Here is a 144,179-nt window from a genome sequence, read left to right as displayed (position 1 = left end):
AAAATCTCTGAAACTGTGTGCTATGTGTAAAGAATGCGTAGGTTGGACGCTCCCACACAATGTAGCGTAATTTGCTTTTAAGCCGAACACGGGCGACCGAGATTGACTCGTCCTCTGAAAGGACCGGCCTCCCGGTGTGTGGTCTGCCTCTCTCGAAAAAAAAGCTCCTGTGACCGTCGTGTCTGGAATGTATGTGTGTACGCCAGCCTCGAGTATTTCAACCCCGGTGCACACTTGTTATTTGCATATCGTTTACATGAATTCATACAACATTGACTTTATCTTATCGAGTTCGGGTTCGAATGAAGCGTCTTGATGTGCGGAATATGATTGTGAGGGCGGAATATGTAAGCAATGAAGGTCAGGAGACCATGACGTTTTACAGCTTACAAAACTTCCATAACTAATAGTGCGATAAAAATTTACGACTTTCTTCCACATCACATGGAAATTATTTCATCATTCTCGCATTTTAGTAAAACCCTAAAGTTATTCTTACATGATAACTGTTTCCATTTCGTAGCAGAATTTTTAGAATATGTGCAACACAAGACTTGAAACAGGAAAGTGCAAACTATTCTACTGCAATTAGTACAAGCTCTCTTTGCAATGACGACAAAAAGTAATTATATCAATACTGGCAGTGTCGTAGAGAACGAGCTTGCAATTTGTTATTCCTTGGTATGTTCAAAAAATCATACGAGCTTACTTCTGAGAGAGAGCACTCTTATAGTTAAACAACATCGAATTCTACAGAATATACTTTTATTAAACTGATAAGAAAGAAAAAATGGTTCAAATGGCTCTGAGCACTATGGGACTCAACATCGTAGGTCATAAGTCCCCTAGAACTTAGAACTACTTAAACCTAACTAACCTAGGGACATCACACACACCCATGCCCGAGGCAGGATTTGAACCTGCGACCCTAGCAGTCCCACGGTTCCGGACTGCAGCGCCAGAACCGCTAGACCACCGCGGCCGGCTGATAAGAAAGTCCCGGAACTCTTTAGACAAAACAAAGTGAAGTTAAAAAAAACTGTAAATATCGAGCCTGCGCACTACTTACACATTTATTCGTAATTCTGCCTCTCTCTCCACCGCACTATGCCGAACGCACTGCAATATGACCATGCCTTTTATGTTACGATTTCCTGAAGGCTTCAATCGCTGATATGCTATAAGAGGTATTTAATTAAAACAAGCTGTACCAAGAACAACACATTTTTGATGAATGTTCATTGTTCCGTTTCCTTGAAACTGAATACTTTCATAATACTGAATAAAAAGAACTGATATCACAAAACTCGTACAGTTACATGTCCACGTCAGCTTTTATGTCCCGTATAAAGACAGATTTAAGCTATACGGCATTTCACTTGCCCCACACTCTACCACAGAATATTATATTTCTATTCGGTATCAACGGCAACCGTCAATATTCCCTTCGTATAAAGCCTTTCCACTCAATCTGTGCGCAAATCTTATCCGTCGAGTGTTTCGAACGTATATGTTTCACTTCTCTAGCAAATTCTGGTCACTTAAATGACTTCCTCGTGATGTCTCCAGCTCTCTCTTGCTATTATTGTATCGTCCTGTCGTGTAGTTATTTCCTATTGCGCTGGAGTTTTTGCGATTTTTCTCTATCTACCTATTCTGTAGTCCACAACTGACTGCTCACTTCCATTGGATATTAAATAATTCGCTTTTGAACTGTATCAAGCTGTCTTTATTTTCCTGTGAAGGCGTCAAATTTCTCACACTGTCATCTTGTTCATTTCCTTGTACTTCTATTCTTCTGCAACTTTTCTTTGGTTGTGGTCTCTTATTACCAAATACATCTTTAACTTTTTATACTGTTGTAGATGTCTGGAACGTCCACAATCTCTAACAGCATATTTCGTCGACAACTTGATTTTACCAGAATGAAATGTTCATTCTGCACCGGAATGTGCGCTGATATGAAACTTCCTGGCAGATTACAACTGTGTGCCGGACCGAGACTCGAAATCGGGACCTCTGCCTTTCACGGACAAGTGATCGACCGACTGAGCTGCCCAATCACGACTCACGGTCCGTCTTCACAGTTACAATTCTGCCAGTACCTTGTCTCCTAACTTCCAAACTTCACAGAAGCTCTTCTACGAATCTTGCAGAACTACCACTCCTGGAGGAAAGGATATTGCGGAGACATGGCTTAGTCACAGTGTGGGGGATGTTTCCACAATGAAAAGTTCACTCTGCAGCGGAGTGTGAGCTGATATGAAACTTCATGCCGATTACACATGTGTGCCGGACCGAGACTCGAACTCGGGACCTCTGCTTTACGTGGGCAAGTGCTCGACCGACTGAGCGGCCGAAGCTTCAATTCTGCCAGTACCTCGTCTACTGCCTTTCAAACTTCACAGAAGAGATGTGAGGATGGGTCTTGAGTCGTGCTTGGATAGCTCAGCTGGTAGATCACCTGCAGGCGAAAGGCAGAGATCCCGACTTTGGGTCTCCTCATGGCATTCAGTTTTAATCTGCCAGGAAGCCTCAACTTGATTTTAGCTCCTCGTGACTTTTATGTCTGTTTTCTGTGAGTGTATGAAAACTGCGTCCAGTGAAATTTGCATCCATGCAAAATCTAAAATTTTCGCCCAGTATTCCTGGTGACTTCCTGTCCACTAAAGTCACGGCCTTGCTGCAACCACAGAAGACCTGATTCGCTGGAAACGTTGCACTCGCCGGCAGTGAGGTACTGTGCCGCCCACTACCAACAGTGTCGACGCCGCCACACGCAAATGGTAAACATGATGTTTACGTTGCTGTAAATAAGCGCGCATCGCTGCTGGGAACTTTGCACACTGTACGTAATGCACCCCATTACGTGCCATTATTGTGCTATGTTGATTAACTCGCTGTGGAATGGAATTCCGATTTGAATACAACAGGAACTACGTGTTTACTGTTTACGACGGACGTGGCATTCGTTCTGGAATGTATCGAATTGTATCTTCAAGAGTAAAGTCATGCATCGCAGTCTTCTGGCTTGTACAATTTTTCAAAAAATGGCTCTGAGCATTATGGGACTTAACATCCATGGTCATCAGTCCCCTAGAACTTAGAACTACTTAAACCTAACTAACATAAGAACATCACACAACACCCAGTCATCACGAGGCAGAGAAAATCCCTGACCCCGCCGGGAATCGAACCCGGGAACCCGGGCGTGCGAAGCGAGAACGCTACCGCACAACCACGAGCTGCGGACTGTACAATTTTTGAATGTGTCCTACACCAGTGTAAAATTTACTCTTACCACCGAGTTTCGTGCACACAAAGAACAATTTCTGTTTGTATCCAGTGTACATAAGTCATTTTAATTTTTTTTTTTCGTTTAGGAAATAAACGAATATTTCCGTTCTTGCAAACAAACTTTACTATTTGTTATTACGTAATATATTTTATCAAGCATTCTCTGACCTTACTTTATACGCAGTCTTTTAAATGCACATATATGTTGCACTTTGCAATGTTGACAGTAATAGCTGGCCGGAGTGGCCGTGCGGTTCTAGGCGCTACAGTCTGGATCCGAGCGACCGCTACGGTCACAGGTTCGAATCCTGCCTCGGGCATGGATGTGTGTGATGTCCTTAGGTTAGTTAGGTTTAATTAGTTCTAAGTTCTAGGCGACTGATGACCTCAGAAGTTAAGTCGCATAGTGCTCAGAGCCATTTGAACCATTTGACAGTAATATTCAGAGATAATAGGCCGCTACAGTGGCTTGTTTGCAGACAGTACCATGAGCATTTACCAACGACAGTCAGGTGTTCATGGCACGTGAAGCATATATTGCAGTGTGGTTCCCGATATACATGAGCCCAGCCCTGCATATACTACAGCGATAGCTAGGACGGGAGCCAGGGGGGGGGGGGGGGGGGGGGGCAGGGCACAAATTGAAACGAAATTCGATAACGCACCCCTGTGTGTCTGTGTGGCGCTGCTCGGCTCGGAAGTAGCCAGTTCGAATATATATATTTGAAGAAATTATTACCATCATTTTTTAGCGACAATGGAAGGTAAGGTCATTTCTTGTAGTTCCTGATTCATAGCCTGTGCATGTGCTCCAGATTAAATTCCAGATATGTCGTTAACCATTTGGCTACCAATTTTGTTTCACAGTCAAAGAAATTGAGAACATTTATTTTAATCAACGTCATAGTCAGAAGAAACAATATCAAAAGATTTCCCGCAGTTCCGTTACCAAAAGCGTTTCACTACAAGCATCTTGGAGTGAAACTGCGTGCTTGTGGAATATCGTCTCGATCATTTGTGTGGATTCGTGATTTCCTGTCAGAGAGGTCACAGTTCGTAGTTATTGATGGAAAGTCATCAAGTGAAACACAAGTGATTTCTGGCGTTACGGAAGGTAGTATTATAGGCCATCTCCTGTTTCTTATCTTTATAAACGATTTAGGAGACAATTTGAATAGCTGTCTTAGGTTGTTTGAAGATGATGCTGTCGTTTATCGTCTAGTAAAGTCATCAGAAGATCAAAACAAACTGCAAAACGATTTAGAAAAGATATCTGTATGGTGCAAAAATTGGCACCTGACCCTAAATAATGAAAAGTATGAGGTCATCCACATGAGTGCTAAAAGGAATCCGTTAAACTTCGGTTACACGATAAATGAGTCGAATCTAAAGCCCGTAAATTCAACTAATCACTAGGAATTACAATTACGAGCAACTTAAATTCGACAGAACATATAGAAAATGTTGTGATGGGAAGGCATCCCAAAGCCTGCGTTTTATTGGCAGAACACTTAGGAACTACAACAGATCTACTAAAGAGACTGCCTACACTACGCTTCTCGTTCCTCTTTTGGAGTACTGCTGCGCGGTCTGGGATGCTTACCAGACATTGGGGTGTACATAATTAAAACAAAGGCGGTTTTGGTTTTGGCGGAATTTTCTCACGAAATTTCAATCACCAACTTTCTCCTCCGAATGGGAAAATATTTTTTTGACGCCGACCTACATAGTGAGAAACAATCACCATAATGAAATGAGGGATATCAGAGCTCGCACGGAAAGATATAGGTGTTGAATCAACAGACTGTTATTGGAATAATACAGAGACCTATTGTGAAGGTGTTTCGATGAACCTTCTGCCGTTCACTTAAGTGTGATTTTCAGAGTATCCATGTTGATGTAGATGTAGATGTAGAGGGGTGGGATACATAGGTTTGTGCATGAGTACCTTATCTTTCAGAAGACAATTGCGTAAAAACATGAGTGAAATTGAAACGTCTGTGTGGAGTCGTTTCATAAGACGCTTATCTCACTGGATTCTGTGCATCCTATTATGTCCACCGCCTGATTGCGGTTTAACTTATCAACTCTCCCAGAAAGACTGAGTAATCAAACTAAAGCTTATTAAATTATATTATGATTGATTTTTTATGTTCCATAGGAAATCATGACCTGTACTTATTACGTTTTCCCTTCACCCTACCTTATGTGGGCGTGATTGTGAATGAATGAGTGCTTTTACGTGTGGTTTCGGGTTTCTTTTGTGGGAGACGCTGAGTTGGTTGTCGTCTGCTAGGAGCAGGTGATGTTTGCTTCTCGTTTGGAGGGAAGCACAGGATGACCAACTTAGGATCCCAGTACGTGGACAGAGAGGTTTATCCCTTTTAGTCTGAGGTTGGTTTGTCTGTCAGGTTGGTGGCGGAAGCCTTCTCCTCTGGTTGCTTCCGTTTCACCGGTAGTTAGGCGAAGCTCGGGAGAGTAAGGACACACTGCAGCTAGCGGCTGGCGAGTACAGTTCGTAGCTACAAGAGGTGGTTGCTGCTGACAGGAAGTAGGTCGAATTAGAACTTCCCTAAGTTAAACTCTTGGAATATTTAAGTACTTCAGCTTAACTTAAGCGTGTATAGTTATTTATTTTCGGAATGTGGCATAATTATTTTGTTAAACAAATCTGCGATGTTGGTCGTTGAAATTAAAAGTACGGAAGTTGCCTTGTTCCTTTTGGACATCATTGTGTGGATTTTCTAGCAGTGAATATGTTTAGGAAAAGCTAGTCAGTGAAACTTCGGGTGAACGAGAGAATATTGGTGTTTTCGAGCGAGTGTGATATTTATTGTTCTTATTTTCTATGTTTTCGTAGAAGATGCTAATGTCTCTTTGTCCTCGTCTTGTACCTTGTGTTTGGTAACCGATGATCCTTTTGGTCTACTACTGCGCTGCAATATGTTTTCATATTATCAGTTTAATTATTTCGTGTGTTATAATTTCAGTAAAATATCAGTTTTTCGTGCACATAGCGGAAATGTTTTTAACGGTTTGTTTCTAAACGGACCCCTAGTAAGTTGAAACGGTTGGGGGGGAGAGGCGTTCTGCCTTTCCGGGTTAATTTCATTTCGTGGTGGCAAAATCATTCTGGTATTGCACCATTAAAATTTCTTACATTTGTGCTTGGTTTAATGTCTAACTTCTGAACAATTAACTCGTAATCAAGTTTACCATGTGCTGCAGTTCGGCCGTTCGTAAGCTGCGGGCGCGGTTTCCATGTCGTATATCTACTCTACAAAACCTTGCAAATCGGATAAACCTCTTTCCAAGCTAGTGCTTGAGCATAGTGGTGATGAGTTTCTCTCTGAACTATTTCTGTCGTGGGTATGTAGATGGAACGATTGAATTATTGTGTTCCGCTTCCCTTTTGTGCATTTTTTCCTTTGTAATTGCTCTATTCTGCCATTTTTTGGCCAAGTATTTAGTTAAATTATTCATTCAGGCACCAGTAATGTGTAGTCATAGGATGCGCATCAAATTCAGTCATGAAATAAATGTGCTACGTAAAAGATAAATTCTGCGTCCTTTATCTTTCTCACTGATGCCACTTTTCAAATTAATATTCTATTCCCTGATATTTTAAAAAGTTAATCTCCTTGCTAGTGATGAACAAAAATGGAAAAAAAAAATCAAAGTGAACGGATGTACTGTCTCAAAATTAAGGAATTCACATTTAATTAAACAAGCTCAGCGATGTACTACATACCGTGCTGTTCATTTCGTTAGCTTCTTTGAATAATTTGCATTCTTATAATTTAATTCTTAATTTAATTAAACTGATAATTTCCAGTTCGGTCATTTCTTAATTGTTAGGAAGGGCCTGGGCTGGTAGCGGCCCTGTTATTTTTAAATTTATAATTGTCGTTATCAGGAGAAAGAAAACTGGCGTTCTACGGATCGGAGCGTGGAATGTCAGGTCCCTTAATCGGGCAGGTAGGTTAGAAAATTTGAAAAGGGAAATGGATAGGTTAAAGTTAGATATAGTGGGAATTAGTGAAGTTCGGTGGCAGGAGGAACAAGACTTCTGGTCAGGTGACTACAGGGTTATAAACACAAAGTCAAATAGGGGTAATGCAGGAGTAGGTTTAATAATGAATAGGAAAATAGGAACGCGGGTAAGCTACTACAAACAGCATAGTGAACGCATTATTGTGGCCAAGATAGATACGAAGCCCACACCTACTACAGTAGTACAAGTTTATATGCCAACTAGCTCTGCAGATGACGAAGAAATTGAAGAAATCTATGATGAAATAAAAGAAATTGTTCAGATTGTGAAGGGAGACGAAAATTTAATAGTTATGGGTGACTGGAATTCGAGTGTAGGAAAAGGGAGAGAAGGAAACGTAGTAGGTGAATATGGATTGGGGCTAAGAAATGAAAGAGGAAGCCGCCTGGTAGAATTTTGCACAGAGCACAATTTAATCATAGCTAACACTTGGTTTAAGAATCATGATAGAAGGTTGTATACATGGAAGAACCCTGGAGATACTATCAGATTGATTATATAATGGTAAGACAGAGATTTAGGAACCAGGTTTTAAATTGTAAGACATTTCCAGGGGCAGATGTGGACTCTGACCACAATCTATTGGTTATGACCTGTAGATTAAAACTGAAGAAACTGCAAAAAGGTGGGAATTTAAGGAGATGGGACCTGGATAAACTGAAAGAACCAGAGGTTGTACAGAGTTTCAGGGAGAGCATAAGGGAACAATTGACAGGAATGGGGGAAAGAAATACAGTAGAAGAAGAATGGTTAGCTTTGAGGGATGAAGTAGTGAAGGCAGCAGAGGATCAAGTAGGTAAAAAGACGAGGGCTAGTAGAAATCCTTGGGTAACAGAAGAAATATTGAATTTAATTGATGAAAGGAGAAAATATAAAAATGCAGTAAATGAAGCAGGCAAAAAGGAATACAAACGTCTCAAAAATGAGATCGACAGGAAGTGCAAAATGGCTAAGCAGGGATGGCTAGAGGACAAATGTAAGGATGTAGAGGCTTATCTTACTAGGGGTAAGATAGATACTGCCTACAGGAAAATTAAAGAGACCTTTGGAGATAAGAGAACCACTTGTATGAACATCAAGAGCTCAGATGGAAACCCAGTTCTAAGCAAAGAAGGGAAAGCACAAAGGTGGAAGGAGTATATAGAGGGTCTATACAAGGGCGATGTACTTGAGGACAATATTATGGAAATGGAAGAGGATGTAGATGAAGATGAAATGGGAGATACGATACTGCGTGAAGAGTTTGACAGAGCACTGAAAGACCTGAGTCGAAACAAGGCCCCCGGAGTAGACAACATTCCATTGGAACTACTGACGGCCTTGGGAGAGCCAGTCCTGACAAAACTCTACCATCTGGTGAGCAAGATGTATGAAACAGGCGAAATACCCTCAGACTTCAAGAAGAATATAATAATTCCAATCCCAAAGAAAGCAGGTGTTGACAGATGTGAAAATTACCGAACAATCAGTTTAATAAGCCACAGCTGCAAAATACTAACACGAATTCTTTACAGACGAATGGAAAAACTAGTAGAAGCCGACCTCGGGGAAGATCAGTTTGGATTCCGTAGAAATACTGGGACACGTGAGGCAATACTGACCTTACGACTTATCTTAGAAGAAAGATTAAGGAAAGGCAAACCTACGTTTCTAGCATTTGTAGACTTAGAGAAAGCTTTTGACAATGTTCACTGGAATACTCTCTTTCAAATTCTAAAGGTGGCAGGGGTAAAATACAGGGAGCGAAAGGCTATTTACAATTTGTACAGAAACCAGATGGCAGTCATAAGAGTCGAGGGACATGAAAGGGAAGCAGTGGTTGGGAAGGGAGTAAGACAGGGTTGTAGCCTCTCCCCGATGTTATTCAATCTGTATATTGAGCAAGCAGTAAAGGAAACAAAAGAAAAATTCGGAGTAGGTATTAAAATCCATGGAGAAGAAATAAAAACTTTGAGGTTCGCCGATGACATTGTAAGTCTGTCAGAGACAGCAAAGGACTTGGAAGAGCAGTTGAATGGAATGGATGGTGTCTTGAAGGGAGGATATAAGATGAACATCAACAAAAGCAAAACGAGGATAATGGAATGTAGTCGAATTAAGTCGGGTGATGTTGAGGGTATTCGATTAGGAAATGAGACACTTAAAGTAGTAAAGGAGTTTTGCTATTTAGGGAGTAAAATAACTGATGATGGTCGAAGTAGAGAGGATATAAAATGTAGACTGGCAATGGCAAGGAAATCGTTTCTGAAGAAGGGAAATTTGTTAACATCGAGTATAGATTTAAGTGTCAGGAAGTCGTTTCTAAAAATATTTGTATGGAGTGTAGCCATGTATGGAAGTGAAACATGGACGATAAGCAGTTTGGACAAGAAGAGAATAGAAGCTTTCGAAATGTGGTGCTACAGAAGAATGCTGAAGATTAGATGGGTAGATCACATAACTAATGAGGAGGTACTGAACAGGATTGGGGAGAAGAGGAGTTTGTGGCACAACTTGACCAGAAGAAGGGATCGGTTGGTAGGACATGTTCTGAGACATCAAGGGATCACCAATTTAGTATTGGAAGGCAGCGTGGAGGGTAAAAATCGTAGGGGGAGACCAAGAGATGCATACACTAAGCAGATTCAGAAGGATGTAGGTTGCAGTAGGTACTGGAAGATGAAGAAGCTTGCACAGGATAGAGTAGCATGGAGAGCTGCATCAAACCAGTCTCAGGACTGAAGACCACAACCAACCAACCAATTGTCCTTGTGAGATGGCTTAACCAGAAATTGCGGACGAGGATTACATCTCCATTATTCTTGGCACGTAACGTATGTCGATGCCTTGGCTAGCATCCGTGTGCAGTTCGACATACATACTTTACAAAAGTCACTGGTACGAATTGTCCGGGAAGGTGCGACAGCAATCTGCTTTGTAAATCTGTTCATTGGGTTGCCTACCTGCAGGTGCGAACTAATTCTATGCGGCAGTACTGAGCGGCTTGCACCGCAGGCTTAGCTACGAAACTTGGAGGCAACACAACCTACAGGTACAAACTGCTGTTATAAGAATACTGCCTACCGTTAGCAGGTTTCTCTTTGCCAGTGAGACATCGATACAGAGCAATAAGATGCAGCAAATTCCCACTGGTTCTCTGATGACCTATAACGCATATGTCCGTCGTACTGAAGGGGTTAATGCCTCACATCACAGATGCCCACCCCAAATATGCTTGAGACGTGCTGCTCACACACCCCTACCGAGCCAGGTGTCACAATGGTCAGGGTGCTTGGTTCTGTGGTTGGTTCTCCGCAGTTTCCCTAAATCTCTTAAGGTTACTGTGGGATTATTTCGTAAGGACGCGGACGATTTCCTTCCCATGTCAGAGCTTGTGCATCTACACTAATGACATCGTCATCAACAAGACGTTAAACGATTATGTTCGTCCTTCCTTCCTATTCAAAGTTTCCTACAAAAAGGTGATACTGCTCACGAATGAAAAGAACCATTCCGAATGGAGGTTCGGGTTGTTTGCTTTATCTTCCATTCACCATCGAGAGAATTATCTTAACTTCTTTTCCGTACTGCGGCAGTCACTTACCAGTGTCCCATCTCCACTCTTATTTATTTAAGGAATCGAACTCACAAGTGTAAAACAGCTCCGCAGTAAGATAGGCTTCTTGTCTCAATTTTTATGAAGTCATAGCCCCTCAACTGTGTCTAGCAGAATGATGTAATTTACCGGTTCAGTCGGCGGTATAGTAGAATGCTATCTGAAAAGTGTGTTGCCAACAGACTTAATAGTTAAAAGGTAATAATTTAAAACGTCATGCTTCCTGATTAATTTTTTGCATGAACATGAATGCTGTACGTAATAGGAGAAATGGATATGGAAGATGTACATCTCACGAGACATGACAGATTTTTTTGGTACAACTGTGTTTATTCGGAAAATTTAGCACTGTGAGCACCTTCGCATGTCTGAACACCCCGGGGACTGGATGTTTGTGTTGTCCTCATCATTTCATCGTAATCATCATTCGTGACTGGATAGATGGGACTGTGAAAAACATTGGACTGTGAAAAAATTGGGACTTCGTACGGGCGCTTATGACCGAGCAGTTGAGCGCCTCACAAACCAAACATCACCATCATCATGTCTGAACACGTAAGTGATACGTGTTCTTCGGCTACCAGTGGTTGTAATACTACTGGGCAGAGCTCGGACGAACGAGAGAAGATGATACTGTCCAGTTGTCGGCGAGAAAGAGAGAGAGAGAGAGAGAGAGAGAGAGAGAGAGAGAGAGAGAGATTGTTTGTTGAGATGTGGCAGAGTGAGGAACTTGGATGGGGGGCGCAGAGAATGAAGTTTTATTTTAGATGCTCCCTGTTATGTAATTATTGTGACCGTTTTATTGAGCGACGACACTTCGGGAAATAAGTAGTTTGCTGCAAGCGCTAACCGAGTAATGATCGTTGTGGAAATATCTCATTGTATTTAGTAATATCTACGTATTGGTATCCAGGGTGAATTATCAGTCACACGTTCAGTATTCTAATTAGATTTCTTCTACCATCGTTACTTAAAAGCATTTCATTTAAAAAGCCAGAAAGTACATTTTTATGTAAGTTAAACAAAATATTGTGTGTAAAAGTTACTTTTATGGTGGTATGACAATGCTGACAAAAGTTTATTGTTCATGTTAGTTCGAGTCATATGTGTGTCATTAAAGGAATTGAACATAATTTCAAAATACTGCCTTCTGTCACTTATATATATTGGACTGCAATTTATCCTCACTGTTACATGAAAAGCATATCTGATAATAAGACCTACAATGTCACTACTGCATGGACACTAAATATTATTTTCCAAAAGAGAACAAAGGTGTGATTTACGAAACTAAAGTAGAATAAGATAAGGCAGTTTACCGCCCAGTAGTTCTTTACAGGTCATAGACTTCAGTACTTCACGTTCTTGCAGTGCGCAGACAGATTAGAGACGCCAGTTATCCTTTGCAAGGTAAGAAATAATTGCAGCGTCTAAATGAACTTTCTGAGAAAAAAAAAATGGTTCAAATGGCTCTGAGCACTATGGGACTCAACTGCTGAGGTCATTAGTCCCATAGAACTTAGAACTAGTTAAACCTACCTAACCTAATGACATCACAAACATCCATGCCCGAGGCAGGATTCGAACCTGCGACCGTAGCGGTCTTGCGGTTCCAGACTGCAGCGCCTTTAACCGCACGGCCACTTCGGCCGGCCTTTCTGAGAAAGCTAGAGAGAGAAATCATAGGTAAAATTTTATATACAATCAGTAGACACGTTATTCTAATAGGGCACCTTGAACTGGAAACTTGTGTTTTTTTAATGATAAAGAGGCATCTTAAAATTTTTAATTTTTTTAAAATTAAGTCTAGGCGTAATGTATTATTCAGATTTCAGTCAGTGCCTGTATGGATTAAAGCTTGCGCATTAGCCCATTCCAGTCCAGCGAAAAACAAAAGCGTGGTACTGACAGACGAACTCTATCGAACATGTATGATTGTCAACCTCTTCGTTTCTTTTTTATAGGCACACGACCAATGTTTGAAGGTAAACTAATGTATGATTGGCGAAAAAAAGCCAGTGTATCCCCCTGCATCCTCCGCACTTCCCCCCTCCTCCCCTCCCTCTCTCTTTCTCTGTCTGTCGCTCTGTTCCCCTCTCTGTCACTCGCAACGAGCGAGGCAAATACCCCGGGCAAACAACGCATCCATCCACTGTGCTCTCGATACTCTTACTGACAATCTCGTCCAGAGATAGCACCCAGTACCAATTTCCCGAATGTTTACGTTGCCACTGTAAGGAAATCAATATTCATCAACGCAAAGAAAACTTGGGCAGCCTGCTGTATCGCAGCCGTGGTAAAAAAACACGCGAGATGCGATAAACAGCGCGCAGCGCCCCGCCCACCACGGCGTGACGAATGCTCGCTCCACATAGCTGCTCCGCACGCGTTGTTATTCAGCGGACCGCGAGCTGCGCGTGGAAACAGCCTCGACTCGGCTACCGGCGCGGCAGCTGGAGTGCAGCCACTGTAGCGAGACGCCCACGGCCTTGGACCTTGCAGCCGCTGTCTGCAGCATAATTCCCTCCACCGGCGACTTCTGCTGTTCCCTGCAGTTGTAGCCAACTCGCGCATCTGCGTCGACCGCGCTGTACTGCACTGTAGAACACAGCAGCCGTTGTCCCCGGGCGGAAATCGTCGACGGCGTGCAGCGCCGAATTCGGGAACTGCCATCGCCTTGGCGGCTCCGCAACAGTTGTTGACCTCTACCGACTGCGAGTGCGTCGAGCTAACGAAGCGTGACGGAAGCTGGTTAGAAATTCGCGGCCTGCATGGAATTATTAAAATAATGCTAACTCTGATACTAGAGAAATATTGAACCCGTTCTCTTTCCATATCTTCTTCTTTTTCTGTTCTTCTCTTCCTGGTCTCTTTTGTGACGTCATTACACTGAATTACAGTTTGTGAAACATTCCCAACTGTCGAAGAATACTACGCGTGAGAACTTTCTTTCATAGCGGCGAATGCAGTCATTCAGAAGCAAGATCACTTTGTACGCCACTAGCAGAACTTCGCAGTTGAAGTCCATATTTAGAAGTTTTCATAGAATAATCTAGCTAAGAACCCGGCGTTGCCTGGCTATGTATTTCTTCCAGCCCTAAATTATTCCATATCCTCCTTCCTCCTCTACATGTCCATCTGCTCAACCCCTCAATCTCTCTCCACCTCCTCCACCTCTTCTAGGTCAATCTGGTCCTCTCTCCCTCTGTCCACCTGTTCCTTTCCACTCTGTCCATCTCCTACCCCTCTCTTTGCCCATCCCCTCTCCCTCTCGCTTTCCACCTCTTCCTCCCACCTCTCACTGTTCATCTCCTATTTCCATTCTCTGTCCCTCTCCTTCTCTTTATTTTTATTCATTTACTCGTCAAGTACCGAAGGACCAAATTGAGGAGCAAATTTCCAGGTCATGGAACGTGTCACTACATGAAATCACAACATAAAAGTAATAACAGATAAAAATAAAATGCTTTTGAACCCGAAAAAAAGTCAGGCCATAAGTTTAAGTAAACGCAGTCAACAATACAACAAGAATCAGCTTAATTTCTCGAGGAACTCCTCGACAGAATACAAAGAGTGACCCATGAGTAGCCTCTTCAGTTTCCATTTGAAAGCGCGTGGATTACTGCTAAGATTTTTGAATTCGAGTGGTAGCTTATTGAAAATGGATGCAGGACTGTACTGCACACCTTTCTGCACAATAGTTAAGGAAGTCCTACCCAAATGAAGGTTTGATTTCTGCCGAGTATTAGCTGAGTGAAAGCTGCTTATTGTTGGGAATAAGCTAATACTGTTAACAAGAAGTGACAGTAAGCAATATATATATATTGAGATGCCACTGGCAAAATACCCAGGCTCCTGAACAAGGGTTGACAAGACGTTCGTGAACTTACACCACTTATTCCCGAACCGCCCGTTTCAGAGTCAAAAATATCCTTTTAGAATGGGAGGAGTTAACCGAAAATATAATACCATACGACATAAGCGAATGAACATAAGCAAGGTAGACTAATCTTCGTGTAGAACGATTACTCACTTCAGATACCTCTCGAATAGTAAAAATGACATTATAAAGTCTTTGAACAAGATCCTGAACGTGGGCGTTCCACGACAGTTTACTATCTATCTGAACACCTATAAATCTGAAGTGTTCGGTTTCACTAATCATATACACGTTCTGTGAAATTAAGACGTATGGTTTTGTTGAACTGTGCGTTAGAAACTGTGAAAACTCAGTCTTACTGTGATTTAACGTTAGTTTATTTTCTACAAGCCAAGTTCTTTGGTCATGAACTGCACTATTTGAAAGCGAGCCATTGTTGGTCACAATATCCTTTACTACCAAGTTAGTGTCATTAGCAACCAGAAATATTTTAGAGTTATCCGTAATACTAGAGGGCATATCATTTAAGGAACAGGAGTGGCCCCAACACTGATCCCTGGGGCACCCTCCCCCCTCCACCCTCCAACTTGACCATACCCCACTCAGACCCTATATCACAGGCATCATTCTCATCATTGTGAATAATGACATTTTGCTGTCTGTTGCTAAAGTAAGAGATGAACCAATTGTGAGCTACTCTCCATATTCTATAATGGTCCAACATCTGGAGCAATATTTTGTGATCAACACAATCAAACGCCTTACTTAAATCAAAAAAATATGCCTAGCTTTCGAAACCTTTTGTTTAACCTATCCAGTGCCTCACAGAGAAAAGAGAATATACTATTTTCAGTTGTTAAACGACTTCTAACGTGGAACTATACATTTGATAGCAAATCGTGCGATATAAAACGATCAGTTATCCTTACACGCACAGCCTTTTCAGTAACTTTAGCAACACTGATGGCATAGAAATTGACTACATTATCCCTTTCTCTCTCCATCTCCTCCGCTTTCCTTTCTCTGTCCATGCCCTCCTCTCCGTTTTTCTCTCTGCGTTTTCCTCTTGCCCTTGAAAGTTTTTTGCTATACTTAAACTCGTGTTTGTAAGTGTCAAGTTGATGTCTGCGGAATGTTTAAGACTTATTTGTTTTCGAAGCGTAAGTTTCGGTGCATGGCAGTAGAACTATACGAAAATTTAGTTTTGAACGGAAATATGTGGAGCTCATGCAGCACGATGAGAAATCCAAACTAGCCGGTTCATCAGACAGTTCGTTTGATAGAAAGCAGTCCGTTTGCAATGAGATTTCTGTATGCCATATGACTGCAAACCAAATTGACTTAGGTTAGAATGTTGGCCCTGGATATTCTTAATCTTCTCTTTATTCTTGCAAGCAATCTCTGTATCTATTATCGTAATTACACAGCAAATGAACGTAAAAATTAACGCATCTGACGTTCTGATCAAGGTGCTTGAAAATTCACAAGATTGCACTTTATTGAAATCTTTTACTGATATTAAGCCTCGGAATTGATACTGATATTTTCACAAGAACGCTCTGACACTCAATGAACATTACACAGGACATTAACTTTGATGATAATTAAATTTATTGGCCTATCTGAGGAACGGCCGTCTAGTCTGCTACCCGTCGCTATTAGGATAATGATGAGACCGCAAAAAAAATCATTTGCTATACTTGCCATGTGCAGTGCAAGACGGTATCTTACCTGTTTCCATAAAACTGCTTCTCAGCAGACAACTCGCGATGTGCAATGCGAGTATGCAAACACAGTCATGAAATGAAAATGAGGAACTAGTAAATGAGGACAGGACTCCAACTTTAAATAGTCTTCATTAAGCTATGACACCAAGACACCCTTTCATAAAGTTCTCACACCTAGACATGTTAGCAAAACATTTCTTAATAACTTTTCTGTGTACAATTACTTTTTTGGCACGTGCTTTAACTGTAAGACAAATCTATTTGTTGTTTTGTAAGATGTATATAGTCAACTTCAAAGATATAAAAAAAACTGGATTACTCAAGATATTGGCTTTTGACATTCTTGCATTAATGTAATCTCATTTTCTTTTCCCAAAACATGTTAGTACAATATCGTTTTTAAATAACGCTGCCGCCACTACGCGGCAGGTCAGTTTCCATATTTTGAACCCAAGTACATAGCCAGACTGTCCAACACACACTGCTACTCTCCCTCAAAAGAAGAAACCTCTCTGACCAACATATCTGGTCTCTTACAGAGAATACAATATTACAGAGGCTGAGTACGTTTATGAAAGTCGCAACGCCAAACATTGATGACCGAAAGTACCTGAAAATCGTCATGGCAAATAGGAATACACCTTTTCATCGTCCATTCCCTATTAAACAACACTTTTACAGAGTCATCTGTGCTGATACAGTAGCAAGAGGCATCCAAAAAAATTCTTCAAAAGAAACAGTCATAAAAGCGTGGTACAAAATGTGTGGTTACAGATACCTGGGACGGGCGAAAATGTATACATAATTTCATTGAAGAGGTAAAAAGTGATACTAATATGGTACATAAGTTGAAATCAGGTAACAGCACATAAATGGAAGCACGTGTGCAAAGCTTTCAGTAATAAGTCATTTTACATGTTTGTCATGATACAGAAGATAAGACTCAGCAAGATGGTTCAAATGGCTCTGAGCACTATGGGACTTAACTGCTGAGGTCATTAGTCCCCTAGAACTTAGAACTAGTTAAACCTAACTAACCTAAGGACATCACAAACATCCATGCCCGAGGCAGGATTCGAACCTGCGACCGTAGCGGTCTTGCGGTTTCAGACTGCAGCGCCTTTAACCGCACGGCCACTTCGGCCGGCTAGACTCAGCAAGATATTTGCTGTGGTAAATGAGTGATCTACTTCAGTCAAATACAGTGGAATAAATACATGCAGTTTTACAAGAAGGTGCGAACATTACAAAACCATTACAATTAACAGTACAAATGTTTAAAAAAACCTATAAGAGCAACTAAGAATTCCTGTCAATTCAATTGAAGTAAGAAAGATACATATGAAACCTACAATTAGGGATGTAAGGCGAAAGGATGGGGCCCATGTGCCATCATGTGTCATTTCCTTTGCTACCTTATTGACATAAATATCCCTGAAACAGGTATATCTTTGGCAGTCACAATTTCAGTTAATTGCCGAGTAAGATATCAGATCTCAATAATAGGTAATAAAAAAAGGTAGGCCTTGATTAATAAGAGTTTTGCCTAACCAAAATTATGAAATAGCTCGTAATTTAATTAAAAGGAAGCAGGCCGGCCTTCAATAATAACAGCTCCTTAAGTACAATTACCAAATAGAAAACAGGCAGGCCTTCTTTGATAATAGCTTCAGTTAAGAAACCAAGATTTTGAATTGCCTCCTCTCAAGGGGTGCACCAGGGGTCTTATATGCAAGGAGCACAAGACTACACCAAATAGGAAAGCCAATGAAATGTTACAACAAGAGGGCCGCCCTTTCAAGGCCCTCTCCGTTGTGTACAGACCGGCAAAAGAAATACTAACACTGCAAGGTTAATTAGGTGAAAGCAACAATAACTATCCACGTCACTGCAAGATTCCGCCTCCACAACGTCGACGAAATGCCCGATAGAAAAACTAGGCTGCCAAACCCAATTACATAACCTCAGAAATTGCAACCTCAAAATCGAAAACTTAACTGAAGTTCACGAATAGAAGCTGAAGCTTGCAGGTTCCAAAGGAGGCCCAGAATTGAGCACAGCGAAACTGGCTTCAACTCTCTCATCGGTCCGCCTCATCCCAGAGCTGGTTGGCCAGGCTACGCACGAAGAAGGCACTTGTAGTCAGCCACTCATTCAAATCGGTCCACAAATATGCCCATAAACCACTTGCCAGACACCGTGGCCAAGACGCTTGCGCAACCGCTCGCCTTAGTCGCCGGGCGGACCTCTCACACCGACTTCCTCGCTCCGTTACCATTCCGCAACCTGACGCGCCACAACACTCCACGTCAACCATCAACAAACTCGAGCAAATATTTTCGTGGCGTCAAACCAGAGGGACATCACACGACATACCGAGATAGGGGCGCCAGGAATTCGAAAGGCGACGTCAGTAATCCCCTCCCCCCACGGCTCAACACGTATTAGATACAACACGGTACAAAACTTCACAAAGCTGTTACAATTGTCTGTTTACATGTTTAAGAAAATCTTACGATCACAAGCTAATATTTTTGTCATATAAGTAAAGAAAGATACACATATTTACAGTCTGGTACAAAAATGCTTACACTACTGGCCATTAAAATCGCTACACAAAGAAGAAATGCAGATGATAAACGGGTATTCATTGGACAAATATATTATACTAGAACTGACATCTGATTAGATTTTCACGCAATTTGGGTACATAGATCCTGAGAAATCAGTAACCAGAACAGCCACCCCTAGCCGTAATAACGGTCTTGATACGCCTGGGCATTGAGCTTGGATGGCGTGTGCAGGTACAACTGCCCATGCAGCTTCAACACGATACCACTGTTCATCAAGAGTAGTGACTGGCGTATTGTGACGAGCCAGTTGCTTGGCCATCATTGATCAGACGCTTTCAATTGGTGAGAGATCTGGAGAATGTGCTGGCCAGGGCAGCAGTTGAACATTTTCTGTATCCAGAAAGGCCCGTACAGGACCTGCAACATGCGGTCGTGCATTATCCTGCTGAAATGTAGGGCTTCGCAGGGATCGAATGAAGGGTAGAGCCACGGCTCGTAACACATCTGAAATGTAACGTCCACTGTTCAAAGTGCCGTCAATGCGATCAAGAGGTGACCGAGACGTGTAACCAATGGCACCCCATACCATCACGCCGGGTGATACGCCAGTATGGCGATGACGAATACACGCTTCAAATGTGCGTTCACCGCGATGTCGCCAAACACGGATACGGACATCAAATGGTTCAAATGGCTCTGAGCACTATGGGACAACTTCTGAGGTCATTAGTCCCCTAGAACTTAAAACTAGTTAAACCTAACTAACCTAAGGACATCACACACATCCATGCCCGAGGCAGGATTCGAACCTGCGACCGTAGCGGTCTCGGGGTTCCAGACTGCAGTGCCTAGAACCGCACGGCCACTTCGGCCGGCGATACGGCCATCATGATGCTGTAAACAGAACCTGGATTCATCCGAAAAACTGACGTTTTGCCACATGTGCACCCAGGTTCGTCGTTGAGTACATCATGGCAGGCGCTCCTGTCTGTGATGCAGCGTCTAGGGTGACCGCATCCATGGTCTCCGAGCTGGTAGTCCATGCTGCTGCAAACGTCGTCGAACTGTTCGTGCAGATGGTTATTGTCTTGCAAACGTCCCCATCTGTTGACTCGGGGATCGAGACATGGCTGCACGATCCGTTACAGCCCTGCGGATAAGATGCCTGTCATCTCGACTGCTAGTGATACGAGGCCGTTGGGATCCAGCACGGCGTTCCGTATTACCCTCCTGAACCCATCGATTCCATATTCTGCTAACAATTATTGGATCTCGACCAACGCGAGCAGCAATGTCGCGATACGATAAACCGCAATCGCGATAGGCTACAATCCGACCTTTATCAAAGTCGGAAACGTGATGGTACGCGTTTCTCCTCCTTACGCGAAGCATTACAACAATGTTTCACCAGGCAACGCTGGTCAACTGCTGTTTGTGTATGAGAAATCGGTTGGAAACTTTCCTCATGTCAGCACGTCGTAGGTGTCGCCACCGGCGCCAGCCTTGTGTGAATGCTCTGAAAAGCTAATCATTTGCATATCACAGCATCTTCTTCCTGATGGCTAAATTTCGCGTCTGTAGCACGTCATCTTCGTGTTGTAGCAATTTTAATGGCGAGTAGTGTAGAATTCTCTGTTCAATATTATTGCGAAAACCAATGAGGACAACGTCATGCAATGGGATGAAAAATATTGCAGCAAAATGTCACTCGCAGCAGTGTTTTGTCACACACGCTTATCACAGTTGCACAAACATGGTGGTATGAACATACACCTGAGGCACGCTCATGGCGCATAGTACTTTGCTTCAGTTCTTCCACTGGAAACCCACAGCGCTCAAAAGAAATGTGTTATCCAGGCAGACTCAGGAGGGGTGAAGTATCTTGTCACGAATCTCACCGACAATCCAGACCTTAAACAGCTACAATCATTGCTGTAGAATTGTCATAATGAGCAGTGTTTCCACTGATCCGTCTTTCATAAGCTGAGACATGGTGCGACACCTAATTTAGCGTCACAGTGTCACAGCATGATCTTTCTATTAGGCTGTGTGTGTGCATGTTAACCAAGATCAGTCCTCATGAGTGTCCAGACTACATGAAAGAAATTTACAAGATAGTTAGGTAACTACTTACACACTTTCTTTCTTTCTTCTTTCTTTCGCTACTGCCTTTATCCCGCATTGTGCGCAGGGTCGGCAGGGTTAAGGACGGATTTGGCATGGTTAAGTTAAAGGAGGCCGGATGCCCTCCCTCTCTCCACCCCATACCCCCCAGGACGGAAGTAGTGTACCCCAGCTGTCTGCGTCTAATGTGAATCGTGAAATAGTGTGAATGTTTCAAATGTCTGCGAATCGGGTAACTGAGGCGGGACGTGGGGACCAGCCCAGGATTCACCTAGTAGGATGTGGGAAACCGCCTAATAACCACATCCAGGCTGCGGGCGGATTCTATCCGGGGCCGTCGCGCCTACCCGAGTCCAGGAAGCAGCGCGTTAGCGCCCTCGGGTATCCTGGGTGGTCGTAACTAGTTACACACATCTTAGTGAAAAAATGAATTGTCTTGAAAAATATGGTAATTTCCAGTGCATCTGCCTTATTTAAAAATCCTTAGCTGATATATGCACTATAGAAATGTTTATCTTATAAAATGAACATCACATAAATTTCATAAGGCTTGAATAGAAAACTTTATTAGAGAACAATTAATGACTGTCATGCGTCAGTCCACATCTATTACTGTTGGAGCAAAAATCTTAGTTGTAACATCATCTTAGCATTTGTCAAATTCACTTGAATCATTACGACTACAAACTGTTGTCATTCCTAGTAACAAAAGAATATCATGTTAATTAAATTTTCAGTAACAAGCTGCAAGTTCCTGAAAATTCAGAGATCAGCTGTCAACCACAAAGTAGCTCTGTTCTCTGTTGACTGGATTCCTCATAAAGACATACATAAAGAGCACAGTTCTGAACAAAAAATGTTCATGTTCAACGTATTCTGATTCTTGTTTTCACTCCTACACAGTGTACTTATAAAGTTAATATTAAAACACGTACAATATCATTACTGAGACAAAAATATTCCTTTACTCTTCATTGGGTACTTGAAATAATAACCCAAAAAAACATCCACATTCATCGTCACTACATCATCTTCTGCTCCTCACTGGCTTCCTGAGATACTTTTTCTTAAAATAATCTCTTCACCTAGATAACCATCATAATTTATTCAAATCATTCCTTCATTACTGCTCAGCAAAAGTACCATTTACATTGCTGTATAATATCAACATCTTATTTCAACACACAAATACAACTACAGCATAAGCACATCATTTCTTCCGTTTTGATCTCAATATTTATCACATAAATGTCATACTATACCGTTTCTGTGTCATTCTCCGCACTGTGTCCAGTTTCCCACAATATACATGTTCAGCTGGATTTTGTCAATTAATATCTCTGTATTACGAGTAGTCAATATCTGACGAGTCTTACCTTCACAAAACTATTCTTAAATATCTCAAAATTGCTCCAGTACAGTAGATATCTGAAGCACACTTCACAAATTACCAGAAGTTCGTAGTAAATTACATTTATCATCAGTTAGGAAAATAATTTCATCTAGTGGGAGGTCAACCAGGCTTAAAACTTACTTCACTATACCTCTACTTACAGTAGGATAGTAAAAGGGAGTTATTTACACTTATTACCTGGTAGACCATTAGAAGAAATGGAATGCACCATGAAATAAGAGAAGCAATGCAAACACCCAGCTCGAGGAGGTATCAGCTGCCAGCTGATTTACCCATGGTAGACAGATGGATCCTGTGCCTACTTTGCTAATTAAATACCTTGAAATTAGATACATGATGGACATGTTATGATTTATGTGTCCCCAGTGTTTCCACTTCGACAGCTTTTTCGTGAGAAATGCGATGCATCCGAAATGTTCCATAGTACAGAAGAAATAATTGAGTGACATTCTCATGTGAGAAATATTATGAGAATTCACCAATACCTTTTGGCCCACAAACAAATTTTTGATATTTACACATTGTTGCAACTTCTTCTTGTTTAAAGCAGCTCTCTTAATGTTGGCTAAGGCTTAATCAGTCACTTCGTGATGATGCAGACACCTCTGTTTGGGTAATGGCACAATTTCTCTGACTCAGTCACGTGGCTGCTTATACTTTAACACCATAAGAGAGACCAAAGATGTAGAATCATTTGGTAGCTCATTCAGTATATTTTGAAATAAATGAAGATATGTATGCCAAGTGCTGTGTTTTCATTGATAATACAATCAGTAGAGTTTTCCAGGCTCCTTCAGTAAGCGTTAACGAAGGTCTGAAGATACATGATGCAAGAAGATAAAGACAGGTTTAGTTTTCCTACGGTGTTAATGTACGCAACCAACACTGGGATTGGAGCTGAGTTCCACTGTCTGATATTACTTTGTCTATGTGGCCAACATCCTTCACATAGTGTTTAACAAATGCTACATATACAGATTTTGCTTTTGCTCTATCTAGTGGGCTTAATGACACAGATTTCGACGTAAGTTCCAATGCGACAAAAGCAAAAGTGTGACCACTGTTTGCCTGGGAAGATGTCCAAAGAAATTGACAGCTGCAAGTTGTCTTAATTCTGTAGGGATTATGGAAAACAGTGGAGCAGAATAGGATGTAGTAGGATGTTTTGCCTTCTGACATATTTTACACTTTTAAAGCACCTTATGAAATATTTTCTGCAGTTGTGAAAATAACATGTGTCATGTAGCTTGTAAAAACATTTTTGGGCCCCAAACTGGGTGTAGTAAAGTATATGTACCACACAAGCTTATTCACTAAGTAATCGGGAATACATACCACCCACAGTTCACAATTCAATTAGGACTCCTATGTTTGAAAAGAATATTGTTTCCTATTGTAATTTTTCCTCCTATCTACGTAATTCTGTAGCTCTCAATTCGTTCGAGCAATCACTCATTCATGATAGGAAACGCAGTCATAGCTCAGTCACTAAAAATGATTCAGAAATTTTACTTGTTAGAATGAAATCAGGCGATGATTCTTCTTCTCTGGAGGCTCGTGCTTTACGGCAGTCTGCTAATCTGTACAAATAAAATGCCTCGTAATTTTTGGGAGCGTTGTATAATCAGTCGGGAAACCTCAGATCAAGCGGATATTTGGCTTTGATGAAGTTTAACCTTCCGAAGAAGTAAGGGAAATATATATATATATATTTCCCTTTGAATCGTACAATTTCGTCTCAGTTATCTTCTGTCATAAATCTCAATAATCAGATTACAATTCCTCAATACCAAGCTCGGGCTAATCGGCAGGAAGACAATCTCGGAAGCTTTTTTCTTCTTTTCTTTTTTCTAACGACCACCAGAGAGAGTACTACAAAGAATAATTATGCGCTCATGGCATAGCTATTGTATGAACTGCTTTTCGCATGGATTCTGCGAGTATGAAGATAGAAAATTAGTAAACGTCATTCAAGGGTAGAATTGTATCAGAATAATTCATCGAATATAAAGAGATATTACACTATCAGATAAAACTGTCTCAGAGCTACATTGTCCCTGTCATTCCATTTCTCTGATTTCCCTCCATATAGACCCTTACCTTGTTCCTTAGTGATGTCAGTAAGAGTTAATGAAATGTAATTCTCGAATGCAACTTTTTGAATGTATAAGGTACTAAACTTATTTTCCTGACAATCTTCTTCAGTAGCTTTGAGAAGGCCAACAGATGAACGATACAAAGTGTCAGCTACCTTGTTTTGTGTTCCCGGTATATAAACAAAGGTAAAATGGAACTCCTGCGAAGTTAACGCCCAACGCTTAACACGATCATGATTTCACTTACGACTCATCGTAACTAAAGGGTATAATGCTCAGTATATACGTTGGTATGCCTGCCATACGAGAAATAACGGAATTTATCAGAAGCCAAAACCGCAGCTAATACCTCCATTTCTGTTACAGAGTAATTACGTTGTGATTAAGATAAAATGTTACCAGCAAATCAATAGTCCTTTAGATAATGACACTTTTTTCCTCAAATTCTTGAAAAACGAACACGTCAAGTCCAAATTTCGAGCTGTCAGTCGCGTGACAGATCTGGATGATATAATATAGGTGCAACGAGAAACGCATCGTTCAAACTTTGATTCTGAACTACCTCGTCCCAGTGCAACACAATATTCTTACTAGTCAACGCCTACAACCTGGGAATGGTCAAGGTTTTCATATTAATGAAGTGACAGTGAAACGTCCCCTTACAAAAATTATACAGGACTGTGCTTAAACTGAAACACAATATTTTTTAGCGCAACGCAATCTGACTTTCAAAAATCCCTACAAAAGAATGGCCCTGACTAACATTAACCTATACGTTTCACAAATCACTTACCTCACAAAAATCTTCGTTACTCGAACTACTGCAATACAGCGAGCGCCACTACTGCCAGCTAAATAAAAGATTCAAATTACGCAAGGCACTAACTACTGATAGGCATGGTTAGCAAATGAAAGATGTTAATAGAGAACAAACAATGTATTTACCTTAATAGTGTTGAAAAATCATAATATACATAGCAGTTCATGATATCCAGTAATACAAATTTCAAAACTCCGCCATCTCTCTCCCCACATCCACCACTGCTGGCGGCTCACCTCCAACTGCGCAACGCTACGCGCTGTTCACATCCAGCTGCCCAACACTACAATGCAGACAACAATGCAAACTAGTCACAGACTGCACACAGCACAGCCAGTGATTTTCATACAGAGCGCTACGTAACGTTGCCAATAGGAAAACATAAACAGCCTACTTACAACAGTAGAGATTAATGAGCCCTAAAAACATTTGAATTGACGTTTAGTCGTAAGTACAGGCATTTTTGCAGTGGCTTCCAACTTTTCTGGATCAGGTTGAACTCCTTCATTATATATGAAATGACCAACAAATTTAATTTGCCATTTGCCCAACTGTGAGTTTTCCAAATTAACTGTGTTGCCAAATTCAGCACATACTTGAAGCATTGAATTAAGAAGGCTGTTATAACATAACATTCTAACCATGAATTTTCCACAATGAGGATATCATCAACATAGGATGTAATTCTTCCCTTCAAGTGTTCAGGAAGGATAGAGTTTAATCCACGAATAAAGGCAGAAGATGAAATGTTAAGTGCAAAGGGTAATTTACAGACTGGTAAAAGCTACCAAAGCAAAGAAAACCTGTATATTTCTTACAAGCAGGGTGCAATAGTGTTTGCAAAAAACTGGATCTGAGATCTGAAGTAGATAACACCTTTATGCCATGAAATTTCTCCATCGTCTGAGGTCTAGCTGGTTCAGAAAGAATAATAGTATTGATTTGTATATAATAGATTTCAGCTATCAGTCGTCCTTTGGAATATTTATTGGCAGATCTAGATTTCAGCTATAAACTAGCCATTCTCAATGCACTATCCTTTTTTGGTCAATGCATGTAACGCCTGTTGGTCTGGCTTTGCACACAGTTCATTGAATATTGAGTATTTTTACCCTCGACGCTGCCCTCCAATACTAAATTGGTGATCCATTGATGCCTCAGAACATGTCCTACCAACCGATACCTCCTTCCAGTCAAAGTGTGCCACAAATTTCTCTTCTCCCTAATTCTGATCAATACCTCCTCAGTAGTTATGTGATCTACCGATCTAACCATCAGCATTCTTCTGTAGCACCACATTTCGAAGGCTTCTATTCTCTTCTTGTCCCAACTATTTATCGTCCACGTTTCACTTCCATACATGGCCACACTCCATACAAATACTTTCAGGAACTACTTCCTGACACTTAAATCTACACACGAAGTTAACAAATTTCTCTTCTACAGAAACGCTGTCCTTGCCATTGACAGTCTACATTTTATATTCTCTCTACTTCGACCATCAACAGTTATTTTGCTCCCCAAATAGCAAAACTCATTTATTACCTTAAGCGTCTCATTTCCTAATATAATACCCTCAGCATCACCCGGTTTAATTCTACTACATTCCATTATCCTCGTTTTGCTCCTGTTGATGTTCATCTTATATCCTCCTTTCAAGACACTATCCATTCCGTTCAACTGCTCTTCCACGTCATCTGCTGTCTCTGACAGAATTACAATGTCGCCGGTGAACCTCAAAGTTTTTATTTCTTCTCCATGGATTTTAATTCCCATTCCAAAGTTTTCTTTTGTTTCCTTTACTGTTTGACCAATACACAGATTGAGTAACATCGAAGATAGGCTACAACCCTGTCTCACCCCCTTCTCGGCCACTGCTTCCCTTTCGTACCCCTCGACTTTTACAATTGCTATCTGGAGTCTGTAAAAATTTTAAATAGCCTTTCGCTCCCTGTATTTTACCCCTGCCACCATCAGAATTTGAAAGAAAGCATTCCTGTCAACATTGTCAAAAGCTTTCTCTAAGTCTACAATTGTTAGAAACGTATGTTTGCCTTTCCTTAATCTATCTTCTAATATAAGTCGTAGGGTCAGAATTGCTTCACGTGTTGCAACATTTCTACGGAATCCGAACTAATCTTCCCCGAGGTCGGCTTCTACCAGCTTTTCCATTCGTCTGTAAAGAATTCGTGTTAGTATTTTGCAGCCGTGACTTCTTAAAGTGATAGTTCGGTAATTTACACATCTGTCAACTCATGCTTTCTTTGGGATTGGAATTATTGTATTCTTCTTGAAGTCTTAAGGTATTTCACCTGTCTCATACTTCTCACCAGATGGTAGCGTTTTGTCAGGGCTGGCTCTCCCAAGGATATCAGTAGTTCTAATGGAATGTTTTCTACCCCTGAAGCCTTGTTTGGACTTAGATCTTTCAGTACTCTGTCAAACTCTTCACGCAGTATCGTATCTCCCATTTCATCTTCATCTACATCCTCTTCCATTTCCATAATAATGTCTTCAAGTACATCGCCTTGTATAGACCCTCTATATACTCCTTCCACATATAGGGATATGTGCTATAAATGGTCGTATCCTTTGATTGCATTGACTTAGAAGCTTAAATTTTTTACGCCGCCAAAGGACTGTTAGCCTTAGTATACGATAGACATGTCAACTTGATAGGTCTACTCATTCCTGAGATAAAGGATCCTCAACAGTCGGACAGACTGTTCCGCTTTTATCTACTGAGGCACGGAAAGAGATATTACTTCAGCCTCGCACGTATGCTTCCGCAGGGGCCTCGAAGACAAGAGTAGAGTAATTACAGCATGTACACGTGCTCCATAAGCGAATGGAACGGGAAGAAACTCCAGTGGTAAGTACTCTCTGCCGTACACTTCAGAACGGTACAGCAAAGTGTTGATGTAGACGCAAAATAGTAGATAGATGTACAGTGGCAGTCTATAGTTAAACGCAGTGCTCCTGTCAGCCTGAAACAAGAGGTAGTGTGGGATGGGGACGAGGGCGCGCCTCGCACTATCGATGCGCATGCGCAGTGCGCCTCCCAGGCCTACCCCACGCGGCGACACCCCAGCGCCCGGCGGCGGCCGGAAGCGGCCTGAATGGGCCACACTGCCGCCCTTTGTGCCTCCCCACCGCCCACGCGCATTCACGCATCCGCTTGTCCGGCTCTGCCGCAACTTTATCTCCGCTCTGGGCAGGAAGAGCGCGAGTGGGAGGCGCGAGATGTCTTCACAGCGGCCGCGGGCCACCAGAGAACGTCTTTGTGCGGCTGCTATACCACATTCTTCTGTTACGACTGCTACACATACTGGCCCCTGCTTCCGGCCCCTCTCGTTTCCGTAGCTAATGCACAGTTACGCAGTACGGCAGTGTACCGAGAGGAATCTGGTTCTTAGTGATGCTAGTGGTGGAAGATAGCTTCAAAACTAGTCAAAGTTGAAATATAAACTCCCTTCTTTCTCCGTTACACCCAGTTAGAGAGCGCATTTGAACTTGGCAGCTTGGTCTGACAGTTCATTTTGTGTTTCTCTTCCCAAAATCTGATCTTGAGTTTGCTGCGTTGCTTCTTGCGTTCTTCTGCCTACTGATTTCCAGTGGTTTCTTTAGCTTTCTCTGCGAGTGTGTGATTTGCTAATAGAAATCCAAAGAGTTTGCCTTCTCTGACGGTATCTTGTATGGCATTTATTTATCCTAAAGTCCTGCTTATGTTCTTTTTACCTTTTATCAATTTATTATTAGTCTGTGACCCTTCTACATATTACATCAGTGAACTTGTCTAGTGCTGTGTATAGGTCCGTACTTTTAATCCATATGCCATTTTTATTAGTGGGGACACCAATTTTTATCTAAATTTTTCTAAAGTTTAGTGGTTCTTTCTAAATTAGCTTTCCTGTCTAGCCCAGATGTTACTATGATTTCTCCGAGATATGTGAAATTGACTCCTATTTTGTTTGTAATGGGGTCTTCTGATATCTTTTCTATCAAATAAGTCTTCTCATGAGATAGGTGAAGGCCTGTGTTTGAAGGCGCTTCGTATAACTTCTATACGGCGTATTTGGGTTCCCCACTACGCTCGGTAATGCAAAAATGATTTCACAACGAAAAAGCACTAAAACTGACACGTTTAGAAGGTGTAAGCCTTCGTTGAAATCATATTACAAGAATCTTGATAAAACATCGTTTTTACACCTTAGAAGAGCTCAGCGTGGAGGGCAAGACTAGGGAATTAATCTGTCAGACTCTCACAGATACAAAATGAAGTTTCTTGGTGAAGTATCTTAACCTTTTCAAATACGTACAGGAGTTCGACAAGGGCGGCCTCCCCTTGATTCTGTTTAACGTAATGTTAGACTAACCCCGTGGTCTACGGGTAGCGTCTTTGATTCATAATCAAAACGTTTTCGGTCCCGGGTTCGATCCCCGCCACTGCCTAAATGTTGATAAATAACCAGCATTGGCGGCCGAAGACTTCCGGCATAAGAAGTCAGCCCCATTCTGCCAACGGCCTTGTCAAAGAGGGCGGAGGAGCGGATAGAGGTTCAGGGCACTCTCTTGTCGTAGGGGTGGGAAATTGCCCCTAAAGGCGGAAGAGTCAGCAATGATCAACGACATGAGGATGCAGAAGGCAATGGAAACCACTGAATTAAAGACACGTAACGTGTATCCACAGGACATGTGGCCTGTAACTGAAGAAGTGTCATGATGATCTCTCCATTGGCAAAAGATTCCGGAATAGTCCCCCATTCGGATCTCCGGGAGGGGACTGACACGGGGGAGGTTACCATGAGAAAAAGATTGAATAATCAACGAAAGAATAACGTTCTACGAGTCGGGGCGTGGACTGTCAGAAGCTTGAACGTGGTAGGGAAACTAGAAAATCTGAAAAGGGAAATGCAAAGGCTCAATCTAGATATAGTAGGGGTCAGTGAAGTGAAGTGGAAGGAAGACAAGGATTTCTGGTCAGATGAGTATCGGGTAACATCAAGAGCAGCAGAAAATGGTATAACAGGTGTAGGATTCGTTATGAATAGGAAGGTAGGGCAGAGGGTGTGTTACTGTGAGCAGTACAGTGACCGGGTTGTTCTAATCAGAATCGACAGCAGACCAACACCCACAACGATAGTTCATGTATACATGCCAACGTCGCAAGCTGAAGATGAACAGATAGAGAAAGTGTATGAGGATATTGAAAGGGTAATGCAGTATGTAAAGGGGGACGAAAATCTGATAGTCATGGGCGACTGGAATGCAGTTGTAGGGGAAGGAGTAGAAGAAAAGGTTACAGGAGAATATAGGCTTGGGACAAGGTATGACAGAGGAGAAAGACTAATTGAGTTCTGTAACAAGTTTCAGCTTGTAATAGTGAATACCCTGTTCAAGAATCACAAGAGGAGGAGGTATACTTGGAAAAGGCCGGGAGACACGGGAAGATTTAAATTAGATTACATCATGTTCAGACAGAGATTCCGAAATCAGATACTGGATTGTAAGGCGTACCCAGGAGCAGATATAGACTCAGATCACAATCTAGTAGTGATGAAAAGTAGGCTGAGGTTCAAGACATTAGTCAGGAAGAATCAATACGCAAAGAAGTGGGATACGGAAGTACTAAGGAATGACGAGATACGTTTGAAGTTCTCTAACGCTATAGACACAGCAATAAGGAATAGCGCAGTAAGCAGTACAGTTGAAGAGGAATGGACATCTCTAAAAAGGGCCATCACAGAAGTTGGGAAGGAAAACATAGGTACAAAGAAGGTAGCTGCGAAGAAACCATGGGTAACATAAGAAATACTTCAGTTGATTGATGAAAGGAGGAAGTACAAACATGTTACGGGAAAATCAAGAATACAGAAATACAAGTCGCTGAGGAATGAAATAAATAGGAAGTGCAGGGAAGCTAAGACGAAATGGCTGCAGGAAAAATGTGAAGACATCGAAAAAGATATGATTGTCGGAAGGACAGTCTCAGCATCCAGGAAAGTCAAAACAACCTTTGGTGACATTAAAAGCAACGGTGGTAACATTAAGAGTGAAATGGGAATTCCACTGTTAAATCCAGAGGAGAGAGCAGATAGGTGGAAAGAATACACTGAAAGCCTCTATGAGGGTGAAGATTTGTCTGATGTGATAGAAGAAGAAACAGGAGTCGATTTAGAAGAGATAGGGGATCCAGTATTAGAATCGGAATTTAAAAGAGCTTTGGAGGACTTACGGTCAAATAAGGCAGAAGGGATAAATAACATTCCATCAGAATTTCTAAAATCATTGGGGGAAGTGGCAACAAAACGACTATTCACGTTGGTGTGTAGAATATATGAGTCTGGCGATATACCATCTGACTTTCGGAAAAGCATCATCCACACAATTCCGAAGACGGCAAGAGCTGACAAGTGCGAGAATTATCGCACAATCAGCTTAACAGCTCATGCATCGAAGCTGCTTACAAGAATAATATACAGAAGAATGGAAAAGAAAATTGAGAATGCGCTAGGTGACGATCAGTTTGGCCTTAGGGAAAGCAAAGGGACGAGAGAGGCAATTCTGACGTTACGGCTAATAATGGAAGCAAGGCTAAAGAAAAATCAAGACACTTTCATATGTTTTGTCGACCTGGAAAAAGCGTTCGACAATATAAAATGGTGCAAGCTGTTCGAGATTCTGAAAAAAGTAGGGGTAAGCTATAGGGAGAGACGGGTCATATACAATATGTACAACAACCAAGAGGGAATAATAAGAGTGGACGATCAAGAACGAAGTGCTCGTATTAAGAAGGGTGTAAGAGAAGGGTGTAGCCTTTCGCCCCTACTCTTCAATCTATACATCAAGGAAGCAGTGATGGAAATAAAAGAAAGGTTCAGGAGTGGAATCAAAATACAAGATGAAAGGATATCAATGATACGATTCGCTGATGACATTGCTATCCTGAGTGAAAGTGAAGAAGAATTAAATGATCTGCTGAACGGAATGAACAGTCTAATGAGTATACAGTATGGTTTGAGAGTAAGTCGGAGTAAGACGAAGGTAATGAGAAATAGTAGAAATGAGAACAGCGAGAAACTTGACATCAGGATTGATGGTCACGAAGTCAGTGAAGTTAAGGAATTCTGCTACCTAGGCAGTAAAATAACCAATGACGGACGGAACAAGGAGGACATCAAAAGCAGACTCGCTATGTCAAAAAAGGCATTTCTGGCCAAGAGAAGTCTACTAATATCAAATACCGGCCTTAATTTGAGGAAGAAATTTCTGAGGATGTACGTCTGGAGTACAGCATTGTATGGTAGTGAAACATGGACTGTGGGAAAACCGGAACATCAGAGAATCGAAGCATTTGAGATGTGGTGCTATAGACTAATGTTGAAAATTGGGTGGACTGATAAGGTAAGGAATGAGGAGGTTCTACGCAGAATCGGAGAGGAAAGGAATATGTGGAAAACACTGATAAGGAGAAGGGACAGGATGATAGGACATCTGTTAAGACATGAGGGAATGACTTCCGTAGTACTAGAGGGAGCTGTAGAGGGCAAAAACTGTAGAGGAAGACAGAGATTGGAATACGTCAAGCAAATAATTGAGGACGTAGGTTGCAAGTGCTACTCTGAGATAAAGAGGTTAGCACGGGAAAGGAATTCGTGGCGGGCCGCATCAAACCAGTCAGTAGACTGATGACCAAAAAAAAAAGATTAAGTCATCAGAGAATGGGGGAAAGAAATCAAGTGTATAAACATCAGGATCTCGGTACACAGAATCGAAGTGCCCAGCTTTTGATGACGATCTAGCTATCTCCATTAGGGCTGGTGGAAAAACCGAGTATGCCTAGAGAAGTTACTCGATATAGCACTGAAGACATGCCTGCAAGTATTATATGAGAAGACTCATCTACTGGAAAATTTACATAGAAATATCAGAAGATCAGCATTACAGACGAAAAAGAGATATATGTCTTCTGTTAAATATCTCGGAGAAATCATGGACTAGGAGAAAGTCAGTTTAGAGATAGCCAACAAACTCAAGAAAGCTACAGAATAACATAGAATCACTATTACAAACTAGGGGTATACCGTAATGCGAAACTTCGGTTTCAGAAGAATTTTTATCTGATACATGCCTCAGAAAATATATTTCTAAGAGGCCAGTAAAAATTGATGAAACTGCAAAGGGAGAGCGAGAAATCCTCAGAAAAAGTTTATGGTCACGTTATTAAAAAGGCATATAGATTAAAAGAAAAACTAAAAACTTATACAAAGGAATAGACAAGGTCACTGATGCAATACGCAGAAGCTGGAAGTTCTAGGGTGACATCTGCAAAATGGACAATAATAAATTAGGTAAGTAATTACAAGCAAAAATCACTTGATTAGAAAAAAATTATAGAGAATTTACGAGAAGTGAATGCTACAGGAGGTACCACAGAGAACGCAAAGCCTTTGGAATTATAGCAGCAAATCACACATCTGCAGAGAAATCTAAAAAGACCACTAGAAAACAGTGGGGAGACACTACGCAGCGAATTCATTAAGAGATTGTGAAAAGAGAAGAAGAAAAAGAAACTGTCAGACGAGGCTATCGTGTTCAAACGTGCTCTTTAATTGGGCAAACGAACAAAGAAGAAGGAAGAACAAAATACTAAACATTAAATTAACTGAGCTTACACCTGAACACTGATTTCAACAATTATAACCTCGTATCTACCATGGGAAAAGCAAAATTTCAACACTATTATTTGTGTGGGTGGATTAGGGGTGAAGTCAAGTAGTCAAGTTCTTCTCACAGGACACGTCGCCAAGGCCTGAGACAAATTCCAGACTTCAACTTGTCTCTTGGACTAAGGTCATGGGATATTGTTAACAGTGACTGCTCGTATGGCATAAAAAGGTAGTTGCTTCTAGTTAATGAGAAATCTATTAATTAGGAATGTGATATGTGAGGCAGGTCGGACACCCATCACCGTGTTACGAGTTGCTTGTGTGCATGCAGTGCACGAATACTGTACAAACCACACTTACAAACATCCAAATCAACAGATATTCATAACAATATCCACAGTTGACTGGCACGGCGGTACCTAATTACGTTTACACCGTGTAAGTGGGATCCCAAGTTTACACAGAATACGTGAGAACGACGTACACTCAGAACATATCACATAAAACAATACCTAATTACTGGGAAATATAGTACTCAGGCAGACAAGTGCACATATTTAACTATACGTGGTATAATGTAACCAAAAAACGCTGTACAATCACAACAACGCCATAAGACATCATTACATGTCCAAGAAGATAGCAAAACGTTCAAGAATTTCATCTGTGACTATATGTGCCGAAGCTTTCTCAAACAAAACCCAATAGCGCCTCTTCCAAAAATCAACGCAGCATAAAACGACTTTTACTGTCGTGACATTTGACACATATTAAACACAGACTATACTACAAATATAGCACCATTCTTATCCACCATCTATCAGAGATCATTGGAACGGCGGAAAGTTCCACGGGACGGGAAGAAGGCCCAGGTCATAGCAATCTGTAAAAACGGTAGAAAATCGGATACACATAATTACCGGCCAATTTCACTGACATCGATTTGTTGTAGAATCATTAAACATATTTTGTGTTCAAACATAATGACCGTTCTTGACTCTGAGAAGCTCACCTGCAGAAACCAGCACGGTTTTAGGAAACAGCGGTCATGCGAGACACAGCTGGCCCTCTTCGTGCATGATATACAACAGGCTCTAGATACCGGCTCCCAGGTTGATGCCATACTCCTCGACTTTCGAAAGGCGTTCGACTCAGTTCCGCACTGTCGCTTGCTCCAAAAAGTGCGCGCTTACGGTCTATCCGATGACATATGCCATTGGATAGAAAGTTTTCTAACAGACAGAGAGCAGTATGACGTCCTGAATGGGGAGACTTCAACAGAAACAACATCAGGTGTGCCCCAGGGCAACGTAATAGGTCGGCTGCTTTTTACGATTTACATAAACGATCTGGTTGATGGTACTGACAGTGGCAAAAAATGGTTCAAATTGCTCTGAGCACTATGGGACTTATTTCTGAGGTCATCAGTCCCCTAGAACTTAGAACTACTTAAACCTAACTAACCTAAGGACATCACATACATCCATGCCCGAGGCAGTATTCGAACCTGCGACCGTAGCGGTCGTTCGGTTCCAGACTGTAGCGCTAGAACCGCTCGGCCACCCCGGCCGGCACTGACAGTGGCATTAGAGTGTTTGCCGTTGATGCTTTAGTCTACAGGAAAGTAGTATCACACGAAAGTTGTGAACAAATCAATGAGGATTTGCAGAAAATAAATGCGTGGTGTAATGACTGGCAGTTATCTCTCAATATTAATAAGTGTAACCTACTGCGTATAACAAAGCGAAAATCCACATTAATATAAGAGTACCGTATAAATGCCCAGTCTTTGGAAGCGGTAACATCCGTCAAGTATCTGGGTGTGGCAATTCGAAATGATCTCAAATGCAACGATCAGATTACACAAGTAACGGGTAAGGCGAACTCTAAATTGCGGTTTATTGGTAGAATCCTGAAGCGATGCAGCCGTTCAACAAAAGAAATTGCTTACAATACTTTAGTTCGTCCAGTCTTAGAGTACTGTTCGTCTATATGGAACCGTTACCAGTTGGGTGTGATTCAAGATATTGAAATGGTACAAAGAAGAGCGGCAATATTCGTGACTGGTACATTTAGCCATTGCGAGAGCGTTACAAATCTTATAGAAAGTATGAAGTGGGTCACACTTGCAGATAGACGACGCGCTAAACGGAAAGGACTGCTCCTTAAATTCCAAAATCCGATCTTCGCCGAGGATGTAGAGCATATACTACTACCACCAATTTTCATATCGCGCAATGATCACCATTCAAAGATAAGGACAATTAGAGCTCGTACTGAGGCGTTCAGACGTTTTTCCCTTGCGTGATCCGCGAGTGGAACAGAGGTGGGGCGGGGGGGGGGGGGGGGGAGAAATATGACTTTGACACGAATAGTGCCCTCCGCCACACACCGCTTGGTGGGTAGCGGAGTATATATGTAAATGTAGATGTAGAGGTGGAGAGGCTGATAGCGGATATGATAATGTTAGCAATAACTATTATATTTTTATATGGTACACTGTACTTCATATTTTCTAGCGTTTAAAAGGTACATCAAATTACACAATCAGATATGAGCTTTAAGAGCAAATTAGAAAACTCTTACACAATTGTTGATGCTCACAGTGTCGGAAGTATGCCGTATACGGTGTTCGTGTGGAAAAGTCTACGTTGGAATCCATCAATACCCGGATGATCTATTACAAACGGCATCGTAGGTTGGAACGGATGGAAAACTGGCCACGGCAGAGACCACCATTTGTTCGTTGTGGAGAAGAATAGACACTGTTTAGGAAAGCCATATAAATTCACAAGCACAACAATAATTTCAACAAGAAAGAGAAAAGTCTCAAGATAAATGGAGTCTGGTTCACCCCACTGCAGCGAATGACCGGACAAGTACACACAACCTCCGGCCGCGGGATCGACACCAGCAATAAAAACTGAATCTTTGCCAAAGTTACCCGCTCCAGCTGGAAGAAAGTCAGGAAGACCACTAAACGACCGTCGCCAGAATATTCCGAAACGAACGCAAACAGGTAACACGTAGGCCTGTGTCGCTACGTTTCAGTTTCCACCACTTTACAGATTACTGATCCTCCATCAGTCATTGTTTCATAACAGCCAGCAACTCTGTTTAATACTTTTGTACTTCTGATCTCTCTTCCAAGGAATCCTAAACTTAACACTATCTTCTAGTTCGTTGTAGCAAGGGACTGAGCGAACTGTTGATAACTGGACGACATTTTATTTATTTATTTAACGCGGTAGCATTAGGGCCTTCAGGTCCTGCCTTAGTCTGACCAGGCATTATACATACCAGGTCGAGTCAGATTAATTTAACGACAGTGTAGCTCCACCATCAACATGCAATAATGACTCACCGACAGCAGGTGGAAACACTTGCAAAGGAGAATTTATACAAATCATGTCGGGGTGACCCGGGAAACAGTGCAGTTCTTGTCGTAATGGGTAAATATAAAGTAACCGTGCGTGGCAAACTGCCGCTATCGAAAACTGGCGCTGAGGCAACCGTAGTGCACCACTTGAAGGGGATGAACGACGGCTGTGGAGATGTATAAAGGCGAATAGGAGTGCAGTTGTTGAGCAAGTGATCGCCCAGATAAATCAAGCAGCTACCAACAGCGTCTCCTCAACTGCCGTTCAGCGACCGTTGCTGCGTATGGTCTTCTGTACCAGATGCGTGGTTCATGCAACCATGCTGACTGCTGCTTATCGGCGACAAAAGCTGGAATTTGGTCGCCAATACCTCAACTGGGCGTCTACTGAGTGGCGACAGAGAGTCTTTTCAGATGACGAATGGCTGTTGGCGTGTATGGCGTGAAACTTCTGAAAGCAAACCACACTGCAACAATCGTCGGAAGGAGCCAGGCTGGAGGAGGGAGCGCTATGGACTGCGCGATGTTTCCGTGGCATTCTGTTGGTGATCTCGTCATTGTAGAACGCACATAGGATCAGTACAAATACTCGTCTATCCTTGGGCACCGTGTCCACCCCTACATGCAATTTGTTTTTTCCTTGGCATGACGGCATCTACCAGTAGGACAATGCAAAGTGTCACACAGCTCGCAGTGATCGTGCATGGTTCGAAGAGCACCAGGACGAGTTTACCATTCTCAAATGGTTCAAATGGCTCTGAGCACTATTGGACTTAACAGCTGAGGTCATTAGTCCCCTCGAACTTAGAACTACTTAAACCTAACTAGCCTAAGGACATCACACACATCCATGCCCGAGGCAGGATTCGAACCTGCGACCGTAGCGGTCGCACGGTTCCAGACTGAAGCGCCTAAAACCGCTCGGCCACACCAGCCGGCTTAGCATTCTTCCCAGAGCACGAAACACCCTGGATGTAAAACTAATCAAGAATCTGTCCGAGTCACGGATTCTCATTCGAGAAACCTAGCACAGCAGGCCACGGCAATGGAATCGGCATGGCTCTACATCCCTGCCAGTGCCCTCCAGAGCCTAAATGACTCTCTTCCTGCACGTTCTGCCGTGCGGAGTAGCCGCGTGGTCTATGGAACCTTGTCATGGTTCACAGCGGCTCTCCCCATCGGAGGTTCGAGTCCTCCCTTGGGCAAGGGTGTTGTCGTTAGTGTAAGTTAGTTTAAATTAGATTAAGTAGTTTGTAAGACTAGGGACCGATGACCTCAGCAGTTTGGTCCCATAGGAACTTGCCTACCTTCCTGCACGTCGACGCTGCTAAAGGTGGTTATTCATACCTTTTATTCCAGCTTCATTTGCCTGGAGCTTGTATTTTGCGTTACGTATAATACGATAAGCATGTTATAAGTTACATCTAACATACAATATTATAAAACATTTGACAACTACTATAGTGTATAGCCCGCCCGTTTGGCCGTGCAGTCTAACGCACGGCTTTCCGGGCGGGAAGGAGCTCCTGGTCCCCGGCACGAATCCACCCGGCGGATTTGTGTCGAGGTCCGGTGAACCGGCCAGTCTGTGGATGGTTTTTAGGCGGTTTTCCATCTGCCTCGGCGAATGCGGGCTGGTTCCCCTTATTCCGCCTCAGTTACACTATGTCCACGATTGCTGCGCAAACAAGTTCTCCACATACGCGTACACCACCATTACTCTACCACGCAAACATAGGGGTTACACTCGTCTGGTGCGAGACGTTCCCTGGGGGGTCCACCCGTGGCCGAACCTCCCAATAACCCTGGGTTCGTTGTGGGGCGGCGGAGGGGAGAAGTGGACTGCGGTAGTCGTCGTGGGGTTGTGGACCACTACGGCTGCGGCGGGGACGGAGCCTCTCCGTCGTTTCTAGGTCCCCGGTTAACATACAATACAATACTATAGTGCAGAAAATGAAAAAAAAACACAGTTTACATTAGTTCATGAGAAGCAGTACAATAATGACAAGTTACAGCAAGGTAGGCAATGGGCCTTGGGGAAGGAACGGAATGGATAGAAAAAGAGGAATGCGACAAAAGATAATGCGGACAGGAGAAAACAAAGTGACGTGACTGTTTGCGAAATGTACAGAGGAAGAAGCGTAAGTAGAAGAAGACTAGAGAATTTGCTTTGCTGTTTCGCAAAGGGAAGGCTGACCATATTAGCACAGAACGTACGATGATGCAAACTACAGTGACATTTGGCTACTACAAATAACCAACCTGCATTATTTGGGCATTGGATACTGTTGTTATTTTATCACTGCATTTCAACCACATACCGTCATCACGAGGGTGAATTACTTTAATGTACCGATCTCCTGCGACCTAATAGCAATTGTCATCAACAACAAGATAAACAACTCGTTAATTAAAACCGCTGACCCACGCTTTTACAACATATCACTTGGAAAAAGGACATGCTCATCCCAAATAAGATGTTCACAATATAATCTAATTATTCTCTTTCTGCATAGCTATGCTATTCTTCCACACACAACTTCCATTCACATTGAAACTTCCCCTTTGAATATGAAGAACAACTGTTCTGGTAAAACTTCTACGTTACTTGATTCTCAAACTCCAGAGTGAAACTGAACGTAATGAGACTGTTTTCTCTTTACTTATTCTGATCATTTCTAAACTGACACACAATATTTTAGCTCAATAAAATCTGACTTTCAATAATCCCTACAAAAGAATAGCCCTGATCAACAATAACCTACACCCTTGATGAAGCACTTGCGTCACAAGAATCTTCGTTACTCGAATTACTGCAATACAGCGAGTGCCAATACTGCCAGCTAAGTAAAAGATTCTAACTACTGAAGGCACTAAGTACTCAGAAGCATATAGTTAGCAAATGAAAGATTTCGGTAGGAAACGAACAATGCATTTACCTTAATAGTGTTCAAGAGTCATAATATATCAAAAGTCATAATATATACATAAATTCGTGACATCCAGTTTACAGATTTCCTTTTTCTGACGGACACACGTCCAGACCGTCCGCTCATAGTAACCTCTCAAAACTCTGGTATCTCTCTCCCCACATCCACCACTGCTGGCGGCTCACCTCCAAGTGCCCAACGCTACGGGCTGTTCACATCCAACTGCCCAACACTACACTGGCGAATAACTTCCAACAACGAGTCCAGCCAGCCACAGACTGCACACAGCGCAGCCAGCGATTTTCATAGAGAATGCTACGTGGCGTTACCAACATAAATACCTAAACAGCCCACTTACTACGTCCATTAATTCCCTTCTTCTCTGAACAGAAATGTATTCACTTATCAATAGAGCCATTTTCTTACAATTTTGGTGCTGCGTATCGCGATAATGACATAGCTGGTGCCAACCTAATGTTCCTCAAGAGAACTGACCAGCATTCATGAATATTCTGTTGTTTTTGTCAAGTAATGTGTTGTAGTTTGATGATACCGTACCTGTAGAAATGTTTAACGTCGATGACGGAGCCGCCGGCCGCGGTGGTCTCGCGGTTCTAGGAGCGCAGTCCGGAACCGTGCGACTGCTACGGTCGCAGGTTCGAATCCTGCCTCGGGAATGGATGTGTGTGATGTCCTTAGGTTAGTTAGGTTTAAGTAGTTCTAAGTTCTAGGGGACTGATGACCACAGCAGTTGAGTCCCATAGTGCTCATATCCATTTTTGAGAGTCAAGTTGTGGGAATAACCAGTTCTGCAGCATTGCAAGATATAATTGTCCTGTTACGGTTTCCTCCTCAAAAAGTAGGGTCCATAAACCTTGCTTTGCGAAACAGCACAAAAAACATTCATTTTTGGTGAATCACGTTCGTGTTCAACTGTTTCATGAGGATTTTCGAGCCCCCATATACGCACATCATGGCGGTAAACCTTACCGCTAATATGGAAAGTTGCCTAATCGTTGAATATCAACTGTGACATAACAGTGTCACTTTCCATGTCCTCTAGAATAGCATTGGTAAAGTCCACTCGCTTCACTTCGTCAACCTCGAAGAAATTGTTCCAGTTGTAATCGGTATGGTTTGAGAGCTAAACGACGCCGTAACACACGCCACACTGTAATGCGCGATAGTGCAAGTTCTCGGCTAGCACGAGCGGTAGACTTGCGGGGGCTCTGCTCAATTGCTCGTCGGATTTGTTCCACTGTTCGTTCACAACGCGTGGCCGGCCAGAACTTTTGCCTTTACAGAGGCACCCTGTTTCTTCAAACTGTTAATAACACAGTCGAATGTTCTTTGGTGATGGTGGCTTAGCACGAAATCGAATATGAAACGCCCGCTGAACTGCGATCACTGATTGAGTATGACTAAATTCAATAACAGAATACGCCTTCTGTTGCGTGGACACCATATTGCGCGAGACTGGCTGCACGCTCCAGGTCAGCGCTCGTAGCGGCATTTAGCGGATTTTTTATGAAACTGTAGACCATGCCGATTACATCTAGCGCTGTTTCAGTAACCTAGTGACATTTGTCTCATTACTATTATAAGATAAAATCGGGTCATTCTTTTTGGGACTGACTGTATTTTTCCCACGTACGGGGATGTTCAGTTAGTAATGAAACACATTTTATTTCTGAAACAATTTCGGCTGAAAAAATGCGGAATGTTTTGTGAGGCCGTGAAATATTCCTGCTTCGGTCCCAATAGTTTCATGAAGCTCCGATAGTGGCTGCAGTGTCCACACCCTTCACAATGACATCTGTCACCGAGGTGCATTCAAGCAGAAAGGTATTATTGTTTCTTTTGGCGGAAAACCATATCGTCGCAGATATTCACAGGCTGAGTGTCTACGGAGACCTGGCAGTTGAGCTGTCTGTCTGTCATCGTCGCAAAAGGATCGCGCAAATACACTCCTGGAAATGGAAAAAAGAACACATTGACACCGGCGTGTCAAACCCACCATACTTGCTCCAGACACTGCGAGAGGGCTGTACAAGCAATGATCACACGCACGGCACAGCGGACACACCAGGAACCGCGGTGTTGGCCGTCGAATGGCGCTAGCTGCGCAGCATTTGTGCACCTCCGCCGTCAGTGTCAGCCAGTTTGCCGTGGCATACGGAGCTCCATCGCAGTCTTTAACACTGGTAGCATGCCGCGACAGCGTGGACGTGAACCGTATGTGCAGTTGACGGACTTGGAGCGAGGGCGTATAGTGGGCATGCGGGAGGCCGGGTGGACGTACCGCCGAATTGCTCAACACGTGGGGCGTGAGGTCTCCACAGTATATCGATGTTGTCGCCAGTGGTCGGCGGAAGGTGCACGTGCCCGTCGACCTGGGACCGGACCGCAGCGACGCACGGATGCACGCCAAGACCGTAGGATCCTACGCAGTGCCGTAGGGGACCGCACCGCCACTTCCCAGCAAATTATGGACACTGTTGCTCCTGGGGTATCGGCGAGGACCATTCGCAACCGTCTCCATGAAGCTGGGCTACGGTCCCGCACACCGTTAGGCCGTCTTCCGCTCACGCCCCAACATCGTGCAGCCCGCCTCCAGTGGTGTCGCGACAGGCGTGAATGGAGGGACGAATGGAGACCAACACCCGGCATCATGGTGTGGGGAGCGATCTCCTACACTGGCCGTACACCACTGGTGATCGTCGAGGGGACACTGAATAGTGCACGGTACATTCAAACCGTCATCGAACCCATCGTTCTACCATTCCTAGACCGGCAAGGGAACTTGCTGTTCCAACAGGACAATGCACGTCCGCATGTATCCCGTGCCACCCAACGTGCTCTAGAAGGTGTAAGTCAACTACCCTGGCCAGCAAGATCTCCGGATCTGTAACCCATTGAGCATGTTTGGGACTGGATGAAGCGTCGTCTCACGTGGTCTGCACGTCCAGCACGAACGCTGGTCCAACTGAGGCGCCAGGTGGAAATGGCATGGCAAGCCGTTCCACAGGACTACATCCAGCATCTCTACGATCGTCTCCATGGGAGAATAGCAGCCTGCATTGCTGCGAAAGGTGGATATACACTGTACTAGTGCCAACATTGTGCATGCTCTGTTGCCTGTGTCTATGTGCCTGTGGTTCTGTCAGTGTGATCATGTGATGTATCTGACCCCAGGAATGTGTCAATAAAGTTTCCCCTTCCTGAGACAATGAATTCACGGTGTTCTTATTTCAATTTCCAGGAGTGTATGTCCGATATCCCACGTACCGGCTGGCCGCGCACAGCTGTGACTCCTGCAGTGTTGGAAGGTGCAGACACTCTCATTCGATGTGATCGACGCATCACAATCAAACACTTCACTGCTTAACTCTGTGCATCCTAGGTCAGCTGACGAAACATCTTTGGACAGCTCTTCGCCATCCATCCTACAGCCTGGATCTCGCAACTTACGACTTCCACGTGTTTGGCACAGCGTAGGACTCACTGAGCGGGAAGCAGTACGTGGATGAAGGGGAGGTTGCTGATACAGCAGTAAGCAGCAGTAAGGACGTCGTACTGAAAGGAAATTACTTTGAAAAACAGCTTTTTGCAGCCAAAACAGTGGGGAATTATATGGTCTATTGGAATTCTGAATAAAACCAACCTGCATTCACATAAAAAGTGTTGCATTATTTATTGAACACCCCTCGTAAAACTACACAATTCCTGTACATGAGTTATAAATAATCATTACGCGACAACCACTGTTCTGTCACAAACACAATGACGATACCGTAATGATATGGTAAAATGCAATAAAATTGACATATCTCCAATTAGACTAATTATGCCCTTCGTGGGATTACATAAACGTGAATGCGTAAACCGGAACCGGTAATATCTGTGCTTCGATTAATATCAATGACCTATATTTTCGTTTAAATTTTCGTCTTGCCTGTGAGTACTGTATCTTGACGTGACGGTAAGCTTTGCCCTCTTCCTAACGAGTTTCACGAAATACTGATTTTTACGCTTTCTTTTATTCCCGCATGATTTAAGACAAAGATCTACGAACTCTCTAGGGAGAAACGCTATTATGTCAATGATCAATTGCTTACTATACCTTCGCGACCAATTCCTTTTAAGATCTGCTGTAAAAATGTGATTCTATTTTACGAGACTCAATATTTCATTGAATTCGACGTTGTTTTCTTTCTTCTAAGTGTAGCGCCTGAATTGAGATGTGACTGCATTTTATTACTATTTATGACTGAAAATTTATTTGCAAAATATAATCTGTCTTTACTCTTTCGTTTATTTTCTATGGATTTATGTTTCCCCTTTCTTAAATTCATATCACTCTTTCTTTGAAAATACGCTTTTCCTTTCTTTGAGTGCCAATAAGGCTTTATTAAATAGACACAAAGGCTACTAAATCAACAGATCAGTGAAAGACTCCTGTACATATTTGAAAGGTTCCTGTTAAGGGGAAGCTTCGTTTCATGGAAATATCTTTGTTAATGGAACAGGCAGAAAGATTCCTGGTCATGTGGAGGGTTAATAAAAGGTTTCTCCTCCTAAAGCTTCTGGCTTATTTATCGTTCTCTCTTTCTCTGATAATTAGTTCTCTGATTTCCATTATCACTATGAATACGGGATTCTATTTTAATTGTTTGGAATAAAAGCAAACCAGTGAATTAAACATTAATTTATTTTATTGGTTGAAACATTTAACATCTCGACAATAAAGTCAATCTCATGGGTGCCTTTACAATTACAAGCCAACGGATAATTTAGTCAGGTAATAGATGAGGACTGAATGTATTCACATTCGTGCTAGTACCGGTGTGCTAGAGTCATACATTTACTGCACACCGGATTTTACTTCATGCATCACGATTAGTATGGTGCAACAAGTTACAAGTAATGCAGCACAGTCGAACGCTATCCTGGACTTGGTTAAGAAATTCCGAGCTAAGGTGCATTTCGCGATTCTAAATTGGCAGAGGTCTGGCCGAAAGCTCCGCACACTAACGAGCCGCTACACATTGCTTGGAGGGCCCCTTTATGCTCGCCTCCAAGATGGCGGATTACACCAGAGCGACCAGAATTCGGCCCAGCGGAGGCTCTGTCCCTTCTGCACAACGCGGTACCTTACCTCGCAGCCCAACTCCTTTCAGACTCAAACGCTAAGACGGTTCCTTAAGCAAACTGCCGGCTAGGGTCTGTTCATGTGTGAAGTAGCATGTGTAGCTTAGCTAAGAGAAACTGTCCAAGAATGGACTATTGCTCTCGCTACTCACAACGCTAATAAGACACGCTAATTCACGTAAGGCTGGTGACATTCCCTGGACTATAAGATCCAACCCACATGTTACATGGAACCTTCATGAACATTACCCACATCATAATTATTAAAATCTCCCTACAGTATGTTAATTGACAGCTTAAATAACAAGAAGAAACTCTCTAGCATCCTATCTAGCTGACGGTATTAAGCTAATGGTGGATCTACACATTGCCTACCAAGTGGCCACCAAGTCCACGTGTTAGCCTGCTTTTGAGATTAAATCTTCGGATCATGATTACTGTTCCTTCTTTCACGAAACATAAATTCCCAGAACAAATAACAATTTCACAAAACATGGAAACACATTGCACATACCTTGTTCTCGCCAGTGGGATGCTCTTGCACAGTGAATCTATAAATCACACGTGCTGTTCTATCCAATCTCAAAACATGAATGGTATCTTAATTTAAGATATATCCTGACCTTACGCTTTACCAGGTGTGTCTTACCTTTTGGTCTTGCTCTTGTGCAACACGACTCATAGATTTGCCATTACAAATTATCTTAAGTTATCTTAAAATGTTCAACATATTCTTAAATATATCACATACGCATCTTCATTTAAAACCTATCGTGATTTCCTAATGCTGAAATAAAAGAGTTAGTATCGTTGTGGCTCACTTAAGCTGAACTCACCAACCATGCCACGCTTTCTTAGCGGAGCTACCCAACACGTCCACTCCGCTGCCAGAGTCCTTTAGAACAGCACGTCTCCCAGCATTCTTTGTTCCCCCATGAAGTCCTCCACAGTATCTTAAAAGAAGCTCCCCTCTTACTGTCAACCTGACTCATCTCTGCTTGATCAAGACCTGAAGTTTCGACTAGCTGTTGCTCTCTTTGGAGCACCCTTACATCTCTGTCCAGCAGAAGCTATCGATTGCTGCAATACTGAAACTATGCAAATATCTTTCTCTCACACTCCCACACACAACATGGGATATTGATTTAGGGAATTATACAGGTTATACAAGGTGTAACATTAATAAATGGCCATTGGTTTTGCCTTCCTTGAGTTTGCTATTACATTTTCTGTTCTGGGTTTATTTTATGACTGTCATTACATTTTCTACTCAACTGAGTTTGTATATATGAGAGGGTACAAGCAGGAATCTCTCATCAGAACTGTAATTTCAGCTCTTTAACGCAGCTGTATTTTATTCTCACTTTACTTATTTGCACGTGCCGAAATCGGGCTCCAGTTGTAGAACAAAAACCTGTCTTGGTGTTGTCTACAAAGCATACTTACTGTTTGCTGCCACTGCCACTTGATTCCTGACAATTAACATTTTTAAACAAAAAATCTTCACTGCTTCAGTCGTTGGCTTGCAACACGCTTCCCATAATTCGTTGCTATAAAGATGGGTACTCGATTCTGCTTCTTGTTAAGCGGATATTAACTTTGTACATCTTCCTTTCAGTGGCTACTTACAGCCTGACAAAACAGTTAATGAATTCAAGCAATTATAAATTTAGTTTGAGGTTAAATGTTGTCTGCTAACAACTCAAACTTCCCTGTGTTCGACAGTAGTATCTACTATAACAATATTTTTGCTCTTTAGTCTGTCATGAGTGCACTAGCCAACTCCAGAAATCCTTCCAACAAATAACGACAGAAACTACTTTGCATTGGAAATTAATCGTAACTTACACAGATCAAAATCCTCTATTCTACACTCTACAAGTATTTGAATTTGTCACTTGCCAGATTATCAGTTCATAAATATCCCTGCTATTCTTAACCTTATTGCTTCCCTCGTACAGGACCCTCAAACTGTCAAATGTAACCAGTTCAGTTCATCTCCAACCTCCAACTGGGGGCGACCAATCAATAACCCTGGGTTCGGTGTGGGGCAGCGATGGTGTGAGTGTACTGCTGTAGCCTGTCGTGGGGTTGTGTACCACTGAGGGCTACGGTGGGGACGAAGCCCCTCCGTCCTTTATAGGTCCCCAGTTCCATACAATACAATGTCTGAAGTATCACAGAGGGAATTGACACCATGAATGCTGCAGGGCTGTCCATAAATCCGTGAGAGTGCGAGGAGGTACAGGGAGCAAGTTCTAAGGCATCCCAGATATGCTCAATAATGCTCATGTCTGGAGAGTTCGGTGGTCAGCGGAAGTATTTTAAGTCAGAAGTGTGTTCTGGAGCCACTCAGAGGTAATTCTCGACGTGTGGGTTGCCGAATTGCCTTACGGAATTGCCAAGTCCGTCTGAATGCACAATGGACACGAATGGATGCAGATGATCAGACAGGATGTTTACGTACGTGTCACCTGTGAGAGTCGTATCTAGACGTATCAGGGGTCCCATATCAGTCCAACTGCACACGCCCCACACCATTACCGAGTCTCCACCAGCTTGAACAGTCCCTAGCTGACATGCAGGGTCCATGGATTCATGAGGTTGTCTCCATACCTGTACACGTCCATCCGTTTGATACGATTTGAAATGAAACTCTTCTGACCGGGCAACATGTTTCCTGACATCAACAATCCAATTTCGGTGTTGACGGATCCAGGAGAGGCGTAAAGCTTTGTGTCGTGCAGTCATCAAAGGTACACAAGTGGGCCTTCGGCTCCGAAAGTCCATATCGATGATGTTTCGTTGGATGGTTCACACGCTGATACTTTTTGATGGCTCAGCATTGAAATCTGCGGCAGTTTGCAGAAGGGTTGCACTTGTGTCTCCTCGAGCGATTCTCTTCAGTCGTCGTTGGTCCCGTTCTTGCAGGATCTTTTTCCAGCCGCAGCGATGTCGGAGATTTGATGTTTTACCGGATTCCTGATATTCACGGTACACTCGTGAAATGGTCAGATGGGAAAGTTTCCACTTCATCGCTACCTGCTGTGACTCATTGTTCGTGAGCCGACTATAACACCACGTTCAAACTAACTCAGATCTTGATAACGTGCCATTGTAGCAGCAGTAACCGAGCTAACAACTGCACCAGACACTTGTTGTCTTAAATAGGCATTGCCGACCCCATCGCCATATTCTGCCTGTTTGCATATCTCTGTATATTTGAATACGCATGCCTATACCAGTTTCTTTGGCGCTTCAGTGTAGAACAGTATAACTACCTACCTAATAGCCTGTATGTCCACTCTTGCCACTGATGACAGTGGTGACGCATCGTGGCATGGTGGCAATGAGGCCTTGGTAGGTCGCCAAAGAGAGTTGGCATCACATCTGTATGCACACGTTCCCTTGTTTCTGTAACTTCAGGAAATGGAGCCGATGAGCTCTGACGCCACGTTCATTCACATCACAGATGCATTCGATCGGGTTCAGATCTAGGGGGTGGGGGTGGGGGGCAACACATCAATTGAAACTCGCCATTGTGTTCCTCCAACCACTCCATCACACTTCTTGCCTTGAGACGAGGCGGCTAATCTTGTTGAAAAATGCCACTGCCGTCGGTAAGGATGATCGTCTTGAAGGGATGTACGTGGTCTGCAACCAGTGTACGAAACTCCTTGGCCGTCATGATACGAGGGCCGTTCAGAAAGTAACCTCCGGTTGATTTAAAAAAATACACCAAGTAAAATAAAAATATTTTAATATATACATCTTACAACTACATCTTTGCACTATTTTTCTACATAGTCTCCATAGCGATTGAGGCACTTATCGTATCTCTTCACAAGCTTTGAAATTCCTTCTGCATAAAAATCACCCGCTTGTGCCTGGAGCCAGCCTGTGACCGCATCTTTGAGCTCTTCGTCGTCATCAAACCGCTGTGACCCGAGCCATTTCTTCAAATGCATGAAGAGGTGATAATCACTTGGCGCCAGGTCTGGGCTGTAAGGTGGATGGTTGATAACGTCCCACTTGAAGGACTCAAGAAGGGCCGTTGTTCTGCGAGCAGAGTGAGGACGGGCGTTATCGTGCAAAAAAACGATACCGGACGTCAGCATACCACGGCGTTTGTTCTGTATAGCCCGTCGTAACTTTTTTATTGTTTCACAGTACACGTCTTGATTAATGGTCTTACCACGTTCCCTGAATTCAACCAACAACACCCCTTTGGCATCCCAAAACACCGTTGCCATCAGTTTTCTGGCAGAAAAATCTTGCGAGGCTTTTCTTGGTTTGGTAGGCGAATTTGAATGTGCCCACATCTTTGATTGTTCTTTTGTCTCAGGGTTCACGTACTTAATCCAGGTTTCGTCACCGGTCACGATTCTGTTTAACAATGGTTCTCCTTCGTCCTCATAACGTGACAGAAAGTCTAATGCAGAGGCCATTCTTTGAGTTTTGTGGTGGTCGGTAAGAATTTTGGGCACCCATCGTGCACAGAACTTACGGTAACCCAATCTTGCTGTCACTATCTCGTACAAGAGAGTCTTAGAAATCTGTGGAAAACCAGTAGACAACTCCGACATTGAGAAACGTCGATTTTCACGAACTTTTGCATCAACTGTCTGAACGAGTTCGTCAGTCACCAATGATGGTCTACCACTCCTCTCTTCATCATGAACGTTTTCTCGTCCACTTTTAAATAAACGTACCCATTCACGGACAACTCCTTCACTCATAACTCTTGGTCCGTACACGGCACAAAGCTCATGATGAATAGCTGCTGCAGAATATCCTTTGGCTGTAAAAAACCTTATGACAGCACGCACTTCACATTTGGCGGGGTTTTCTATTGCAGCACACATTTCAAACTGCCACAAAAACTAAACTAGCGCAGGTACGACGTTCACTCGACCACGGCTTGATGCCGACTGACCTGTTGAGTGCGTGAACGCACAGATGGCGTCGCTACTCCCCCCACAACCCGCACTGTGACCAATCGGAGGTTACTTTCTGAACCGCCCTCGTATGTTGCACGATCTCCACTGGAGCTATGGATGCCAACGTGAATGTTCCCCAGAGCATAATGGAGCCGCTGCCACAGAACAGGTGTCAAAGAGCTGTTTCCCTGCAAGACGACGGATTCTCACCTTCCAGTCGGCGTGATAAAGAATATATCGAGGTTCGTCAGACCACGTAACGCTCTGCCACTGCGCCAACGCCCAGTGCCGATGACCACGTGGCCATTCAGTCGTAGTTGCCGATGTCGTGGTATTTGGCACATGCATGTATCATCGGCTGCGGAGACCCAGAATTAGGAGTGTATGGTGCACCGTGTGTTCAGATACACTATACCCACCATTAAAGTCTGATATTCGTTCCGCTATAGTTCTACGCCTATTCTGTATTAGCAGTCTACAACGTCCGACATCTCTAATAAGGGGTGGCTGTCCAAACCCACTACCACGGCGTCTTTTCACCTTGGTTCGCCACATGTTGACGTCACTGCAGCCCTCCTAGACACCCGACAAGTCGTGCAGTTTTCTAAAGTCTCGTCGCGAACTTCCAGGCCATCGCAGCCTGCCAGATCGCGCACCTTCCCGATTCTACACACGGACAGCACGCTCACTGATACTACACTCACAATGTGTGTGTCTGAATAGCAGTCAATTCTCGCCAGGAAACCGTGCTACCGCGTGGACCTTATATCGATAGTAGGTGGCTGGTCATTTTTGTGGCACTGTAGGCTTGTACCATGGGAAACAAGAAGAAGATGTCATTTTAAGGCCGATATGCTTTATCTATAACACGTAACGCCGGAAATGCATATCCTCGTATTTCCATCTATTGTACTATAATTTTTTTTCCTTATTTTGTTACCTGAATATATGACGTTTCTGTGTCTTTGTATATTGTAATTGTTTTACTATTTGTATATATATGCATTTATGTCGATGTATAATTGGTTTGTTGTGTAAAGATTATTTGTATTTTTACGCTGGGTTTGGCGTAGGGAAAACTATGCTATCGAGCGAATATATCGATAGGTCGTGTGGAGAACCAAATGTTTAGGATCTTTGGTAGTGTTAACTCTGCCGCGTGGAGCGCGGGCAGAGCATGGGAGAGTCTGGCTGGAGTAGCGAGTGGAGCAGGTGTGTGGTGTGAAGCTCCCGCGAGTTGCCGCGCTTTCGGGGTTTAGCAGCATGTAATTGCGCTCGACTTGCGATGATAGTTTCTGACATGGTGTCGCGGACGGGAAGCAGTAGCTGGCGCACATCAAGAGCCCGTTTCGTCTGGTGACCGTGTCGAGAAGAAGGCGCGCCAACATCCAGCTTCTGCAACAGCGACGGCCGACAATGAGTGACTGTCGCCACATCCTCGATCGACGGCTTCAAACCTTCAATCAACCAACAAGGAAGACTGGAAGCACGTAAAGTTTTAGAACTGTATGGCAGGCCTCAGCTTTTCAAACTTTTAAAATTGTTGCATCACAAAATTACAGCTACTTAGCATGAACCTTTGTTGCTCATTGTCCCAATTGCATTACCAAGCAGGGTTCCTTCCTTTTCCGAAATGAACCCGAGTGTCGTTGAAATTCAAACGCCAGCATAATTCCATTTCACTGCTTTAATTTCAAAGTTCAGTTAAAGTATTCATAGCTGGCTACAATACTTAGATTACACAAGCACAAATTAAGAGTGCTAGTTTTGTTACCATATTTTAGCTTACCTGTGACTGCAGCTCACCTTGGTACGTACTAAATTTTACTATTGTTAATTGTTCAGAATCATTTAATTCAAGTTCAAAGTTAAATCTCTTATTTCTAAATTGCGTAGATTCAAGTAGCTTTTGAAATGATTGTTGAGGTAGTCCAAGACTAACCGTATTTTACTGAATTTCGATGTGCTTCAGAAAGAAAGCTCACTATTAACTTCAGTCACTAAATTAACTTTCGATTTTCTGGTTTTATTAATTCTTTTGCTAAATTAAGCGTAGCGAAATTTATTACTTCTGACAAACTTTCAGTTTTCACACTACACTTGTCAACCTTCAGTTGCCACGCTTCTAGTGCTAATTATATGTGTAATAATCTTTCTTTTTCAGTTATTATAGTAATTGTCCATAGGACTGGCGACCGTAATTTCCCCCAAATCTCAAATATCTAATTACCGCTAGTTGATTGTTAACGTAACGGCCGCACATTTACTTTCTTTATTAACTTTACCCCTATTTCAAAATTAATTTCCACCAGTTTCATTTGCATTTTTCCTTTCATTTAGATGTAACCCTTTCCTCCCTCTTTACCGACAAATTAACCTCGGTGACGATTGCTTTTCCCAAATTTCCATTAGGTACACGCGGTTTAATTTTTCACTGTCATTAAGGTCGATAAGTGAGGGGGAGGGGCCGGCCGCGGTGGTCTCGCGGTTCTAGGCGCGCAGTCCGGAACCGTGCGACTGCTACGGTCGCAGGTTCGAATCCTGCCTCGGGCATGGATGTGTGTGATGTCCTTAGGTTAGTTAGGTTTAAGTAGTTCTAAGTTCTAGGGGACTTATGACCACAGCAGTTGAGTCCCATAGTGCTCAGAGCCATTTGAACCATTTTTTTGAGGGGGAGGTTACAAACACAACTGCATGCATGTATTAATAGTGTTCTTTATTAAGTTAAACAGGAAGCAACTTAAGGTAGTCCAGGTGTTGTGGTACGAGCTTTTGCATAATAGTCCCCGTTAGCCTCACTGTTTGTGAAGTACAAGTCTACTACGTACACTACTCCAGTCGCTAGGTGCTGACTGACTCTGAGCTAATGGCCGAGCTCACTGCGACTGCGACTCCACTGGGCTGCGACTAACGACTCGACTCGTTGACTAACTGGATGAGTGACTGGCTGGGACCTCCGGCCTGTGGCGGTCGAGAGGAGGTTGGCGGCGAATTTCTTGCGACTTTTCTCCTTGGCCTTTCTCCTGACAGGCTCGCTTGCTCCTGTGCTTACTATCGATTTCCTCACAGCCTGTTTGTTGCCCTGTGTGCTGGCGACAGCTTACACCAGCACATTCCTCCCCCACCCCACCTCCTCCACCCCCGAAATGCCGCATCGTTATCGCGTAGGGAGGTTGCGAACGAAAACACCGAGGGAGGCAGGACACGACGCAGAGATGAGTCGGGAGCCGTGACTGTGGAGGACGGCGTACTCCTAAGCGTACCCTGCTGTCTGGGTTGCGAGGCAACAGGAGCATCCTCCAGAAAACTGCTGCCAGGGCAAACGTGCACGCCTGAGGGCGAGTTCTGGGGCAATTACAGCGACGGCGACGGCGATGGCGGATCCAGGTGCATGGGTTCGGCGAGCGGGGACAACGGGGCGAAAGCTTACGCCAGCACGGTCATAATGTTCTGCCTGATCAGTGTCTGTTGGTGACAGTGCGATCGTTCTGCAGTTTATCACAAATGACATTTCTCGAAACGTTCTCAATAACGCTTCTCGAGAAGAACGTCATCTTGCCTTCAGGGATTCCCATTTGAGATCCCGGAACATTTCTGCAACACTCGCGGGTTGATCGAGCCTACCGGTAACAAACATAGCAGCACGCCCCTGACTTGCTTCGGTGTCTTCCTTTAATCCGACCCGATGGGAATCCCAGACACTCGAGCATTTCTCAAGGATGGGTTATGCGCAAGTATTCTGTACGTAGTTTCCTTTGTAGACGAGTTACGCTTTCGTAGAACTCTCCCAAAATACCGAAATCGACCATTTGCTTTCCCTACAACCTGTCTTGCATGCATATCGTGTTGCTTTGCGACGCTATGGCTACTTATTTAACAGATGTGACAGTGCGAAGCAGCTAGCAGCTAACAAGTAACAATGCATTAGGACATTACAGAATCGTTTTTCCCACTCATGTCCATGAACTAGTATTTTCCTGCATTTGTAGAAGGCTGCCATTCATCACACCAAACAGAAATTCTGTCAAAGTCATCCTTAGAGGTACTTAAAGTTGAGACTTTCCCCTATACTACCGCCTCATCAGCAAACAGTCGCAGACTTCTGCTCACCCTATCTGTCATATAGTTTTTGGATATGTGGAAACAGAGTGGTCCTGTCACCTGGTGCCCTCCTGACGAAATCTTTGTGTCCGAGGAACGTTCGCCCTCCGTGGCAACTTACTGGGTTCTCTTTAAAGTCAGTACCGCCGTTAGACAGTTGTTTATTTGCAGTGTTACATTTACATTTACACTATCATGATTTCGGCTTATTAACAAGTGTACCATCTTGAGATAGTGTCTAATGGTGTATTTTAAATACGAGAGTATGCCATCTTAGGCACTGTATAGCACTTAAAACACTTGATAATGGCACATTGAAGCCGTAATCATGATGGTGTAAATGTAAATGTAACACTGCAAATAAACAACAGTCTAATGGTGGTACTGACTTTAAAGAAATATATTATGACTGTGGCCCCACATTATGAAAAAAATACTACTGGGTTCTGTTACTTAAAAATTTTGGAGGCACTCGCGTATGTAAATAGCCGTTTCGTATGCACGGACCATGGCTAGTCTCCAGTGTGTGGCTATACGTATGTCAAACGCTATCTGGGAATATGACACTATGGATTCTGCGTGTTGCCAGTTCCCCATGATGCTGCTGGCACGGATACTGCAGAACCGCGTTCAGCCGTACGCACCTCGGCAGATGCGCTCTGGCAAGCACAGTGTTTAGGAAGCCGCGTAAGCCTGGCCGCAGGGAGGATTGGTCCTGCCCTCGAGCCCTGGGGAGCGGCTCGCTAAATCAGCTTAGCCCGGCCCGCCGCTTCGGCCCCGTGTTTGCCGATTGCTGCGAGGCCCCTGGCCCCCGGCTCCCCAGAGAGCAGACAGGCAGTCGTCACGCGGCCGTCAGCGGCGCAGCAGAGGGCGCGCTTCGGGCATCCCACGTGGGCCGCGGATTACCCCGGCACCAAAACAATCTGCCTCGACGTCCATCGCCGGCCGTCACTTGTTGCCGGTATGGCGCGACTCGCTGCGCTCTACGTGGAGGAAGGCTACCATCTGCAGTTATCATCTTTGATGTTTCATTGATAAACTAGTGTAGTGTCACAAACCTGTTGACGCTAACGTGCATACACTTTACGCTTGCGCAATCACTATTTATGTCGAATTTAGGTACGCTTTGTAATTCATTTATAACAAAGCTGTTACATATTGCGTTTTAATAAGCTTCATTTTGCTTTTATAAGGATTGAGTCTCGTGTGTAGTTTTTCTACAGCTTTTGCTTCCGCCGTTTTTTCTCGAAGTTCGGGGCTTTATCGTGAAAGACTTACAAAAAATTATGATTCATAGTATTGCCCATCGCTGGCCAGTACATTGTCCCATCTTTCGGATAGCATACGAATCCCGTGGCAGAAATACTGGGCATCTTTTGTGGAGATCCATGAATCGATTGAATTTTGCATTTGTTCATATAACCGGAAGTGCTGGTCAGCCATACTGCATGCCACTGATCGAAAAAGGTGGTGTCAGAGAGAGGATGTTCGCAGTAGGAGCCTCAAAGGGGTCAGGTGTCTGATTAACATCATTTATTTGCAATCAGACTAACTACTTCATTAAAGTTTAATTCAAGACATTAAAAAACGCAAAGGATGCAGCTGATTGCTCAACAGAAGTCACTATCTGAGTTCATAGGGTGAGAGCTAATAGAAATACCAATCACTAGCAGCGCTAGTACGAACTTTGAGAGCAGCACTGAAAGTCAGAAAAATAGAATTGTCTGGGACTACCCAAGGCTAGCGATAGGCGCCGCGGAGTTGACGCCCCCACAGTCTGACAGGGGAGTTTGAATACAAAACGTTTCCATGTATATTTTGAAGGGTTTTGCTACATGGGGTCGAGCACTGACCAGCTGCAAAATTACCTTTACGTGTTTATCGCTGTATTGTGGCCGTTTGTGTTTCAGTGCTGGGCTCGAACGAATCAATTGCTTTCTATAATGATGTCCTGTCACTGTCTTCGTCTGTTTCAGTAGCTAGGAAAACGTTCTATCTTTCACCGCCATTCCGGTCTTCGACACCAAAATCAGCGTTCTTATGGCGTTGAAAACATTGGCTGCTCGTTCTTCCACTAATAGTTCCCTCACCATTGGTCTTGCCCAGCATTTTAAGAGCAACAGCCGCAGATTTTTTTCATGTTAAAGCAGAAAATTAATAATTCCCACAAATGGCGAGAAATGGGTACGTAAGTTGATGTACTTAATCGAGAATAACCTTATGATACAATCACATATCAACTAATATTTTTATAGCATTATGTTTACAGACGCCTAAGCTTATTGTATTACACCTATGACCAACCACCTTAACCGCACTTGCCGCTACTACCGTCTATTGCAAAATGGCGGAAGCAAAGTTGTGGACCTGATAACATTTGTATTGAACGAGCGCAGCGTCGACTGAAGTTCGCCTGCTATGGATTGTGAACTAGTCACTGTTACGCCTGCTGCACTGACCAGAGATATTGCACCCCCCCACCGCCGCATAACGCTGATCGTTTTGTTAACGTTAAATATTGTTAACCAGGAACCCCCGCCCCCTGACGAGTCTTTCAACAATCGAACGCCCGTATGCAAAAGTGTTTCAATACGAGGGCAGTTCAATAAGTAATGCAACACATTTTTTTCTGAAACAGGGGTTGTTTTATTCAGCACTGAAATACACCAGGTTATTCCCCAATCTTTTAGCTACACAACACTATTTTTCAACGTTATCTCCATTCAATGCTATGGCCTTACGCCACCTTGAAATGAGGGCCTGTATGCCTGCACGGTACTATTCCACTGGTCGATGTCAGAGCCAACGTCGTACTGCATCAATAACTTCTTCATCATCCGCGTAGTGCCTCCCACGGATTGCGTCCTTCATTGGGCCAAACATATGGAAATCCGACGGTGCGAGATCGGGGCTGTAGGGTGCATGAGGAAGAACAGTCCACTGAAGTTTTGTGAACTCCTCTCGGGTGCGATGACTTGTGTGAGGTCTTGCGTTGTCATGAAGAAGGAGAAGTTCGTTCAGATTTTTGTGCCTACGAACACGCTGAAGTCGTTTCTTCAATTTCTGAAGAGTAGCACAATACACTTCATAGTTGATCGTTTGACCATGGGGAAGGACATCGAACAGAATAACCCCTTCAGCGTCCCAGAAGACTGTAACCATGACTTTACCGGCTGAGGGTATGGCTTTAAACTTTTTCTTGGTAGGGGAGTGGGTGTGGCGCCACCCCATTGATTGCCGTTTTGTTTCAGGTTCGAAGTGATGAACCCATGTTTCATCGCCTGTAACAATCTTTGACAAGAAATTGTCACCCTCAGCCACATGACGAGCAAGCAATTCCGCACAGATGGTTCTCCTTTGCTCTTTATGGTGTTCGGTTAGACAACGAGGGACCCAGCGGGAACAAACCTTTGAATATCCCAACTGGTGAACAATTGTGACAGCACTACCAACAGAGATGTCAAGTTGAGCACTGAGTTGTTTGATGGTGATCCGTCGATCATCTCGAACGAGTGTGTTCGCACGCTCCGCCATTGCAGGAGTCACAGCTGTGCACGGCCGGCCCGCACGCGGGAGATCAGACAGTGTTGCTTGACCTTGCGGCGATGATGACACACGCTTTGCCCAACGACTCACCGTGATTTTGTCCACTGCCAGATCACCGTAGACATTCTGCAAGCGCCTATGAATATCTGAGATGCCCTGGTATTCCGCCAAAGGAAACTCGATCACTGCCCGTTGTTTGCAACGCACATCCGTTACAGACGCCATTTTAACAGCTCTGTACAGCGCTGCCACCTGTCGGAAGTCAATGAAACTATACGAGACGAAGCGGGAATGTTTGAAAATATTCCACAAGAAATTTCCGGTTTTTTCAACCAAAATTGGCCGAGAAAAAAAAGTGTTGCATTACTTATTGAACTGTCCTCGTAGTACGATTATTTTAAAAGTGGCTTAACGTGCTAACCATTTGCCGTTAAGCTCATCAAACCTTCATGGTTGAAGGCACAACACTGAATATAGTTTGGGTCGTTTGCGTCACGTGACTTACGCTGCTACGACCATACATGCTGGGTGATTCAGCTGCCCCTACCTATTGCTTTTATGCAACCCGTAACTTCTTCAAATACCATGTGCACGTATTTCATATACTTTCACACGCTACATGCAAACTATTAGTCCTGCAGAAAAAATCAAGAGGAGCTTTATGTAGGAAATTTAATGTAGTTAAATTTTGTACTAGGATACGTTTTTGCTGGAGGCCATGCTCTTCAAGTAATTCAAGAAAAACCCGTTTCAGGGTCATTTTGCACGTTTCTCTTGAATACTTCGGAAACTACGGCCTCTAGCAAAAATGTATCTCAGTACAAACTTGAACTACAGTCATTTTCCGACAAAAAAGTCCTCTTCCTTTTTTCTGGAAGACAAATAGTATGCAAGTAGCAAGCAAGTGAACATGAAAATCGTGCATGTGGTATTTGGAGATGTTGCGAGTTGGATAAAAGTCAGTAGGTAAGGGCAGTTGAATCAGCCAGTATGGTGGAATTTCTGAGTTTATTAGTTGACTTATGTTAAACCTTTAAGATTACATTTGTTAATGAAAAGTCCGCAGCTCGTGGTCTAGTGGCCTGCATTGCTGCTTCTGGATCACGGGGTCCCAGGTTCGATTCCCGACCGGGTTGGGGATTTTGTCTGTTTGGGACTGTGTGTTTGTGTTGTCACCATCATTTCATCATCATCATCATTCATGGAAGTGGCTAACATTTTACTGTGTAAAGATCGGGATTTTGTACGGGCGCTGATGACAGCGCAGTTGAGCGCCCCGCCAACCAAACATCATCATCATCATCTTAAAATGAAAAGAGTATAATGGCATTTTAAATTATTAAAATCGGTCAATAATTACATGAATTAGTGAAAACGAAATTTCACCTACCCTGTAAGCCATTAGACGGGTAAACAGCAATGAGGACCGACTGACCGTTCAAGGCGATTAGTAATGCAGATTGGTTTCTCGTTTCATTGAAAGACGTTGGGAAGAAAGGGAATATACACTCCTGGAAATTGAAATAAGAACACCGTGAATTCATTGTCCCAGGAAGGGGAAACTTCATTGACACATTCCTGGGGTCAGATACATCACATGATCACACTGACAGAACCACAGGCACATAGACATAGGCAACAGAGCATGCACAATGTCGGCACTAGTACAGTGTATATCCACCTTTCGCAGCAATGCAGGCTGCTATTCTCCCATGGAGACGATCGTAGAGATGCTGGATGTAGTCGTGTGGAACGGCTTGCCATGCCATTTCCACCTGGCGCCTCAGTTGGACCAGCGTTCGTGCTGGACGTGCAGACCGCGTGAGACGACGCTTCATCCAGTCCCAAACATGCTCAATGGGGGACAGATCTTGCTGGCCAGGGTAGTTGACTTACACCTTCTAGAGCACGTTGGGTGGCACGGGATACATGCGGACGTGCGTTGTCCTGTTGGAACAGCAAGTTCCCTTGCCGGTCTAGGAATGGTAGAACGATGGGTTCGATGACGGTTTGGATGTACCGTGCACTATTCAGTGTCCCCTCGACGATCACCAGTGTGTACGGCCAGTGTAGGAGATCGCTCCCCACACCATGATGCCGGGTGTTGGCCCTGTGTGCCTCGGTCGTATGCAGTCCTGATTGTGGCGCTCACCAGCACGGCGCCAAACACGCATACGACCATCATTGGCACCAAGGCAGAAGCGACTCTTATCGCTGAAGACGACACGTCTCCATTCGTCCCTCCATTCACGCCTGTCGCGACACCACTGGAGGCGGGCTGCACGATGTTGGGGCGTGAGCGGAAGACGGCCTAACGGTGTGCGGGACCGTAGCCCAGCTTCATGGAGACGGTTGCGAATGGTCCTCGCCGATACCCCAGGAGCAACAGTGTCCCTAATTTGCCGGGAAGTGGCGGTGCGGTCCCCTACGGCACTGCGTAGGATCCTACGGTCTTGGCGTGCATCCGTGCGTCGCTGCGGTCCGGTCCCAGGTCGACGGGCACGTGCACCTTCCGCCGACCACTGGCGACAACATCGATGTACTGTGGAGACCTCACGCCCCACGTGTTGAGCAATTCGGCGGTACGTCCACCCGGCCTCCCGCATGCCCACTATACGCCCTCGCTCAAAGTCCGTTAACTGCACATACGGTTCACGTCCACGCTGTCGCGGCATGCTACCAGTGTTAAAGACTGCGATGGAGCTCCGTATGCCACGGCAAACTGGCTGACACTGACGGCGGCGGTGCACAAATGCTGCGCATCTAGCGCCATTCGACGGCCAACACCGCGGTTCCTGGTGTGTCCGCTGTGCCGTGCGTGTGATCATTGCTTGTACAGCCCTCTCGCAGTGTCCGGAGCAAGTATGGTGGGTCTGACACACCGGTGTCAATGTGTTCTTTTTTCCATTTCCAGGAGTGTATATGTCAATTAGGTCCTTTGAGCATTATGTAATATTTATGAAAAACATTATAAATCGGCAAAAATATGAGGGCATTCTGAAAGGTAACGTCTCCGACATTTCAATGCGAAACTTGTGAAGCTTTTGGAATAAAACAAACTTTATTAACATTCTACATCTTTATTATTCATGTCTGCAAATTTAGTTCTCAACATAGTCACTCTGGTGACGAGAACATTTCTCCCAAGGAGAGACCAGTTTGTTAATACTGTCGAAGGTGTTCTTTAAGTTTTGCAAGCATATGAAATTGGTTTGGGGCCACGTCTGGACTGTATAGATGGACGACAATGAACATAAGGCGTTGGATTATTGTACATGTCTCAGCGCTCGTGTCTGGTCTGACATTATCATGATGAAGGAGAGGATGCTCCATGTGTGGGCGAACTCCTCGAATTCGTGCTTACAGTTTTCTGAGGGATAACAGCACGCTGGTTTTCACGCACCGACATGGTTACGTTACACACCGCCACGTTACACACTAGCCCTCTAGCGGCTGAGGGTTGCAACTTCCTTCAGCAAAGCGGGAAAGTCGACCAAGTAATACGTGTGACATGCAACACCTCAACCGATGTTAAGAACAGAATGTAAAATTCAGAGACATTGGCTTTCTGCACGCCTTCGTAACTGGACTACATCTGAAGTCACAGTGATGGAAAAATCGTAATAATTTTTTTCGAATTAACTGTCTATAAGTTCATTGTACGGGCAATGAGAAAAATGTTAAAGAGAGAAACAGAGAGAACCACTCTATCTGCCAGCAAATGTCACAACGAGAAGACCCTAAGTCTTGTAGTTATCTTTGAATTGATGCTGCCTTATTCGTAATATAGTGCAGATCCCTTCAGAAGAGAGAATTGCTGTGGCTGGAAAAGATCACAAGTTACACCGACGCCTTCTAAATATAATATGAAATATGCGACCAGGTTTGCCACTGAATCAAAAATTTCCTGACATGCAATTCACAGTACCTCATTCTAGATGGTGAGTGATCTGTAGACGCTTACCGTGCCCTCTAGCCACAAACTTGCCGGATTTAAACCCAGTTGGCAATCCGTTGGTTCACCTCAATCGGGCTGAATGAGCCATGGATCCTCAGGAACCTAACGCAGCTGGCCACAGGACTGGAGTCGGCGTGGCTCCATATCCCTGTCAGTACCTACCAGGACCTCACTGTCTCTTTTCCTGCACATCCGCGCTGCAAAAGGTGGTTATTCAGGCTTTTCATCTACTGTCATATTCACGTGATTGGACAGTACAGGAACTGCAAACTCAAGCTCTTCGCAAATGATCCATTTACCCACGTAGAAATTCTGTCCACTAAAAGTTACTGTAGTATACAGTCTACCCTCGACAAAATAGCAGACTGGTGGGAACATTGGCTACTGTCTCTTACTACAGAAAAATGCAGAGTTGCGCACCTTACAAAACGTAAAAGCCTGGTATCTTTCGACCATGGGATTAAAAGTCACATCTAGAATCATTCATGTAGACGTGATCCTCGGGTGTCGTCGTGAAACTTCACTGACATCCGACGTCTCTCCCGAGAACCATATCTACAACCAGTCCGTCTGGAAAGCCTCATGCAGCAGAATCATTCATAGCAAAGAGTTATTTGAAAGTAATGAAGTATAGAGACATGAAGTGGGATGATCACACTGGTTCATTTCTGGACAAAACATATGGCAATTGTACGACTCATTGGCAGGGTGCCGAGACATGACACTGTGTTTGCGAAAGTCTTGTACGCCCCATTTTCGAATATTCGTACTGTCCAAGTTAACAGGACCCCCATGAAGACATCAAGCGTATACTAACAAGAGCCGGCCGAAGTGGCCGTGCGGTTAAAGGCGCTGCAGTCTGGAACCGCAAGACCGCTACGGTCGCAGGTTCGAATCCTGCCTCGGGCATGGATGTTTGTGATGTCCTTAGGTTAGTTAGGTTTAACTAGTTCTAAGTTCTAGGGGACTAATGACCTCAGCAGTTGAGTCCCATAGTGCTCAGAGCCATTTGAACCATTTGAACTAAGAAGACCGGTATGAACGCTCACAGAGTTGTTTTACTGGCGAGAAAGTATAATAGTAACGTTAGCAAGTCTTAACTGACAAAGCCTCGAAGAAAGACGCCTTCTTTGAGTGGACACTACCAAGCCTCTTCAGCACACCACTTACCTATCCCGTAGAGAGTCGTGCAAATAAAATCATGCAATCAACAATTCACGAAGAGGTGTCAAGCAGTCACTGTTCGAACAATTCTTCCGTAAAATGTTCGAGATGAAATTTGGTACCGCAAAAAGTATCTTCTAGCACACGATTCACAGTGTTTTTCTGAGTGCAGATGCAGCTGCATAAAATAAATCCATCGCCAACAAGGGTTCTCTAAATTATGACGATGTGATATTTTGAGATATCTACATTTTTCATGTGAAATGTCTATATGATCCTTGTAGTGTTAGTCGGTCGAACTTCCTTGTGTGACAATACACCGTCAGATTTCAATGGTTAACAACTACGAGACTAATAATGCGTAAACAGTGTTTGGGTCCACAACCGTAGACCATCTCTGTACGCTTTTGCCGCATAGTATTTGTTTTCCTGTGACGTCATCGTACCAGTGGATGCGTATGTGTTTGTTGGTTACGAATTAGTTTTGTGTAAGGTGTAGCGTAGTAAAGCGTTTAGATAGGGCATTGATTCGGGTGCCGTTGCCAAAAACTTGTGGTACACTACTGGGACCAATAATGAGAGAAGAAAAATATTCGCTGGAATGTTAGTGAAAATCGGAATTAAATCGAAAATGACAAAATAAGAAAATTGCATCTTTTTATATGCTCTTAAATATGCTCGGAATTGTAGAAGGTGCAAGTCGTAGAAAAGCTGGCCTCGAAAGAAATCCAAATAGCCTAAAAATTCCGTAGCCGAATGCGTACGCGTCGAAAAGAAAATGGAAAAATTGTGCAAAGCGATTACGTACCTGTCCTATCGGGCAATGCTGCAGCTCCCACCGACTTTTGAAAAGCCCATTATCACGTGTAGGCGTTGTTGGAAGGCACTACAAGGAACAGTTATAATACAGACATAGATGTCAACGTCACAGCGTCAGTCACCAAGTATCGCGATCACTAAATATTGCCGTGTTGTCAGCCGAAGCCACATGCGATAAACTTGTGAGTTACCTATTCTGTAACCATTATACTGCTCTTTGTAACCATTCCGTTATAAAGACTGACAAACAAATATCAATCATGTTATGATTTTATCCCGACATTTTCACCAAAAAATCTATGGCGCGGACCCGCACTGCGCACACAGATTTTTTTTTCCTTGCTACAACTCCCGTTTATACTGTCCGAGTAACACTGCAGTTGACTGAAACAGAATTCCAGAATTTATTCGGTATCTCCCTTCAGTGGTTCTAGACGATTCTGCCAAACTAGACCACGCAAGGTGTCGTGCTAGAATAGCTTACTGCATTCGATTGTATTCACAGATGATGTAATACACACCTTAAGGACTTTCCAGTTAAGCGACGGGGCTCAACTCCTCATCCGCATACTTCGGGTACTTCCCTAGTGCACGTTACTGACAGACAAAGTGGTCTGGCATATGTCTCATCCGCACCTGCATGCAACCCACAATTTGTGGCCATTTGTACTGTGCACCTGTGAGCACCTCCTGAAATAGACGTCGAAGCGCAGCTGTCTGTGTACTGATGGCTCTCGGCATGGAGACTTCAGCATTAGGGCGCGCATTTCCTGTCCTCAATTTTGTGTACCTCCATAATGTTCAATTTTTACCGCAAAAGCGACAGCGATTTGAGAGACTCTCAAATTTTGTCGTCATCCGGAGCTTCGGAATCTGCTGATAATATCACACTGAAAACAGTATTTTCTATCTACTGAACACCCAAAATGAACATTCAAATTCTGGACAGTATACGAGAATTACTACGATGGGACCCAGCTCATGTAAGATTGGTCTACAATGACAAGGTCAATCAGTTGGCGAAGGAGGCCAGTGTTTCTGGCCCAGTACAGCACGTCATTACACCATCCTCCAATTTATGGGTACGGAACTAGCCGAGAAAGAACGAGGAGGCTTTCAGACTACCACAAAGATCATTTCAATGTCACAGTCCTACCACTTACTGGAATCTCCACCTGGTTTCGAAAACTTAAGGTGATCGGAAAGTTGAAAACCTCCTAGGATCGAAAGCGTTATAACCACCGTTCAACTGCTTCCCAGTTACATCGGATATGCATCAATGCTAATCTTTCCTGTGACCGCCAAAAGAAAGAAGAAGAAGATGCAAACCACTTGCTGCTTTCCTGCAGTTCCTTGTGAGCACAGAAAAACCGCTTACTGCAAAATCTTGTGAAAGTGAAGGTGCCCTTCCTCCAAGTGCTCTTGATTTATTACGTCATGGAGATTCTCAAATACACAAAGCACTTTTCTGTTTTATAAGAGGTAGTAACACTTACGTACGAAATTTGGTGTACAATATGCGGTTGCATAAGCCCCATAATCTCCAGATGTATGCTTCCAGTCTAAGTACAGATATCGTAAAATAATCTTAAATCATTGCCTATACTGTGATTTCTATGTAAACATAATTTTATAGTTGTAGTAATCTGTTGGCCGTAGGGTTCAATAAAAGGAAGCCATATAAAAAAACTGCAGCTTTCTGAGCGTACCACCTGGAGTTGCTCGTATTTCGTTTCTGGCCCAACTACAGCTAGGCCACCACAGAGACTCAACAGAACGTAAGCAAAAATGTACTATCTGATCAAAAGTATACGGACACATCCAAAAACATACGTTCCTCATATTACGTGCACTGCGCAGCCACCTACTGCCAGATACTCCATACCAGCTGCCTCAGTAGTCACTGGACATCGTGAGAGAGCAGAATGGGGAGCTCCACTGTTTCACGGACTTCGAACGTCGTCAGGTGACTGGGTGCCACTTGTGACATAAGTCTGTACGCGAAATTTCCACACTCCTAAAAATCCCTAGGTCCACTGTTTCCGATGCGATAGTGAAGTGGAAACCTGAAGGGACACGTACAGCACAAAAGCGTAGAGGCCTACCTCGTCTGTTGACTGACAGACGGTTCCAATGGCTCTGAGCACTATGGGATCAACATCTGAGGTCATCAGTCCCCTAGAACATAGAACTACTTAAATCTAACTCACCTAAGGACGTCACACACATCCATGCCCGAGGCAGGATTCGAACTTGCGACCGTAGCGGGCGCGCGGTTTCAGACTGAAACGCTTAGAACCGCCCGATCACCGCGGCCGGCTGACTGACAGAGACTGCCGACAGTTGAAGAAGGTCGAAATGCATAACAGGCAGACATCTATTCAGACCATCACACAGGAATTCCAAACTACATCTGGATCCACTGCAAGTACTATGACAGTTAGGCGGGAGGTGAGAAAACTTGGCCGGCCCGTGTGGCCGAGCGGTTCTAGGCGGTTCAGTCTGGAGCCGCGTGACCGCTACGGTCGTAGGTTCGAATCCTGCCTCGGACATGACTGTGTGTGATGTCTTTAGGTTAGTTAGGTTTAAGGGGCTCCGCAAAGGCTCAAAATCATGAAAAGTTCAATTTTTACTTTTTTGCGTTTTCTGAATCTGCAGACTATTACCTTTTAATAGATATATAATTTATTCAATTCCGAAGACTACAACTATTTTTAAATTTTTTTTTGAAATGTGTTCTACATGGTCGTGACCCACTGTGGCGCTGTTAAACTGCTGTCAAATGGTGTTATTATTAACGTCCGTGTTCATCAGGTACATTTTAGTGATGTGAGATAAAGTACGTGTTGTGGCTAACCTGTGATGGTTCAATATATATCGCTGGTGTGCTTGTCGATTGTTTCATGTTTATTTACTCTGTCGTTATCTCGAAAATATTCGTAATTAATTCTGTTTCTTGAGTCTCTGTTTTGTTGAAGTATAATAATGAGTAAAAGTAAAGTTATTAGAAATCCTCTGAAGGCTTTTAAGAAAAGGAGAAATGTTGGAAAGCCAAAGGTATGTGTTATTACTGTAAACAATAAAGACGATGAAAATCCCCAACATAGCTTGTGTCCCAAAGAAGAAGACAGTTGGTGTAAATACACACCTGGAAATGGAAAAAAGAACACATTGACACCGGTGTGTCAGACCCACCATACTTGCTCCGGACACTGCGAGAGGGCTGTACAAGCAATGATCACACGCACGGCACAGCGGACACACCAGGAACCGCGGTGTTGGCCGTCGAATGGCGCTAGCTGCGCAGCATTTGTGCACCGCCGCCGTCAGTGTCAGCCAGTTTGCCGTGGCATACGGAGCTCCATCGCAGTCTTTAACACTGGTAGCATGCCGCGACAGCGTGGACGTGAACCGTATGTGCAGTTGACGGACTTTGAGCGAGGGCGTATAGTGGGCATGCGGGAGGCCGGGTGGACGTACCGCCGAAATGCTCAACACGTGGGGCGTGACGTCTCCACAGTACATCGATGTTGTCGCCAGTGGTCGGCGGAAGGTGCACGTGCCCGTCGACCTGGGACCGGACCGCAGCGACGCACGGATGCACGCCAAGACCGTAGGATCCTACGCAGTGCCGTAGGGGACCGCACCGCCACTTCCCAGCAAATTAGGGACACTGTTGCTCCTGGGGTATCGGCGAGGACCATTCGCAACCGTCTCCATGAAGCTGGGCTACGGTCCCGCACACCGTTAGGCCGTCTTCCGCTCACGCCCCAACATCGTGCAGCCCGCCTCCAGTGGTGTCGCGACAGGCGTGAATGGAGGGACGAATGGAGACGTGTCGTCTTCAGCGATGAGAGTCGCTTCTGCCTTGGTGCCAATGATGGTCGTATGCGTGTTTGGCGCCGTGCAGGTGAGCGCCACAATCAGGACTGCATACGACCGAGGCACACAGGGCCAACACCCGGCATCATGGTGTGGGGAGCGATCTCCTACACTGGCCGTACACCACTGGTGATCGTCGAGGGGACACTGAATAGTGCACGGTACATCCAAACCGTCATCGAACCCATCGTTCTACCATTCCTAGACCGGCAAGGGAACTTGCTGTTCCAACAGGACAATGCACGACCGCATGTATCCCGTGCCACCCAACGTGCTGTAGAAGGTGTAAGTCAACTACCCTGGCCAGCAAGATCTCCGGATCTGTCCCCCATTGAGCATGTTTGGGACTGGATGAAGCGTCGTCTCACGTGGTCTGCACGTCCAGCACGAACGCTGGTCCAACTGAGGCGCCAGGTGGAAATGGCATGGCAAGCCGTTCCACAGGACTACATCCAGCATCTCTACGATCGTCTCCATGGGAGAATAGCAGCCTGCATTGCTGCGAAAGGTGGATATACACTGTACTAGTGCCGACATTGTGCATGCTCTGTTGCCTGTGTCTATGTGCCTGTGGTTCTGTCAGTGTGATCATGTGATGTATCTGACCCCAGGAATGTGTCAATAAAGTTTCCCCTTCCTGGGACAATGAATTCACGGTGTTCTTATTTCAATTTCCAGAAGTGTATAACAAAGGATTGCTAACTGGTGAAGTGTACACTCATAAGCATAGTCTGCCTCATGCAATAATGGGGGTGATAAAACCTATTTTCTGAGACTTAGCAGCACCTGAACTGTTGAATGAGTGTATTCACGGAAAAACTCAAAACCCCAATGAAAGTGTAAATAGTGTTATATGGTCGAGAATCCCCAAGACTGTATTTGTTGGAATGGAAACACTTCACTTTGGTGTGTATGATGCTGTTGCGACTTTCAATGATGGCAACATTGTAAGGTGCAAGGTATTTAGAAATATGGGAATGAAGATAGGTTCTAACATGGTACGAGCGATGCTTGCTTTAGACAAGGAACGCCTTCGGGCTGCAGACAGGGCTGTAAAGAGTCTAGAAATACAAGCAAGAGTAAACAGGAGGAGGAAGAAGAGGAAGCTGGAGGAGGAGTTTGCAGAGGATGAAGATAATCCATCCTATGGACCTGGAATGCACTAAAAAGTTAATCCAATCTTTGGCGCTCGATTCCCAAAACTTTTATTTTCTCATACTAATTACATGTTTTCTAAGGATCTTCCAAACATATTTGTTTCAAACTTTCAGTAAATGTTACACAGTACCTTCTGCATAATTTAACACAGCCTTTTTCCAAAAAAACTGTATATTTTTGAATATATAAATAAAAAATTGCAAAAAAATGTGAATTTTCATTACAATTGAAAAAAATCATCTTTAATAACTGAACTAAAATTTTGTAAAATCCCTGTGTTAAGTTGTAGCCCATATTCCAATAAATAATCTGTAAAAAGTTCAACTTCCCACCTCAAATACTTTGTGAGGAAAGATGTAATTTATAAGCGTTATTTTAACATTGCAAGTATAGGGCGTTCCGGAGCCCATTAAGTAGTTCTACATTCTAGGGGACTGATAACCTCCGATGTTAAGACCCATAGTGCTCAGAGCCCATTGAACCAACCATTTTTGAGAAAACTTGGATTTCGTGTCGAGCGGCTGCTCATAAGCCACACATCACGCAGGTAAATGCCAAACAATGCCTCGCTTAGTGTAAGGAACGTAAACATAGGACGATTGAACAGTGGAAAACCGTTGTGTGAAGTGACGAATCACGGTACACAACACGGCAATCCGATGGCAGGGTGTGGGTATGGCGAATGCCTGGTGAATTTCATCTGCCAGCGTCCGTAGTGCCAACATTAAAATTCGGAGGCGATGATGTTATGGTGTGGTCGTGTTTTACATGGAGGGAGCTTGCACCCCTTCTTGTTTTGAGTGGCGCTATCACAGCAGAGGCCAGCATTGATGTTTTAAGCACCTTCTTGCTTCCCACTGTTGAAGAGCAATTCGGGGATGGCGACTGCATCTTTCAACGCGATCGTCCACCTGTTCATAAAGCACGGCCTGTGGCAGAGTGGTTACGCGACAGTAACATCCGTATAATGGAGTGGCCTGCAAAGAGTCCTGATCTGAACCTTATAGGACACCCTTGAGATTTTTTGGAACGCCAACTTCGTGCCAGACCTCACCGACCGACATCGATACCTCTCCTCAGTGCAGCACTCCGTGAAGAATGGGCTGCCATTCCACAAGGACCTGATTGAAAGTATGCCTGCGAAAGTGGAAGCTGTCATCAAGGTTGAATTGTTTCAGCGTTTTGAAGCTGAGGGGAAGGCTTTCTTGTCCCTCGTTGTGACAGGTGATGAAATCTGGGTTCACCATTTCAATCGCAAATTAGCTGCTTTCACCGGTAAGATCAAGATGACTGTGTTTTGGGACTGTAAGAGTGTGAGTGTGATAGAGTGATGCCAGGAGGCAGAAATATTAAATCGAAGCTATCGTGTACACATTAATCACACTCAAGAAGACTTTCCAGCGACTTCGCCGTCATAACAACCCACGGGATGTTTCGATTCAATACGATTTCTCTCAGCCTCAGACAAGTTCGAGGACTTCTAAACACATCACGAAACTGGGCTCGACAGTATTACTCTATCCCCGTCAATCCTGACCTAGCTCACTCAGATTTCAGCTTGTTTGGGGCATTAAAGGACAGCTCTTATGGAAGACACTTTTAAGGGTGACAAGGAGGTTATTCGCGCAGTGAAGAAATGGCTTCGTAGCTAGAAGAGGGTTTCGTACCCACAAGAGATATCCTTGAGTCTCGCTGGAGGAAGGTCACAGAACTGGAAAAGTCGGGTTTGTAAATAAAACATCATTCTTTCACGTGTGTGGAACAAATAAATGTTGAAGGAAAATAAAGCTCTCAGCTGGGGACGCTTGCAGTGTGCAGAGCTCAGTTGATAGCCGCCATCTCTGTTTCCGAAGCCAGACCTAATTTCGATGGCTTCCTTTTTACCTGAGTAAAGAGAAACTTCAGAGAAGTTTGTGGAACAAATAGTAACAATGAACATTTGAGGTGTTTTCCCTAAGTAAGTAAAAAGTAAATACTATGCAAATTATGTGAAAGCATTCGTAATGCACAAAATTACGAATGTTTTGTTATACTGTAGGACAAAAGAAAAAATGAAATTCTGCGAGTAATTATCCTCCAGTTTCACGACGGGCAGAGACGGTGAAATAAACCGCTTATTCTTAAAGTGTGGTTAGTTGCAATTAGATCTGACTAATTTTAAGAAAGGTACTACACCAGATTTTACATTCCAATCTCTGTTTTGTAACATTGTAGATGTGCATCACGGTTTCGGAGTCGTTTACACTGATGGCTCCAGACAAGGTAATTCCGTTGGCTGCTCTGTAGTATTCCCTGACAATGTCACCAGGATTCGCCTTCCTCACGAGTATATCGTGTTCGCAGCGGAGCTCCACCCGACCCTGAAGGCACTGGAGCAGATGCGTCGCATTCGGATCAAACGGTTTCTTATCAGGTCCGATTCCATTAATGCCTTACAGTTGTTACAGAACCTGTACCCAACCGAGGAGTTGGTCCGGCTGATATATGTGTCTGGACTCTGGCCTAAACTTTTAGGCTCGAGGTTTTAGTGTGTTGCAGAGTGGCTGGTTTCTCCTCTCTTTTCTTCCTTGCGGTCAACCAGCCACATCCATCTGCTATATTTTTTTTAGCTTCTTACACCACTTTCTTCCTGTGTCGTTAATGTTTTGCCACTGACGCTCTACTTCGTTCCGTGCTACTATGTGGGTACGCACATAGTTTTCCAACTTTTGTTATGTGTGTTTTACGTGCTGTTTTAGCTTTCTGTTTTTTATGTTTTACTGACACTCGTGTCAATCTGTTTCCGCGCGGGCGCTAAAGACATTGCTGTCGTGCACCCATGCGAACACCTCCTCCCATCCACCCATGGCTACAGTTTTATTCTTCAGAGGCTAAAATATTATTAAAGAAGAGGGCTAGATACTTTTCCAACAGTCCTCGTACCAAGTGATAACATTTTCTTCATACCTGCTCCATCTTTCAGTATCCCCGATTTAGCTTAATCTCTTCGTTAAACTTTCCTGTCACACTGACACTACTCCCCGCCTCCACGGCCGAGCTTTTTATTGGCTCCCGATTCGGAAATAGCTATTTAGAATTATGGTAGTGGAACAAATTTTCACTCCTAGTTTTTGGCAGTCAAGCGGCTTTGGCGTGCAGTATCTGGTGACCACACTTCGTGCCAACGTCCTGCATTGATTAGCACTACGATCGTCTAAAAAGATACGACGATTTCTTTTACTTACTAGTTTCTCCATGTGTGGATGATGCTGCTCATACCGTAACTGTTGTTCAATTGATGAAACATCGTTAATTAGGTTCTCTGACCGGTTTCGGTCTTTATATTACGCCATTATCAAATGTATCTGGAATTGCTAAATGTTAGTAGATAATATGACCAGCATACAGACGTTTTTGGTTTTTATAATAGGAGACAGTGCTTATATATGTACAGTACAAGTGCAGAAATAATATACAGCTTACATTACGCTGTAGAAAAGCGACGTCAAATGATACAAATAGTAGAAGTCAGCTGGATTTAAAAAATTATAGCGTCTGATGACGTCTTCAGAAAAATGGGCGTGTTGTAATTATAAAAACTGTACAATCCCATACTTTAACATGGTTTAGCTTAAAAAGAACTATCCGACTTGTTTCAAAATAACACTGCATGTTTTTCGGGTAAAATACTGTACGTAAACGATAGAACCGAAACGTCAAGTAGATTTTAAAAACTTTTGAACTCAATGACGTCATGAGTAAATGGGCACGTCGTGATTATAAAAACGTATGATCCGAGAAACTGTTCGCATGCTTTTGCTTAAAAGAGTTGTATTGTGACCTAAAGCTACCCCCTTCAACCAATAAATCAATCAATCGACGTCAAGCAATGCGAGGATCCTCAACACTTCCCGGTGGTTCTAATTTTGCTCGTTAGAGGTCGTATAATTACGCTCGACTTGGACACCTCGTTCACTGGAACTGTTTTACACTTTAATCAGTTCCAAATAATCACTTTCGGCCTTCATTTTTAATAAAACATGGAACTGCAGTTCTGAAGTAGGTCAGGATATAACTGTTTTAAGCTAAAGCATGTAAACAGTTTTTGATTTGTGCCTTTTTATAATTACGACACGCCAGTTTTCTCATGACGTCATTGGGCTCAAAACGTTTTTAAATCTACGTGACTTTGCTGTTCTCTAGTTTACTCTTAGCATTTTATCTGACAAACGTGCAAAGTAATTTTGAAAAACATCAGATAACGCTTTTTAAGGTAAACCATGTAACAGTATAAAAGTATCTGATTGTACAGGTTTTATAATTACGAGACGCTCACTTTTCTCATGACGTCATTAGGTGCGGTAATGTTTAAAATCCACGTGACTTCTAGTTGTTTTATCATTTTCTGTTGCTTCTCTACAGGATAACGTAAGTTATATGTCATTCTGCACCTGTTTTGTGTGTGTGTGTGTGTGTTTGTGTGTGCTCATTTCCTGTTATAAAAAACAAAAATATCTATATGCTCATCATATTATGTATTAACACTAAGTAGTTTCAGATACGCTTGACAAAGGCCTAATGCTGTGAGGTAGTCATGTCATGTTAATTTTTGTAAGTTATCGATGTGTACGTCAGAGAGAGAGAGAGAGCAAGTTAAGTTAATGTTAAACAATCTTTGCTCTTGTTGTGGCACAGTCTTTGCCTCTCTGTAGTTTGATACATTCTTAGTTGAAATGTGCTTACTTGTGATTGCATCTGTTAAATGAAGAAATATTTACTGTGAAGAACAGCGAGGATGAATATGACATACACACTGGATGGTGAAAAGAATATAAATTTTGAATTATGTTGGTATTTCTGAAGACAAGAAGAATGAGGTAAGACAGCAGCACTGCACAGATATTTTTTCGGAACGATTAGTGTAAACTAGTTAACTTGCTCAGAGCTGAGAGATAGACCACAACACTTCCCTGAGTCATGTATCAACATATCAACTGATTAGGCTATTCTAAAATCGTTTCTTGGAATATTGTTTCATAGGAATATTTACTCTTCACATCCCACTGTTTAAAAAAGGTTTATAATTACCCATTATCACATTGTACCATATGGTATACAACAGTTTGAATACTGTTTCGAAATTTTATTTAAAAGTAGAAATCTACGCGGCTGGATGCCCGAGAAAATTTTATTAATTCATATCGCCGCGAAACCATGCATTCATACAAGTAGAAATCTAATTTAGACGCTGCCTGCTTGCTGATTGCTGTTGCGCTTTTGAGAAATCTGCAACAATGTTGTCAAGACGCAGGGTATGCGGAAATTTTGATTAGGGACATATAACTGTTTTACTTCAGTTGCGCATTTAATATAAAAACAGGCTGTTTTCAGACCAGTTACAGATCGTTTCAAATAAGGTTCTGCTTAGTGAAAGGTTTTTTTATAGAGTGGGAGGTAAAATTCGGCTAATTGTCATGCTGAAGCACTTAGGGGAGAGCTTGCAATATAAAGGCCGCATGTTACAATAATAGTGATAATGTTAATAAAAAAAGAAGCAACTGGGGTGGCGTTTCATCAGTTTCTTTTACTTACACCTGCGCAACTTATATAAAACTCTGACAGTAGATTAACGTTTATAAACCCCTAACCTATTTCTGTGGGATGCCTTTGGTTTCGAATTAAAGAAAAAAGAAAAAAAAATATTTCAGTTTTCTTTTTCCTGATACGTAGATTTTTTCTATGCGTTCTTTAAAGACTATCTCTTTCTATCAGTTTCCCCACTTTTGAGTTTAGCCGTGAGCTGAAATACAAAATCATGTGCTCGTTGTATGACTTATAGAGGTTCGCTTTGTGCTCTGATCTCTCTCTAACACATCACCGATGCAAAAATTCGGCTTTATCTGGAGACCAAATGCGATTAACTTTAAATTGAAAGGTTGGCACCACATCACAGTCAGTTGCCACGTGCTGATAAAAATATAATTTCTGCTGAAAATCTCTCTCTACTTCCCAGTGATACGGATTAACAGATGCTGTTAAAAAAATTGCTCTGAAACTGCTCGCTAATGCTGTACTAACGAGAATTTAATCTTCAAGCAAATAGCGAACAGATATATTACACTCACTCTTTTTATACACTATCAATGGTTTTTCGTCCTCTTTCATCTCAACTGAAGCACTGTCGAGAATGCGACAAAGGAGATGGGAGAAAATTGCTTCTTACTACACAGATTGCTCAGCAGACATTTGAAATACGTATTTTTTGTAAAATTTTAGGCTTTTTGTTGTGACATTTAGGCTTCACAATAGCCAGACTACACACAAGAAATGAAAAACTCTTAGAGATATCGAAAGCCCCCTTCTACTCGCTTATGCCAAATAGACATGTGACGTGGTATAAAGCTACGAAAATAGACACGAATATTAATACACACAATAAAAATGCTGTTACATGCTTTTAATGAGTAACCTTTTCAATCATAATGAAAAGTTTTCAGAAGAGAGATCGGATTTTAGCTTTACTTGAACTAAAATGATTGAAATAAAATGTATGACACGTTGTGACCGCAACCGTCATAATCGGTGTGAGTCATTCTAGGTATATATCACCTATCATGTAGTTAGATGATATCTGGACTTTTAATGCACTTTTTTTTCAAAATGGTTCAAATGGCTCTGAGCAATATGGGACTTAACATCTGAGGTCATCAGTCCCCTAGGCTTTGAACTACTTAGACCTGACTAACCTAAAGACATCACAAACATCCACGCCTGAGGCAGGATTCGAACCTACGACCATAGTAGTCGCACGGTTCCGGACTGAAGCGCGTAGAACCGCTCGGCCACCGCGGTCAACTTACTTTCACTACACTACACTTATTATGCTGAAAGACAGTATTCTGTTTTAGCACCACTTCATTATCTCTAAGAATTTTTACGTTCTGTAACCTGTTATACTTACGTGAAATCAGTGTATACTATTGTTTTGTATTCTAACAGCTTCATAGAGATATAAAAAAGTTATCTGCCAGGCAGTTTAAATACACTTTGTCGAGACTTCCAATGTCTCTTTCACGACTCCACGTGGATTACAACTGCGTGTTCAGTTGTCTTTAGAAGATTATCCGTCTATTTATTGAACCCAGCGTATCCTCTGTTTGCAAAGAGCATAATCTACTCCGTCATGATTTATATCTCAGTGGAACCTATATATCTGTTGCAAGGGCAGGAATTATCTCCCCTTAATTGGATAGGTAACACAGCCAAGTTTAGACCATAAATCCGAAAAGTACTTCATCAGAATCACAGTGGTGGAGCAGGAGCGGTTTGGAGAAAGAGAGATTCATAAATTGCGAAAGCTCTAAGGAAACTCTGCGTTAATTACCCCGATCACTTGCACCGTAACACATACAGCGCTTTTCATCATCCTCTGTGATTTACAATTAGCAAAAGTGAGAAAAAAAGGAAACGTTAGTGAAACATAAATTCAGCTTTTTCTGGGCAGTGTTTGCAGTCACCGTTTATCAGGTGCCCCTCGATTAGGGGATGTTATGATGACGTGGCTTTCCTCTTGTAATCTCCCCACGGAAAATTACCCTCTACCACGCAATAATTAATAATGGTCAATCAAATCATCCACAATTATTCACTTCTGAAAAGTATCTGATCAGATTTTCTAATAATATATGCACCGACAGCTCGTCGACGCCAAGGTATTTTTCTAGTACGTTTATTCTTTGGAATAACAGAGATACAGAGATGTATGCTCCATGGTTATTATAGAGGGATAAGGAAACAGCTTCGGAAGTATCGGTTGGAAGATTGTCGGGTTGCTAAAAGAGACATATTTACTCTTCTTCTCGCTAAAGCGAGCTATTAACGTTTGTGCCGCTAGCGTGATAGGTAAAGAGAAAGGAAAAACTGTAAAAGCAAATTACATGAGACTTGGAATCAACAGAAAACGGAACATGTAATGGAAATGGATTGAATATACAATTTTCCTCAGAAATAAGGTTTGTGACCATTTTATTCTAGAGTGAATGACGAATGAGTTCTCTGTCTGAATCATTGATGATTGTCTTGGCCCTGTAATTAGTAGGGAAGTTTCAGCTGTGACGAAGAGAGCCTGCAATCTCCGAGTTTTTTAGAAATCGTCCAAAAAGGCTTCGTCCACATCTGAAATTCTAAATCTGTCGTAAACTGAACGAATTGTTCGAACGATCGATTTTCCCAACTGAATGCAGCGCTTAATAAAAATAACAAATGTAAAGATCTTTTCCAGCAAGCCAGCCGCTGAATATTAAGACGAAGGGCTCCACCAGAGATTCTACTAGGCTGATTTCACGTAAATAATATATTTAAACTGTACACAGATAAAGGAAAGAGAGAGAGAGAGAGAGCGAATGAAATTCTAGAAAATACTCAGAATCCTCCATTAGCATAATTGTTCGTCTGTCTTATCACGGATCAGCCTAGGTATAAAACAGGAAGCCCTAACTTTATTGTACCGATTTATGTGTGAGAGTGAAGGAGTAATATAGGCGACAGATACACCTCTGTACAGACAAAACATTACACCAAGTTAGCGGCAAGCTGCATTCACATACTTTCATCATTTACAGTAGTAGAATTCATTATAATGGCCAATCCGTGACAGGACACGTTTTTGGACGTTGTTAAAATAATTTTGTTCTCTGTTTCATGTGAACTACGACGAGACAACTTAACTTGGAAAAGAGAAGAGATCTATAATTTTTAATTAAAGCTTGCTAGTATTGATGAAGTATACACTTTTCTGTTTAGTATAATTGGATATTTGAACATTTACTAATTGTGTTCATGCTAGATGTAGTTTGATTGACCCGCCCTAGTTGCATTTATCTGTATAAGTACAGTAAGAAAGTAGACACAGAAGTACTCTTGTGTGAAGGGAGATATATATATTGACGGTAGAACATTTATATGGTTTTAACTAGGGCAATGTTTAAGATGAGTCAAGCAGAGCAGAGCAACACGCAACAGCCTTCAGCTGTTAGCACTGATAATAATGATGTAGTAAGAAGTGTTGTAGAACCGATCGCTACAGAGAGCGCAATAGAACGCCCGGTAGACACGGCTGGAGATGTAACAGCAAGTACGCAACATGGATTAGATCCATTGGTCATTATCATGAGGCAGATGCAGATGATAACTGAGACCATAAATAATATGAATACGAAATTAGCCTCAGTTACTGAGGGGCAGGAAAACTTGAAAACCGACATTAACGCGAAGTTCGCCTCAGTTAATGAAGGGCAAAATGATTTGAACGCGAAATTAGCCTCAGTTACGGAAGGGCAGGGAAATCTGAAAGCTGAGATTAAGCAGCAGTTACACGACAGTTTTTCCGAATTAGAGCAGCGGATAGAGGCGAAGACAAAGGAACTTAAAGATCAGGCCGAAGAGACGGAACGAAAATTAACTTCACAAATAGAATTGGTGAAAGCTCAATGTGAGGAATCTACTCACCGCGTACGTGTAGAAATGAAGGAGTATGTGGCTATTAAGATAGATACCGTACGGGAACAGGTGGAAATGGTTCCGCAATTAGTACAAAAGCAAGATGCCATGTCATGTGCAATTGCGCAACTTCCTGAATTGGCACGTGCGCAGGCTAACCTAAAGGAAAGTGTTGAACATCTGACAGAACGTCAAGACGTTATAGACCACCAAATTAATGTATTAACGGGTAAATTATCCGAAATCACATTAGAAAACAAAAGGATAATGTGTGAAAACGTTGAGCAAAATGTTAAAGCAGCATTCCAGAGTCTATGTGGCAAACAGGAAGAGAATTTGTTTGCGAAAGGACTTGAGGAAGTGCGACAGCAGTTAGGTGCTGATTTCGAGCATTGGAAACAAACGATAGAAGAGTCGATACGCGTTTCACAACAAGGCTCAGAACAAATGAATACAGGCCAGCAGCAGAAGTTGGCAGCGACTATAGAGCCAGTTACTGCACATTCGCACACGATACCGACTTGTGTAAGTAACTCAAATATTAAATTGCCACGAGCTAGTTGTTCGCGTGAAGTTTTATCTGACGGAGATTACGAAAGCCTTTGCCATGCTGAAGAAAAAATGATAAAGCATCGGCAATTTCAGATTTTTAACACTGACAAAAGGGGGGTCCATCCGATTGTTTTTATTCGAAGTTTTAGAGGAGTGCTACCCAGAAATTGGTCGGAGTGGCAGAAGATCAGTTTCGTTACGGGGTATATACAAGGTTCGGGGGCGATCTGGGCCTCGGACATGACTTCTGTTTGCTCGACATATGACGATTTTGAGAAAGCGTTTTTAGCAAAATTCTGGTCAGAAGGGGTACAGGAACGCCTAAGGCAGGAGGTGCTCTACCCAGAGCCTTTCTCTTTTTCAAAAGGAAGCCTTAAGAAGTATTTTGAAAAATATATAAATAAAACTAGATATTGGGACAGACCTATGCCCTTGCCAGACATAATAAACATACTTAAGGCAAGACTACCAACTAGCATCCGGAATCAATTAATTTACGGCAACGATAAAGACCTGGAGTCGTTCCTCACGACGTTAGACCATATAGACATTATCGAAGAGAACAACCAGAAAGCCCGTAACAACAGATTCCAATATAGGGAGATAGAACCTCCGCCAAATGGTAGGCAAGTGAACGCACAGAGATCGATAAATAGTGGAGAAACCCCTCAAAATCTCAATAATAATGCCGGCAATAGTCTTGCGAGGGGCTATCCAAGGAACAACAGGAATGGGAAAAGATACAATCCCGTATGGGGGAACGAAAGGAATTTCAGACCGCAAGCCTGGAACAATAACAGTAATAGAAAGTGGAATCAACCGGGGGGAATAAACTCAAATAACCAACATCAGTGGGAACGGACATCTGCGAATCAACCGGTAATTACCGAAGTGACGGATGATGTCAACCACCAGGCGAATCAAAATCCAACAAACTTGTAAGGACCCACTCGTGCCCCGGAGGAGCGGTCAACAATTGGTTGAGGGGCAACAGGATATGTGTACCCATGCTAACGTATAATGATGGACGATTACTGGCAGATGAATTGACCGAGGACTTAGAACCCCAAGATGAGGGTAAGGAACAGGTGGCAGTAGCCGAAGTGCAAGTCATTTTGGAGACTGTACCTATAGTGGCGGTCTTAGACACAGCTGCAACCACAAATGTTATTTCGGAGGCACTCTTCAACAGGATCAAAAATATAAGACGAGTACCAATTTTTCCAGTTCAAAATCGCAGAATAATAGGCGCCGTTGGGGCTAGATCGGCTAATGTAAAACTGCAGTCACTACTTAGTGTAGAAGTCGGAAATGTAGCAATATTAAGCACATTCCTTGTTGTGAAAATTTTGGTGGTAGACTGCATTATCGGAGTCGACAGCCTACGTCAATACGGATGCAGAATAGATTTTAAAACAGGAAAAATTTGGTTAGATGTAAATAAACAAGAAATTGAGTTGGACTTGTTGAAAAAGGAAAGCCTTACTAGAAAATATAATAGTGGGATCAGTGTGCAAGTAATCAGGACTGCACAAAATTCTAAACAGCACGTTAATAATGAGTTCCAAGTCAAAGGAGATTTCGGTCAATTAGTATATGAGAAGTTAAATGAATCCGACTGCATTATTGAAAATCAGAAGAAGCAGCTCAAAGAATTATTATTAGCGTATGAAAACGTGTTTGATGAAAGGCCAGGAGTTATTAAGGGATACATATGCCATCTCTACGTTAAGCCGCACGAAACGTATTGTAGTTCTATCCTGTTCCCTGGAGGTTAAAGGCTCAAGTTCAAAAAGAAATAGATCGTATGTTGAAATGGGGTTTGATCGAACCCTCCACAAGCCCATACTGCTCCCCATTGTTGGTCGTGCCAAAAGCATACCCGGGATCGAACAAAATAAAAGGGTTATTTTCTCATAACGACTTAAAAAAATATAATGAAGATTAGAAGATAGCGAGGAATGGTGTTCCGAGTGACAGAGATGAACGCTCGTAAAAAACATAACAATAAACTGTGTGTGTAGTGTTAGAAACCTTTAAATTGAAATAGTTAATCAGTGACATAGAGTATAGAAATAGTGACTAACTATTACTATCGAGTGTTGTAAAGAAGATAGTGGAGATAGGCTTCACCTGTGGTTTGGGTGAACATGGAACTTTAGCATTGCTAATGTTATCAAGATTTATAAAGGATCTAACTGACCTTCAAGAAGAATGAAATGTTTCCCGCAAATGACGCTGAATAATCAAAAGAGGTTCCGAGTGAATATTCATATATAATCTCATGTGCACGCTTAGATGTGTAAACGTGTGAAGGGATGTGTTGAGGCAGTGAATAGTGAGTGACAGTTAACGCCGCAAAGATAATTTCCCGCGCAAAACAGTTGAAGTCGGCGCGAGAGTTAAAATCGATATAGACGACACAGATATGCTTTGTAAGAGACTCGCACCAAACGCGAGGGTAAACTGATTCATGTTGAACTTTAAAAGGAAAAGGTGTTATAATTAGAAGTTAAGAGTTTTTAATTTATTAATGAATGATTAAAGAAAGTAATATTTATAGAATTAGTAGTTATTTAATGGTTCGTGTTCGTTTGGGAATTTTGTTTGAAAAATCCATTTCCATATATGAGCATGGATGAACACCGTATGAATCAGAGAGTAAATGAAAGAAGTGAATCCGCATTCCTCAATGCTAATAACTTTTACATTTCAGCACTCAAGCGGAGAAATATATGTATTTAGAATAAAAGGTTTTGGAGTATAGATAAATTATATGACTTATCAAGGAAATATGGAGTATGTCTTTGTATAAAATGAACTACACTTTCCATTATTCGATGATTTGAATCCAAAATCTATTGTAAGTTGCATGAATCCTTTAAATTACGAAGAACAAATCAGTGATAGAAAATGTTTTAGAACTTTTGGACTTATAAATACAAGTGGGGAGGCAAAGTCAAAAGGAGTATTCAAACGAGAGTAAATCTGATGATGCTTTTGGCAACATCATTAGTTAATGGTTAAATTCCTTGAAGTACGTCGTAACAAAAAGGATCCATGAAGCCATAAGGATTTTGCTTTCAAAAAGGAGAATCTTGGACGGTGCAACCTAACCAGTTCTCTTACAGGAAGAGTTTCCCTTTTGGTCATTGCTAATTCTTTTGGAATGAATGTTGCATGTGAATTCGAGTATCTCTGTCCCTTCTACTCTTCCCATTGTGGGCCGCGTAGAAGATCAACTACACAGGGGGCCGCGTAGAAGACCGACTACAAATGTGGACGTCGGGGACATGCAAGACCCGGGGGAGTTTAGCACCGCAAGATATTGTCCTAGGAACAAGATTGTAAAACGAGAATTCACGTTATTTATTGTAAAACGTTTTTTTTTTTTTTGCTAGAGGCACAAACCACTCTTCTCCAAATCGTGATACAAATTGATCCCTGTCTTTCCTTTAGAGATCTATTTCAAAATTATATTTTTTTTTCTCTTCTATAGGCTTTCCTATCTTCTATGTACCGTAGGCTGGGGGTCTAGGCTTAAGAGGTTTTCCAAGGTTTCCCTGCTTAAGAAAGTTCCCGAATGGGTAGACCCTGATAACAGTTTCATGAAAGATCATCTTCCTTGGTTGTGCACAGCAAACATAACACCTAGATGCACGTAAAAGCAATACAGCCGCGGTACCTGTCTCTTCATTTCTTCTGTCTTCAACATTTCTTTTCTTCGTCTGTCTCAAACATCATATTCTTTTTCAGTCGGAGGACTGACAATCATCACTTCCGGGTTATCCACGCTAATAGATAGCTCGCGAAGTGTGTTCGGTGAATCAAAATTGAGCTCACAAACTTCGCTCGCTGCGAGGGGCATTGTAATCTCCCCACGGAAAATTACCCTCTACCACGCAATAATTAATAATGGTCAATCAAATCATCCACAATTATTCACTTTTGAAAAGTATCTGATCAGATTTTCTAGTAATATATGCGCCGACAGCTCGTCGACGCCAAGGTATTTTTCTAGTACGTTTATTCTTTGGTTCAAATGGTTCAAATGGCTCTGAGCACTATGGGACTCAACTGCTGTGGTCATAAGTCCCCTAGAACTTAGAACTACTTAAACCTAACTAACCTAAGGACAGCACACAACACCCAGCCATCACGAGGCAGAGAAAATCCCTGACCCCGCCGGGAATCGAACCCGGGAACCCGGGCGTGGGAAGCGAGAACGCTACCGCACGACCACGAGATGCGGGCTATTCTTTGGAATAACAGAGATACAAAGATGTATGCTCCATGGTTATTATAGAGGGATAAGGAAACAGCTTCGGAAGTATCGGTTGGAAGATTGTCGGGTTGCTAAAAGAGACATATTTACTCTTCTTCTCGCTAAAGCGAGCTATTAACGTTTGTGCCGCTAGCGTGATAGGTAAAGAGAAAGGAAAAACTGTAAAAGCAAATTACATGAGTCTTGGAATCAACAGAAAACGGAACATGTAATGGAAATGGATTGAATATACAATTTTCCTCAGAAATAAGGTTTGTGACCATTTTATTCTAGAGTGAATGACGAATGAGTTCTCTGTCTGAATCATTGATGATTGTCTTGGCCCTGTAATTAGTAGGGAAGTTTCAGCTGTGACGAAGAGAGCCTGCAATCTCCGAGTTTTTTAGAAATCGTCCAAAAAGGCTTCGTCCACATCTGAAATTCTAAATCTGTCGTAAACTGAACGAATTGTTCGAACGATCGATTTTCCCAACTGAATGCAGCGCTTAATAAAAATAACAAATGTAAAGATCTTTTCCAGCAAGCCAGCCGCTGAATATTAAGACGAAGGGCTCCACCAGAGATTCTACTAGGCTGATTTCACGTAAATAATATATTTAAACTGTACACAGATAAAGGAAAGAGAGAGAGAGAGAGAGCGAATGAAATTCTAGAAAATACTCAGAATCCTCCATTAGCATAATTGTTCGTCTGTCTTATCACGGATCAGCCTAGGTATAAAACAGGAAGCCCTAACTTTATTGTACCGATTTATGTGTGAGAGTGAAGGAGTAATATAGGCGACAGATACACCTCTGTACAGACAAAACATTACACCAAGTTAGCGGCAAGCTGCATTCACAGACTTTCATCATTTACAGTAGAGAATTCATTATACTCTCTAAAATGGTTATTCATCTCAGCTAACAGATCCTTTTAAGCAAGCATCGCGAGTTCCATATTTTAGCAGATTTAACTGAATGTACTGTTGATTTGATCTACAGATGAATAACAAAGTCCAAATAACAATTTACGTGTAATGTACAGGGTTAACTGAGGAAGCATTGAAGTTTAACGAAATCAGTGTCATTAGAGAAGTAGCTGCAAGTATAACAAGAGGAGAAATCGCTTCTGAGATTTTGATGAAACCATCTATGTATTTATATGATTCAAATCTTAGAAACAACGAAAACGGTAAATCATGGGATCAGATGTTGAACTGACCACCCCTGATTATGATTCCTGTACCTTAAACATTTGATGAGCAATTTAAGGATTTGGAGTAGGTATCTTAAACAATGATACATTTCACTACTATAGTTCTCAGTACAGCAGTGACATCTGCTGATAGGAAACTCTTAATACCTGCAAGTTGTCAATTCCTCCTAACCGCCGAAACCGAAAATAAAACAGACCATTCCATTTTTAGCGTCCACTTTTCCCGCATGGGTGAAAGGCAGCGAAAACTCAACTCATACTGAATCAGGTCAATAAACTGCAGGTCTTGATTTTAATGTCACGTATTTTAGATATAGTTGTGGTCAACATATTACTTCTGAAATAGCAAATGATGTAGGTGCTTTTGTGCAGCTTTGTGCCTGAGAGACGTCGTTAACAGCTCGTCTCGAGAATGGCGGAATAATGTAGGGACATTCTCACAAATCCGACCAAACAACTCAGCGCTTCCTCGAGCTGAAAACAGTAGTCTCGCGATATGTGATGTACGATAATTTTACTTCCCTGATTCAGCCCCTCATGGCAAGTAAAATAAGTGTTTTATTTGTGTTAATCTGTTAAGATAAGGACTGCTTTATTGTGCTATGTTCCCTGTCTTACCAGGTGTAAAGGCATTATACATCCAGTAAGGGCATTATACATCCAGTATTCAAAATTACTTTTTATTGTTAGTATACATGTTCTTGATGTGTGTTTGCATCTCAGTTGTTTCGAGTATTTAGTTTATTGTTGACAGCTGAAAGGCTATACGCGTTTTCGAGTGCTCGGCGAATTCTGACTTTTGGAAAAGATGGATTAAAGGATTTGCATTAAATTTTGTTTGAAAATGGAATATGGTGCTGCACCGTATTCGAAATGTTGACTGTGCCTTTTGGCTAATCTACTATAAGTAAGACAAGAACTTACGGGTGGTATAAACGTTTCGAAGAAGGTCGAGAAGACGCTGAAGACGACGACCGCCCTGAATTCCTTTGCTTATCAGTTACTGACGACACAGTGGAAGAAGTAAAGAAAATGTTTCTGGAAAATCGCCATATCGCCGTCAGAGCAGTTGCTGACGATATCGACCTATCTGACTTATGCCAAGCACGTTTTTCGGATATCTTACGCGTGAAACGTGTAGCAGTAAAGTTTTCCAGAAATGGTTGAATTTCAACGAAAAATGACGTCGTGTTGACATCACTCAGAAATTGTTGAATGAAGTCAACAACGATCCAGAACTTCTAAGGAAGGTGGCGAAACAATGCTATACGAGTATACCATCGAAACCGAGGTCTAATCGTCCCAATGGAAACTGCCTGAAGAGCAAAAAGTGGAAAAGAATTCGACAAAAATTGATCATATATATGAAGGTTCAAATGGCTCTGAATACTATGGGACTTAACATCTGAGGTCATCAGTCCCCTAGAACTTAGAAATACTTAAACCTGACAAACCTAAGGAAACCTCACATATCCATGCCCGAGGCAGGATTCGAACGTGCGACCGTAGCGGTCGCGCGGTTCCAGACTGGAGCGCCTAGAACCGCTCGGCCACACCGGCCGGCATATATGAAGGTTCTTCTCGCTGTTTGCTTCGGCTACAGTGGGATAGCGCATTATGAGCGCCTGCCTTATGATGGCTCGCTCAATAAGGAATACCACCTGGAAGTTATGCACCGTTTGCGTGAAGAAATCTGAAGAAAACGACCAGAATTTTGGCAAAACCACATTTGGAGACTGCATAACAATAATGCTGCTGCTCCCAGCTCAATGCTTGTTCGTGATTTTTTCGCAAAAAGCAAAACCGTTATGTTGCCTCAGCCACCGTATTCACCCGACATGGGACGTGCAACTTCTTTCTTCTGAGGTTGAAGGGAACAAGGGAACCATGAAAGGACATCGTTCTTCCACCACTAACGAGATTAAAACAGAATGACTGAAATAGCTGAGCACCATAACAAGAAGTGAGTTTGAGGAATGTTTCCAAGATTGGAAAAAGCGCGTAGCACAATAATATTACATCTGAGGGGGATTACATTGAAGGGGATGATTCTGATGTTGATGAATAAATAAACATTCCTTAAGAAAAGCAAAAATTCCCTTTACTTTTTGTTACATCTCAGAGGTTCACAGTGCGAGACGATAGCCGAGCGACGTACGTGCGAAGCGACCTGCAGCCTACGCACAGAACAAAATCGACCGTACGACAACCACGCACCAAGAGTCTGCGGTAACCAAAACGTGGTCGTCGGTCCACTGTGTCATTGGCATATATTGTTACAACACTTAAAAATTATAAAGACGTTTCTAATTGAAATTCCATATGTTGGCTGGTTTTGAGTCGTTCTCGAGCTTACTTCGAAGTAGAGTTTGTAGCTCAACTGCTTGCAAATTTAGGTCTGTATGAAATTTGCTTAGTGACAGTTTTATTGCATAAACAGTGAACTACTGATTTACTGCAAAGCCATGTTTTTATTTACTTAATAAAAATTGACTTGAGAAAAAAATGTTTTCTTAATTAAATTAACTGAACGTCTGTCGACAAAAGTGAATTGGCTGAAAAGTATGTTTCATTAGTTATTTTCTTTGGTGTGGAGCCACTGACATATAAAACTTTCTGAAAGATATAATCGCCACTTGAATGTACAACAGGTTTTATTCAAAAATCCAGATTTTGGCGTTAGGCCATTTTCCACTGTTATAAGTATCAAAAATCGTTATGCTTGAGTAGAACACAAGTCATCGTCAAAATATTTTTTTTTCTTTATTGTGATTTCATTCCCCTGCCCCATATGGGCAGGGGAGGGCTGTCAGCAGCACAATCCGCCGCTTTTCAGCCGAGTGACACGACAACTAAAACAAGAATAAAATAATACGTACATAAGGAGATAAAAAAGGGGAACATAAAACACAGTAAGGGGAGAACATGGAGGTAAAAATACACTGACATGTAGACGTTCTTTGGGGACAGTTAAAAAAGTCACCAGAAAGTTAAAAAACACAGTTGGCGATTCTTAAAACACAGAGAAGACACTGGATGCGCATGCACAGGTTAAAAGTTGGCCACAGTATTAAAAACACTCCGAAACAACACACTTAAAACCCAGTTGGAGCACACACGACGAAGAATAAAACTACCAGGTGGGACCTGCGAGGGAAAGGTCAGAGAGGATGGAAAAGGAGGGGAGAGCATGGGGCAGCTGGGGAAGCGGCGGGATGAAGAGAGGAGGGGCAACCGTGGGTTCACGAAGAGGCAGGAGACACATGGGCGGGAGAGGAAAAAGGAAGACAGGGCAGGAGGGAGCGCAGAGACACTGAAAGAAGGCACAAGAGATGGAGGGGGAGTAGGAGGGGAAATTCGCTCAGAAGGAGGGAGGGGGAGTAGAGGGAGCCCTGAGGAGGAGGCAGGAAGAGGGGGTTAGAGTGGTAGGAAGGGTAGATGTCAGGGCGAAGCTCATCATCCAGGAGGGGTAGACGGTGGAAGTTGTGTTGGGAAAGGAGATGGAGGGTGTGGAGATGGAGAGAGGGAGGGACACAACGGTAAAGGCGCGGCAACTGATTGGTAGTGGAGAGGAAGGGAGACACCAGGGGGTGAGGGGGATCAAGGCGGCGGATAATATATAGTGTGCGGATGTGTTCAAGGAAAAGGAGAAGGTGGGAGAAGGGGATGAGGTCATAGAGGATGCGCGTGGGGGACGGAAGGCGGATGCGGAAGGCGAGGCGGAGTGCATGGCGTTCGAGGATTTGGAGGGCTTTATAGAACCGGGGAGGGGCGGAAATCCAAGTGATGCTGGCATCACAAAGGATGGGGGTGGATCATGTATTCGTAGGTGTGAAGGATGGTGGAAGGATGCAGACCCCACGTCCGGCCGGACAGGAGTTTCAGGAGGCGGAGGCGGTTGTGAGCTTTGTTTTGGATGGTAATTAGATGGGGAGTCCAGGTGAGGTGGCGGTCGAGTGTGAGGCCAAGGTATTTGAGGGTAGGAGTGAGGTGGATAGGACGCCCATAAATGGTGAGGTAGAAATCATGGAGGCAGAAGGAGCGGGTGGTGCAGCCTATGATGATCGCCTGGGTCTTGGAGGGATTAACACGGAGGAACCACTGGTTGCACCAAGCAGTGAATTGGTCAAGGTGGGTTTGGAGGGTACGTTGGGACCGTTGAAGGCTAGGATAAAGGGCTAGGAAGGCGGTGTCATCGGCGAACTGGAGAAGATGAACAGGAGGGGGAGGTTTGGGCATATCAGCAGTGTACAGGAGATAGAGGAGAGGGGAAAGGACAGAACGTTGGGGCACGCCGGCAGAGGGGTAGAAAGTACGGGAGTTGGAATTGTGGATAGTCACATAGGAGGGACGATGGAAGAGGAAGGAAGCAACGAGACGGACAAAGTTGATGGGGAGAGCATAGGTCTGGAGTTTGAAAAGGAGCCCGGGATGACAGACACGGTCATAGGCGTTCTGGAGATCAAGGGATACAAAGATAGCAGAGCGACGGGAGTTAAGTTGGAGGGAAAGAAGATGGGTAAGGTTAAGGAGCTGGTCGTCAGCAGAGAAGGAAGTCCGGAAGCCACATTGGGTAAGAGGAAGGAGGCGGTGCTGTTTAAGGTGGCGGTGGATACGGCGAGAGAGGATGGCCTCAAAGACCTTACTGAACACGGAGGTGAGGCAGATGGGACGATAGGAAGAGGTAGCAGAGGGGGGTTTGTAAGGCTTAGGGAACAGCAGGCGTTGGGAAGTCTTCCACAGGTCCGGGTAAAATCCTGTGGAGAGGAGGATATTGTACAGGGTAGCAAGGACAGACAGGAAGGATGGAGGGGATTCCTTGAGGTGACGGTAGGTGACGCCATCATGACCAGGGGCGGTGTTGCGTTTGGAGCGGAGGACGAGTGTGATGTCTTGCGTGGTGATGGGAGTGTTGATGTCGGAGGGGGGTAACCGATCCAAGTACTTGAAGCTAGGGGCGAGCGGGAGGACAGAGGTGTCAGTGCGGTCAAGGACGGTGGGGAAGAGGGAGTAATCAAAATGGGCATCGTCAGGAATGGAGAAGACCTCGGATAGGTGGGAAGCAAAATGGTTAGCCTTACTGAGGTTGTCAGGAAAGGGTCGATCATCATGGAGGATGGGGTAATGCGGGGTGGGATGGCTACCAGTAAGGCGGTGGAAGGCTGACCAGTACTTGGAGGAATTGACAGGGAGGGTGGAGTTGAGGCGTGTGCATGTCTGACGCCAGTCCCGGCGTTTCTTTGCTGTAAGGAGGTTCCGGATATGTCGCTGTAATTGCCGGTGGCGGGTGAGAGTATCCCGGTCACGAGTGTGGAGGAAGGAGCGGTAGAGCCTGCGGGATTCACGCAGAAGAAGGACGGCCTGTGGAGGAAGCGTAGGGCGGTGAGGGTGGATGAGTTTGGTAAGGACATGAGCCACCACAACGTCAGTGATGGTCTTCTGAAGGAAGGAAGAGGCATGGGTGATGTCATCTGGGTGGTGGAAAGTGAGGGGGTGGCTGTCGACCTGGAAGGCAATGGATTCCCGGTAGGCATCCCAATTGGCACGGTGGTAGTCATGGACAGACTTTGGAGGGGCAGTTGGGCAGGTGGCTGCAGTGGCAGGACGGGTAGAGGAGATGGTGGGAAAGACAGGGAGATGGTCACTACCGACGGGATCGAGGACATCAACGGCAATGCGACCAAGGAGGTTGGGGGAAGTGAGGATAACATCAGGGGTGGAGTTACTTTCAGGACGGGTGTGCTGTGGGAGAGGAACAAGGTCACCATGGAGGGCGGCAAGGAACTGATGCCACCGCCGAAGGGTGGCAGGGTCACGGCTGTGGATGTTGAGGTCAGCGGCGATCACATAGTTGGAGAAGGTACGGTCAACATGGGAAATGAAGTCAAAGGGGAGAGGAGCTACGGGGCGAATATAGATAGTGGCACAGGTGACGGTGAGGGAGGGAAAAAAGAAGCTGAGGAGAAGGTGTTCGGTTGGGTCATTGAGGAGGGGTTGTGGCCGGACAGGGAGATGCCTGAGGTGGCCTATAGCGACTCCGCCTCGAGCTAGGGGAAGGGGATTGTCAGTGTGGTGAAGGAGATAAGGGGAGATGCGGACCACATGGTGGGGTTGGAGGAAGGTTTCATTAAGGATGAAGGAGTCAACCTGGTGCTGGGAGAGGGTATGCATGAAGAGGTATTTGTTTGCACGGAGGGAGCGAATGTTGAGGTAGAGGAGACGATACTGTTGACGAGCCATGAGGTTGGGAGTGGGAAGGGTGCGGGAAGGGGAGAGAGGGGCTTAAATGAGGGTGTCTAGTCGGGTGAAGGTAAAGTGGGCCTGGTTGTGGGAGTATGTGGCGTAGGTATTTAAGTGGAAAACAGAGCGGGCGGCGAGGGAAATCTGCTGGAGTGTGTGGGGGCGCTGGAAGGGGTGGATGTTCTGCAGGACGACGGTGAGGAACCGGATGATGTCTTCTGCTGTAGGGGGAGGGCGGAGGGAATTGTTAGGGTGGATGGGTGGGTCAATGGGGCGAACGGGGACAGTGAGTTCAGGGTTGGTGGGAGGGGCTTGGCTTTGCATTTGGAGGAATAGGTGGGGTGAGGTTCATTGCAGGTGTTGCAGGATGGGGGGAAGGCGAGGTTGGGACACTGTTTGAGGAAGTGGGAGGCTTTACAATGGGGGCAGGTGGGTGGGTTCTTGCAGTTTTGGGTGAGGTGGTCATTGTACAGAAGACAACACTGGCAGCGGTAGGATTGAGGAGGGGAACGGGACGGGTCAACAGGGTGGCGGCGGTTGAAAATCAGGGCTCCCTGCGTGAGGAGGTGGTCGATGGAGGATGCGGACTCTGTAAAGATATGCATGAGGAAAGTAGGGCCAGAGGAGTTGTAAATACGGTGGGCAGAGTGGACTTCCAGGGAGGGGTGGGCATTCAGTTCCGCCAACATCTCAGCCTCCATGACCACAGGGCTGAGTTTTGCGATGACGGCAGTGAAGGTCGGCGGACGACGAAGCGGTTGGGGTTGACGAGGAGAGGAGGATGTAAGGAATGGGGTGAGGGATGCGTGGGGCCCAAACGTGATGCGGGGAAGGCGCCGGAGGAGATCAGTATGGAAGGACGGAGAGGGAGACTTGATGAGAACAGAGTCTCTGCGAGGGATAAGTTGGGTGATGGGTGCACTGGGGATGTACTGGCGTATTTCAAGGGTGAGGGTGCGGGCATCCAAGAATTTCGGATCAGGGGTGGCTAGGATATACAGGGAGGGGGCTGGAGAGGAGGGAGGTGGGGTGGTATCCATAGCGGGGTCAGTGGGAGGTGGGGCAGGCAGCGGCTTTTTGGATGAAGGAGTTGAGGAGAGGTCGCCACTGGGCCGTTTGGAAGATTTCTTGGCGGGTGTTGCCTGGGAGGAGGGATGAGGGACTGGATGGATGGGGAGGTGGTGGGAGGCAGGGCCCTCCTGTGACGCAGTAGCACTGGATGATAGGGCGCTCTGTGGCGCGGCGGGCGGAGACTCTGGCAGGGGAAGCAGTGGTAGTCGCAGGGGTAGGAGCAGGAGTGACGTACAGGTGGGGATACAACGATGGAGAGGAGATAGATGGGGAGGAGACTGTGAGTAGGGGAGGTGCATGAGACGGGTGAATCCCAGAGGAGGCACTCCATGACGTTACAGCGGGGGCAGGTGGAGGAGAGGTGTAGATGATGGTGGTAGTTGGGGCGTCCATGAATGCAGGCTGCAGCGAACACCAAGAGACGGCGGAAGCGGCGGCGGCAGAAGCGGCGAGCACCGAGAGACGGCGGCAGAAGAAGCGGCGAGCACCAAGAGACGGCGACAGCGGCGGCGGCGGCAGAAGAAGCGGCGACCAGGCGGCGGCGGCAGAAGAGGAAGCGGCGAACACCGACAGACGGCGACAGGCGGCGGCGGCGGCGGCGGCAAGCACCGGGCGGCGGCGAACGGACGACGACGGCGGCGGCGGCGGCGGTGGCGGCGGGCAGCAGTGACGGCGTGCAGACGGGCAACGACGCGACAGGCACGGTTGGGGCTCTTCCACGTCGAAGATACACCCTGAGAGTAGCCCAGGCAGTGCGAGTCCTCGATGAGGAAGTGAGGGAATCCAACCCTCGAATGATCGGCAAAATTTGTGTCTTCGGTTACATAGAGCAATGTTTGTCAAAAGCAAATGCGAGAATGTTTGTGTAAGAGGCTAACTGACTGACAAATAGCTTACTTATTCACTTGATGTGGTTGTGCAATAAAATAAATGACTAAATCACAGGTTTAAAGTTACTTTTGTATTTAATAATATTAGGATAGAAGTATGGTTTAAACATATTACGTTGAATCCTATTACGTGGAATATGTGTTGTTGTTGTGGTCTTCAGTCCTGAGACTGGTTTGATGCAGCTCTCCATGCTACGCTATCCTGTGCAAGCTTCTTCATCTCCCAGTACCTACTGCAACCTACATCCTTCTGAATCTGCTTAGTGTATTCATCTCTTGGTCTCCCCCTACGATTTTTACCCTCCACGCTGCCCTCCAATACTAAATTGGTGATCCCTTGATGCCTCAGAACATGTCCTACCAACCGATCCCTTCTTCTGGTCAAGTAGTGCCACAAACTCCTCTTCTCCCCAATCCTATTCAGTACCTCCTCATTAGTTATGTGATCTACCCATCTCATCTTCAGCATTCTTCTGTAGCACCACATTTCGAAAGCTTCTATTCTCTTCTTGCCCAAACTATTTACCGTCCATGTTTCACTTCCATACATGGCTACACTCCATACAAATACTTTCAGAAACGACTTCCTGACACTTAAGTCTATACTCAATGTTAACAAATTTCTCTTCTTCAGAAACGCTTTCCTTGCCATTGCCAGTCTACATTTTATATCCTCTCTACTTCGACCATCATGTTATTTTGCCCCCCAAATAGCAAAACTCCTTTACTACTTTAAGTGTCTCATTTCCTAATCTAATACCCTCAACATCACCCGACTTAATTCGACTACATTCCATTATCCTCGTTTTGCTTTTGTTGATGTTCATCTTATATACTCCCTTCAAGACACCATCCATTCCGTTCAACTGCTCTTCCAAGTCCTTTGCTGCCTCTGACAGAATTACAATGTCATCGGCGAACCTCAAAGTTTTTATTTCTTCTCCATGGATTTTAATACCTACTCCGAATTTTTCTTTTGTTTCCTTTACTGCTTGCTCAATATACAGATTGAATAACATCGGGGAGAGGCTACAACCCTGTCTTACTCCCTTGCCAACCACTGCTTCCCTTTCATGTCCCTCGACTCTTATAACTGCCATCTGGTTTCTGTACAAATTGTAAATAGCCTTTCGCTCCCTGTATTTTACCCCTGCCACCTTCAGAATTTGAAAGAGAGTATTCCAGTTAACATTGTCAAAAGCTTTCTCTAAGTCTACAAATGCTAGAAACGTAGGTTTACCTTTCCTTAATCTTTCTTCTAAGATAAGTCGTAAGGTCAGTATTGCCTCACGTGTTCCAGTATTTCTACGGAATCCAAACTGATCTTCCCCGAGGTTGGCTTCTACTAGTTTTTCCATTCGTCTGTAAAGAATTCGCGTTAGTATTTTGCAGCCGTGGCTTATTAAACTGATAGTTCGGTAATTTTCACATCTGTCAACACCTGCTTTCTTTGGGATTGGAATTATTATATTCTTCTTGAAGTCTGAGGGTATTTCGCCTGTTTCATACATCTTGCTCACCAGATGGTAGAGTTTTGTCAGGACTGGCTCTCCCAAGGCCGCCAGTAGTTCCAATGGAATGTTGTCTACTCCGGGGGCCTTGTTTCGATTCAGGTCTTTCAGTGCTCTGTCAAACTCTTCACGCAGTATCGTATCTCCCATTTCATCTTCATCTACATCCTCTTCCATTTCCATAATATTGTCCTCAAGTACTTCGCCCTTGTATAGACCCTCTATATACTCCTTCCACCTTTCTGCTTTCCCTTCTTTGCTTAGAACTGGGTTTCCATCTGAGCTCTTGATATTCATACAAGTGGTTCTCTTATCTCCAAAGGTCTCTTTAATTTTCCTGTAGGCAGTATCTATCTTACCCCTAGTAAGATAAGCCTCTACATCCTTACATTTGTCCTCTAGCCATCCCTGCTTAGCCATTTTGCACTTCCTGTCGATGTCATTTTTGAGACGTTTGTATTCCTTTTTGCCTGCTTCATTTACTGCATTTTTATATTTTCTCATTTCATCAATTAAATTCAATATTTCTTCTGTTACCCAAGGATTTCTACTAGCCCTCGTCTTTTTACCTACTTGATCCTCTGCTGCCTTCACTACTTCTTCCCTCAAAGCTACCCATTCTTCTTCTATTGTATTTCTTTCCCCCATTCCTGTCAATTGTTCCCTTATGCTCTCCCTGACACTCTGTACAACCTCTGGTTCTTTCAGTTTATCCAGGTCCCATCTCCTTAAATTCCCACCTTTTTGGAGTTTCTTCAGTTTTAATCTACAGGTCATAACCAATAGATTGTGGTCAGAGTCCACATCTGCCCCTGGAAATGTCTTACCATTTAAAACCTGGTTCCTAAATCTCTGTCTTACCATTATATAATCTATCTGATACCTTTTAGTATCTCCAGGGTTCTTCCATGTAAACATCCTTCTTTCATGATTCTTAAACCAAGTGTTAGCTATGATTAAGTGGTGCTCTGTGCAAAATTCTACCAGGCGGCTTCCTCTTTCATTTCTTAGCCCCAATCCATATTCACCTACTACGTTTCCTTCTCTCCCTTTTCCTACACTCGAATTCCAGTCACCCACGACTACTAAATTTTCGTCTCCCTTCACTATCTGAATAATTTCTTTTATTTCATCATACATTTCTTCAATTTCTTCATCTGCAGAGCTAGTTGGCATATAAACTTGTACTACTGTAGTAGGTGTGGGCTTCGTATCTATCTTGGCCACAATAATGCGTTCACTAAGCTGTTTGTAGTAGCTTACCCGCATTCCTATTTTCATATTCATTATTAAACCTACTCCTGCATTACCCCTATTTGACTTTGTGTTTGTAACCCTGTAGTCACCTGACCAGAAGTCTTGTTCCTCCTGCCACCGAACTTCACTAATTCCCACTATATCTAACTTTGACCTATCCATTTCCCTTTTCAAATTTTCTAACCTACCTGCCCGATTAAGGGATCTGACATTCCACGCTCCGATCCGTAGAACGCCAGTTTTCTTTCTCCTGATAACGACATCCTCTTGAGTAGTCCCCACCCGGAGATCCGAATGGGGGACTCTTTTACTTCCGGAATATTTTACCCAAGAGGACGCCATCATCATTTAATCATACAGTAAAGCTGCATGCCCTCGGGAAAAATTACGGCCGTAGTTTCTCGTTGCTTTCAGCCGTTCGCAGTACCAGCACAGCAAGGCCGTTTTGGTTATTGTTACAAGGCCAGATCAGTCAATCATCCGGACTGTTGCCCTTGCAACTACTGAAAAGGCTGTTGCCCCTCTTCAGGAACCACACGTTTGTCTGGCCTCTCAACAGATACCCCTCCGTTGTGGTTGTACCTACGGTACGGCTATCTGTATCGCTGAGGCACGCAAGCCTCCCCACCAACGGCAAGGTCCATGGTTATGGGGGGGGGGGGGGGGGGGGGGGACGTGGAATATATCAGGCAATAAAAGGATTTTCAAAATATGATAAAGCTGAAACGTCAAGGAGTAAGTAGGTTTTTCAAAGCGTAAATATTTTTCCCTATGTCTAGTTGTATATAAATCGTTAAATTCAAATCTTTTTGTCCGTGACCTAATGTGGTGTCACCGCCAGACACCACACTTGCTAGGTGGTAGCCTTTAAATCGGCCGCGGTCCATTAGTATACGTCGGACCCGCGTGTCGCCACTGTCAGTGATAGCAGACCGAGCGCCACCAAACGGCAGGTCTAGAGAGGCGTCCTGGCACTCGCCCCAGTTGTACAGCCGACTTTGCCAGAAGGGGATCACTGACAATTACGCTCTCATTTGCCGAGACGATAGTTAGCATAGCCTTCAGCTATGTCATTGGCTACGACCTAGCAAGGCGCCATAGCTTTGATAATTAATATTTTGAAGCATGTATCATCAAGAGCGATGTTTTACAAATGTGGATTAAAGTTAAGTATTACAGCAACTGCGTCCATTTTCTAAGTTCTCATTTCCTTTTAACTGTTCCAGACCTCACGCCAATCTGCGTGAGCTTAACGCGTGCCTTTCGGGTTCCTCTCGTTGTGACTTGGCTGTCTTTCTAAGTCACAACACCTAATAATGTTGAAACAAAGCCTGTTTGTTGACCTAAGCTACACTTAAGTTACCTGTGAAAACTCCATGGAATTTCATCTAGCAGTTTTGGAGATAACCGTCTTCAAACAGACACACAGATATGACGGTTTTACAGTTCTATTAGCAGTAAACCTATAGATGTAACGCCATGAAACGGTACGCTAGCATCCTGACACGATTACCATTTATTAGCAGCTGCTGTAACTACTATTTTGAGCTGCTGTTTTCAAACTTGTGCGAAACAGTCTCACAAGTTTCACGATGAGCATTGTTGTATTCTTGTATTGATCTTCGTTTTCACGTTATTTAATTTTAAATCAAGCTGTCTTTTGTTGGACACTTTGTATCTGTTCAACCCAATTTGAGGATGACTTCACAGCCGAAGCTACGCTTTAGTTGATCAGCACCAGCAGGCTTATGTTTTAAAAATGTTCACTCTTGAACGACATACTCGTAATGAATCCGAGGATCGTACCGTGTTATTCTGTTATTATTACTTAAAATTACGGATTTCATTTTGGAAACAAATGTTCCTCACAGCGAGAGTACAAGTACTGTTATCTGTCTTGTCGCATATCGTATGTGAAGCTTATGAAATATTACAAAAGCGTGGAATAAAACTAACAGCGCAGAGCTTAGAGCCCAATAACGTGCAAGAGCTCTGTGAAGGCGTCAGTTTCTTATATCCCAGTGCAAATTTACCATTTATAGCTTTTGTGACTAAAATGTGGAAACCAAAAGTACATCATGAGTTTATTATGAAACTAATTATATAGACTCAGATGAAGCCCTGTATTCTGTCACGAAAAAATAGTATACTTCAACTATCTAAAAAAAAATCAAATTGAGAAACCACACGAATTTAAGAGTTAAATGAAAATTATTTCCAGCATAAATAACATTTCATCCTGCCCTTATCTACGACAGCGAAAAATGCCAACAGACGATCGGCCTTGGCTACTTCATGGGGTAGTTAGATTTCGGAAAACTGTAAAATAATTTCACTTCGGTTTTCTCAGTACAATTGGAAAAGAAATTAAATGAACGGAGTAAATCAATTTGTTTTTTGCACTTTTTAACGTCTATTCGAGATATATAAGAATTATATATTAGCCATACGTCCTAGTATTGCTACATCCGTGTCAACGGACGTTATTCCAACACATGCAGGAATACTGAGACCGAGTGTTTTGCTTTGCAGCGGAGCGACGGCATGTTTCACTGAAAGGGCGCGTATTACATGATCAGAGTGCCATCGGCGAATAGATGGTGCTCAGTGTTGTAAGTTACTAAAATAACTGCACAGGACAAGTAATCGGTTTATACGATGGCAGTAAACCCTCATTAACCAGTTATTTACCGTATTAGCGACATTTTTTCCAACTCTAGCTGGTAGTACACTTTTGTTTGTTAGCCGCAGTGCTCTGTGGTCGTGGGAAAGAGCTGGGCTACCATTCCGCACTTTTGGTTCGATTAATATCTCAACAGAGCATGAGGGATTGTTCAAAAATGTGTGTGAAATCTTATGGGACTTAACTGCTAATGTCATCAGTCCCTAAGCTTACACACTACTTAACCTAAATTATCCTAAGGACAAACACACACACACCCATGCCCGTTGGAGGACTCGAACCTCCGCCGGGACCAGCCGCACAGTCCATGACTGCGGCGCCTCAGACCGCTCGGCTAATCCCGCACGGCCATGAGGGATTGACTACCAGATTTACATGATCAGGTCACACTTTTGCACTGGGAACAGATACGTCATCTAGAATATCAATTTCAGCTGTTACAACATTTCTTTTTAATTCAAGAAATAAAATGTAAGATTTTTTACTTCTCATACACAAAGTACTTAAAAATGTTCACTAATAAGAGATTTCTTTTTTCATTCTAAGGTACGGATTACATAATTTTTCATTAATTTTTTTGACAATAAAATGCTATAATTCTTCACTTGTCTCGTGCAGGCTTACTCATTCTCTTGCCTGTCGTTTAGTTTTGTGGAAGCGTGTTGTAAGTTTCTCAGCTGTTGTCTGCTTTTTGAATAATTAGTGATTTAATTTATTTAAGTGTTTCATTTAGTATAAATTAGCCCCCCCCCAAATTTTCCAAGAAGTAGAAAGTGTCCTCAAAGGACAAAAAATCATACGGCATGTGGAGAAGATCAGGTTTTTGTTGAAATGTGGAAATACTCAAGTAATACAATCATGACCTTCTTACAAAATGGTTCAAATAACTCTGAGCACTATGGGACTTAACATCTATGGTCATCAGTCCCCTAGAACTTACAACTACTTAAACCTAACTAACCTAAGGAAATCACACACACCATGCCCGAGGCAGGATTCGAACCTGCGACCGTAGCGGTCACGCGGTTCCAGACTCAGGCACCTAGAACCGCACGGCCACACTGGCCGGCACCTCCTTACACAAGGCTCTAAAACAAAATACAGGTTCTTGTCTAAGATCCTATATGGCAGAATCAAGGAACACCTAGAACAGGAGTTAGGGGAATAGAAGGGAGGTTTCAGACCATGGAGAAGCTGTGAAGAGCAGATCATTATTTTTAAACTAATCATAGCATACTATATGAAACGGAACAAACATCTCGCAATAACAGTTGTAAACTTTAAGAAGGCATATGTCTGCCTCCATAGACCTTCAGTACCAAAAATTTTAAGGAACCTGGCACTCCCTCCAAAACTATTTAAATTAATTAGACACATTGTAACCAACACCCAATCGAAAGTGAAGTTTAGTGAATAAATTTCTGAACCACTCATTACAGGCTTAAGACAAGGTCACTAGCACCATTACGGTCCAGCTGTGCCCTGGAATACATAATGAGAGAATGGTAAAAGGATAAGTCAAAGGAAATAAGAACTGGAAGTCCTAAAAATAACGCAAGTTTGAACTGCTTGGGATTTGCTGATCTTGCACTACCAGCCAACAATGATCAAGAAACCAGGCAACAAGTTAAATCACTACAAGAAATAGCTCAGAAAACCCTTGCAGAATACATATGAAAAAACAGATACTGTGCTGATCTACCACTTCCACAGAAAATTACAGTAGGAGACTAAGAAATCAAAATTGTTGATAAATTTGAAATCCATTATTTACATGAAATTGTAACTCACAATCTAAACCAGAAACTGTGACGGCAAAGCAGAAAGAAAAAACTGAACAAAGCAGACTACGTTATAAAAAACACATAGAACAAAAGAAGTCTATCCGTAAATTGAAACATTATAAAACAGTTACAGAACGAGAAATAACATACACAACTGAAACCATCTTCAAACCAACTAATACAGCAGAAATTGACAAAATACTAAAAATAGAAACACGAATAATTAGGACACGCATCAATAAACGATATCAAGTAAATGGACATTGGAGAATTGCTTCAAACGAAACAGTGCACAAAAAAATGGAACCATAATGAGCATGATAAGGAATAAATGCATCTCATTCTTTGGATATCTGATAAGAATATAGAAAACAGAGTAAGTAGAGGAACACAAATTAAGGAAGACATAAGAGTACTCCAAATTACATATGGACAACTTAAAAAAAGAGGGGGGGGGGGAAGGAAGAGAGAGAAAACAGAATTGTGTGATTTCTGGCAGTACCGGTACTAGATGTCAATGTACTCGTACAAAGATGCCGGCACGTTTTAATTGTAAAAGGTTTATCTGTAAACTGCATAGCCGAAACGAATTTCTTGTGAGGGGCAGAGTAGAGGAGTTGCCACTTATTTTCCTTCTGTAGCTGTGATGGGTTTGGATGTGTTCTAAGTAATATTTTATCACCCACATGACATCTTTGTATATGCTTTATGTTTTCATCAGAGGCTAACTTCTTGCGCTTGTGCTGTCTGCTAGAGAAACAAGTGTTTGCCTAACCTTTTTCCCATGTTTCCTCATTAGTTAGCGTATAGGGAAGGGGAACGATCCGTTCATGTATTTCTCTTTCTTCCACCGTGGTCTCGGGTGGTGTATAATGAGTGGACATATCTGGTATATTGTGTACAGTTTGTTCAAACGGAGATAAGAATTCGACCCACTTAGTCTGTTGATTAGGAGCATATGTCGCAATAAATCGGTTAGGTTCCATAATGTAACATTATTTTGATTGCTTGTCTTCCCACTTCCCTCCTTACCAGTGGAATGTTTTGTCAGGCACTACTTCCATCCTTTAATAATTCCCGACTTACCAGAGAGAACGTGAACATACTCATACCTAGATTACGAAACAGCTAGTGTGGCATGGTGTTTCCATTTGAACACCTGGATTCTTAAGTTTCCTTGTGAAATATATGGAGTCATTTTTCGTGACATGCTTACTTGTGAGCAATGAGACTGGTTACAGTCAGTACATACCACCTTAGCTCTTAACATTTTACTCTTCGCCCTTGGGTAAAATCTACCCACCGAGCCTCAACTCCTAATAATTATAAGACAAAACTCTCCCACTCAATCATGAAATGACATTTTGCGGTAGTAACAATACCGCAAGGTCCCCAACACCACAGAGCCGACACACTGTGCCACCCACACCGCCCAGTCACTGCCAGCAGTCTAGGAAATAGGCCTCCAGGGCGGCCATGATCACTATGTCGACTGCGTGCAGAAAGAGCAGCCACCAGCAACGGAGTCTGCCCATGCCAACAGTGCAGGCAGCAGGTAGTTTGTCCACACAAGAATGAGCGCCTTGGGCTTGACGTCACGCCAGAGGTAAGAACCCGGCTGCTGGACGGCTACAAGACACTTCAAATCATGCTGTGATGAAGTTCCAGCGGCAACAAAAATTTGGTTTTCAGTATATTTCACGGAATTATTGACCGAATTTAAATTTCTGATATCTGCCCATTAAGCGATATAATCTTACATTATACGAGGGCCGTTCAGAAAGTAACCTCCGGTTGATTTAAAAAAATACACCAAGTTAAATAAAAATATTTTAATATATACATCTTACAACTACATCTTTGCACTATTTTTCTACATAGTCTCCATAGCGATTGAGGCACTTATCGTATCTCTTCACAAGCTTTGAAATTCCTTCTGCATAAAAATCACCCGCTTGTGCCTGGAGCCAGCCTGTGACCGCATCTTTGAGCTCTTCGTCGTCATCAAACCGCTGTGACCCGAGCCATTTCTTCAAATGCATGAAGAGGTGATAATCACTTGGCGCCAGGTCTGGGCTGTAAGGTGGATGGTTGATAACGTCCCACTTGAAGGACTCAAGAAGGGCCGTTGTTCTGCGAGCAGAGTGAGGACGGGCGTTATCGTGCAAAAAAACGATACCGGAAGTCAGCATACCACGGCGTTTGTTCTGTATAGCCCGTCGTAACTTTTTTATTGTTTCACAGTACACGTCTTGATTAATGGTCGTACCACGTTCCATGAATTCAACCAACAACACCCCTTTGGCATCCCAAAACACCGTTGCCATCAGTTTTCTGGCAGAAAAATCTTGCGAGGCTTTTCTTGGTTTGGTAGGCGAATTTGAATGTGCCCACATCTTTGATTGTTCTTTTGTCTCAGGGTTCACGTACTTAATCCAGGTTTCGTCACCGGTCACGATTCTGTTTAACAATGGTTCTCCTTCGTCCTCATAACGTGACAGAAAGTCTAATGCAGAGGCCATTCTTTGAGTTTTGTGGTGGTCGGTAAGAATTTTGGGCACCCATCGTGCACAGAACTTACGGTAACCCAATCTTGCTGTCACTATCTCGTACAAGAGAGTCTTAGAAATCTGTGGAAAACCAGTAGACAACTCCGACATTGAGAAACGTCGATTTTCACGAACTTTTGCATCAACTGTCTGAACGAGTTCGTCAGTCACCAGTGATGGTCTACCACTCCTCTCTTCATCATGAACGTTTTCTCGTCCACTTTTAAATAAACGTACCCATTCATGGACAACTCCTTCACTCATAACTCTTGGTCCGTACACGGCACAAAGCTCACGATGAATAGCTGCTGCAGAATATCCTTTGGCTTTAAAAAACCTTATGACAGCACGCACTTCACATTTGGCGGGGTTTTCTATTGCAGCACACATTTCAAACTGCCACAAAAACTAAACTAGCGCAGGTACGACGTTCACTCGACCACAGCTTGATGCCGACTGACCTGTTGAGTGCGTGAACGCACAGATGGCGTCGCTACTCCCCACACAACCCGCACTGTGACCAATCGGAGGTTACTTTCTGAACCGCCCTCGTAGATTAGAGAGGACGACATTTCGAACGCGCGGCCATCCTAATTAAGGTTTTCCATTATTTCCCTAAATGCCAGAATGGTGTGTCTGAAAGGGCACGGCCGACTTCCTTCCTCATCCTTCCCTAATCTGACGGAACTGATGACCTCGCTGTTTGGTCCCCTCCAACCAAAGATTTAACACAATAACTAGCGTTTAAAAAGTCAGAAACTGTGCAGATGTCTTGAGGGGGTGGAACTCACACTATTTCTATACTATTTTTTCGTCCAAACAGCATCATAAAGTAACAGCTACGAGAGAACAGATGTCCGTCTCTACGATGGACTGTATGGCAAGTTTGCGTGTCTTTCACATTATGGGCCCTAAAGCAAACGTGCCATTCGACCAAATGGTTCCGATTAGTGCCGACTCAAGACTGGAGAGAGACTGAGTTAGAGGGCTTCAGAATACTTGACAGATCAATAAGTGTCTGCACGTCCCAGTTACGAACTAGTGACCACCAGGAGGAATGTGTAAATGAGAATTTACTGTGCACCTGTATGGATGTAAACACAGCAATCTGGCTGTATAGAGGACGTTGCGAGATAGACCACGTGCCAAGGATGCAGGCACAAATAGGTTTCTAGCTCGCTTGAGCTATACTTGTGTAGCTTGGCTGTTTACTGTATTTCAACTGGACTGCATTTTGGGTTGCTGTTCTACGGATTATTTATTGACAGATTTCACATAAGTCACACTATTCCATCTGACTGCAATAAACTCTCTGGAAACAAATGAAAGCTCTGTATGTCATCTCACAAAATGTGTTGCTGATTTTGTGATTTTGGTGGAAAATTTAGGAAAGATATTAACACAACGGAGACAGTTAATGAAATAGCTGCTTTCAATTTCTAGATGAAAGAGCACATGAAGAGCACGGTCGCAAATTACTATATGGATAATTGTTTTGTTTTTCAAAGTCTGCATTGAGAGATGGTTAACCGAAAAACAAAACAGCTTTTAATGTGTTGAAGATAATGCTAGAGTCTGCATCATATTATGAACATATTTGCAGATAATAGAAAAAAATCTGCTTCAGGTCGAGTATGGTTGAAAGCAGATAGTCAAATTTAGCTGTCTTGTCACTAAAATACGACCTAACTGCTATGCTTGATTTCATCGAAATAATGAATGAGCTGGCTTCGCTCAAATCAAGGAAATTCAATGTAAACTTATAGTCCTCTTCGTTTTATTTCTAATTAGTTATTAATGCATTATTAATTGTTTATGAGGAACAAATAAAATTATAGATCACACTAAAACCAATGTACAGCACCCGCCGTGAAGAATATGATATATATTTTGTTTCAATTTCAATTTTATTTAACTTTACTCAGTGCTTTATTTACTACAATTAAATTTTTATTTTTTTATCCAGTATTTTATATCAACACAATTCATTTAAGTAATATTTTTCAATAATAATCTATTTCTGATAAGTGATGATGTTGTCACCTTGAAGGCAACAACAATCCATTCTCTGAGAATACAATGAAACCAAAACACTCTTTGATCACAAATTTTTTTATTCATTTCAAAACCTGGTTTCTATCATTACGATCCCCATCAGATTAATCTGTCTCCCTAAGCTCACTAAAAGAAGAAAATACAATTTACAATACGATAAAACCGTCATGAACATTCATGGCCTGTCATGCAGGACTGTCATTGATACATTCAACAATAATATAGGACTGTCGCTAGCACACTCAATGTAGGACCATCGTTTGCACACTCAATTATAATGTAGGGCCATCGTTTTCACACTCAATTATAATGTAGGGCCATCGTTTGCACACTTAACAATAATGTAGGACTGTCGTTTGCACGCTCAGTAATAATGTAGGGCCATCGTTTGCACACTCAACAATAATGTAGGGCGATCGTTTGCACACTCAACAATGGTGTAGGACCATACTTTGCACACACAACAATAATGTAGGACCGTTGTTTGGACACTCTGCAATAATATACTGCTGCCATTAGCACACTCAAGAACAATGTAGGCGAGTCGTTAACATGTCATTAGCACACTCAACAACAATGTAAGTTCCTTGTTAGCAATAACGTGGGGCCATCATTAGCATAGTGGTGTGCTAATGACGACCTTCTGCCACAGGCCATTATGTTCATCACAGTGTTATCATGTTTTTATATTATGTGACAATGTCAACCATGGCTATAAATTTTGTTTGCTTCTTTTACTAAGATCAATTTCATGATAATCATAACGATCGAAATCGGTTGCCAAACTGAATAAACTGAAACTCCAGTGGAAGACTCTGTAGGAGAGACGCTCAGTAGCTCGGTACGGGCTTTTGTTGAAGTTTCGAGAACATACCTTCACTGCGGATTCAAGCAGTATATTGCTCCCTCCTACATAAATCTCGCGAAGAGACCATGAGGATACACTCAGAGAGATTAGAGCCCACACAGAGGCATACCGACAATATTTCTTTCCACGAACACTAGGAGACTGGAATAGAAGGGAGGAGCGATAGAGGTACTCAAAGTACCCTCCGCCACACACCGTGAGGTGGCTTGCGGAGTATGGATGTAAATGTAGATGCATATGTAGAAAAATAATTTATCGTCAAATGCTGTTTAGGATCTATTTTATTAAACTTATTTACAAGAGTATAAAATTTACTAAATCCTTGTAGAAAAAGTTGCAGAAAGGTAGTTGCACTGGGCAGGGGGGGGGGGGGGGCACCTGTGGTAGTTCTGTCAGGGGCGCAGTATCACCTAGGTACGGCTCTGTGCAAGAGTTCTTCATCTCCCTATTTGCGGCCATTAGGGCAATGGCGCTGGTGTAGGAAGCCCACTGCCAAAGCGACCGTGTACCTACCTCCTCGTTGAAACACGACGCTACTGTAACTTGCCCGAGGCGGCCGCTAGCGGCTTAGAGGTCGGGCGGTACACAGAGGCAGCGGCGGCCAACTATGCAAAGTGCCGGCCCGCGGCAGCAGAGGAGGGGGCGGACAAAGAAGCGCCAAGACGGGCCGGCGGCGCTGCCCACGCTAATTGGTCGCAATTAGGGCTCTCCTGGGCCGCCCTCTCGCAATAAATTACCAATCAAAGGCCGGGCGGCAGCGCGTCATTACGCCAGCGGGCCGGGATTAGAGGCGCCCGCCGTGACGTAATCTGTGCGCCCGCTAATCAGCCGACGCGCCTCCCGTGGCACTGGCACACTTCTGCGAGGAATTCAGATCGGTGCAAGAGACTTTGTCTAGTCACAATAGACCGATCTGCCCTAGTGTCTCGAGGGGATCGCATCTCGGCCCCCGCGTTGGGTTCCATTGCGTAGTATTAGTTGTACTTGAGATACAATCGATGCTTTCTCAGCTGTTGGGCTGCGACATTAGCTAGATACGTTGCACAATACACAGAAGAGTGGTGTAACTGCTCGTCACATATCTGGTCTTTTTTGAAACTAAAATGTATTCGAAATGGCCATGGACAATTCTCATACCTCATATAGAGTTATGAAGTCCCGTTTTAAAATTGAGAAAATTAGATAAAAGAATAATAAGAGCCAGTGGAATAGAGTATTATATGCAAAGCAGCCAGGGGCTTTATTCAAAGAGTTTCTAACGGACGTCCCTTTTGTTTCACAACTGCTATATGAACCCAGCGCGCGCATTGTTAACGTCCTTAGCGTCTGCCAGTCTCTGTGTTGGAGATTTTAACGTTTGAGTCCTGGCTATTCGTATCTCGTAAGTTGATGCGCCACTGCGTGAAATAGTTAACTTCATTGGAAGTCGGTCTAGTTAAAAGTAAATTTCTGATCGTTTAATTTGTCAAAGGTTTGAAAACCAACAGAGCTGAGATAACGCTAACATCCAGTGAACATCTCAATCGATAAAAGATCAATATCATTTATTCCAGTTTAAGAAGTTCCGTTGTTTCAGAAGCTACTATTCAAACATCGCAACTTGCCTTTCGATTATAGAACCTGTCTGGACATTTATTATCAGGTTCAAGTCTGACCATTCATAGTAGAGAATCATATCAAGGAAACTGTGTTAATAAAAACCGAGTTAAGGAAAAACTATAGTGTCCTACCATTTCGAGCAGAGCATCACGAGAAGTGAACCGTGCATTGGATTATTTCTGGACGATAATAATAATAGTTTATTCCACATTGTATTTAAGGGAATAATTTTCAACGGACAAACCATCGTGCTGTGTTAACCAAATCCTGTGTGTTTTGAAGGAATTCATTCAGTGTATATGTGCTAGAGCAGTCAAAGATTCATTCTGAAACGCGAGTCGGCAGGCTAGTAACAGTTAATGAGCATCTTTGGTGGCAGCCGCTAAACGACGCAGCTCGCCGATAGTAATAATTTGAATGTAAACCTGTTGACGAAAGCGACCCCGAGTATAGACTCAAATTAGTACAAAGCGCGTACATTATCTACAAATATTGACTCTAATAACGGATAGTGTCGCGTCGCCACGCTCTCACGTACCTCGACGAGGTAAAGATTACTGGCTGGGCATGGAAAAAGGACTTCCACTTTTGCTGATCTTGGAAGTGGCAGTAGGCAGTAATAGGAGGCGTCACAGTGGGCAACTAGACGAGGAAGGATACAAAGCTGAAATTTTACAAAGTAATGCTCACATTTATTCGAATAAATTGAAGCAAGTGGTAGACATCAACTAAAAAACAAAACAAACAAAAAATACATTCGGCTCATCTGAAATCTTTAAGAGAAATCGAAGGATGTAACCTCTGAAATCAAGCACAAAACAGTATTCTGAGGGAACGAGAAATATTCCAAGATGCTACTCCAGGCGGATGTAAAATGAATGTGCGTAACGGAAAATTATAAACGCTAAAATGAAGATTTGGCCCTGTCTGACTACCCCCTGAAGCAGGATCTCTTAATTCTATAAATTACAATCTAAACATAAATGAATGGTGGAAGCAACTAATCCTACTAAATGATAAAGGTTGTTCCTGCTTATACATTTATTGTAGATAAAAAAACTTTATATTACAAAGTTTACATTTCCTAAGTAAAATTACTATTCAATTGCCCAACTCTGCCCCTTCTTATGACTGCGCAGTCTAATGTCAATAACGTGAAATGACGGACATCATGTACGTACCAAACACTAGAAGACACTACTTTCAAAGATGATCTACGTTGGTGTGGAACCTCAGTGGAAATAAATTTACGTGATCAACAGCTGTTTAGCTTTTATAGCCCTAATAAGCCGAAGCAATTTGCGATATCACCGTATGTACTGCGTCCGGTGCGTCGAAGTGATGGTTCTCGACTGTGACGATGGGCGAACTCCAGCCACAAATAAACTCTTTCAAATACTAGGACGGCGCAAGGCGGTCCTCTGAGTAATGTACTCTAATACTGTCCTCCCCTCTCTGTGTTCTACAGACCAGAAACGCGAACTCCTAGCCACGAGGACGGAGTTCAGATAACGTCTCAACGTAAGTATAAGCAGAGGAAATGCTCTCAATTACTGAACGGAGCGTACTCAACGACCACTTGCAACCCGGAGGTGAAGTCCATAATCATATAGGTTCGCAACAGTACAGTGCCTAACTGTTCTAACTACACTCCTGGAAATTGAAATAAGAACACCGTGAATTCATTGTCCCAGGAAGGGGAAACTTTATTGACACATTCCTGGGGTCAGATACATCACATGATCACACTGACAGAACCACAGGCACATAGACACAGGCAACAGAGCATGCACAATGTCGGCACTAGTACAGTGTATATCCACCTTTCGCAGCAATGCAGGCTGCTATTCTCCCATGGAGACGATCGTAGAGATGCTGGATGTAGTCCTGTGGAACGGCTTGCCATGCCATTTCCACCTGGCGCCTCAGTTGGACCAGCGTTCGTGCTGGACGTGCAGACCGCGTGAGACGACGCTTCATCCAGTCCCAAACATGCTCAATGGGGGACAGATCCGGAGATCTTGCTGGCCAGGGTAGTTGACTTACACCTTCTAGAGCACGTTCGGTGGCACGGGATACATGCGGACGTGCATTGTCCTGTTGGAACAGCAAGTTCCCTTGCCGGTCTAGGAATGGTAGAACGATGGGTTCGATGACGGTTTGGATGTACCGTGCACTATTCAGTGTCCCCTCGACGATCACCAGTGGTGTACGGCCAGTGTAGGAGATCGCCCCCCACACCATGATGCCGGGTGTTGGCCCTGTGTGCCTCGGTCGTATGCAGTCCTGATTGTGGCGCTCACCTGCACGGCGCCAAACACGCATACGACCATCATTGGCACCAAGGCAGAAGCGACTCTCATCGCTGAAGACGACACGTCTCCATTCGTCCCTCCATTCACGCCTGTCGCGACACCACTGGAGGCGGGCTGCACGATGTTGGGGCGTGAGCGGAAGACGGCCTAACGGTGTGCGGGACCGTAGCCCAGCTTCATGGAGACGGTTGCGAATGGTCCTCGTCGATACCCCAGGAGCAACAGTGTCCCTAATTTGCTGGGAAGTGGCGGTGCGGTCCCCTACGGCACTGCGTAGGATCCTACGGTCTTGGCGTGCATCCGTGCGTCGCTGCGGTCCGGTCCCAGGTCGACGGGCACGTGCACCTTCCGCCGACAACTGGCGACAACATCGATGTACTGTGGAGACCTCACGCCCCACGTGTTGAGCAATTCGGCGGTACGTCCACCCGGCCTCCCGCATGCCCACTATACGCCCTCGCTCAAAGTGCGTCAACTGCACAGACGGTTCACGTCCACGCTGTCGCGGCATGCTACCAGTGTTAAAGACTGCGATGGAGCTCCGTATGCCACGGCAAACTGGCTGACACTGACGGCGGCGGTGCACAAATGCTGCGCAACTAGCGCCATTCGACGGCCAACACCGCGGTTCCTGGTGTGTCCGCTGTGCCGTGCGTGTGATCATTGCTTGTACAGTCCTCTCGCAGTGTCCGGAGTAAGTATGGTGGGTCTGACACACCGGTGTCAATGTGTTCTTTTTTCCATTTCCAGGAGTGTATAATCTCGCCTGAGAGCAAAGACAGCAAGTCCGTCTGTACTAACAAAAGCTGATATCGAGCGACCGTCATACACGGGCGCTCACAACGGAAAACCTCGTCTCTCCAGCGCTGGCTTCCCAGCAAGGTTCGGCTTCCACCATCGTAATTCCGAAAACTATTCAGTTTCCGGAAACCACGGAATATTCTCCCTCTCCACAGATTCTACCGAACGCCGACCAACCATATTTTAGTGTTTTGTCGTCCAGCGCGGAAAGTTTGCGAGGAAAAACCTATACTCGTACAATGGTACGCTTCTGAGTAAAAATCCTTGGAAATAACCCAGCCTGCGTGGTTTCCGAGTTGCCGCTTCTTCGTTCCTCTCACCTGCGTCCAAGATTTTCAGCGTTCGGAAGTACTATCCGGTAATCCTTGCGGCCCCTACTACAACAGCGGCCGGCCGTCACCCTATTGTGCACCAGAGCTCAGGTGCCACGACGTCCATCAAGCTACTTCCTGTGTTTAAGCAGGACCTACACACCTGTGCGGGCCTTCCACCCAGAGCTCGAGTTCTGCCTGCCGTTTCATCTCCACTGGTGTTTCAACCTCTACTAGTATAGACAATCATTACGCTGTTTTTATAATAAAGACACTCCGTCACATTTCATGCAATAAACGTTAACAATTATTTACAAGACGTACGTGACAATGTCAGTCTCCTTTATATTTTTGATATAAACGATGTACAACCTAGCACATGATACCTAATTCTGTTTGTAGATCACGGCAAAGTATGTGGATGAGTTCTTGTAAGGTGTGAAATTATAGCCACCTTACAATACATGCTGTATATATAAATCGAAGTATACAACAAGGATGCTTAAATCGAAATAACATATCAACAGAATGGAGGAAGACAAAGAAGTTAAACAAGTAATCCGTATTACTAAACCGCTAGAAACACATGGTCCCAGTTGCAGGTCGTCCATCCGAAAAGGATTCCATTTTTTTTAATGACATACCGATACCACGCTACCAGCGTTGTACAGGTGGTAACTGAATTACAAGTTTCGGTTGGACGCCAACGTGGGATTTTGCGGACCCCATGGTGCGCTCCCGCTGATCCAGCCTCCATAGGCTGCGTACTACCAGCGCCCTCTGCCGCCGCGATATGGGACGACCGACGGCAGCCACACTCCGCACTTGCACGAGTTGCCACTGTAGGAGATGCATTCTATTTCTTGCTGGATTACCTGTAATGAGTCTTCGCATGCTTGCAGAACTACAAGTTAATGAAATCTTCAGTTTACTACAATTAACTTATTTGTTAATTATTTCCGCTCCTGTCCAGATTTCCTACAACGAAAACTGCCGAACCGCTCCGTAGCCCACTTATCCTTGCTGTTGTGTACGAAGTCGCACACAACATTTTTCGCATAATTACTGACCGAATTTAAAGATTTATACTATTCTCAGAATCTATTCATTAAGTGGCATAATTCTCTGTTAAAGGTCTAACACAATAATTCATGTTCAAATGGTTCAAATGGCTCTGAGCACTATGGGACTTAACATCTATGGTCATCAGTCCCCTAGAACTTAGAACTACTTAAACCTAACTAACCTAAGGACAGCACACAACACCCAGCCATCACGAGGCAGAGAAAATCCCTGACCCCGCCAGGAATCGAACCCGGGAACCCGGGCGTGGAAAGCGAGAACGCTACCGCACGACCACGAGATGCGGGCAATAATTCATGTATTAAAGTTAGAAACACTCTGTACGCTCTAGAATGATACAAAGCTAAAGGTAGGAAGGTAGGGACTAGGTACTGGCAGAAGTAAAGCTGTGAGGACGGGGCGTGAGTCGTGCTTGGGTAGCTCAGTTGATAGAGCACTTGCCCGCGAAAGGCAAAGGTCCCGAGTTCGAGTCTCGGTCCGGCACACAGTTTTAATCTGCCAGGAAGTTTCACTCTGTACGCCTTTAGGCAATGTAGCTAACGGCGCGCTAGTTACCCGAACTGTATTCATCCACTGTTGGAGAAAGACAGACTTTTTCGAAAGTTTTCCTCGCTGAAACAGTGCTCAACAAATAATGAAAGCAGAGAAATGTATATTGCACACTTTCGCTCTTCATGCAGTAGGTCTTCAGCATCAAGCATGACGTTATAATTTATTACCTCTTTAGTACTAACTCCATTTGCAAAACATTCTGCAGACAGTATCCACATATACCACTCAATGTGTCTGCAAAAATATGTCATTGCACGACATTTAGTTCAGAAGATAATAAATAAATCAAGACCCTAAGCTGTCGACAGGCGTTGATATACATCAACAGGGACAGTTGAAAACGTGTGCCCCGAGCGGGACCCGAGCCCGGGATCTCCTGCTTACATGGCAGATGGTCTATCCATCTGAGCCACCGAGGGCACAGAGGATAGTGCGACTGCAGGGATTTATCCCTTGCACGCTCCCCATGAGACTCACATTCCAACTTAATGTCCACACACTACATTCGTAGCCCCCTGTCCTTTACACTCATTACACGCGGCAGACAATCTTACCGAGTCCCGTAAGAGTTCGGGCAATGCGTGTGCATCCAGCACAGAAGAAGGTCAGTGGCCGGTTAGCCTTAACTGTATGAAGATGGTATCGGACATGTCCGAAAGAACAGACACCTGCGATTGCAGTCTTTCTCGGTTTGTTCCACTGATGAATTATTCTTGGGTTATCAGCCGAGTGGTGGTAACCCGAGAAGAATTCTTCAGAACAGATGCCATCTTCATAAGGTTGAGGACAGGTTTAAAGCTGTTTCATACATGGGTGTAGGATTCTTTAAAGAATCGACAGGGTGCTGATGGGAGGGTGGTTCACTAGTCAGTTATAACCAATACCAATAAGAAAGAGAGATGTAAGACGACCGAGAAACAGACGGCTTCTGTGAAGGCGGAGCAGACAGCAAGCATACTGTATGACGTGAAGAACAAGAAGAAGATAATGTAATGCATGCCATTTTTGATTTAATGAAATGCACATCGCTGTATGAATTTTTACAATAGTTATATGCAGTGAGTTTGTACCTGAAGGATCCAGTTGATTCATTGAACTTGATTCTTGCCTCGTTACTGGTACATACTAATTAAAACGTGCAAACAATCCTGAAAGAGAGTTGGTAGAAAAGTGATACGGAAATATGCGGTATCAGTTGCTGAAACTTTAACGTTGCCACTAATATATATTGAAACACAGCACATAAGCATAAACAAAATAACTTTAAAACTGAATGAGAAGAAGTAAAACTTTTTCAGCGCTTTTTGCCAGGTTTCCATTAGAAACACAAATTATATGAATCGCTTCTTGCAGAAAGGCAACTGGTCTGAAATTTATAATTTGCCATTTTTTGGTGATTATGGTTCTGAGTGGATCAGTGCACTGTTTACCGCAAGTAGGGAACACGATTACATGGGTTTGGCAACGCGTCAGTTGTCCGTGAGCTGCAGACTGGGAACTAAATCTAAACATTTCACTGGAAGGAAGAAGGATACTGTACAGTGGTTGACGACGTTGAACTCATAAAAAATTCCGCAGGAAACGATAAGAAGTTTTCCATTGTTCAAAAGAAGGTAGATTCTTATCGACTACAGTCACCGGTCGTCTACGTTTTATAAAAGAGTCTACTAGAACGATGATTCGTATAGTACAGGCGTTCTTAGGCACCTGAAAAGAGTTGTAATTTTATCAAATACCAAAAGACTATCTTTTCAGCTGAAAATCCACTTAGTGTTACGTGCAGCATGAAAATTGCTGACTTGACAATGGACAGAATTAGGCTGGCCTACATATTTGTACTGCCTATGAATAACAACAAGTGGATGACACAAAGACGCATTTGGTCTATATGCCTCAATACAAGATGTAGTTACAGGATTCAGTCACTTCATGTCGGATAACAACGGTGACTCGTGATACTGTTGAAGGTAGTTTTTTAACGCAACCACACTAAAAGGCAAAATATTATTCAAAAATATTTTACAAACAATGGATCTTACAACAGAAGACGTTTGAAACTGCGGTTGCATTTAAAAAAAAAAAGGAACTTAACTCTAAAATTAATTTGAAAATCAAGTCTCCTGCAGAAATGAAATGTGTCGAACACCAACAAAATCAGCCCTTTCTGTCCCCGTAGTTCATATTTGACTTTTACATGTATATAATAAGTAAGTACACCATCTGATCAAAAGTATCCGGATACCTAGCTGAAAATGACTTACAAGTTCGTGGCGCCCTCCTTCCGTAATGCTGGAATTCAATATGTTGTTAGCCCACACTTAGCCTTGATGACAGCTTCCACTCTCGCAGGCATACGTTCAATCAGGTGCTGGAAGGTTTCTTGCGGAATGGCAGCCCATTTTTCGCGGAGTGCTGCACTGAGCAGAGGTATCGATTTCGGTCGGTGAGGCCTGGCACGAGGTCTACGTTCCAAAATATCCCAAAGGTGGTCCATAGGATTCAGGTCAGGACTGTGTGCAGGTCAGTCCATTACAGGTATGTTATTGTTCTGTAACCACTCCGCCACAGGCCGTGCATTATGAACAGGTGCTCGATCGTGCTGAAAGATGGAATCGCCATCCCCGAATTACTCTTCAACAGTGAGAAGCATAACACCACCGCCCCCGAATTTTACTGTTAGCAGTACACACGTTGGCAAATGACGATCACCGGGCGTTCGCCATACCCACACCCTGCCGTCGGATCTCCACACTGTGTACCGTGTTTCGTCACTCCACACAACGTTTTTCCACTGTTCAATCGTCCAATGTTTACGTTCCTTACACCAAGCGAGATGTTGTGTGGTATTTACCGGCGTGATGTGTGGCTTATGAGCAGCCGCTCGACCATGAAATCCGACTTTTTCCATCTCCTGCCTAAGTGTCATAGTACTGATTCAGTTTGTAATTCCAGTGTGAGGGTCTGCATAGATGTTTGGCTATTACACATTACGACCCTCTTCAACTGTCGGTGGTCTCTGTCAGTCAACAGATGAGGTCGACCTGTACGTTTTTGTGCTGTACTTGTCCCTTCACGTTTCCATTTCACTATCACAACGGAAACAGTGGTCCTAGTGGATGTTTAGGAGAGTGGAAATCTCGCGTACGGAAGTATGAAACAAGTGACGCATGACCAGGTTCGAGGTCCGTGAGTTCTGCGGAGCGCACCATTCTGCTCTCTGACGATGTCTAATGACTACTGAGGTCGCTGATATGGACTACTTGGCAATAGGTGGCCGCACAATGCACCTAATATGAAAAATGTATGTTTTTGGGGATACTTTTAATCACATAGCGTATATCTGCATCACGAAACTAGAAATACATGTCAGGAGATAAACTGCATTAAGCCTGTATTATTTAGTTTTTATTGTCCACTGTATAAGTAAGAAATATGGCCATATTGGCTGTCTACAGTAAGGGGTTCATATGGTATCATAACCTGGTATCCACATCAGGGTAAAGGTTGGGAGAAATGGATGGTTACCGCGTCCTGAACCGGACGGCGGCTCGCAGAGGAGGAGCAGGTAACGGCGAGGTCTGGTGCGTCCGGCTCAGCAACAAGGTAGGCCTTGTGTAACCGAGTCCTCGTCTCTGGGATCGTCGGGACGGTAAGACGAACGACCTGTCAGAAGCCGCTTGTGATCGAGGCGGCAGTGGCAGTCACCAGCTCAAAGCAACGGCTAGCGAGGCATCTCTGAAGACTCCAGGATTGCAGCAGTACAGTGGTCTGTGTGCGGCCCGTGTTCTACTAGGCTGCAACTAGAGACAGCGGTGTAGCAAAGGGTTCTGGTGCGCTTGCTCTTCGTTTTCCATAAAGCTGCACACCCTTCAGTCAATGGCGTGTGCCGTCGCAAACTTATCGCTTGCACTAACAAAGGGACTGCATCTACTCGTCGTCACTGATTTCGTCCAGACTTATTGTGTATGCAGGGTTTGGCCAGAAATGGAAGTAACATAAGCTCCGGATGGCCAAGCGTTTAGAAAAGAAATAGCGTTTATGGCGCAGTTCGGGTCGAGGTGTGAGCCATTTACGATAGCGCACTTTCCAGACAGCATCTGGCGCAGCGGAAAGAGCACAAACTGGTAATCCGAGGGCTCATGGGTCGAATCCATGTACGGAAGCTCTCTTAATATTCATTTTTTACGTTACTTACGCTGCAGTTAAACCGAAATACAGTGCGATATGTTGCATATATTAATATTTTCCAGAAAGGGATGAAAGAAAAGGCAAATGTTAACTCGGGAGCGGAAATAAATTTCCAGGAAGGAAATATAAGGGGTACACGAGGACTTCATCTATAAAATAAAGTACTTCTACCGCTTTACAGTTGATGGTTTACATGTGCCTTGATGATATTCATGGGAGCAGTAACTTTCTCGGCATCTGGTACACCTCATGAGGGCAGCATTGGTACAGTTACATGGTTGTTTTAAAGCTTCTACAGAAAAACAAACTTGGTTTCTACTCATAAACGGTTCGCTCTCATCTCACAGTTTGGCAGCAAACCACGGGTGATGCATCATTTCGCCAAATATTGGCGAGGATAGCTGGTGACGTACAGTGTAATGTATTTTGATACAATTTTCTCTGGATCTTATTTTCTTTTCTCTCTCGACGGGATAAGAGTGGTTTTGAAGCTTGTGACCAAATTATTTACCCTACGGTACGAGGTGCATTCAAGTTCTAAGGCCTCCGATTTTTTTCTAATTAACTACTCACCCGAAATCGATGAAACTGGCGTTACTTGTCGACGTAATCGCCCTGCAGACGTACACATTTTTCACAACACTGACGCCATGATTCCATGGCAGCGGCGAAGGCTTCTTTAGGAGTTTGTTTTGACCGCTGGAAAATCGCTGAGGCAATAGCAGCACGGTTGGTGAATGTGCGGCCACGGTGAGTGTCTTTCATTGTTGGAAAAAGCCAAAAGTCACTAGGAGCTAGGTCAGGTGAGTAGGGAGCATGAGGAATCACTTCAAAGTTGTTATCACGAAGAAACTGTTGCGTAACGTTAGCTCGATGTGCGGGTGCGTTGTCTTGGTGAAACAGCACACGCGCAGCCCTTCCCGGACGTTTTTGTTGCAGTGCAGGAAGGAATTTGTTCTTCAAAACATTTTCGTAGGTTCAAAATGGCTCTGAGAACTATGGGACTCAACTGCTGCGGTCATAAGTCCCCTAGAACTTAGAACTACTTAAACCTAACTAACCTAAGGACATCACACACATCCATGCCCGAGGCAGGATTCGAACCTGCGACCGTAGCGGTCATGCGGTTCCAGACTGTAGCGCCTTTAACCGCTCGGCCACTCCGGCCGGCCATTTTCGTAGGATGCATCTGTTAGCGTAGTGCCCTTTGGAACGCAATGGGTAAGGATTACGCCCTCGCTGTCCCAGAACATGGACACCATTATTTTTTCAGCACTGGCAGTTGCCCGAAATTTTTTTGGTGGCGGTGAATCTGTGTGCTTCCATTGAGCTGACTGGCGCTTTGTTTCTGGATTGAAAAATGGCATCCACGTCTCATCCATTGTCACAACCGACGAAAAGAAAGTCCCATTCATGCTGTCGTTGCGCGTCAACATTGCTTGGCAACATGCCACACGGGCAGCCATGTGGTCGTCTGTCAGCATTCGTGGCACCCACCTGGATGACACTTTTCGCATTTTCAGGTCGTCGTGCAGGATTGTGTGCACAGAACCCACAGAAATGCCAACTCCGGAGGCAATCTGTTCAACAGTCATTCGGCGATACCCCAAAACAATTCTCTCCACTTTCTCGATCATGTCGTCAGACCGGCTTGTGCGAGCCCGAGGTTGTATCGGTTTGTTCTCACACGATGTTCTGCCTTCATTAAACTGTCGCACCCACGAACGCACTTTCGACACATCCATAAGTCCATCACCACATGTCTCCTTCAGCTGTCGATGAATTTCAATTGGTTTCACACCACGCAAATTCAGAAAACGAATGATTGCACGCTGTTCAAGTAAGGAAAACGTCGCCATTTTAAGAATTTAAAACAGTTCTCATTCTCGCCGCTGGCGGTAAAATTCCATCTGCCGTACGGTGCTGCCATCTCTGGGACGTATTGACAATGAACGCGGCCTCATTTTAAAACAATGCGCATGTTTCTATCTCTTTCCAGTCCGGAGAAAAAAAATCGGAGGCCTTAGAACTTGAATACACCTCGTAAAAACAGACATTGTAGGGCTGGGAACGATGACAATGCTTCTTCATCTAAAAAAATCTCGTCGTATAGATACGAATTTATTTGCCTCCTTCACGAGACAGTTAACGTAAGAAATTGGTTCTGCAGCACGTAGGACTTCTTGTACGAGGCTGTTGTAAGTTTTTCAGAGCTTTACTTACAGTAAGTGTGACGCCATTCCTTTACTTTCCCGCTGACTCTTCCACCGTTGCTTGAATTCTCGGTCCAAAAGTGCCAATACTCTTTTGCAGGCATATGAATCTACACCTACATCTACATACATACACCACAAGCCACCTTACGGTGCGTGGCGGAGGGTACTCTGTACCGCTACTAGTCGTTTCCTTTCCTGTTTACTCGCAAATAGAACGAGGGGGAAAAAGGCGACTGTTGATACGCTTCCGTATGAGCCCAGATTTTAGTATCTTATGGTCGTGGTCAACTCGCGGAATGTATGCCTGTGGCAGCAAGATTGTTCTGCACTCAGCTGCAAATGCCGGTCATCTAAATTTTCTCAACAGTATTCTTCGAAAAGAAACGTCGCCTTCCCTCCAGGGACTCCCCGGCCCTGCTGTTGCAACGGTGACTGTTGGAAGCAGAGAGGGTTATGGCATCTTGCGCTACGTAAGAGTGGCCTACTTGCTTCATATTTCGGTTTGTAAATAACGTAAAAAATGAAAATTTAAAAAAATAAGTTTCAGCCTTAGGACTTGACGACACGACCTTCAGATTATCGATCCGTACTTTTGCCGCTGTACCTCGGCTTTGGAGCGCCCAGAGCATAAACGGCTCATACTTCCCCCGCCCCGCGCCAAAAATGCTATTTTTCTCTAAACGCTTGGCCATCTGGGGCTCCCACTTCGGTTATTCTCATTTCTGGCCAAGCATTACGAATACAATAAATTTTCACTACACTGGTGACAAGTAGGCGTGGTCCACTTGTAACTCTTGTTGGTGGCCTTTGTACATTCACCAAACAGTGTCAGGAAAGCACTTCGCGACCGGAATGTACGTATTTGACAGCCACACACTACGGGAAAGTTTCTTCTCTGGCGGTCAGGTTGCCATCGGTTTTCAGTATTCCAGCATAATCTTTCGTGTAGTCGTCCTGTATTGCTGCAGTCTTTCTCCAGGGACGGACGTTTTATGCAACCAAGCGATTGGGCAAGGGCTTAGAAGACGTATACTAAGCCATCCACCGACTAACAGCTAATGACAAGTTTCCAGGAATATCTCTTCTCGTCGTGGTAGTTTGCCTTTCATTTCAATAAAATATAGCTGTGACACTCGTGCAGAATGCCTACACCAGTATATGCAGTGATATAACTTGGAAATAAAATCACGAGCATGTCATTATTTCACTCCTATGTTTGTTGCCCACAAACACACTTTTGCTTTAGAATTACAGAAACACTACCAAAACCAGAGAAACTGAGACATGGTAAAGGAGTAAACCAAACGATATCCGTGTAGGACAGGGCTAGTACTACACTACTGGCCATTAAAATTGCTACACCACGAAAATGACGTGCTACAGACGCGAAATTTAACCGATAGGAAGAAGATACTGTGATATGCAAATGATTATCTTTTCAGGGCATTCACACAAGGTTGGCGCCGATGGCGACACCTACAAAGTGCCGACATGAGGAAAGTTTCCAACCGATTTCTCATACACAAACAGCAGCTGACCGACGTTGCATGGTGCAACGTTGTTGTGATGCCTCGTGTAAGGAGGAGAAATGCTTACCATCACGTTTCCGACTTTGATAAAGGTCGGATTGCAGCCTATCGCGATTTCGGTTTATCGTATCGCGACATTGCTGCTCGCCTTGGTCGAGATCCAATGACTGTTAGCAGAATATGGAATCGGTAGGTTCAGGAGGGTAATACGGAACGCCGTGCTGGATCCCAACGCCCTCGTATCACTAGCAGTCGAGATGACAGGCATCTTATCCGCATGGCTGTAACGGATCGTGCAGTCACGTATCAATCCCTGAGTCAACAGATGGGGACGTTTGCAAGACAACAACCATCTGCACGAACAGTTCGACGACGTTTGCAGCAGCATGGACTACCAGCTCGGAGACCATGGATGCGGTCACCCTAGACGCTGCATCACAGACAGGAGCGCCTGCCATGATGTACTCAACGACGAACCTGGGTGCACATGTGGCAAAACGTCAGTTTTTCGGATGAATCCAGGTTCTGTTTACAGCATCATGATGGTCGCATCCGTGTTTGGCAACATCGTGGTGAACGCACACTGGAAGCGTGTATTCGTCATCGCCATACTGGCGTATCACCCGGATTGATGGTATGGGGTGCCATTGGTTACACGTCTCGGTCGCCTCTTGTTCGCACTGACGGCACTTTGAACAGTGGACGTTACATTTCAGATGTGTTACGGCCCGTGGCTCTACCCTTCATTCGATCCCTGCGAAACACTACATTTCAGCAGGATAATGCACGACCACATGTTGCAGGTCCTGTACGGGCCTTTCTGGATATAGAAAATGTTCGACTGCTGACCTGGCCAGCACATTCTTCAGATCTCTCACCAATATAAAACGTCTGGTCAATGGTGGCCGAGCAACTGGCTCGTCGCAATACGCCAGTCACTACTCTTGATGAACTGTGGTATCGTGTTGAAGCAGCATGGGCAGCTGTACCTGCACACGCCATCCAAGCTCAATGCCCAGGCGTATCAAGACCGTTATTACGGCTAGGGTGGCTGTTCTGGTTACTGATTTCTCAGGATCTATGTACCCAAATTGCGTGAAAATCTAATCACATGTCAGTTCTAGTATAATATATTTGTCCAATGAATAGCCGTTTATCATCTGCATTTCTTCTTGGGGTAGCAATTTTAATGGCCAGTAGTGTAGTTTCGTGTATGCACGTTGTTGAACGATAATGAAGAAAACGGTGCAACATACCTATAACGTTTAAGCTGTCTCTGCGCTCCTGTTGTGTATGTTGTTTAGTCTCTAGGTGCCAGGGACACTGGTAATGTCCGGTATGGGTCAGCATATTTCGACCAGTGGTAGTCACCTACACAAGGACCAAAATACAACTATCCTCCGGTAAGATTGTGGCGCCTCGAGTGTTCAAGTTCTCCAGTAAACTTCGTATTGACGACTTCAGCAGCTGGAGTAAATCCTGGACATCGAGGAGGAGTGCCCAGCCGCCGTCAGCTCAGGGACGGGCTCTTCTACTGCTTGGACTGAGAAAGGAAAACCCGCAGAACCAGTTGCATCAGAAATCTTCCTGCAGGTAACGTGGTTCCTGTATAGTTATAAAATCATCTTAGAGACTCATTGAGCTATACTCCTTTACAATAAAGGCAATCATTTACCTATATTTTACTGATGAAATGGATACTGAAAATAAGATATTAAGATTTAATTATATCAGTGACACATCTTGACAGTGATTACCAAATGGAAAAGTGAACTTAAGGATATAAGAACTGGCAGACGTCTTAAAAACTTCCACTGTCCAGTACTGTAAAGTCTCTCGAACAACTGCCCCAAAAACAATTTTCTCTGTGGAGATACTACATGTCAGAAATCGAACGTCAAATTTCACGTGTGAAGACTCAGTTTATAAAAGAAATTAGATCGGCCCTCAACAATCACCAGATTCAGGGTAATGTCCGAACAAAGTTCCAATATTTAGGTAAGATAATTGAACCTGCGAAGCTAAATCAGGAATCTAATAATTGGAGAATGGCAAAACAGCGACGAGCGTACAAATTCACTTGGAATACATCATAAAATATCTCTATCACAGAAGGAACAAAAACCAGCTGCTAAAACAGAAATCTTTCGCACATCTCAAACTGTGGTAAATGGCAGCAAATCTCAAAATATGAACATCGAGAAACAAGAAAGAAAAATTCGGAGAAAAATCTCAGTAACAAATGTGAAATTGGGGACTAGCCGAAAGAACGAAGGAAATCCGTCATGCTACAGAAAGTAATCACATACGCAATTAGGAAATGGCGATTACCATTTTATGGTCACATACACAGCGTTAATAACAGTAGATCCATAACGAAAATTATCTAGCTGCAAATAAATAAGTCCTAAAAAATATCACCATACGCGAAGAAATCTTTCAGCGATATAATTTGTTGTTGTATCCGGATCCCGCTCCAGCTACTGCCAGGTCTGGGTGCTGACGAGTCCTCTCCATTTGGCTCGGTCCTCCCACCACTTTTCTTCCTCCACTTGCTGCCAGGTCACACCTCTCCTTAGCACAGATATTCTCACTCCCGTTTTCCACCGTGTCCTTGGGCACCCTCTAGGTCCGTTTCCATCCATCTTTAGTTCTTCCACAATTTTGGGAAGTCTCTGTCCACGCATCCTCTTAACATGCTCTTACCATCTTCATCTCTTCTTTTCGATTTCGTTTCTCATACTTTCTTGTTTAAGGTTGTTTCTAATATCTACTTTCATTACTCTGCCCATTCCTTTTTTTCCTTAACTGCTCTGAGAAATTTCATTTCCCCTGCTTGCAGTCTGCTACAGTCCCTTTCTGTCGTTGTCCATGTTTCTCCTCCATAAGTGACAATAGGGAAGTAATAACTTCTATACGTAATGACTTTTGCTTTCTCTGAGGCTTCCTTATTCCAAATCAGGTGTTTTATTGTTTGGTAGAAATTGCCTCCCTTCTGTAACCGCCTATTAATTTCGTTGGTTATTCTTCCATCACCAGATATTTCAGTCACTAAATGAGTGAAAGTGTCTACCTCTTTGAGGGGTTCTCCATTCAAAGTAACTGAATGCTGTAATTGAGTGCTGCAATTAAAAATCGACAATTTTCCGAAATATTCCTCGACAAGGGTGGTCAGAAGAACGGAAGAAAACCGCAGAGAGTGGATGAAGAAATAATGAGAGGAAAAAAAGAAACGAAGAGCCACACGAGATCAGTAACATTTCTCATTTGGAAGCAAAGAATCAAAAAGGGAACTGTATAAAGAAACATTTAAAAAACGAAGGAAGAAGAGATATTCTGGTGAAAAACCATGGCGATTTATACTTGGTATGTTCAGAACTAACGTCCAGGCACTCAGCTTCCCTGTACAGTAATACTTCATCACCTCCCATCAGCTACGCCCTTCTTTTGTAGCCTCAGTTATTCCCGTTTTCCCATTTAGCCTGTATCAACTTATCATACCTATTTCCGAATCTTCACATTGTCTGCATCTAAGGATTCCACTATCAATATCTATGTGGGTAAAAATTACCATCAGCCGTTCATCATACGTATATCAGCAAAGCCACTGGCACGACATCAATAGAACCACTCTTGTGACTACCTTACGTAGAGCAAGTCATTCAAGAAGGAATGGGTCGCTAAACGAAACAGAAGGACAAGTGAATGTTTTCCAAGGAACACTCGTTCACCGTTCGGGTCGATCTCGCTCCCGCCTCGACCTTTTTCAGTCTCGTTCTTGTTCGCGTGGTCACTGGTTTCCTGACACACACCTCGATCTCGTTCTTCCAGTCTCGTTTTCTTCGGGTGGTCACTCGTTCTTTGTTCCAACTTCGCTGTTCCTCTTTACAGCTTCAGTCTCGTTCTTATTCGTGCGGTCACTCTTCATTCAGTGTCGAGTTGTCCCTCGTTCATTGCGTTCGCTCGTTCTCGTTCAATTTTAAGCCATGATTTTGTTTCACAGGTAATTTATTCAGTAAACAAGCCGTCAAAAAAAGTAGGGTAGTGATTAAAACTGCACACGCTCAGCGGCTTGTTAGTTAGTAACTTAGCTCAAAGATTACTCAGACCCGCAACTCTGCAGTTTAATTTACGTGATATAACACATGCTAGGGGTAACGCTGCCTCCCCGCCCTAGAAAAAAAAATATTTTTTCAACCAATGTCGTATCACGTGCCGCTACTCAGACTGATGCATCAGTTCAGCAGCAAGGTGAACCACTTAATCCATACAGACCGGCAGCATGTGCATCGAGAACCATTTGTCGTGGTGTCCCAAAATTACTTCGACGTACACTGCGAATCTGTTTGATGAGATGTCACCCCGGTCTCTCTCCCAACCCCCCCACCCCACCCCACCCCCTCCCTCCCCACCCTCGCCCTCTGCCTAATGCTCTACCATTTCATTCCTTGTTGCGTTCTTGTTATTGGATATAGTATTTATAGTTCTGATTTTGACTTTTTTAAACCCCATCGATATTACACAACAAGGAAAAAAGGAATGGCAAACGTTTTAAAAATGAACGGCTGTTTAAACCTCCTGATTCCCATTGAACTCAAAGATGTACGAGTTCGTCCATCTCTAATCTGTCATTGCCACCTCCTGACCCATCTTGTCATCACAGAATAGAAATTGCATCCATTGATCTTAGTTCTCTGTTGTATGTATTCCAGTCTCTTTCTAATTTTACAGTTTTTGTCGCCTATGGTTCCTTACAACTCCACGGTAGTTATCCCCAGATGTCTTGACATACCCTATCATAATATCCCCTCTTGTAGTTAATGTTTCCCATATATTTGCTTCTATGGACAATTTCTTCATTTCTCTTCTTGCCAATTCACTTAATTTGGCGGCCTTCTTATTTAACTCTTTATCTCTGAATTCCTTTCTTTTCCAGAAATTTACATGTACCTACACAAATATCAAGTCAGCAGTTATTGCCCACTGCACTGAACCGTGCGTCTTCCACAATTTTTATGACTATAAGAAAAATCTTGCACAGAAGTATTTGTGTTTTATATGCCACTCCCAGTCTCTTGGACGTTAGCGTCTGATTTCGATTGTTTTCTGTACCATTCCAATTCGAGCTGTTCCGGAACACGGTCTCCTTCTACTCCCTACTGCTTGGAAATTACGATGACACGTTTCAAAATGAGGTAAAAGACCTTATATTATTCGTTGCGCATCACAATCTTCTTGCCTTCGATCTCTTTTGAGATATGCCCGTAAGGGATAAGGGGTTTGTTGTCTGATTTTTTTGGTCCATGGGACGTTCAATATCGTCGTGTTAGACTTTGTTCCTTTAGCCATTGTAGAGTGTCTATGTTTCGACTCAGTAAAGAAGATAATTCCATATGTAACACTTAACTGTAAACTCTCGACGATTTATATCTAAGGAACCATTGCAAAGCATTTTCTTTCATTTTTTATATGGATCTTCGTATTATTACTGTTTTTTATATCTAAGTACCAGTTATTGTGATAAGTGTTATTTACATTCTCATAACTTTATGACTTGATAACTTTCCAGACTTCGAAGTTTGTGTGACTGTTTGATGTGTATAATGTTGTTTCTCTTACGCCGTAAGTGACATACTTCGGTTTTAAAACTGAATTCAGCTTCACACGGGAGGGCTTAAGTATTCGTCATTGTCACTGTTTAAAATTTTAGAAAGCATTCTTGACTGGAGCACAGTGATCGGTATAAACTGCTGAAATTCAGTAAAAACAGTCTCGATCGCGTTTTCAGTTCTACGGATCTCGCTCCGTCTGCCACCACCAGCAGCTATAATGGCGGTGTAAGCCTGAAGATGGTCTGTGGAAAGGGCCGAAACCGGTTGCCAGAAAAAGAAAAAAAAAATCTGTAAACGCGATCGAGACTGTTTTTATTGATTTTTAAAGTACACTGGTTCCGAAGAGATATAATTATCAGTAAAATCCGGATTACTCACCACAATAAAACGAAATAAGTAAGCAAATTAGCGGGAGAAATGGCGAAAAAAAGCACCAAAATAAGCAAAAATGAATACAAGCAAACATGATACTTTCACAGTACTTTTACCGTATTGGAGGCTGTTTTAGTACACAAGGAAGGTCATCCAGAGATTTTCCTGTGTCTATCAGCGAAGAGTGATTTGTAGAATAAAAATGTTCTTCCAGCGTCGCATGACGCCACAGGTGTACGTGCAAAGCACCACAGTTGTTCTTTGGTGAATTCCTGTTCAATATTTGTTTCATCACCAATAAGCTTTCTAAAAATTTGACACAGCTTTCTGTAACAGGAAATTTTTTCTAGCACCTGATTCAGTTTCTTGAACGCAAGTTCCGCAACCCCCGTGTGTTTCTGACAACATTGTTATTAAAATTTCGTCTGTCAGAGAAAGTGAATGTTTCAAGGAATTATTTCGAGCTCCCATCTGCTTTAAAATATCAGATATTTGTGGAGGAACGGTTATGGTGTAGTGTATCTTTTCTTGGATGCCGTTTTTAGCAAAACATTCCTGAGCTATAGCAATACATCTTCTGCATTTAGGGATTTCAAAATATTTTTCACTTCACTGAGATGTTCTGCGTAGTACGACACACCTTGTAACATTTCCCACCAGTTAAAACTGGCTTAAACGGTAAAGCCAAATTTGGAAGGAGTTCTGAAGTTTCTGAATTCTAATTGGTGACTCGACAACCATTTCCTTCGCACTAGACACAACAAGATCCACGTCGTTACACTGACTTCTGACAGTTTCAGCGGCAAGATGTAAACCATGAGCAAGGGACGTCAGGTGAACTATTTTAGGGTAAAAAACTTTTAATCTAGTTCTCGCTTTAACGATATACAGAGTAGCATAATTGAGAAGTGACAGTACACTATCATACCGTACCCCTTCTGACGCCAAAAAAGCTAACGACTCATAGAAAAATTTGGCAAGAGTGGAATGATCTGCTCGGTCAATTGTTTTGTATATTGAGAAGAAGTGATCTGCTTCCTGCTTACATAGCACCAACTACAGCACTACACACGCAATGTTCCGATGCATCTGTGGATTTGTCAATAAAAATCTATGTTTTCGTACTTCAGTGTATTCCGAATATTACAAATTCCTTCCTAATAACACTGTGGCATATAATTTTTGCGCATAGTAGATTCGTCCGATATCCATTTGTTTGTGCATTTTTCTAAAAATACATGAAGCTGCATTATTCATTGTCCACAATGGAATATTAGAACCCCTTAATGCTAAGCACAAGTCTTTGAAAAATGGATCATTACTACTTGATTGTTCGCAAGCATCTCTTTTAATCATTTTCTGGTTTAACTCAGGTTTTTTATAAACTTTCCCTGATTGAGAGGTTTTTGGGGGTGTAATTCCCTAATTACAACAGCGAACGGTAATGCACACTTAAACTAAAGAGGATCGCAAATCTCACTGCTGCTCGGAACGGTGGGATTCACCATCCATGACGGTGACATCATTGAGATGCGATAACTGATTGATGAAATGATGACTCATCCACTCAGTCGCAGCACTATTTCACAACATCCTAGCCATATATTACCACTACTTTCTTACACGTTCGACCGAAGTCATTTTTTACAAGCCGATACAAAAGAGAAGCACTTATTAATAAACGATAGCTAGGAGTGAAACATGCACTTTCAGACTCACAGTTTTTACTAAAATATGCTTATCCAGTTAAAAATAAGTAACCAAAGACGTTGTCTTACAAAATAAGCATAACATAGTTACAACTGCTCATCTAAGTATGTCTTACGAAGTGTAACCTTTCTGCTTATAACTAAAAGTGTGGAAAAACTCAGGCATTTTGCTTAGAAATCCGGTCTGTATCTCAACAAGCGGTCGCATGGTACAGTGACGTATCTGCAACACTTTTCCGACGGATATGCTAGAACTTAACTGAGTGTCGGCTCGCAAGTATACATTTTGGATGTTCACAAATTTTTAATGTCAGATAAAAGTGAGAGTGTGAAATTAATAGCATCTGCTATATAATAGTTACGCCTATCAACATATTTATATAGCCGGCAGGGGTGGCCGAGCGGTTCTAGGCGCTACAGTCTGGAACCACGCGACCGCTACGGTCGCAGGTTCGAATCCTGCCTCGGGCATGGATGTGTGTGATGTCCTTAGGTTAGTTAGGTTTAAGTAGTTCTAAGTTCTAGGGGACTGATGACCTCAGAAGTTAAGTCCCGTAGTGCTTAGAGCCATTCGAACCATTTTGAACATATTTATATAACTTCAGCCGCTGACAGTAACAATAATAATACGCAGAGCATGTCTTAAAAAAGAAAGAATAGTTTTTGTGGAATTCTGTTTTTGTAAATAATTAAGTACAGTTTACGGCAAGAACGAGATAATGTTCAAGCTGTTACTACTCTCAGGTTCGCATTTTTGTGTAAGTGTGAGTTTTCATGGTTTTTTATTTTGTCAGACAAATACACAAGATCCCTAATACCTGTGTTAGTTGACGAATTAACTTCCGGGCTGGAAGCAGACATTCTTACATTGTACTCACACAGCAGCTTACGCCTATTATACACAGCTTACACTTCTTTGTTAAATGTTAGCTTGTAGTCACGCTTATTTGATTTTGTCACTTTCTCAGTTTGCAGATCTGGTCTGGGTGTCCCTAATTTCTTTGCAGCTAACTTTTCTTGATAATTTCCTTTTCTGCGAGCACTTAAAATAGATGCAACAAAGTTCAGGTTGACACTGCACAGGAAAGCCGATTCTTGCACAGTAAACAACAAATCCAAACACAAACTGACGTTTGCGAAAATGATGAAATTCAAGTAATACTATCAACCAAAAAATAATTGACTACAATACAAATGTGGCGCCGAGTGGCATAAGCGCCGAAAGCACACCGTCTTCGACCCAACATTTTAGTGAATATCATAGAAACTAGTGACACAGCTTTTCGTGAATGTTCGTATACACGTACAACGTGGGCGAATGGTACAGATAAACGTGACCCGCCATAATATAAGCATAATATCAGACGCATTAATAAATGCTACAATCTCACAATCGACGATGATGGTTCTCAGCGATTCAAATGGATTACTGTACGATAAAATTCAAAACTTTATCTCATTGAGAACACCACAAAAAAGGTTTTTCTATCACTATAACTATAATATGTACTGCTATCCTATCTAATTTCACTATATAGTGAGTAAATTGGCATATTTGTGGAATGTGCTACGGTCTAGCGGGATTTGTGATACCATCTAGTGGCACTGACGTAAACTTGTAGTTGAGTGGTAAGTGTGCATGTCGTAAACCGTGCACATTATTTATCAAATTCTCATGTATTTCGCCCCTAAGGCAATTACGTCATGCCCCTTGTGCATGCGCGAAAGCTCCTTAAAAAAAAGTGCGCACAACTGAAGGTGCGCTCGCAACCCTGGTGCCAAGTTTCACCTTGAGGAGCGATGTTGCACAGAGCGGTTGATTTACTGCCGAATATTTGAGATTACCACCTCTATATTATGTTTAATAGCATTCATAGAAAACTCACCAATGCATCCGCAAAGTGTCCTAATTAGGGTGTTCAAGTGCTCTTGTGCTTTTGCACAACAGCCGCCACTGCTTAAACCAGACGTGTGGAGCATGGAAAGGCCACAACGACATTCAGGAATGTCCGCCGACACATGAGTCTGAAACCCCTCTTATAGGTCTCAGGATTCTCCGGTCCTCTGAGGTTATTACCCACCTAGCTGGTGACAAGCTATTGTCTGCTAGCCGTGCGGTAATAAACACGCCACAAGTGGCGACCACGTGTACAGGCGAATGACTTGTTGCTCGCCTAATGACCAGTACGACTGCAGACAATAGAGGACAGGGGAAGACGCGTCACTGCTGTCTCTCCTCCAATCACGGACAGCCGTTAACAGGCCGTAAATTACCAATGCGGTGAATGCTCGCGTGTAGAATACAGCAGAGGCCACATCTTGCAGCCCAACACTCTACGCGTGGTAAGCGGCTGGAAAATCTGCACCAAGTGATCGTATTACAGAAGTCGGGGGCAACATCCGTGAAAACCCCGTACAGCTGGAGTTACGTACACGATGTTTCCAATAAGGTTTTCTCTGCAAGTTATCAGATAACAAGTGAACAGAATATTTATTCAGATAGGTAAACTTAAGAAACGTTTTTCTGAAGAATTGTAAATGTAGTTTATTTACACTCATGTTCATAAATTAAAGTTAATTGCAGAATGTCGTGCCACGCAACGTGGCACTACCCAAAACTGGCGCTAATAGCATAGGCACATAGGGAACACACACGACACGGTATTGGTGATATGTTGAGAAAACCGTCCCGAGACACATGTGCTACAAAACACCACTCTTTATTGCGCATGTACCCCAACATCAATATGGGATATAATCACCGTGCACACGTACACAGGCTGCACAAGGGGTTGGCATCTCTGGATCAGGTGGTCGAGCAGCTGCTGGGGTATAGCCTCCCATTCTTACAACAGTGCCTGTCGGAGCTTCTGAAGTGTCGTAGGGGTTTGAAGACGTACAGCAATACGTCGACCGAGAGCATCCCAGACGTGCTCGATGTGGCTTAGGTCTGGAGAACAGTCAGGCCACTCCATTCGCCTGATATCTTCTGTTTCAATGTACTCCTCCACGATGGCAGCTCGGTGGGGCCGTCCGTTATCATCCATCAGGAGGAAGGTGGGACCCACTGCACCCCTGAAAAGGCGGACATACTGGTTCAAGATGACGTCCCGATACACCTTGAAAGACGTATGCGTCGCCGGCGATGGGCGAGGCATGGCAGAGTCTCTGACCAGAGTTGTTGCTTGTCGCGAGTCGGCGTCAGTCGGTTTTAGTCTTCTGTCCGTGCTAGTAAGCAGTAGTCTTGAGTAGTCGACAGTAGTCTGCGTGAGTCGGCGGTAGTCGGCGCGTGTCGGCAGTCTGCTCGGGACTCTGGTCAGAACTCTGCAAGATGAGTATTGTTGTAGAAGGTAAAGAAGCAGCCTTGCGCATATCTAGTAATGTATATTAATTGTTATTTTATTTCTTTTAAAAAATGCCCCAATAATAATTTTTATAATATAAAGTAATTATTTTTAAAGAAAAGTATTCATTTCAATTTAAATAATATTTCCAATTCATGATCATTCCATCCAAGAATCATATATATATATATATATATATATGCCAGCATGGCACGAAGCTGTGTCGAAAATTTCTACATAAGAGCAGATATATTTGCAGTTTTTATTGAGGTAAGAATTTTTGCTTTTTTATTCAGAATACAGAGCCCAAGGGCAGCGCTGCTGTCCTCATAAAATTTACCAGGTTACTAATTTTTTTATCATCTTTGCGTTTAGGAATTTTTCTGTTTCGAATTTAACATTAAATGAGAAAAGAATTTTGTGGGAACATTAAATGTCAATGCATTTCTGCACACAGATTATAAATGGGAGCCAATTTTGTTCAGAGGTTACAATATTAACAAATTCATTTAATTATTATTTTTGTGGGGAGTTTACACTTGGTTCATGGTTCATCATTTAATTAATATTTTTGTGTGGGGAGGTTACACTTGGCGACATCCGGCCAGGATCGTATTTCTTTGTGAATCTTCTGAGAAGTAGTCATATATCTGCTCTTATTTACTTAAACGTAGTTTGCATCTGGCGCAACGCATTTACTAATTTGTCACTCTTTTATTTCACAGATCATCGGCAATTTGTTGCTCTTTCTTGTAATTGTGTTTGTTGCATTTTGCATTGTCCTTGTTTCATTTGTGCTTAATTTTGATTTGTGTAAAAATGCCGCGAAAAACTGTTAACAGTACATCGCGATGTGCAATGAGTGAAATAGCCGACTCAAATAATTTGACCGATAGTACTTGCGACACTCAGTGTAATGATGATAATCCCCTAATTGTAGACAATCAGTGCGTAACGACCACTAGTAATGATTTTTATCCCAGTGATGAGCAAACAAATTCAGTTGTGTCCTCTGTTAATTTAACGACAATTGATGACGCGGGACGTTCTGTTACAATGAACGCTGCCTAGCTTGACACACCCGGTTTGAAAAATTTGCGTAATGAACAGACAAATTTTTCTAACGAAAATGAATAGTGTTCTCAAAGTACGACAGATTTATTTGATTCCGAGGTAGTGACTAACAGTGCACATCCTATTGGGAAACCTTTTCGAGAATCACAGAATGACCAAATGGTTACAGAAAACGTGACAAATGTAGATACACCAGCACACAGCATAGAAAATAGAGTTGCTAATTTTGGCTTGGATCAAATTATGGCAGTATTGCTACAGTTTAAGAAAGTAAATGACAACAATTACAAACAGTCGAAAAAAAAACAAGACTACAATCACAAACAACTTAGTGAACAAACAAACAACTTAATGAAAATTTCAAACAACTTAATGAAAATAATGAAAATCTCAAACAACAACTTAATGAAAAATTAGACAACAATTCCAAACAGATGAATGAAAAATTAGACAACAATTCCAGACAGCTTAGCGAACAGATTGCAGCCGTTGCCGCGCAATGTCATGATACTAAAGAACAATTACGTGAAGAAATTAAGGCTTGTGCTAGAAAAAGTAGTGAAGAAATTAGATCTGTTGCACAAGACTTAAGTAATGTACAAGCAGCCACAACAGAATCACTTAGACACGAAGTTAGTGCAGTCAGTAAACAATGCTCTGAAAACGCAACACAGTTACGCGACGAGCTTAAATTAATGACAGCAGAACTTTAGCGCACACTGGATGCAAAAGTAGACGCGAAATTCGACCAACAGAACAGTCAAATTGACGAACGTTTTAATCACCACCTACAAAACAGTGAAACGTGTTACCGTAAATTCATACAGGAACAAAATAAAGTAAAACGACAAGTCATGGAAACAATTACTGCTCAGAGACAGGAAGATAAACGTAAATTGTTTACGAAAGCAAAAACATACGTAGACAACAATATTGCTACAGTATCAGACGAAATTAATACTATCAAACAGTTGAACACCGAATTGCGTGATGAAATTTCCGATCTTAAAACAAAAACAGACACACACACAGTAGACTTTCAGACAGTGACCGACAGACTCGAACAATTAGAGCTAATACAGGATCCCGATGTCATCAAAGCAGACGTTAAAAAATTGGACGAAACCACACGTAAAATACAAAAACAAATTAATGCTTGTGACACTAAAAAGATGATCAGGTAAAAATACTGACTGAAAAATATGATGAATTGGCCAGTCGTATCGACGTTATCGAAAGTAATAATGACAGCAAATCAGACGATACGTCACCAGTTTCGTTTAATCTAACACCCGAATTCCAAAATTTACAGCAGACGATCAGTGAGATATATTCGTCCAGTAATACATTACGTAGAAAACTGTCGACTTTACAGCAAGAGATGGCAGAGATAAAAAATATTTCAGTCAATAATACGTCACAGCAGACGCCACTTTGCGAACATTTGTCAGACTCACACAGCAAGTATAATTTAGGTAATTTACAGAGACCACGTGACTTAGAATACGAAGTGACACAGACAAACAGATTCTTATGCAATCCTGAACCTGTTCACACATTCAGAGACGATAACGTTGATTATAAGCAATTTTTATACGTAAGAAAATCTAAGGTATTTGAAAATGACACGGGTACACGCTTTGAACTGTATACGTCGATCTATTTTTGTACTTTCACCAGCTTGGCCTGTAATGCAGAAACTAGCTTTGGCATGGATACAACAATTTGCTTTTGAATTTTCACCGGCATTGCCTGTAACGCAAAAACTAAAATTTATTTGTAGCGCGTAATTGACCTCAGGGGATTCATTACGCTTCGATGAATATGTGCCGTAGCGTGCACAGGGCCCCAAGCCGTAGTAGTGCTGTTTCATCTTTAGTTTTCTGCACTGCTGCCTTCTCTTCTACTATCCTTTATATCTATCAAAACAGCTCTTCAACTATCGCACTATCTAGGATTAAGAAATAGTAAAGAAAACCCGATAAGACAAGTTTTACCGAAAGTGACAGTTTTCATTAGACGCTTCAGAAATGACAGCATAATTTTAATCATCAGTATGTACAACATTTTCAGCAACAGCAAACGCTTTTCCCCACAACAGCAACAAGACCAGCCGGTTAGCATACCTAACCAACAATGTAATGTACAAGGTCAACCAAGCTTTAATGTTTCGCCGCCTGCACGTATAGCGTCAGCTCCAACAAATAGTAACGCAGAGCAACAAGGAAACCAGTACGTACAGAAAACACACTATTTCAATTCCTATCGCAATGCACCGTATAGAAATGACTATCATGACAGAGGTAAAAGTAATGAGCACAATTTTCAGCGTACATTTAATAACAGTCGGTCTTACCAGCAGCAAAATCATCCGCAACAACATATTATCATGAATGAACCAGACAGTAGGTATCATCCCGAACGTAATACGTCAGGAAGAAATAACAGAACAGTACATATAGTTGAAATGCCGCAGCATCCTCCTGAGAATAATAGCACGTCAGATAGAATTTGACTAGATACAGTACAGGTTGCATCTTCCAGCAATGTAAGCAATACTTCAGATACACAGAATCTTGTTCACGAAAATGTTATCTGAAACATGCCTTGTTGAATGCACTACTTTTATCGCACCCAGATCTTACTAGAATTTTTTCCATTGCCACCGACAGTTCTAACACCGCTTTAGGCGTACACATTTTTCAGGAAATTGAAGAAGATGGTACTACAGTAATTAAAAACATAGCCTTTGCGAGTCGCATTCTGTCACCTGCTGAACGCAATTATTCTGTTACAGAACTTGAAACATTATGTGTTGTATGGGCTTTTACGAGATTTCGGCATTTTCTTTATGGAAGACATACCACCGTTTATACAGACCATAGAGCGATACAGTTTTTACTTTCGGCTAAATCTACACACGACAGATTAAGCAGATGGAAACTTAATTTACAGGAATTTAATTTTACAATTGTTCACATTCCCGATACACAAAATATTGTAGCAGACGCACTATCCCGCTCTCTTAATAACAATCAGCAAGACATCGCAACCAACTTCTGCAAAGCAAATTTCAGCGTCATGTACATTCAACAAGTTGCATTTGAAAATTTCATTTCGTCGTCGTTACAAGACATAGCACAAGAGCAGAGTAAAGACAACGTGTGGAAAGAAATTAAACACCTTTGGCAAGATAGGAATAATGTTACCATTAGAAACCATTACACTGTATGCAATAATATTCTGTTTCGCCGCTCTCACACTGACAGCAACAATTGGTTATTATGCATTCCTGACGAACTTGTTAACAAATTAATCTGGTATACTCATTTAAGTTACGCACATTACGGAGCCAGAAAATGTTTTCTTATACTGAGACAGAACTGTCATTTTACCAACATGGAGAAACGTATTCGACGAGTTTTAGCGTCATGTAAAATCTGCCAGAAAGCTAAATCAGACACGACTTCACATATTCCTCCATTACATCCCATTGTACCTGTTAAATTGAGACATATGGCCGCTGTAGACATTTTTGGTCCAATTCCCAGAACTACGAGTAATAGAGGTTTTTGCTACATCTTTGTCGCTGTTGAACTCACTTCAAAATTTGTTACCTTCACTCCGTTACGCAAAGCTACTGCTAAAACTGTATCGAAAGCATTTGTAAAACATTTTCTATTTCATGTAGGGCATGTGTTGAAAGTAATTTCCGACAATGGATCACAGTTTCGATCTGCTATATGGACACGTATGTTACGAGCTAGAAACATTTCTCCGATCTATATATCTATGTACCATGCTTCTTCGAATACTTGTGAACGATTAATGAAAGAAATTGGTAAACTGTGTAGAATATACTGCCATAGAAGACACATTGATTGGGACACATACATACTCTCATTCCAGGATGTAATTAATTCCATACCAAATGAATCTACTATGCTATCTCCGTCTGTTATACTGAAAAATGTTGAACCACCTAACAAAATTAAAGAATTAGTAACCTTTCCTACATTTCGTCGACTACGACACCATGAAATAATTGACATTGCGCTGAACAACATCAAACGTGCCGCAGAGCGCCGGAGAAGACAGCAGAAACAGGTTTGTACACGCCGTGACTTTCATATTGGACAGAAGATATTAGTACGCACACACTATTTATCCAACAGAGGAAAGAGTAGATGCAGTAAATTTGAGCTTCTATACGCAGGTCCATATCGAATTCGCAGCATTCCTCACCCCAATGTAGTACACGTCGAAACTTTGAGAACCAGAAAAATCGAAGGGAACCACCACGTGTCGAACGTCAAATCTTTTATTGAATGAACATACTTTATGATTTATCACACTGTAATGCCATTTCCTAATTTTTTTATGACCACTTATGCAATTATATTCACATGAACACTTACTGATGATTATCGTATTCTTTCTTGGCAAGTGCCCAGCAAGGTAAGGTTAGCAGGTCGCTTTTCTTGTCTTTACACATCAGACCGTGCATATTTTTCCAGATGAACTTACACATTTTATGACCACTTATGCAATTATATTTATATGACTACTTACTGATGATTATCGTATTTTTTCTTGGCAAGTGCCCGGCAAGGTAAGGTTAGCAGGTCGCTTTTCTTGTCGTTACACATCAGACCGTGCACATTTTTTCCAGATAAACTTACGTATCTTATGAATAATTATTCAGTTCTATCTAGTGACATATTAATTTTATTAAATTCTCTCTCCATTAAAGTCTTCAATTCACGCCTCTATTAACTACACAACATACAAGCTGAACACAAAGAAGGTCACATTTCTTGTCGTAATATATCAGACCGTGCATATTTTCCATTTTTCATGTACAGGGTGTTTCAAAAATGACCGGTATATTTGAAACGGCAGTAAAAACTAAACGAGCAGCGATAGAAATACACCGTTTGTTGCAATATGCTTGGGACAACAGTACATTTTCAGGCGGACAAACTTTCGAAATTACAGTAGTTACAATTTTCAACGACAGATGGCGCTGCAAGTGATGTGAAAGATATAGAAGACAACGCAGTCTGTGGGAGCGCCATTCTGTACGTCGTCTTTCTGCTGTAAGCGTGTGCTGTTCACAACGTGCAAGTGTGCTGTAGACAACATGGTTTATTCCTTAGAACAGAGGATTATTCTGGTGTTGGAATTCCACCGCCTAGAACACAGTGTTGTTGCAACAAGACGAAGTTTTCAACGGAGGTTTAATGTGACCAAAGGACCGAAAAGCGATACAATAAAGGATCTGTTTGAAAAATTTCAACGGACTGGGAACGTGACGGATGAACGTGCTGGAAAAGTAGGGCGAGCGCGTACGGCAACCACAGAGGGCAACGCGCAGCTAGTGCAGCAGGTGATCCAACAGCGGCCTCGGGTTTCCGTTCGCCGTGTTGCAGCTGCGGTCCAAATGACGCCAACGTCCACGTATCGTCTCATGCGCCAGAGTTTACACCTCTATCCATACAAAATTCAAACGCGGCAACCCCTCAGCGCCGCTACCATTGCTGCATGAGAGACATTCGCTAACGATATAGTGCACAGGATTGATGACGGCGATATGCATGTGGGCAGCATTTGGTTTACTGACGAAGCTTATTTTTACCTGGACGGCTTCGTCAATAAACAGAACTGGCGTATATGGGGAACCGAAAAGCCCCATGTTGCAGTCCCATCGTCCCTGCATCCTCAAAAAGTACTGGTCTGGGCCGCCATTTCTTCCAAAGGAATCATTGGCCCATTTTTCAGATCCGAAACGATTACTGCATCACGCTATCTGGACATTCTTCGTGAATTTGTGGCGGTACAAACTGCCTTAGACGACACTGCGAACACCTCGTGGTTTGTGCAAGATGGTGCCCGGCCACATCGCACGGCCGACGTCTTTAATTTCCTGAATGAATATTTCGATGATCGTGTGATTGCTTTGGGCTATCCGAAACATACAGGAGGCGGCGTGGATTGGCCTCCCTATTCGCCAGACATGAACCCCTGTGACTTCTTCCTGTGGGGACACTTGAAAGACCAGGTGTACCGCCAGAATCCAGAAACAATTGAACAGCTGAAGCAGTACATCTCATCTGCATGTGAAGCCATTCCGCCAGACACGTTGTCAAAGGTTTCGGGTAATTTCATTCAGAGACTACGCCATATTATTGCTACGCATGGTGGATATGTGGAAAATATCGTACTATAGAGTTTCCCAGACCGCAGCGCCATCTGTTGTTGAAAATTGTAACTACTGTAATTTCGAAAGTTTGTCCGCCTGAAAATGTACTGTTGTCCCAAGCATATTGCAACAAACGGTGTATTTCTATCGCTGCTCGTTTAGTTTTTATTGCCGTTTCAAATATACCGGTCATTTTTGAAACACCCTGTATATATGATTGTTTTCCTGTTTGGTTTGTATGCACTATGAAATATTTAAGATATAACAAACACCAGTTGACTTTGACATTTTTGCCTTATGATATCTCAACATCGTGACTATTTTACATTTTTTTGCTGCTCCACTGTGATACTCTGTGTACATTTTTGCCTCTGAACACTGTCCATGTTTTTGACATTTTACGTTTTCTGTCATGCTATGCTGTATGCTCAATTATGTTACTATAAATCAGTTTTTATTTAATGGGTATATGATTTAAATGCAAGACATTAATCTTTGTTCATCATTTTCAGAAAGAAATAACGTGTAAAAGAAATAAATTAAACAGAAATGGGAATTTCACCTTGGGAATGAACGAAAGAAGATGGAATACCTCTTCATGAAGAGTAAATGGATCAGAATTAACAAGCATTAACAAGAATATACTATACACATTGTGGAATAGCAGTCTTAACTAATTTTTTCTTTCAGAATACGAGGCGACTGATGCAGGCTGTCAGACAGAACTACACATCTTAGTTTTAGTGATGAAACATGCTAGAAATAAGGAATAGTTGTATAATGAATAATGAAGTGACTTTTTTGCAGATGATAATGAATGATGATGAATAGTGATGAAGAGTATGCTACTATGGATAATGAAGTTTTTCTTCACAGATGATGATAATAATGGAGTTATAGTGATATGAATTATGAAGCTTTTCTTTACCGGTGATGAAGTTTTTTCTTTGCAGATGAGGATAATGTTGCAGTTTATGTATTTATGCTATGTAGCTATTTAAGTATTTGTTGCAGTTCGTTTTGACAGTATGTCTTATGTCGCATGGTATGATGACTGAAGGTTTTGGAAAGGACAACTACAGAACATATATTTTTTATACACATTTCACTACCTGTTAATTCGAAGTTCACTACTTTTCAGCATAATATGCGTTTTTTCTTTCAGTTTAATAATCCATTTTGTATTTTTTGCAGGAGAAATAATTCATGAAATTAATGTGCTATAAGCAGTTGGTCATTAAACCTGTGTCATTCATAAATGTGATCACATATACTCTATTTGTTTCATAACCTTGCTACAGCTGACTCATGACGAATGACGTTACACATCTTCAATTGCAGCAATAACTCAAAAGAAAATATTGTTATGCCCCAGTAATTAATTATTGATCTCAACGCAGTGCATTGCTAGCACAAAAAAAAGAGAGTTCTGAGTAATTCTGAGTAATGTTTCTAGTCACAGACGTTGGATAATAGTTATCGTATGTTACATTTTCAATATGTTCTATGTCTCTAGAATGATCAGTTCTGAGTAATATGTCATTTGAATGATGAATTGTGAGTAATACTGAATAATGTTTTCTAGTCACAGACCTTGAATAATAGTTACAGTATGTTACATTTTCAATATGTCCTATGTCACTGGAGTGATCAGTTCTGAGTAATACTGAATGATGCTTTGTAATAATGCATAAATACTATGCCCATAATTTCTGTAAATAATATTTTGTTATACTCTATAAATGCTACGCCAATAATTGACTCTCATTTTGAATGATAACTTCTGAATAATACTGAATAAGGTTTTGTAAAACTATATGAATACTTTGTAACTGGCCAATGAGTGCCAATAATTATTTTAAATATGTCGTATGTCACTTGAATGATGAAAAATGTTTTGTACTATTCAATACTTGCTATATGTTTTGTAACTGGCCAATGAGTGTCAATAATTATTTTAAATGTGTTGTATGTCACTTGAATGATGAAAAAATGTTTTGTACTATTCAATACTTGCTATATCTTTGTAACTGGCCAATGAGTGCCAATGATTACTATAACTAAGTGAATTATGTTAATACTATGCCATTCATTAGCTTCCGTTTTGAATGATGACTTCTGATGATTTGTAACTGGTCAATGAGTGCCAATGTTTCCTGTAAACAGATTATTTATGAACATTATTCTGTAATACTTCATACATGGTACAGAAATGTTCAGTAACTGGGCGATGAGTGCCACCAATTACTCAAATCAATTGTTAGACTAGTGTAATTCTCAATGAAGACTAGTATGTGACTTAATGTCCTTCACCTTCTGACCTAATTACCAGAAATTACTGCAATATTCGTTTGTCCTGTCTATCCTCATGATCATGGAGCACTATATTTGGTTTTTGCACTAATTCTACGCTGGTGTACCTTACAAGAACATGGTGTTGACACGACATGCTGTCCACCACCTTGAGCGATGGAGATGTTATTATGGTCCCACTGTTTGGTGTAACTAATGTACTACCAAAATGATAACATGGAATACTACTACGACATTTCAGTGTCTGGGCTACACTGATTAATACTTCAAGGAAAAGAACTTCAGATTGTCTCACTTGGTGTTGTGCTTCTATAGAAAGATATGGACTTTCAGTGCAGCTGCGTGCAACCTAAAGTGCTACAACCATGATGCAATCCTTCCGTTTCCTACCCTAATTCTTGTAAAATGATAAAGACATATACAGTGCATGTGCACTTCATTTCATTTGCTAACTAGATCAGTTGCCCTAAATATGCTATAGACTTTTACAGTGCATGTGCACTTTATTTCACTCCATGATATGTTACGTCAAAATGCTGAAGACTTCTACAGTGCGTGTGCACTTCATGCCATTTGTTAATATGATTTGTACTCATTACCTATACATTTTGTGATTTCCTGATATGTTCTGTACTACAGAGCGTGTGCACTTTATGTCATTTGTTTATATGATTTCTACTCATTCCCTATACTTTTGTGATTTGCTGATATGTTCTGAACTACAGTGCGTGTGCACTTTTGTCATTTCTCAATATGATTTGTATTCATTGCCTATACATTTGTGATTTCCTGATATGTTCTGTACTACAGTGTGTGTGCACTTTTGTCATTTTGTTAACATGATTTGTATTCATTTTGTGATTTGCTAATATGTTCTGAACTACAGTGCGTGTGCACTTTATGTCATTTGTTAATATGATTTGTACTTATTCCGTATACATTTTGTGATTTGCTGATATGTTCTGAACTACAGTGTGTGTGCACTTTTGTCATTTGTTAATATGTTTTGTACTCATTGCGTATACATTGTGTCTTTGCTTGATATGTCCTGTACTGAGTGCATGTGCACTATACTTTATCTCATGTTCTGCACACACACACACACACACACACACACACACACACACATATATATATATATATATATATATATATATATATATATATATATATATTGTGATTATAAACTTAGTTAATTAATAAAAATTTGTTGCTCATGGCAAGTCCAATTGACTCACCATCGCTGCCAAATTTTTGCCCCCCCCAGTGGCGGGTTATGAAAGACGTATGCGTCGCCGGCGATGGGCGAGGCATGGCAGAGTCTCTGACCAGAGTTGTTGCTTGTCGCGAGTCGGCGTCAGTCGGTTTTAGTCTTCTGTCCGTGCTAGTAAGCAGTAGTCTTGAGTAGTCGACTGTAGTCTGCGTGAGTCGGCGGTAGTCGGCGCGTGTCGGCAGTCTGCTCGGGACTCTGGTCAGAACTCTGCAAGATGAGTATTGTTGTAGAAGGTAAAGAAGCAGCCTTGCGCATATCTAGTAATGTATATTAATTGTTATTTTATTTATTTAAAAAAAATGCCCCAATAATAATTTTTATAATATGAAGTAATTTTTTAAAGAAAAGTATTCATTTCAATTTAAATAATATTTCTAATTCATGATCATTCCTTCCAAGAATCAAATATATATATATATATATATATATATATATATATATATATATATATATATATATATATATATATATATTGCACGAAGCTGTGTCGAAAATTTCTACATAAGAGCAGATAGATTTGCAGTTTTTATTGAGGTAAGAATTTTTGCTTTTTTATTCAGAATACAGGGCCCAAGGGCAGCGCTGCTGTCCTCATAAAATTTACCAGGTTACTAATTTTTTTATTATTTTTGTGTTTAAGAATTTTTCTGTTTCGAACTTAACATTAAATGAGAAAAGAATTTTGTGGGAACATTAAATGTCAATGCATTTCTGCACACAGATTATAAATGGGAGCCAATTTTGTTCAGAGGGTACAATATTAACAAATTCATTTAATTATTATTTTTGTGGGGAGTTTACACTTGGTTCATGGTTCATCATTTAATTAATATTTTTGTGTGGGGAGGTTACAACCTGACCTGTTACAGTTCCTCTGTCAAAGACAAGCAGGGGTGTACGTGCACCAATCATAATCGGACCCCACACCATCAAACCACGACCTCCATACAGGTCCCTTTCGAGGACATTGAGCGGTTGGTATCTGGTTTCTCTTTCACGCCAGATGAAAACCCGGCGATAATTACTGTCCAGACTATACCTGGACTCGTCCGTGAACATAACCTGGGACCGCTGTTCCAATGACCACGTACTGTGTTCTTGACACCAGGCTTTACGGGCTCTCCTGTGACCAGGGGTCAGTGGAATGCACATTGCAGGTCTCCGGGCGAATAAACCCTGTCTGCCCAGTCGTCTGTAGACTGTGTGTCTGGAGACAACTGTTCCAGTGGCTGCCGTAAGGTCCCGACCGTCCGCAGCTCGTGTTCGTGCGGTAGCGTTCTCGCTTCCCACGCCCGGGTTCGATTCCCGGCGGGGTCAGGGATTTTCTCTGCCTCGTGATGACTGGGTGTTGTGTGATGTCCTTAGGTTAGTTAGGTTTAAGTAGTTCTAAGTTCTAGGGGACTGATGACCATCGCTGTTAAGTCCCACTGTGCTCAGAGCCATTTGAACCATTTTTTAAGGTCCCGACCAAGGCTACCTGCAGTACTCCGTGGCCGTCTGCGGGTGTTCTTGTAGTGTTGTACACTGTGGACGCCCCGTACTGTAGAGCCTGGACACGTTTCCTGTCTGCTGGAATCGTTGCCATAATCTAGAGATCACACTTTGTGGCACACGGAGGACCCGTGCTACGACCTGCTGTGTTTGACCAGCCTCCAACCGCCCCCTCATAACGTCATCAATATGTGTTCTTTGAGCCATTTTCAACACACAGTCACCATTATCACGTCTGAAAACGTCTGCACAATTACTCGCTGCGCCTTACTTTGACATGCACCAACACAGCTCTGCGTATGTGGAATGCTGCCAGCACCACCGCGCGACGACCGCAGTTCAAATGCACTGCATGGTCATACCCCGAGGTGATTTAAACCCGCAAACCGCCCACCAGAGCGTTGTTTCACCATGTATCAGCATTATCCTTAATTTATGAGCATGTGTGTAGTTACAGTCCAGAGCTCTAAAACAACAAGTTTTAACTTCTTAAATAAAC

The sequence above is a fragment of the Schistocerca nitens genome, chromosome 1 (genome assembly GCF_023898315.1).
Source record: "Schistocerca nitens isolate TAMUIC-IGC-003100 chromosome 1, iqSchNite1.1, whole genome shotgun sequence".
Taxonomy (NCBI): Eukaryota; Metazoa; Arthropoda; class Insecta; order Orthoptera; family Acrididae; genus Schistocerca; species Schistocerca nitens.
Note: the sequence above shows the minus strand (reverse complement) of the source record.